The 139,509-nt window shown below is 35.6% G+C and overlaps 6 protein-coding genes across 10 annotated transcripts; 3 read left to right on the top strand and 3 right to left on the bottom strand.

Annotated features, from left to right (window-relative positions):
* Window positions 1-4,102: 4,102 nt before the first annotated feature.
* On the bottom strand, window positions 4,103-15,614 carry LOC123307536 (proton-coupled amino acid transporter-like protein CG1139). Its single transcript, XM_044889893.1, has 8 exons — window positions 15,480-15,614; window positions 15,309-15,416; window positions 15,107-15,254; window positions 13,742-13,863; window positions 7,556-7,928; window positions 4,896-5,080; window positions 4,669-4,820; window positions 4,103-4,374 (listed from the first exon to the last, which is right to left on the bottom strand). Exons 1-8 carry the CDS (start codon window positions 15,491-15,493, stop codon window positions 4,127-4,129), a joined length of 1,350 nt encoding a protein of 449 aa, XP_044745828.1. The 5' UTR covers window positions 15,494-15,614; the 3' UTR covers window positions 4,103-4,126.
* Window positions 15,615-25,769: 10,155 nt separating this feature from the next.
* Window positions 25,770-27,842, top strand: LOC123306931 (transmembrane protein 192). Of its 2 annotated transcripts, none has more exons than XM_044889133.1 (5): window positions 25,770-25,965; window positions 26,072-26,314; window positions 26,610-26,889; window positions 27,297-27,445; window positions 27,530-27,842. In XM_044889133.1, exons 1-5 carry the CDS (start codon window positions 25,927-25,929, stop codon window positions 27,638-27,640), a joined length of 822 nt encoding a protein of 273 aa, XP_044745068.1. In that variant the 5' UTR covers window positions 25,770-25,926; the 3' UTR covers window positions 27,641-27,842. The 2 variants fall into 2 exon arrangements, with proteins under 2 accessions (XP_044745068.1, XP_044745069.1); XM_044889134.1 differs by having other exon boundaries at window positions 25,776-25,965; window positions 26,089-26,314.
* Window positions 27,843-59,444: 31,602 nt separating this feature from the next.
* On the top strand, window positions 59,445-61,278 carry LOC123307910. The gene is made up of 2 exons (XM_044890394.1): window positions 59,445-60,009; window positions 61,022-61,278. The coding sequence occupies exons 1-2, from the start codon at window positions 59,601-59,603 to the stop codon at window positions 61,054-61,056; spliced, it is 444 nt and encodes a 147-aa protein (XP_044746329.1). The 5' UTR covers window positions 59,445-59,600; the 3' UTR covers window positions 61,057-61,278.
* LOC123307908 lies at window positions 61,274-63,999 on the bottom strand. The gene is made up of 3 exons (XM_044890391.1): window positions 63,865-63,999; window positions 63,626-63,774; window positions 61,274-63,455 (listed from the first exon to the last, which is right to left on the bottom strand). The coding sequence occupies exons 2-3, from the start codon at window positions 63,769-63,771 to the stop codon at window positions 61,850-61,852; spliced, it is 1,752 nt and encodes a 583-aa protein (XP_044746326.1). The 5' UTR covers window positions 63,772-63,774; window positions 63,865-63,999; the 3' UTR covers window positions 61,274-61,849.
* Window positions 64,000-71,226: 7,227 nt separating this feature from the next.
* LOC123307909 lies at window positions 71,227-74,483 on the top strand. The gene is made up of 2 exons (XM_044890392.1): window positions 71,227-71,738; window positions 74,082-74,483. The coding sequence occupies exons 1-2, from the start codon at window positions 71,432-71,434 to the stop codon at window positions 74,291-74,293; spliced, it is 519 nt and encodes a 172-aa protein (XP_044746327.1). The 5' UTR covers window positions 71,227-71,431; the 3' UTR covers window positions 74,294-74,483.
* A 3,868-nt stretch (window positions 74,484-78,351) lies between these two features.
* Window positions 78,352-113,971, bottom strand: LOC123307633. 4 transcript variants are annotated; one of them, XM_044890019.1, is made up of 4 exons: window positions 113,738-113,971; window positions 95,757-95,806; window positions 88,590-88,661; window positions 78,352-81,918 (listed from the first exon to the last, which is right to left on the bottom strand). In XM_044890019.1, the coding sequence occupies exons 3-4, from the start codon at window positions 88,653-88,655 to the stop codon at window positions 80,935-80,937; spliced, it is 1,050 nt and encodes a 349-aa protein (XP_044745954.1). In that variant the 5' UTR covers window positions 88,656-88,661; window positions 95,757-95,806; window positions 113,738-113,971; the 3' UTR covers window positions 78,352-80,934. The 4 variants fall into 4 exon arrangements, with proteins under 4 accessions (XP_044745954.1, XP_044745956.1, XP_044745955.1 ...); XM_044890021.1 differs by lacking the exon at window positions 88,590-88,661 and having other exon boundaries at window positions 113,738-113,967; XM_044890020.1 differs by lacking the exons at window positions 88,590-88,661; window positions 95,757-95,806.
* Between the last annotated feature and the right edge of the window lie 25,538 nt (window positions 113,972-139,509).

The following is a 139,509-nucleotide window of genomic DNA, read 5'->3' as shown; positions in this document are numbered from 1 at the left end:
ACATATTCATAAGATAGAGAATTTTCTAATCTATAAAAAAAAAACATCAGAAAGCCCACAAACAAAAACGTTTTCTTTCCGCAAAAAGAAATTTAATGGTGAAAGTCGGAGTGCGTTCACATGTCCCGTATTGCGGGTAAGTGTGCGCACCCTCACGGGGTAAGTGAACGCAGTGCTTAGTGAACCACACAATCAAAACAAATTACAAAATAATGTCATCAAAATGTTACAATATTAAAGAAATGCTGTTTATTGTCAATACTGAAGCGCCTTTTTATAAGCACTGCATTATTGTTCGTGGTACCATTCCTGGTGAACACAACACTTGATACATTCCCCTGTTGGTGGCTCTTCATATTTTTCCGAACAAATAGGACAATATTGATCGAGTCTCAACCAAGAAAATCAACAATGTCATAATTTATTCCTAATTGAACAAATGCCCATATAATGAATCTATGCGCACACTTACCCGCGCACACTTTCACCAGTAAGCCAAATTTTGAATTGAAGTTCTTATAGAGTTGAGAGGTTAAGAGAACCTTAAATTTTTTATTATTTATTAAGATCAATATGCCTATGATCGAATAAAATATTGTTTAACACTGTCGGACTCGGAACTTGGACCTGGCAGATTTTACAGAGATGCTGAAAATTAACAAGAATACTAGTGAATTTGATTGATTGCAAATAAAAAGTTAAACAAACGTCGCACGGCACACTCCTATGAAAAACTAATTTGGGGATTCTGCGCCCTTGCTTCACCCAAATGAACCCCTCTTTCATACATTGCATAGTCGAGATATACGCACTGCGCACACTTACCCACTGCGCTCAGTTACCCCGAATGACTCTATTTATTCTAATTACTTATATTATTATCGAATAATTTAATATTGTTTACAATATCAGTTCAGGAACTCGCATCTGCGAAATTCATTTTCATTCATATCAGTCTCATTCTTATTCATGGCGAGTAAAATCGATTTCTTGGTAAGTATAACAAATAACAATCAGACTCTTCATTAATAGAATTCTTAGACTATAAAGAGACACTAGGAATAGGATAATAAAATTAGATTAGAGATCTTGGTTTCTCCTATAATAAGATGGTCATGCGAAACAGAGGAATGTTGTGGATGACGGAAATAACTAAATTGCAGTTTTGTCGCATTCTAATGCTAACCCGGAATATTCTTTATGACGATGAAAGTGATCCCGGATTATATTCCTCTAGTGTCAGGAGAATTCTGAAAAAAAAATTAAGATTCATCCTTATAAATTTAATTCAAAGGAAGCAGTTTTGTGAAGAAATGCTGATTGAAGTTCAAATGAAAACTTTTTGTACTCTCTCATTTTTACACTGACGGGTAAATATTTTTCAAGAATGGTTATTTCAACTACTCGTAGTCGTTGTAGGGACGAAGAACAGCATAGTCACCAGATATGAGCACTTTCAGTGCGTCAGTAAGTGAAACGATGGATTGATAGGTTTATTGAAAACGGCTGTATATGATTTTCACAAAAAGGATTTTATAAGCCATATAAGCGTGAAGGTAAAGTCAACCTTCACCCACCTGATTGTGATAGCGAAACGCGTGTCGTGGTTCAAAAACTCATTTACCTGAAAATCATACACATAGGTAAGTAATCTGTTTTGAGTTCTACTTTCACGAGTAGGTACAGGAGATTCAATCTTTTTTGTGCTCAGAAATTAACACATTTCTTGATGTTCATATTAACTATAGTATGTATACAGTGTGGGCCAACGAAAACTTAACACCTCTATTTTCCTCTTTTTCGCTTTTTGCCTTAACTGCAACCACCTAACGGGGGTGAGCACCACCCCTTGATTTTGAATAGGGTCAATAGGGATGAGGGGTGTTGGGATACCTCATATTGAAGATCTTATCGAGCACTATCTGGTCCTGAAATTTCACTTCAAAATTTCCATCGATAGCGAAATGCTATGTAAAATATTGGAAAAGTACTCACTTTTGTGATTAGTTCATTAAATGCTGGAAATGGGCACCATTCACTTCCATGCAGTAATATAAGTTTTGCTGAAAAAGTTCACGTATATAACTCAAGATTTCTGTTGTAATTTAACGGCATTCATTAATGATCCGAGTTCACACATCATCCATTGACTTAATATTTGGCGAAACTGAGTATGCACCTTACGAAATAATCTTGGTTTTTCATCTGGCCAATACCCACAGCTATGCTGGTATACAATACTGGTAAGGTAAAATAAACACTCGTCCGAAAAACAGATATCGAACATGTAGTTTTGATTATCGTTAATCATTTCAATGACCACTTCTGGAGTCGACGATAGGGATCATCCGCATTCAGTTCCTGAACCAATGGTATACATCGGACAATTTTCTAGTACTAAAGACCGGATCCATTGCTACTTGACCTAAGACAGCTACGTCCCTCGCTTCGTCTCTTACGTGCAACCTCTTTTTGTTTCCGACTGAAAAAGTCAAATTTGGCAACCACTTGAAGAACGTAAGCAGCAGATATATTTCTTCCAGGATGTCGTTCATTGAATAAAGCCGCTGTTGTTCACGCAGAGTCGTTATTTCTAAAAAGTAGGTAATTTTATCATTTCCACCCCTTCTACGGAAGGGAATTCTATTAAAAATTTAAAATCGCGTTGACACAGTTGTAACGTTATTAATAATTCATGAAAGACTAGGGCAAATCAAAAACGTTTCCTTTTTTGGGCAAAAAATTAACCAAATAACTAACAAATACCTTTGTGATGTGTCGTATACGAATAATATCCCTGGGATACATTCCACATTGCCTCTTTCATTATTTTCGCTGTTATTTCATTATCGATGGATATTTTGAATCGAAATTTCTTGGTTAGATTCCTTCTTTGAAATTAATTATCGCAACACCCCTCATCCCTATTCAAAATCAAAATCACCCCTGTTAGGGGCTTGAAGTTATGGGTAAAAAAGCGGAAAAGTTGTTCCCGTGGAATCAGAAATAGGGAATATTCCTTCTGACGAAAATTATGTATTTTTTATGAAAAATCTTTGAAACGTCACATTTTGAAATAACCATTCCAACCGTTTACCAAAAATAATTATTTTAAGTAGGACTTAAAAATGAAAAATAAAAATGGGTATTTAAAATTTAAAGCATTTCGTTTCTATTGCACAAGTTGGCAACATCGACTGAAATATGCGTTGATAATAAAGGACAACAAATACACTATCTTGATAAGATGGACAAAAATGGCTGTCTATGAAGTCTGCGACGAACTGTTACTACGCGCCTTATGAAGGCTGTGAATCAACAGTTGGCTTTTTTAAATGACTTTTATTTTCTAGAAGGCGCTGTTGCCAAATCTCAAACTAGAAACGAAGCGATTTAAATCTTAAAACCTCATATTTGAAGAATGATTTTGAATACTTGCCGCGTTGCATTCGAAAAATTCATGAATAAAACTGATAATTATTCAGTTTAAACTTACATATGCTGTGATAACCCAAATTGAGGAGAATTCTCCATTGATGGGTATGAGCGATTTTCCACATTTTCATTTTAAAGTCGGAAATTCGAGGTGTTATAAGTTTCTGTTGGACCACCCTGTATATACATATTCTTTTGAAAGAGTGATACAAATTTTTACGATCTAAAGCAATTAGGCAGATGTTAAGAAATAGCAACATAAATCTACATATGCATGTCTACCTACTATAATATGATAAATTAACATATTCAAGGAGGCCCATAAGGTTGTGGAAAATGATTTTTCCTATATATTTTAAATAGAACAACATATATATTATTACTCATTTACTTATTTTGCCGACTCAATTGCAAACAATTTTCATTAAACATACGTTAAATTGTTTAGAAAATCGATTGTCCATAGAAGTAAACTGAAATAATTTTTTGCATTTCTACTTTCCGAAAGTGTTATTGCCTTTCTATAGTGTTGTTCAGCCTTATTTACTAACCCTCAACCACAATTTTCCCAGAGTTTCTGATAATATAAAAAGTGCCCGTATCTGGATTAGTGAAAATTCGATCGTATAAAAATATTCATCAGACACTGAATGGAAAATGCCTATTGATTTAAAAACTATTTAATTTTATTCTAAAAATTGGAAGGTAAAAAACAATATACCAAAGAACAAAATATAGCAGATAGACCAAAAATTACCAAAAAAATATTTTTGAAATGAATAAGTTTGGCCCGTCGAAAATTATTAGGCCAGTTCAATGAAATATCCATTAAGGCAGGAAAAATTATTCCCAAAATTGGCACCGTTGTTCCTAGTATGATGGTTATGATACACTCTGGTAATAAGGATTCTGTGTAAGTTCTAGCAGCCATGTATACACCTGCAATACAGAAAGTTTGAAATATCGTATAGGTTTGTTAAAAATGACAAAATTTCGAAATATACAATTAGTTAGCGTCGTGTCGCAAAGCTTTTCACATCGCATTTCCAATGATTAGTGTATTTATGCATGTCTATTTATTTCTATTTCTTGTCTATTGTCTATTTCCACACTCTGGGGACAAAACGGCTTTACATATATTCATATATATTCCAACCTCTGGTAAAAGTAAGCACATATTTATATTTATTTTATAAAATTAAATCAAAGTATGTGAAGAAACTAAAAACTTACCCGAAAGAATAATAGGTAATGAACACCATAAAAATCTTGTGCACCAACATCTGTTCTCTAATTTATTCCAAATAATGTTAACATAAATAAACTCGTGAAGTCCGTAGCTAATATATGTGTCGACCATATAGAACGCCGTACAAACTACAAGTCTACAAAATATGTATTACTTTTAGTAATTTTTTTATTACTCATCATAATATTATGATAAGACAGATAACACTCACATATCATTCGTGACGAAGAAAATAGGAATTGTTGAGATGGTGAGACCGTCGTTATCGAATCTCCAATAGACCAAAAAGCCCAGAATGCATTGTACGACAATTATCAAAAACATCCCAATTGTTATGATACCACATGGTCTGGAAAATGCTTTTGGTGATTCCAGATTGTCATCAATGTGCGTTACCTTAAAAAAGAAGTAAACCTTGTATGCAGTACCTATCTAATACAATTATTTATTTATATGGGTTTTTTTTATCTTCACAAACACATTTTAGATAGATATCAATTATAAGAACTGAACGAGAATAAATTCGTTTTCACTAAAACGCCTATATCTTTGGATCGATTTCCAACATCAAGCTTATTTTAGAATCATCTTTTAATTATTATGAAAACTGTATTTCCAAGAAAAAACTAAATTAAGTTTTCACAAAATTTATTTATTTTCTCTGGAATTCTTTCCATCATGCTTTTTTCAGTGCTCTCAGTCACTTTTTGGGATGCCGTCCTCCACATTTGTTTGAATTCCTCTAAAGTTTTGGTTGATTCCTTAATCTTCTTGAGTTCTCTTTTTACCAGAGCCCAATATTTCAATTGGCCTGAGTTCTGTGCAATTTGGTAGATTGGCCTCTTTGAGGGCAAAAACCACCCAACTTTGTAGTATTCCTTGCTAGCCTTGCTGTAGTGGCATGAAGCTAAATCTGACCAGAAGATTGTTGACACATCGTGCTCACGTAATAAAGGTAAAAGTCGCTTCTTCAAGCATTCCTCGATGTATATCTTTGAGTCAACAGAGCCTTGGCCAACGAAAAATTTGCTCCTTTCCCCACAAGTGCAAATTGCTTGGCAAACCAGGAATTTTTTAAGGAAACTGCTTGTTTCTTCAGACGAAATTGTTCGTCAACATATCCACGAGAGTCTGCAGTATAAAATTCCTGAACAGGAAGCTGTGAGAAATGGGCCAAGACGTAGGTTTCGTCGTCCATCACGCAGCAGAAAACATTTTATGCTCGTAAGAAATCCTTTTTTATAATAATTTCTTTGCTCTTGATTTCGCCTCTTGATTTTTTACTGCGTTCCTGTCTGGCACTTTCTGTACTTTGTATGTTCTTAGCCCACTCCTCGACTTGATCTTCTGAAAGGGGCTGATGGCTTTGTTCACTTTTTTCGGGCTATTAAACCCCTTTTTCCTCACGGTTCCTTCCTTGCGGTTGATTGTTAGGGTTTCTTGAAAGCGTTTAACAACTCTTGTTACCTTTTCTGTACAAACGCGAGCCTATTTTGCGATTTTTTTGGAGCTCCATTTTTGATTAGTGTGAAAACTTTCACTATAAATTCTCGTGTTTCCACTTCGCCTGACATTTTGAGGAAGAATTTAATTAAACCTATGAAGTTAATGGGCCACTTCATTCTGATATTCATTACGAAGTTTTCTATGATTAGTTTTTGTGATAGAGAATTTATTCTCATTCAGTCCTTAGTAAAGTTGAAACTACAGTCATTGACCACCTAAAATTTTGCTGAAGTTCGTTGTCTAAGAACTTTCATAATTTCTTATCAATTTCAATTGTTTCTTTGGTATTGAAACAAATTCCAAAAAAGTTGTCCAAAAATATTGATAGCTCATTTACATAGGGTGAAAAAACCATGTATTTGTAGTCCAATTTCTTAACACCCTATGAAAGAGTTCCGGAAATTTGTATAGTTCACGCTCATTTTATTACTAAGACCACCCTTTTCGCCATCTTTCACTTTTTATTTCGCCTTGATATCTTGAAAGGTTAGCCTACTACACTATATCTGAACTATGATCAAAATTACAAAGTTTTGTTCTCCCCTGCACAGAGTGTCACAAATTGTTTGTGATGAAAAGACTTTCCATCGTAATTTTCGCGAAAACTTCTTTAGTTGTCTGGTTCTCAAAAGACATTATGGTAGCCGAATTGGCGTGCAATTCACATCTACATATATCGACGGCACTTATATTTTGTTTGGACCTTCAAACCCGATTCTAAATAAAAATTGAAAGTACTCGAATTTAAAAAATCAGTAAAAAATTCAGTTTGTAAAAACTTCACTTTTACTTTAAAATTTGTGCAGTAAAACTGTCTGCATGAAAATTTAAAGCACAAGCCTCAGTTCAGTTTTTTGTGGTATTTTCGAATATTCACTCAAATTTTCAAAATTCCGATTTACAGTGTTGGTTCGAGGAGTCAAAGGAATCATAATTTTTTGTTAACCCGGACCTGGATTTTACTTCTGATTATTGAATGATACAATTGTGCTTTGAATAATAAATACGTTTGCCAAACATGAAGAAAATATACCGGGTGGTTAGTCTGATATGGTCTCAGGAAAAAACGAGAAAAATTCATAAAATATCCTGTCATCGGTTACGAAGAGAGTAAGAGCCAATAAATGGCTTTCTGGGTGTGAAAATCACCTGTGTGTATTCCTAATCTATAAATAAATAAATAAATAAAAAAAAAATGTGGTATCTCCAGAACCTCCAACCCGTCTGTTAAATATTTTCGTTTCCCAATGAAACACCTTGTATATCCAAGATTTGAAACTTATGCCATTGTCCCAAGATTCACCCCGTCTAATCATCAGACTTCTCTCTCTCTTTTTAAAAACATTATAAGCTTGTTATACTCACGACTGTGACTGCTTGCATTGAAAACACCAAAGTTCCTATATAAATTGGCAGAGTCTTCACATCAATTTCGAACATTTCAAAACTGCCGAAGGGTCTCGGATCCTGAAGCAGAAAAACAAGAATAACCGCAGATGATGCCAGTAGGAATACCACCCCAAGTACACATAAGTTGGCCACCACATTCAAATCTTTCATGAACCTTGCCAATATTAAGGGTAATAATGATACGGAAAATAGGGTTGATATGTCTACTTTGAATGCGAGAAAACTTCTGATTAAACCATCTACCACTGGCGTCAAGCTCAAAGCCATGGAAGCGAAAATGCAACACAATCCCAGTTGGCACAGTATGAAACAAACATCAACTACGTAACTGTAAAAAAGATAAAAGATACTTTGCATTACCAGTCAGTTGAAGTCAGTGAGGCACTGACTTTTGGAAGAAATTCAATTACTTCATGTAAATACATCAATTTCCATTAAATTTTCAAAGGTATTATTTTGATTGTATCGAAAAAGTAGTTGAAACTTAAACGTTGAAAAATAACTTTGATTCAATAACGAGCCAAAATATGATTTTCGTAACGCGTTAAGATTTTATGACTCTTTACTTCTGCTTATAACATGTTTATATTTGTTATGATGAATAAAGAATAAAGCCTCTTTCACTTCAGCATACATTACACAGTACCTACATTTCTTATAGAGAAATTGATCTAAAACAATGCTCTCAAGTGAGAGCATTGGGGTAGGTACATTGAAAAGTTTCATTGTACCCAAAAGACGATTTTATATTGGCAGGAATTTTGGCTAATTAACAAGGATGCATTTTGAAATAGAAAAATAACTTGAAAAAGTTTTCAAAAGGTATTGTTTAGACAAATTTATGTTGTTACTAACAACCCTTAGTAATAAAAATACTATAATTTATGGTACGTACGAAACGTACGTAACAGAACAAAATACTATAATTTATGATACGTACAGGATGTCCGCCAGAAAAAGACCCTATATCTTGTATGCGAAACTATAGAAGCTACTGAAAAAAATTTCGAGTAAAATTTGTTCTGGATAAATCAGTCTTCAATAATTCATTAATAGTATACGACTAACTCATTTGTAAACAGAGTGGCAATACAGAATTAATTTTTTTTAAATGGAACACCCTATATTTAATTCGACATTTGAAGAGAGCTTAAGAAGATAAATTAAAATATGTATATATGTATATAGTTCTATGGGTCTCGGACTTCCTGTTACTGATTTATTGATAATTTTCAGCAAAAATGGTCCAATATTAGTCCTACTGTGAGTAGGTTATCTTTGAAGCTATAGAATTGGAGTTTTTGCCCTTCATTCTTTGCAAGTATACATTGCTTTAGGCTTTAGACTCATATAATTCGGCTACAAAAAAGACGACACTTTTTTGTTGGATACTTTTCATGAAAATAATCGAACAAAAACCTAGATGTATGCCAGTGATGATGTGTATGGTTAAATTTTGGGTTTAAAGAGCTTATAAATGATGCCATTTCATATGGGGTGTCCCATTTCAAGAGAAAGGGACAATGATGCATTTTCAAAATGTGGCAACACTGCTTTTTAGCTCTCAGAAATGATCTGTTAATAAAAAGAGCTCAAAGTTATATACATTCCATTCCTAATTTACTGCAATTCGATGGTTAGAAAGGTAACCTACTTACACTATTTCCGATATTGGACCATTTTTGCTGAAAATTATCAATAAATCTGAAACGGAAAATCTGAGACTCATAACACTATATATATATATTTGATTTCGTCTTCTTACGCTCTATTCAAATGTCGAATGAAATATAGATAACTTTTAATTGCCACTCTGTAGACAAATGAGTTAGTCGTAATGTATTAACTAATTATTGAAGACTAATTTATGCAGAACAAATTTTACCTGAAATTTTTTTCGGTAGTTCTTATAGATTCGCATATAATGTATAAGATCTTTTTCTGGTGGACGCTGTAGGTAATACAGAACGCATACTATATTTAATATTTTGTCGTACTTTCATAAACGGTGAATGAACAGATCGGAAGTCAATGTAGAAAAAAATTTCTATGAATACTGTGAAAAATAAATGAATAATGAGTTACTGACAATGACATTCAATGAAATCCGAAAGAAGTAAAGAAAGTTTAGGAATTTAATTCAGCCACAGAACACCCGCTGATATAAAATAAACAAATGTTTAGATCTGAATCGAAACAGCAAACCATCATCACTCAAAGTAATACCTCGTCAGAGCAACACAACTCAGACCTCGACGAAACTGGAAATCATAATTGCCTTTTTATGAAATGTCAGTTGTCTGTTTGGTGGAGGAATACACCCTACATTTGTTGATTTTATATCAGGGGGTGTTATGTGTCTGAATTAATTTCGTTTATTACTCATCTGGTGACCTGCCAGAGAAAGCGATATACATTTGTGCAAAGATTATAGAGTGTGATTATGGCGAAGTACTGCCAATAATTCGAACGTTTCCAGCGCCCTCTATACTCTCTACTTGATTACCGTAATATACGATTCCCGAAATCTGAGAGTTTGGCCAAATGGATACATGATGCCATCTTCCTCTGAGAGTTAAGGGAAGTGAATTGAGTTGGTCCTCGTTTCTTGTCAGATAGAGCCTTCAAAGTACCGAACACTGACATCAAATAAATGGACCAACAATTCGTTCAATTTTCGTCGAGGTATGAGTTATGTGGCTCTGACGAGGTCAAATGATACCGAAACCTTGGCAGCATCTACTATTCCTTGACAAAATGTTATTTCTGTTAATACTTTGAGTGATGGTGGTCCGCTTCATCATTCAGATTGTAACATTTGTCAGCGGATGTTATGTGTCTGAATTATTTCCGTATATCATTCTCCTTCACCTGTCAGATGGCGAGCTCCATTTATGATGAAGAAAGTTTATTTAAATTCACATATTTAAAGGGTAGGTAACTAAATTCTGCCTTTCCCTTTTTTTAGAAACGCTGACGTTGCGACGAATGGAAGATTATAATTTTTTTGCCGAATAACATATCTGTCTTTGAAAGCATTGAAATCAAAATCACAGAACTTAGGAAACTCAAATAATTGAAATTCTGGATCCTGCGTCTTCTTTTTACGTATAAATATTGACTCATTTTTCATTTTCTATTACTCTCCAGGTTTTTGGGAAACACAGCTGAGATTTGGTTTATCCTTTATGTATCACGTTTTTAAATCTGCCTGCAACTGAAGCAACAACCTGCGTGACACCCATTTTGAAACTTTTCAAGCCAATTGAATCAATGATGTGATAGTCCGGGAGGTGGCGTCACTTTTGAACTAGTGATCGATCTTCACACAAATTTTTTAGGATGAGTAGTTCTCCACATGTACATATGAGGTCCGCGCGTCAGTCAGTCCAATAGCGGTGGGCGTGGGAGGCGGTTAAACTCGAAAAAAAAGTGATTGAGTGATTGATCTTCACGTGAAACTTTGTAATAACGTGAATTATTCATGATTATGAGTGAAAATGGGCGTCAGTCACTTTCCCGATGGTGGAAACATCGTCAGTCAGCCGGTTGAAGTGGTCGGAAAAATCTGGAAATTGAAGTGACCGATCTTCACTTGAAATTTTGAAAAATTGTTATTTTAATCAAATTGAACGTTTATAGTGGTGGAATCTGCGTCAGTCAGGCTTCCAAAGTCAAGGGCAGTTACCAGCTTCCTTCGGCGCGCTGCACCTTATGCAGTTCGAATGACGCATATTCCACCGGCATCGTGCCGGCTGAGGATTATTTATGGAGTGTACATAACAATTACTTGTTTATACAGGGTGTTTCATCATATAAATAAATAAACTTTATTGATTCTTTTGGACACTTAAGAAATGTATAGGACAAGTCATATATTATAACAAATACAAGAGAAAAAAAAATAACAAATTCAACAAATGGAGTCCTTAAGGAACTCCTCCACACCATAGTAACACCTGTTAGTTAAAAGGAACTTAACTTCTCTCTTGAAAGATTTTCCACTCATTTATTTCAAGCGACTGGGCAAATGGTTATATAATTTGATACCTATATAAATCGGTGAGGACTCATATTTAACTGTATGATGCCTGGGGAAGGCTATGGTATCAGTGTGTCATATTTCATACCCATGTTTCATACATTTCCTGTATTTTCCGATGTTCAGGTAGATATAAACAAGACAATTAAGGATGAATTTACAAGGCAAGGGAAGAATACGAAACTAACTGAAAATCGGATGACATGAATCACGTGGCCGAACTTTGAATATAAGCCTTATGACGCGTTTCTGAGAAATGAAAACTCGAAATTGTTGAAATGTTTCCTGATTGTAGGAAACTACAAGGAGATTGTTCGAAAATTGTGTTCATTCAGAAAATGAAATTCAATTTGGAAACCAAAAAAAATCAGGAACATAGAAGGTTTTCCGCCATTTTGAAATTTTGTTTTCAGAGTTCTTCATTTTTTCTGAATTGAGCACTCAAAAATACTCCGATGTGAGCAGAAACCGTTACTTTGAGGTTTATACATAACTGAGCACACTTAATAGAATATTGCTCAAATACGACGTTGAACACCTCATTTCTCGCTTATGCGTCGAAAACGGGGTATATGTCATAAGGCAAAAGTGATTCTCCCGGTGTCATTTACCCACTATATATGTTTGTCCAGTTTATGATGAAACACCCTGTATAAACAAGTAATTGTTATGTACACTCGATAAATAATCGTCAGCCGGCACGATGCCGGTGGAATATGCGTCAGTCGAACTGCATAAGGTGCAGCGCGCCAAAGGAACCTGGTCACTGCCCTTGACTTTGGAAGCCTGACTGACGCAGAATCCACCACTTTAAACGTGACTGACGTCCATTTTTATGTTCAATTTGATTAAAATAATCATTTCTCAAAATTTCAAGTGAAGATCGGTAACTTGTCAATTTTCAGATTTTTCCTACCACTTCAACCGCCTGACTGACGATGTTTCCACCATCGGCAAAGTGACTGACGCCGATTTTCACTCATAATCATGAATAATTCACATTATTACGAAGTTTCACGTGGAGATCAATCACTTTTTTTTGAGATTTTTCCGGCGAGTTTCACCGCCTCCCACGCCCACGCCCACTACGGTCGCGCTGACTGACTTTCGATTTCGAGTACAGTAATAGTGAAACTCTCTAATTAATCACATTCGAGTTGGAGATAAATCACTGATAAAAAAGTGACACCACCTCCCGGACTATGACGGTTGGATTTCTTCACGCGAGGAAACTGAAACTTCAAACTATACAGGGTGATTAAAAACTCGAGGCGAAAAATTAAGGGATATATAGAGACTGATATTCTTGATTAAACGTAAAAAAAACTTTCGGCCGATGATTCTTCGTTTCCGAATTTTTGGACATTAATGTTTCTGTATGCAACCAATTAGATTTCATAAATTACAGTAAGCCTAGAAATAAATGAGATAAATGTCACCTGGTGACAGAACACATATTGTTTGCCAATTTAAAAATTGCTTTGCTGGTTTAGCCTTCTGTTAAACATGCAGTTTTCTAACGAAGAATATGCAGATAATATGTGTACGGTTTTTGTGATGGCAACTCATTAAAAGCTTGTCGGGAGTAGGTACAACATGAGATTTCCTAATAGACGACAACCTCGCCGGGTGTTTTCTGACGCTTATCAAAGATGCTATGGCCAGCGAGATCACCTGATTTGAATCCTTTGGATTATTTTGTAAGGCTACATTTGGAACAACAAGTTTACGCAGTGGAAATTAATGATTTAGAACAATTACTGGAACGAATTATTAATGCAGTCGAATCCACTCAGAATAGGCAAAACATGCAATTAGTGTACAATTCTATGTACATACATAATGGTGGCATTTTTGGCCATTTCCTTTAATTTTTTCTGTATTTTTATCAGCTATTATAGTCTAAAATTGATGACATGCAGAAACTTCAACACTTAGGCATATCTCGGACACAAGCCAATATCCAAAAATTTTATTTTACTTTTTTTATCAAGAATAGCAGCCTGTATATGTTCCTCAATTTTTCGCCTCGAGTTCTGAATCACCCTGTATATCTGAAGTAGTTTCAAAAAAAGGTTGTTTGGTTTTGGGATACTTACTGCGATAGCCTTGAAAATTGTCTAATACTTGGTGGTCCCATTTCGAATGCTCTTTCAACTGATTGTGCATATTTGAGATGTGGTATTTTCAGTGTTTTGCATAGCCTATATTTAGCCTGGAACTGTTCAAAATTATGTTATATAAATATGTGGACCAATTATGTTCCAAATGTGGGAGAATATGAAAACGAAAAGTTCCATGAACGTTATTCCGAAAAGAGATTGATTCATTATCCATTTGGTAGTATTGTTATGAGCTTGAAGGTTTCAATTCGTCTATGAATAAGCGAAAAAGCCATTTGCTCGTTTAGAACAAGTAAAATTACCATTTTTTGTAGAATTTTTATGAAAAATCAAAAATTGTTTTGAAACATTTCGGACATACTTCAAAATTCGGGATGAATACTTGGGATAAATCAGATACGAATGGTGACTCACAAACTTTTTCTGATAAAAGTACTAAAGAGCAAACGATCAATACTTCTCAGATGACATTCTGGTGAGAATTATATGCTCCGGGTAAATACCCAATATTAACTATCCCACTGTCATAATAATAAACAGTCAGTAAAAAGTGGGTAACGCATATATCTTTGGTATTCACTATTTTGTAGAAAAATGCTGGAACATGTCAATTTTCATTTCAAATTACGCAACTTTTCATGTAGGTACACTCGAGAGGTTTATCATGCACCCTCTAGGAGAGGTGAAGGGTACTTGAGTTTTTTCAAATGCAACCCTAACTTCTTTCACAGTTAGCATCACAATTTTTTTGGTATATTTTAGGTCACGAAAAAAAACTGAATCCCTGAACACTAATAAGCAAATGAGCGTAAGTATCTTTGTTTTTGTAGAAGTATTTTAGATTGCCTAGTACACCAGGTGGGCATATTATGGGCCTCATTTCATTTGAAATTCAAAGAATTATTGTGCTCAGAGAAAATGAGAACAATGAAATGTTTAGGATTGATCTCACAATACGCCAAAATCCCCATCAATGACCAACTCATCTTCAGCAACAAACGGTCTATCTATTTTAGCACAAAAAATGTGCCACATTTGCTTGTGACCATATGTGTGGCTCTATGTTTGTGTGACAATGAAGTTTGATAGATCATCATGGCGAATAATAAGTCGTAAATCACAAGCGATTCACGAATAATCATAATGGTCAGAGAAACACACTATATCTGATAGCAACATGGGAATTTTACCAATTTCATGGTATGAAAACATTTGCGAATTGGAAGTTTACTTGCAAACTAGTCGTTTGTACTGTATAGGTATATATACCAATATACCAGCTTCTGAGCATAATCAACTCCTTATGCCAAATTTCAAGAGAAAAATATAAATAATTCTCACCAAAATATGAAGACAATGAGTACATATAATGCCAATTAATGCAGTCAGTATAATGCCCGTTATCCAACCTTGACGAAAAACAAAAACTGCCTGGAGTATTCCAGTTCCAACAACTGCCTGAATGAGAAGAAAAAAAGCTTGAGTGCTCCTGAAAACGAAAAATATTGTATTTTGCTATTTTCCGAATTACTCTCGTACTCACGTAATACTCGGTGTCTTAGGTTGTTTTTTGAGATATGGATCGTAATATTCATCCTCTGGAATCTCTGTTATACTCCCACTTCTGGAAGCACTGATTGGAGAAAATTTCCTACAATTATTGATGATCAGTTGTTTCTACCTTCAATCTTTATATAAAATAATCTCTTCTTACCCATTGTCAACCATATTTTCAATTTATTGGCCGTTTTTTCTGACTCATGCTTACTTGAACTCATGCGCTTGATATCGTGTAAATTACAGTAAATTTTTTCCCTATTTCAATGGTAACTGATTATATTAGAAATTATTATCATTTTCCCGATCGTGATTGATAGTGGTATAGTAATTCCGAAAATTTGATGTTGAATTTTCAGTTTCGTCAAATGCAGGGGAAAGGGATAGTTATATTTAGGTCAGGATTTATGGAAATGTTATGAGTAAAACGATCTATATTTCAGTCGACGTTACATGAATATTTTTCCACTTTTACAGGGCTCAAATTACTAAAATGTTTTTTCTTGACTTCCTATAGGTATACGGGACAAATGTATGATATTATACAAGGTGAGTTTATGACACGTAGGTACAAATATTTTAACTAGATGAGGTTGAGGTCAAAAGAAACACTTTTTTCTAATACCATATTTCCTAATCGGCTCGGTTCAAAAAATACAGGCTGTTGAAAAACCATAAAAATAATATTTCATAAACGGTTTCATGGAATGAAATGAATTTAGGAATATAGTATTTCATTTATTTCATGAATCTTTTTCGAAAACGAGATATCACCACGTCTTCCAGTTCTCTCATTGGGACCATTAGGTACCATAAAAATAGCAAAAATTCAAAGAAAATAACTCTTGAAACTAAGTTGGACGCTATATTTAACGAATATATTTGAAAGTTTTCTTCATATTTTCTCATATAATACGCCGTTTCCCAGTAATTTGATGTACAAAAATAGAAAATATCTGTGATATTCGGAAAATTGGGTACTTTGACTGAATGCAACTATGTTTAAAAGATCCACAGATGTGTAGTGTCACAGATTCAGCTTTTAATTCTGAAGGGAATGTTGTTTCTTCAGGGGTGGTATTGCTTATTATGAAAACTCAAAATGGCTATATCTTTTTATCGGAAAAAACTGTATGGAGAAAAAGTGTTTTTTTTTATCAAAAAAGTCTACTATTAAAATATTTGTACGAGTCAAAGACTTATCCTGTATAGATATCTATTCTTTGAAACTTATTCTGAATGATCAATTTCGATATTCAAATCTGGAGTAATTTCCTAGTAAAACCTACTATAACTTTTCTGTTGATGTAGATCAACATGACCTACGATGCACATGACCTCCAACTTGGACTGTACTCCTACACCTATCATATACCTCGTATTACGTAATCTTCCTTCCAGCAATATTGTCAATTCAAAATCATACTACTACCGTAGATTCGGGTGACTTGGGACGATTGTTGAATTCAACTTCACCGATTTGGGAGGCTTTTGGGATAGAAGTTAAAATCTATTGATTTCTCAACTGTCAAATGAAATAAGTGATTCGGGACGATGTATAGTATTGAAAAATTAGAATTTGTGATTATATAGTTGAAATTCGATTAGGAAATTAAATGATAAACCCCTATTACAGCAAAAGAAATTATATTGCAACTCAAATACAAAAAAACTAAACATAACAAGGGAACTTTGATTTAGTTAATTCTTTAGTGATTTCTTTGTGGAAATAATAATATCCTGCGAAAAATCGCCATATTTCCTACTGCCAATGCATCGCATCGCTTGTATTTATTCGGCATTGTCCCAAGTCATCCTATGAAACAACAAAATAAATGAATGAGATCCTTATTGTTGCCGTCAACAGTCAAACCGAAAACACGCTACGCAATCATATAAGTTTGTCCCTTCACTCATAAATGGTAAGAAACAAAGAAATCTGCAAAGGGAGTATTTGTCCCAAATTACCGGACTTTCCCAAGTCACCCGAATCTACCGGTATTCATGATTAGTCCTCATAGAATATTCATGCAGAGTATCACTCATCATTTTGGAAGGTACTTTAATGAGTTGGTTTTTCTACTTCTTCCTCCTCTCAATTTAGGCCGCAGGCCTGTAAGTTCCAATTCATCTGACTTGTGAGACCGACCTCCAATAATCTTTCCATATTCTGGGGGTCCTGCCTGGAGGTCGTCGTGATTGAGGTCGGTGTCATATTTTTCTTTGGAGGTGCTGATAACCATCTCACACCTATTTCTCATGATCTCTCTAAGTCTCTTCCGGCGATTATCAACATATTGCCAAAAAAATTATCACGATGAGTTTATATATTTCCAAATGCACAAACGCATTCTGTATCTCTCGAAATGATATCAGTCATATTTTACCCCCGACAAAAAAAAGATCCAGTACTACTCGATAATACCCAGTTGCGTCTGCCAGTATACAATAAGAGTCCATCAATTCCAAAAGTATTTTCTTCGGAGAAGAAGCTATGTTGCTCTGAAGAGGTCAAAATGAGACCGGTCAGCATCTAATATTCTTCGTTGGAACGCTCTCCATTTAGTAGCCCTGACGATGAGAAATAGGCTAGCTCAATTCAGATCGTAATACTTGTTGATATTCATATCAGCGGGTGGTATGCATCTGAATTAATTCTTATTATCCAGAATTATTCCACATACATTATGAAATATTTATATCTTAAAGACCTATATAACAATGTCTTCTAAGAACATAACAAATTGTTATGTTTATACCTACATATCATTGAACAGATATATCAATATGCCCTAACAGCTTCTCTTCGAAAATTTCAATACATTTGAATTGAAAAACTTTGTAAAGCTACATAATGAACTGAATTCGATGAATGCGCTATTTCATCGCGATCAATCAATAGAATTCAAATGAGATAAATATGGTCGAAACAACAAATATAAATCACAATTCCAAAAAATGCGTATTAATTCATAATCTGCCGCTATGATTGGAGTATTTTGGAGATGTTCAATGATGACAATCTGGCCTTGGAATTTTTGTATGATAAGCTTTTTTGTTTTTTTCATGAACACATTCCTACTAGGTCAGGGCCTTCAATGGCGGGAAGATATTCTGTTTGGTTCCGTGATGGTACTAGATGACTAATCCGTCTGAAAAAGTATTACCATACCAAACGGCGTTCCACGGGAGACAGAAGATACTATGACGACTTCAAGCGTTTGAGAGCGAGTGTCAAGTCTGAGGTTTCTTTGGAGTATGATGATTATTTGGCTGGCGTGCAGGATGATATCAGATCTGATCCAGCATCTTTTTGGAGACACATAAACAGGAAAAGGAAGACCACTCGGATACCTGGGGTAATGCGGGATGATGACAGCACGTATAAGGATCCTAAAGCTATAGTTGATTCATTTGCATTTCATTTCTCAAGTCTAGGAGGGATAAATGTATCCACGAGTGAAAACTCATTTGATTTTGATCATTCTTCTCCCTTTGTCTTACCTAAAATTTCGGAGGAAGAAATTGAATCTATTATGAAAAAAGGTTCCTAATAAACTAACTACTGGCGATGATCAGATTCCTGCATTGTTGGTCAGGAAGTGCGCCTCTGCTCTCGCTTGTCCTGTTCATCTCCTCATTTCGATGAGTATACAAACATCGACATTCCCAAGCTTACGGAAAAGAGCTCGAGTAGTCCCGGTCTTCAAAAAGAATGACAAATGCGAGATCAAAAACTATAGGCCGATATCGATCCTCTCCAATTTAGCCAAGGTATACGAGGAGGTATTGCATAGAAGTATGTGTCAAGGTGTACAGTCCCACCTGGCTGAGGGTCAGCATGGTTTTGTGCGAGGTAGATCGACTATCACAAATCTGGCCACTTTATCACAGTATATTACAGAGACTGTAGATGATGGTGGTCAAGTAGATGTGATTTATACTGATTTTTCAAGGGCGTTTGATTCGGTGAATTTTGATGTGCTTCTCAGAAAACTGTCTTCATTCGGTTTTTGTCCTGCTTACGTGAGGTTGATTGGATCCTACTTGAAGGGAAGATACAACTATGTTTTTTATAATGGTTTTCGGTCCTTTGAATATGAACTGGAAGCTGGGGTTCCTCAGGGATCGAATCTTGGCCCTCTACTATTTGTGATATTTTTAAATGATCTGTTAAATTCCCTCGGATGCATGGCTTTGGCGTATGCTGATGATTTAAAGTTGTTCCTGAGAATATGTGGTGTGGATGATCTGAGGATGCTCATCCAGTTCAGTTTGCAGATTGTCTGGGATTGGTGTAAGTGGAATGGGCTAAAATTGAATTTCCAGAAATGCTTCCAGATGTCCTACACTAGGAGACTCCAGCCCTTGGTTGCCAATTACTTCATTGGGGACCACTTTGTTGCACGTGTAGATCGAATACGCGATCTTGGTGTATTATTTGACAGTTCGTTGAGCTTCATTCCTCATATTAATGAGCTGTGCGCCTCTGCTTGTAGAACGCTGGGTTTTGTCTTTAGATGCTCTAAAGAATTTGATGACATAGAGTTATTTAGAAAACTTTATTTAACTCTGGTTATTAGCAAGCTAGAGTATGGTAACATCATTTGGTTTCCTACGTATGATTGTCACTTAAATCTGCTTGAGCGTGTACATAGGAGGTTTTTCAAGTACGCTGTTTTCCGACAAACTGGTGTATACCCTGCCCGTGGAGCTGACCTTTCCTCCGTCATGAGAGAGATGAGAATATCATCATTGGCTAAAAGGCACGAAAATCAGTGTGCAAAATTTGCTCGAAAGTTGCTGACCGGTACTCTCGACTCTTCATATCTGCTGTCCAAGGTGAATGTTAACGTTCCAAGGTTGACCTCTAGATCTGCTCCTGTCTTTCACTAACTTGTTGATTCGTGCACCAATTTATCGTGCGTGTAAAAATGCAAATGAACTGAGCTTGAATATGTTTCCTTGATTGTTATGGTCAAGTGTTATGATTATTTTTCTTGTTTTTTTTTTCATTCTTTGGTTGGTAGGTACATTGTGGGGAATTTTCTGTATATGTATATTATTTTTTAGGTTGCGAATTTTCTCATTTTGTTAAATATGTTTTTTATTTTACCCTGTAATTGGGAGTACTCCTGTTGGGTAATAAAGTTATATTATTATTATATTTTGGCTATTTAATTTGAGTACTGAAGGCATTTCTAACGACGAGGGTGATCCTCCACCAAGATCAGCAGAAGATTTTTGACGCAGAGATGATATCCCTCCCAATGCAATTGAAAAACAAGTTATGTACCTATGATTATTTATTTTTTTCTTCAGTCATCATCAAGTCTTGAAATAAGTTTGGATGAAGGCTTTATTATTCGCCTTTTTTCTCGTTTTCTGCTCTGTTTCTTTGTTTCAGATATTATTTCGAGATGGAAAGAGGATAAAGAAATTTTTATGTCAATGGAAAGGAAGCCCTTCAGTATTAAAAGCTTATTCTGTAAACAAATTTGTCATCACTACACTTCTCACGGGGAGACAGGGTTTTTTTACTGAGGTTTTTCCCTAAGCTCTTGTATCATACTCTGAATTGTATGGTACCCCTTACCATTGCCTTTACCTTTGCTAAAACTCATACATATGCTATATTGTTTGATAACTAAAAATGTATTGCTGACATTCAAAAGAATATATATATATGACTTTAGCCTTGCGGCTTTCACACTCCTCTCCAGAGGAAAATTCACTTATCCCAGATATCTTAGATATCAAAAGGATTAAGCTCTGTTGGAACCCTTTCCAGGTTTTCGGGCTCGTGGTGGTGGTCGGGTCCGGGTCGCTCCTCGCCTCCCTGCTGTAGGTTGGATTCCTGCTCCACCCGCACTTCCTGTCGGCGCAGACGGTGTACCTTTGCATTCCCCATGTACTTGCTAACAGTTCTCGCCGTTCCGAGCAGTACTGCCTTCTGCATGACTCTATAGATATTTTCGTCCAACTGAAGTTTCCTCAAGTTCTCCAGTAGTTTCTTCGGTATCAGGCCTGTAGATGAAATGACAATAGGGATGGTCTTGATATCTTTCAGCTTCCACTGTCTTCTGGTTTGTTCCTCGAGATCTCTGTATTTTGAAATTTTTCCAGTGTGCCTATCTAGAAGATTGTTATTATTTGGAATCGCCACATCGATGAAAAATGCTCTGTCCTCATCCTTATTGAGCAATATGAGGTCTGGTCTATTATGGGTTATTTTCCGGTCTGTCAGAACCGTGCGATCCCAGTAGAGCTTGTGATGTTCATTTTACAATATAGCATCCGGATGGTAATTGTAATAAGGAACCTTATTTGAACTTAGAAGTTGGTGTTTTAGTGCCAATTCTTGGTGAAGAATCTTGGCAACAGCATCATGTCTATTATTGTACTCCGTCAACTTCTGACATCCCCCGGTGATGTGCTGGATAGTTTCATGTATCGCACAGCCATAACGACAGCTATCGTCCGCCACTGAGGCATCCTTGGCGATATATTTCATGTAATTTCTTGTTGGAACCACCTGATCCTGGATGGCGAGCATGAAGCCCTCTGTCTCAGGAAACAACCTTCCGGAAGTCAACCAGTAGTTCGACGCAGATATGTCGACGTAATCATGGTTGACCTCGTTCTGGTGCCTTCCATGCAAAGGTTTGCCAATCAGTTTCTGCATTTTACTTTCTGCAGAGTGTTCGACGGTTTCCAAGTGATCCTGTTGTAGCTTTAACGGTGTAGAACTATCAGCAACACAAACTACTCGATGGAGTTCTGACGAAGCAGCCTTGCTCAGGAAATATTTTCGAAGTCCTTCAATTTCCTGGGACATACGGTTGGACAAATCAACAATTCCTCTACCCCCAAGATGTCGTGGCAGCTCTGTCCGTTCTATTGAGCTTTTGGGGTGATGTTTATTGTGTTTAGTCAGCATCGTTCTTATTTTTCTCTGTAGTGCTGCTAAATCGGTGGTCGTCCAAGAGATGATACCGAATGAATAGCTCAGCGCCGAGCAAGCGTAGGTGTTAATCGCTTTAATCAGATTCTTGCGGTTAAGACCAGTTCTCATTATCCTTCTCAATCTTCGGGTGAACTCCTCCGTTAATTCTTTCTTCATCTGGGTCTGATTGATTTTTCTTGCCTGTTTTATGCCTAGATACTTGTATGTGTCTCCTTCCTTCAATGCTTCAATTTCTGCACCTTCCTTGAGTTTGAACGTACCATCTTCTATTTTCCTTCTCGTTATGTTGAGCAGTCGACATTTTTCTAATCCAAACTTCATTTTGATGTCTTCCGAAAATCCTTCCACCATTTTCAGCATCTGTTGCATTTGTTTTTTGGTAGATGCGAAGAGTTTCAAATCGTCCATGTAAAGTAGATGATTCAGTTTCATCATAGTTCTACTGCCCCTTTTGATGGAAAATCCGTAGTCCGTAGAATTCAATCTATGAGACGAGGGATTCAGGGCCATGCAGAACCACAGAGGGCTCAGCGAGTCTCCCTGGAAAATTCCGCGTCTTATTGGAATAGGTCCTGTTGTAATGGAGCAATCTGTTGCTTTCATTTGAAGACTAGTACGCCAGGTTGACATGGCGTTTTTCAGGAACTTAACAATATTGGGATCCACCTTGTAAATCTTCAAGATCGTCAAGAGCCATTCGTGGGGTATAGAATCGAATGCTTTTTTGTAGTCTATGTACGCAGCGTAAAGATTCCTCCGCTTGGAGAACGCTAATATATTATTATTATTATTATTATAATCACAAACGCACTGAAATTTGATTCTGAATGCAGTCAAGAAAATCTAGACGAACTGAATTACATAATTTCTACTAGGATGAATACTACTTCACTGCGAAATACGCAATCGATTGTGTGAAGGTAATACCTACTTGGGTGGTAAAAATTTTATCCATTTGAAAATCATGTTTTTTAGTTTTTTTAGTTCAACTATCTATCCAGCACATCACTGGAGTTCACAGGCACGGAGTACAAAAATAGACACGATGCTGTTGCCAAGATTCTTCACCAAGAATTGGCAATACATATAATAACAACTTCTAACGTCAAAAAAGGTTCCCAATTACAATTACCATCCGGATGCTATGTTGGAGAATGAACATCACAAGCTCTACTAGAATCGCACGTTTCTCACAGATCGAAAAATAACTCACAATAGACTTGCAGTGGTACCACGATCGATCGACAATCTATCGACAACATATCGATGTCGAATTCGATGAACCGTTGTCGGCAATCTAATTACACCCGATAGTTTTCGTGTTAACAAGATGTTCGTACAGAGAATACTGATCATCTTTGGTACAAATTCTCAACTATTCGACTTAAATATAAGGCAGGAAAAAAGGGGAAAAACGGGATTATTGTCGAGTCGTGCGCTTGTCGTGAGCTTGTAGTACGTGGGCTGATCTCATATTGCTAAATAAGGATGAGAACAGAGCACTATTCATCGACGTTGCGATTCCAAATAATAACAATCTTCTAGATAGACACACCGAAAAAATGTCAAAATACAAAGATCTAGAGGAACAAACCAGGAGACAGTGGAAGCTGAAAGATATCAAGACCATCCCTATTGTCATATCATCTACAGGCCTGATAACAAAGAAACTAACAGAGAACTTGAGGAAACTTCAGATGGACGAAAATATCTATAGTCATGCAGAAGGCGGTACTGCTGGGAACGGCGAGAACTGTACGCAAGTACATGGGAAATTCAGAGGAACACCGTCTGCTTCGACAGGAAGTGCGGGTGGATCAGGAATCCAATCGACAGCAAGGAGCCGAGGAGCTGCCGGACCCAACCACCAACACGAGCCCGAAAACCTGGCAAGGGCTCCAACAGAGCTCAATCTTTTTGATATCTGAGATATCTGGGATAAGTGAATGTTCCTCTCGATATGAGTGTGAAAGCCGCAAGGCTAGTCATAATAATAATACTAATAATTGATTGATGATGATGAAAAACTTCATCAGTGTATTTATCAGAAATAGAAGTAGTCCAAGATGAGTACGAGTACCTACCTTGACCCACCCATGACAAAACAAATTTTGAATCAGCGATAAACTGTACAAAATGGACAATCACCAATGAATTTTTGTCAGATATTTGAATTCGAGTTACACTGCAGGGTGTTCCAATAGTGCCGTCAATTAATGCAATAATTTCTTACTCTGGGTCTGATGACCATACTAAAAGTAAATTTGGTTGTTTCGCGCCCTAGGGCTTCTAGTTCAGACAGACAAAAAAGTTTAAGGATTTGTCGATCTCGATTTTTGAGCCAACTTTATGAGTGAAAAACCGTATTTCATTACATTAATCTATTCAACACGTTGACTGTCCCATGCATCACATATGATTCATAAAGATTTTCGCCATGAGTCGTCTGTGATTCATTGATTCATTTAACGTTCAAGATAAATATGGTTACTTTTCATGAACGCTGCAGTGTGGTCGGTTCATATGGGCTGGACGTCTTGTAGAAATATGTATTATGTATTGATAACCTCAATCATAATTAATCATACATGATTCAAGAAACATCAGCATCAAGCCTTCCATTGGACTTGAAAATTTTGAACATGAACAGTTCCTTAAATGGCTGCAGAATTAATTTTTTCATAGAATATTTTATCACTCAAAAGCAACCCTTATCTTGGGATAAATGTGTTGGACGTGGGGGGTGAAAAAAAAAATCAGAATGGGGACAGTCAGCGTGTTAAGAGATATGAGCAAATTTTGATACAAGATCAATTTCTAAAATGTATTATAGTACCTAATATCTTCTATTCCGTGATATAGGTATCCAGAAACCTATACTCTAGACAGTTTTTTCACTGAAAATATGTTAGAAAACTGAGGGATATGAGTTCTTTGGAGTGTTCAAAATGAGAAAAAGGATTGATGATTTATTATTGAAAAGTTATTATTCAGCTCATTTCAAATGGAATGTTTCTTTTATGTTTGAATCGGTAACCATAGCCTACTAGAGTAAGAACTTCTAGTAGGCTATGAGGGAACAAATTCTGTTATCTTCGAAAAATTATTGAGGTCTATTCTGCCTAATGGAGATGTTAGATTAACGGCCGTTTTCAATAATCCTTTCTATCCATTAATTCAGTTACTGAAGATAGAAAATGCATGTGATTTCGTTTCTATGATCTATCTGTATTTTAGAATGGTTACCAATGGATAGTAATCGTCAGTAAGTGAAACGATGGATAGATATATTGAAAACGTCCGTTACATTCATATTATTTATATTATTATATCAAAGAGAAAGATGAAAGAATCAAAGAGAGTTGATACTCTTATTTGATTAGCAATCACAGAACACTAATGACTAATAATGTGAAATTTCTATTTTGATATCATCACCAAAAAAGAGCTTCAATGATTTGACATCAGATGACAATGATGACATATGACATTGAAGTATCAACGGCAGAAAGAAGCAAAGTATAAACAAAAATTATCGGTTAATGAATAATCAACCAACGTTATAAATTCACCCAAATGTTCCTATTTTCAATATTTTTGAAAATACTTCCTGCAACTATCTAAAAATTTTGTCGTTATGGTGAGCATAATAAGAAGTGTCAATAGAAATTCAGGGGTAAGTAAGAAAATATACTTATTTTTATTATTTTGTTGTTTTGCTGTGAAGGTGGGATTTCGTTTGAAAAAATACGGAAGCACTAAATGTGGGACCCTGTTATCAGGGTGCAACTTTTTTTAGTGATTCAGATATGATGGACTCCCGCGAATTGCAGCCAATACTTGAACATTATGGGACATTTAAACCACTCAAGACTGTGCCAGCTTTTACTGTACATCTACTTTACACTCTTGGCTTAGAAATAATGGCGATAATTTATGCAATCATTCATCCCGATGAGAAACATAGATGTATGGAATACTTCGTAATCATATATGCTCATATTGGACTGTGGTTTCTGACACTGGTGAGTTGATTTGAGGTAACAAAATTGATATTTCAATAATAAAGTAAAGACTTCCAGTGAATGTTAATTTTGCAGTTACTTAGGCCAGTTTGTACAGTTCAAATTCAAGCCCAGTTTCATTGAAGCTAGCTCAAACAGTCCAAATTGTACGGAATTGTCAAAGTTGAGGGCTCAAACTCAGCTTGAACTTGAACTGTACAACTGTACATAAGTAGTATTGAATGGTTCACCTTGATTTTTAACAGCAATAAAAAAGCATCTAAGCATTTGATTATTTATTATGCATTTTTTTCAGTTATTGGATCAAATAGCCCGTATGAAGCATTTTGAGTTACGAATAAATGGTTATCTAGACTTTTATAACAAAATACGTATCCAACACCGACTTCCATTTTATGTTGTCAGTTTATGGAATGCTGTTATTATGCTCATCCAGACAATTATGCAGCATTTTTATCCAGATCATTTTGAACAGGAATGTTTGAAAGGAGGTGTATTATCTCCAATAAGTTACCTGTGCGCATTCATAACTGTGGAGTTTCTTGTAATAGCAGGAGTCAACATAGATTATATAGGTGAAATATTTATTATTATTTGCTCTTTCTAGTGAATATCTAGTGCTACACCGGAGCATTTTTCCAAATTTATGATTTATGAATCACTAAAATATGAATTCTAATATAGAGAGTGTATTGAACAGTCAGTGCAGTTTCTAAAAATATTTCATGACATGAAAGAAATTTCTTGTCAAGAATTCCTTCTTCAGACTTATTTAAACTAAACCCTTTTCAATATTTGAAGTGTTATCACTGGTTGATTGAGATTTGTCTGATTGTAATGACAATGTTTATTGAAACAGATTTTTTATTCGGTTCAGTGCTACAAAGTTAGGACTGAGCTGATATAATATATTATTGTGATTTCAACTTTATTCTGATTTAATCAGGCAAAGCATTTAAATTTTATTTTTCTGATTCAACAGTGAAAGTTCGAAGATTTAACATGCAAAAAATGCCACCAGATGTGCAGAAAGAAGAATGGGCCTCTGCTTCAAATACCGATGGCCTGAATCAAGCAGAAATAGGATATAGACAATTGGGTGATAAATTTTATGATTTTGTTGAGAAGCAGGTTGGTAATATTTTATTCAGTTACTTTCACCTCACCTTCGTTAAATGTTGGGTTTTCTTATAATAACTATGTTTCATTTTTCAGGCTGATTTAATAAGGCATCTCAGAGACCACAATGAAAAACTGGCAGAAAAAATAGTATTGCTGAATGCCCAGTTGAAAAATCAAAATGCAGCTCAAAGTACCGCACAATAAAGCCAAAGTGAAAAATTCTCATATAGTACTGCAAAAAACGTTTGCTGTGTTTTAGTCCATAAAAATATTCTCTGAATTGTTGATTCAAGATTGATTAATCTGTTGTTTGTTTTACCATTTGATTTGATTTCAAGTATATATATTTTTTTACCTGGAAACATTTTATTCAATTGAATGTAAATAAAATCCTAATATTTTTTTATTTAGTTTTCATTATACAAATGTTCAAATACTGTTTATGAAAATAGTTTGAATACAGTTTTAACAGCATTTATGAATTGCTGAACTCTGAAGTTTTGGATTCCCAAAATATGTGAAAATATTACATATTATAAAAAAAAAGTTACTGGAAGCTAGAAATTTGGGAGCAAAATATTTTTGGTAACAAGTTTTATTGTTAATGTTATTTTTAACATTACACCCCTACTCTTTATTCCATTAAAGTTATCGATTCCACCAAAAATTCTTATTCCAATTTATCAATGAAAATTTATGTGTAAAGCCCGTTTGCAACAGCCGAGAATTCTCTACAAAATTATAGCAAGAAAACGGCAGAGATTATTTTGTACGCAACTGAACAGAGAATTCTACCGAAAGTGCGTATGTAACGGTACATAATTCACGGCGCATGAAATCTAGAGTAAATTTTCTAGAGAATTCTCGGCTGTTGCAAACGGGCTTTATGTTCGAAAAAATTCTTGAGTCGTCTGAAGACCATAGCGATATCGATTTTTTGTCCTTTTAATTAGGCTTAGATTTGACCAGAGACAGAAACTTCCCTTTCTTTATGGTGTTAACAATACCACTTTGTAGTTTGTCTTTTTAAAAATCAAGGAGGTGCAATAAGAGATTGGGACCAAAGAGTATATAGAGTTATAATCTTTGATCGGGACATTTCAATTACGCCACGTCACAATAGCGCGCATTTACCTCGCAAAAAAAAATTAGGCGGTGCCGTGCAATGAATTTAAATCATTTAATTCTTATCTACTAACTTGTGACAGTATTTACTAGATAAAATAGCACATTTGAAGCCAGAGACAACCTGACTGGTTGAAGATATTTTGAATTGTTTTCTTACAAATACGTCTAGGGTACGCCACTATGCTAAAGCAGTAAAGCACCCTTCCTCAACTCCATTGAGCTTAAAAACCCTTTCTCACAGATTACAGAGTAGTGTTCTCTCTTGAGTTCAATGTTCAATGCTCAACTCGGAATCTGCTCAACTTCCTTAACTATGACGGCCATTTTGGAACTCATTTCACTTTTTGACTATTTTTAACAAGTTGATACGGCAGGCTCCACCCTCGATGCTACTGATTACTGATTACTGATTGCTGGGTGTGTTGGACGGACTAACCCAAACCTGCCACCGCGACCAACGGTCTATTGTAGCACACAAGCATGCTCAAAGAGCTAAATCCCTCCCTCTAGTCCCATCCTACCCAAAAAGGAGATGATGTCGGAGGGGGAGTGATTCTTGAGTTCCTCTAGGATCATCTTCGGAGAGCCGAAAACTCCGAGTCTGACCCTGTCTGCCGCCGAGCAGTCACAGAGGATATGCTCAATTGTTTCGTCTTCCTCTAAGCAGAGTCTGCAGAGTGGGTGTTCGAAATTCGAACATTATTCTAAAAAATAATCAAGTTCAATAATATGGAAAATTCCATCTGAATTATTCACAAAACTGGGTCACGCCGAGCGAGCCGTCGATCTACCGAATTCTGCTGACTGGCTAGAAACAATTGATGCAACCGGGGACTCCGTCAGTGCAGTGATACCAAATATGGCAATGTTATTTCTATCGTCATTATTCAATTTAGTATATAAGCTTAGACTGTAATTAATAAAATCATCATTCATCTTTAGTTTGATCAATATACCTCTTGGGCAACTGTGGAGTTAAGACAATCCCTTGAACGTTCTGAGTCTGGTCGTTCAGTTGCCCTAAAAACTTCAAGCAAGTGTTGTTTCAATCAAAGAAACAACATTTTTTGGTCCTTCGAGCCGGATCGAGAGAAAGGATTTACGACCCTAATCTCGATCAAATCATCAACGCCTGTGGGGAAGCCTTCCAGAGCCAAATCCAGCGCCAGCAGAAGCCCTCCAGAGCCAACAACAGCATCCGTGAAGAAGCCATCCAGCGCCAAATCCGAGCCCGTGAACAAGCCTTCCGGAAAATCAAAAATTCAAAAAAGCCAGGGAACACACCGAGTCCACTGGAAAAAATAAGAACTAAGGATTTACAACCCTTATCTCAATTAAATCATCAACGCCTGTGGGGAAGCCTTCCAGAGCCAAATCCAGCGCCAGCAGAAGCCCTCCAGAGCCAACAACAGCATCCGTGAAGAAGCCATCAAGCGCCAAATCCGAGCCCGTGAACAAGCCTTCCGGATCAAAAATTCAAAAAAGCCAGGGAACACAACGAGTCCACTGGAAAAAATGAGAGCTAAGGATTTACGACCCTAATCTCAATCAAATCATCAACGCCTGTGGGGAAGTCTTCCAGAGCCAAATCCAGCGCCTGCAGAAGCCCTCCAGAGCCAACAACAGCATCCGTGAAGAAGCCATCCAGCGCCAAATCCGAGCCCGTGAACAAGCCTTCCGGATCAAAAATTCAAAGAACCAGAGATGAATGAAACAAGACTTCTGGAAGATCTCTCCAGATTGCAACAAAGGAGCAAATGGACGGATAGAAAAGAAAACATGAAAATAGGAGATATTGTACTAGTCAAACAGGACAACATTAATCCCAACCATTGGCCCTTGGGAAGAGTGACGCAGTGTCACCCAGGAAACGACGGATTTGTGAGAGTGGCTTCGTAGCCACTCTCACAAATCCGTCGATGCAAAGATGGGAAAGAGATCAGAAGACCTATAACCAAAATCTGTATACTCCCGGTCGAGCAAGAAGAAAGAAGAAACGATAAGACTAACAAAGTCGGACCTTCCTCGAAAAATAAAGAATTCCAGACGAGAGACCAACTCCGGACGTCAGCACCAATTCATGACCATGCCCAATAAAGCACTCGATCGAGTGTCACACAAGTTAGAAATAGGAAATTAGGAAATAGGACAATAGAAGTAACAGATTACCAACACTGGAGCTCCAACATCATAGCCTGCAGCATTTCGGCCTTGGGAGTAATGTTCGAAATTCGAACATTATTCTAAAAAATAATCAAGTTCAATAATATGGAAAATTCCATCTGAATTATTCACAAAACTGGGTCACGCCGAGCGAGCCGTCGATCTACCGAATTCTGCTGACTGGCTAGAAACAATTGATGCAACCGGGGACTCCGTCAGTGCAGTGATACCAAATATGGCAATGTTATTTCTATCGTCATTATTCAATTTAGTATATAAGCTTAGACTGTAATTAATAAAATCATCATTCATCTTCAGTTTGATCAGCATACCTCTTGGGCAACTGTGGAGTTAAGACATTCCCTTGAACGTTCTGAGTCTGGTCGTTCAGTTGCCCTAAAAACTTCAAGCAAGTGTTGTTTCAACCAAAGAAACAACAGTGGGTCATTGACGATTTTGAGTTTTTTGAGGTGGGCTCTGAGTCTGCAGTGTCCTGTAAAAACCGCTATTATGGATCTCAGATTAGTTCTAGAAAATTCTAGCCAGCGACTGGTGTATGGGCTGGGAGGCACTGAAATAGCCCTATGCGAGTGACGAAATCCAGGACGGTTGCGCCAGTGCTCCAGGACCTTTTGCCTTATCCAGCTGTTGTTTCGGTCCCTGATTAAGGAATTAGGAATTCCTATACTGGGTTCCGGGCCAATAAGCGTTGATGTCGCGCCTTCTCTGGCCAGAGCATCCGATACATCGTTGCCACTGAAGCCAGAGTGTCCAGGTATCCAAATCAGTTGCAGTCTGTTTAAACTTCCCAATTTGGTGAGTTTAGATCTGCATTCAAATACCTGTGCCGAGTTGCATTTGTCTGCCGCGAGAGATTTGATCGCAGCTTGACTATCCGTAAGGATTTTTATCGATCTGCCCGCCCAGCCACTGTCAAGTAAATGGCCTGCGCACAGATCAATGGCGAAGATTTCTGCCTGAAAAGCTGTCGCCGACTTTCCCAGACTAGCACTGAGTTTGGTCAGCGGTCTACGGCTGTAGACTCCGGCTCCAGATCCCTGACTGGTTCTGGAGCCATCAGTAAATCAGCAAGGTCCTTGTAAATAGAAATCCTTGTGATGGAGCCATTCGTCTCTGCTTGGAATCAGAGAAACGAATGTTCCCTCGGTGCTGGTTCTTGTGATTATTTGATCAGTTCTCATGCCCATCAACTCGTCAGCCTCCAGTTGGGCCGACAGACGACTGGGCACGAAAGTGAGTTTGTCAGGCTCGTTTACGGTAAGGTGGTGGAGCCTGTGGGTTGCTAGTCTTGCCTCTCCCTGGACAAAAATGTGAAGGGGAGGGAGGTCTAATAGCATCTCCATGGACGAAGTTGGAGTAGAGCGGAATGCCCCCGAAATCATGAGGCAAGCCGTTCTTTGGAGTTTGGTAAGTTTGTTTTGGGTTAGAACGCGTTCAGTGCAGGACCACCAGGCGACACAGCCATAGGTGATCAATGGTCTGATCACCGTGACGTATAGCCAGCGGAGCTGCTTCGGCGCTATCCCCCATGTCCTTCCACAGATCCTTTGGCAGGCCCATAGGGAGTGCCTGGCTTTGTGGACGACTTTTTCCACATGGGAGTTCCATAGAAGCTTCCTATCCAGGGTAATGCCTAGATATTTGGCCTCCTCTACGAGTGGAATGGTCTTACCGTAGAGAGTTGGAGGAAAGATTTGAAATTTCCTTCTCCTGGTAAAGGGGACAATCAGGGTCTTGGAGGGGTTCACCCCTAACTGCTCCCCATCACACCAACCCTGAATTACTGTTAGTGTTTCCTGAAGAGCATCTGAGATGGTTACATCGTCATTGCCCGCCAGTAAAACAACTATGTCGTCAGCGTAAGCCTGAACATATACGTCAAGCGAGCTGATAATTGCAATTAGATCATCAACCAGAAGTGACCAGAAAAGGGGTGATAGTACACCTCCTTGCGGACAACCTCTGCCTGCTTTGAATCTAAGTGCTTCGCCACAAAGCGTGGTTATGATGTTTCTGGAGCTCAGCATTGTGCTGATCCAATTCGATATGGTAGGAGGGACACCTCTAACCTTGGCAGCCCTCACTAGAGATTCAGTAAGGGCAGCATTAAAGGCTCCCTCAATGTCCAGAAAGGCAGCCACTGAAATCTCCCTGGAGTTGAGAGATTCATTGATCCTGCCGACAAGATTATTGAGGGCAAGATCTGTGGATTTGCCTTTCTGGTAGGCATACTGATGAGCACTCAGGGGATGCTTCCGTAGAATCACCTCTCTGACGTGCTCGTCTAGTATCTTTTCAAGAGTTTTCATCACGAACGAAATTAAACTGATCGGTCGGAATGATTTAGGCTGTGAGTCTGTTTTTCCCGCCTTGGGAATATAAACGACTTTGACCTTCCTCCAGTTGGATGGTATAAAATTCCATGCCAAACTGGATCTGAAGTGCCTAATGAGGTAAGACATTAAGCATTCCAGTCCGTGCTGAAGTAGAGCTGGAAATATTTCATCGTCACCTGGCGCTTTGTATGGGAGAAAGGATAAAACTGCCCTTCTCACCGCGCTCGCAGTGACAAGTTTGTTGACAAATTTCCAGCATTCCTTGCTGGGTCGCTTGAGGCGACTGGTGAAGTTACCTTCTTCCGCAGATGCGGAATCAATCAGCACGTGATCCGGAAAGTGTGTGTCAGCCATGATCTTAAGGGTTTCCGCCCCAGAGGCCGTATAGGTGCCATCTGATCTTTTAACAGATCCCAGCGTCAAAGACGGCTCTCTGGAGAGAATTTTATGGAGTCTTGTCCCGCTTGCAGCATCTTCGATGCTGCTGCAGAAGTTTTCCCAAGACTCCCTTTTGGCCTTCCTTACTTCCTTGTTGTACAAGGTGAGGATTTGACGATACACTTCCCACTCACCTGCTGATTTTGCTCGGTTAAATTTTTTCCGAACCTCTTTACGAAGTTTCTCTAATTTTGAGTTCCACCAAGATACTTTCCTATTGTCGGATTTCTTTCTTAGTGGACAGTTTTCATGATATGCCGAGACTATAGCTTGGCCAATTGAGTTGGCCAGCCTCTCTAGGTCTTCATGATTGTTAACGTTGACTTTGATGGATCTCAGATTCCGTTGCAGGGATAGTTTATAACCATCCCAGTCGGTTAATCTGGGATTGCGATATTCTTGAATGGGTTTACCGCCTAATTCAATGTTAAATTGAATATTTCTATGGTCTGAGCCAGAGGGCGTGTCAGAAACCCTCCAGTCAGTGATTTTAGTGCTCAGGTATTGCGAGCAGAGCGTGATGTCCAATACCTCAGCCCGATTTTTCGTAACAAAGGTTGGAACAGAGCCCCGATTCAATACAAAAAGCGCTTCTTCTAGAATGAAGTCAAATAAGTGCTCACCTCTTTCGTTGATGTCCGTGCTACCCCACGTAGTGTGATGGGAGTTGGCATCGCAAGCAACGAGGAGTTGAAGGTTTTTCCTCCTGCAGAAGGCAACTAATTTTCGCACTTCATTTGGCGGGGGGAACATGGTATCACCAGGGAAGTAGGCAGAACAGATGACCAGTTCTTTAGTGCCCGTTTCCATGGGAAGTTTTACCAGGATGGATGTTACATCTCTGGAACAGAATCCTGTAAGTACAAAAATGTCAATAGTGTTCCTGACAAAGATACAGGACCTGGGTGATTCCCCAGATCCAAGTGATATTACCTTGCCAGGAAGGTTACTGAGGCCGTTGATTCTGCCTCGGGAAGTAACCCAAGGTTCCTGGATGAGGGCGATATCTATCCTGTCGTCCAGGATTCGTTTTCCAAGGAGGTAGGATCCAGCCTTGGAATGTTGCACATTAGCCTGCAGGCATTTGAAGAGCCGCGCCATCACTAGATGTTGCGGCTTACTTCTTTCTTCCCACCGCCGGCCCCTTCCTGGCCGTTTTACCAGCCTTGGGAAGAGCCCCGGTGGGAAGGGACGCCTGCGGCGCTTTGCTCGTCGAGGGAGCAGAGTTAGACCTCTCTCCCTCAGCGAGCTCACCTTTGGAGGTGCCAGCGGAGGTGGAGGGATTGGCCCCTCCTTCCTCTTTCTTTGTTTGGGTGTCCGACTCTTTGTCGGCACCCATGCCCTTTTCTTTGGCCCGGAAGGTAACCCTCCCGAAACCATAGTAGGGCATCATGTTCAGGGCTTTGAGCCTAGACATGGAGCTCTCATCTACAGAGAAGGTCCATGTCCGGCCCGGCCCTGAAACCTGGTGGTGTAACACCGCCCAGCTCTCTGCTTCCAGGTCTGGGTTCATCACACTCAGACCTGTCAGCACCTCATCCTGTGAGGGTCGATCTCCTAGTGGAGGATCAGGGATGTATGCTACGCATACGTAGGGCTTTGGCAGCTCCGTTCCCTGAACGATGCGGAGGTTGGCCCCATCCCATGGCTTGATCTGCAACAAGCAGTTTTCAAGCCACGAGACGGTAGCCTCGTCCGCGCATCTAATCATAAGCCAACCCGGCTTATGAGTACAGCTCAAGAAGCGGATTCCCGCTCCCTTTTCCTCCTTCCTGAGGGTATGCCTCAGGATGGCGCCCTGGAGCAGGTCCAGCTGCTCAGCTGACAGATTGGCTTCAGGGTCCCTGTCGACAATGCCGACCTTGATCCCTTCCACCATCTCCTTATAGGTCACCCCCTTGCTGACCGTTCCCCCAGGACAGTGCTTTTTCGCACTGGCGCTAGGAGTACTGCCATCAGAGCGCAACCTCTTCGGAGTTTTGGCAGCAGGTGTTGGGAGGTTCGGTTCCCTCTCCTTTGCTGCTGCCTTTTCGGCGCCTTCACGGAGTACTGTCGCAAGTGCCGACTTGTAGTCGGCACCCGATTTCAGTAGCCGTTTCAGGTGCCTTTTGGCTGCTCCCGCCATTCGCCTGCGTTTGGAGGTGAGATTCATCAACCTCCTTAGCGACTACAGCGATTGCAGCCTCGGGGATACCCTCCCCTTGTGCGGTTCCGGATTTCTCCTCCGCGCCTAGGGTTGGGTTTGTAATGGCAGAATCAGGTTTCACCTTCACCCCGATTTCTGCACATTCCTCTTTCGAGGTTTCGGTCGTCGAGATAGGATTGATCCCCGTCTCGACTGGTTTTGTGTTTTGGTTTTGTTCTACGGTATCCATAAGCGGTCCCACGAGAAGGGAAGAAATAAATGTCCGCCAGGGCAGTGCTCCCTTACCCTGGTAAGCCATATTGAAACCGGAGGGCGGCAGGTGTCCGGAGTTCGCCTATTAGGAACTCATCTTAACCCAATGAGCTACTCAAAAGAGGAAGTTCTTCGGCATAGGATGTTCCACCTTGAACTAGGGGGTTTTTGATGAGGTTGTCTCCTCTCGATCCGGCCAATTAAGGCAAGATCCCCCGCAAACAAGTTTGCATGGTTTGTCAACTGCCGCCAGTCCTTGACTGTCCGGTTAAGTTGGCGCCGTTAATCCTGTGCAGGCCCTTAGCCACGACACTACAGCTGGGCAGGAGGGCAGGAGAAGTTGGTCCGCGGTGGGATTTTGGAAGGCTACCAGTAGTGTTTTTAAGACTACGAGCCAACTTATAGTCCCACAGTCCTCAGCTTCATTTGTAATCATTAGCAGAAGGACCCCTCCTATCCGCCACCTGGAGACGCGCCTGGTTGGTACTTCACCCCAATGGCCAGGACCCTCGATGCTATCCTTTCGTCAATTTCATGGCACACCCACAAATTCTGATATTTTCTGGCCGCCCTAGGCCCGGTCTGCCACTGGTATGAAGTGAGTAAATTTTATCAGGATTCACCCTGTATTTCAATGACATAATAAAAAAAAATACATAAATTGTTCAACAGCCTCAAAACGTAAGTTTCCCCATTATATTAATTTTTATGTGTCTGATTATTGATTCAATACAATGTGGAAAAAGTGCTTCAATTGCATGAACAAGGGAAAGCTGATGTAATCTTTGATTATTGGAATAGTTATAAGGAGATGTCAATAACGATCATTTTTTCAGAGCCTCAGCCTCGAGCAGGTAGACGTTGTTATTTGTGATTGATGTGATGCAGAGCGACGATAAGTAATACGTTGTGCTATACAAAAATTGTTCCAGATTTAGATTTTTCTCCGTCTTCCATACTCGATTCATGGATTCATACAGAAGCGATCGCAGTCTATGAATTATATAGACGTCTCTACGTCTCTGTAATCAGAGGTTGTCTCTGTCTGTAAACCTTGTTCGCCTAAGATTTTGAGGCAGGGGTCAGCTTGTCTCAAGTTCAGTTCCAAAGTTAACTTTGCTAGTGAAAGAAGTAAATCATTTAAAAATATTTTTTCATAATAAAAGATATACTTAGTACATACAATATTAATATAAATCTCAATCACAAACCAGAAGGTCTTCTGCATGTCTCTTTTATGTCATGATTATTTTTAAGACGTCAGGATACAGGTCGATTTCGGAGATTTCAGTGTTTAAGTAACAACAAAATTCAACATATCTCGCGCGTGATGTACCTATACATATATTCAAATGTAGAAAACCTGACAGCCTATCCTTGTAGTTGGGGAGCCGACGATGCTATATCGGGATTTACTCGAGCGTCGTTGAGACCTAGTGGATTTTTAAGATTAGATGGTAGAAAGAAAAAAAGGTTTTATGATGTATGCATTTTCAGCAGTGGAGAAAGCGTCTGCAGGGTCTCAAAGATATAAAAAAAAATCGTCAGGTGTACATACTCGAGCGTGTCAGATTAAGATACTGTATGCTCTACGTATCTCTGATAATGAATTCATGCTTATCTGACAGTTTGCGCGGTGGGACTGGCCGTACGGAAGAGTTGAAAATGGTAAAAGGAAATGTTTTTTTCCAGCGTGTCAGATTTTTGGAGGATATGTTAATTGGACCCAAAGGAAGCAACTTTTCAAGGGACTGACAGTTTGGACGTGACGCAAGGTCACAGCGGTCCTTTGAAAATGTAAAAAAAAATCGTTACTTGTACATACTCCAGCGTGTCAGATTTTCAGATGGTTAATCTGGGTGTTGTAGACGTGTTGAACTATTAATCTGACACTAATCAGGGGGGGTTTTCTTAATCTGACACTTTGAAGATGATACAAATCCCTTTTTTTCGAATATTTCTCTCCCTGAACCTTTAATCGTTTTTATATTCATTATGAAAGTTGTAGATAATAACATTCTACACAACTATTGTCTGAAGCAATTTTACATACTCTTAACCGTTCTCGAGTTAGAAGGCGATATGGGCGAGAAGCTTAGCCACACATGCGAAAGGGCAAGGTCAATGTAGAATCCCAGTCATAGATTAAAGTTAATCTATGATCCCAGTCGAATCTACAATAATTGTCAAAATGACAAGGTATTTCTACGATGACAGTTTCGAAATTAGTCACGAAAATTTTAGTGTTGTCTGTGACTGAACCTTAGAATGTACTATTCATAGATAACCTACTATTTTCCAACGAGTGAATTTTCGCTTCAACATGTATCGCTAAACACCTCGCATTAATCGCCATATATCTCAAAAACGTTTGAACGTAGAAAAAATTGCTTGGGACAAAATTTGTAGAAAATGTTATGCTCTACAACTTTTATGATGAATGCGAAAAAGATTTGAAGCCCAGGGAAGGAGATAATTCAAAAAAACTGATTTTTGTGACATTTATGGCCAATTTTTATTGTTTCGGCTTGCCAAAACTGCCAGATTATATTTTTTCGAGAGCTTCAACTGCAACCGGCCATAAAAATCCCATAAAATTTAACGACCTTCCTCGTTCTTCGAAGACTTCATAGACAGCCATCTTTGTCTATCTCATCAAGATAATGCATTTGTTGTCCTTTTTTATCAAGGCATATTTCAGTCGATGTTGCCAGCTTGTTCATTTCTCACAAAACGCTTTAATGTTTAAATACCCATAATTATTTTTCATTTTTAACCCTCTAATACCCAAGTCCGCCTTGAGACTGGTTGCATATAAGTGGATACAAAATTATTCTGCCCATGTCCGCCTTCAGTATAGGTTCATTTTGTGAGAACAGGTGTTAATGTAAATTAGTTAACTATTTGCGAAAAAAAAGATGTAGATTACATAAGCTAATTTGAAACTATACGGAAATAATCATAAAAAAGGAAAAAAAACTTGGGCATTAGAGGGTTAAGTGCTTAAAATATTTTTTTTTGAGAAAGGTTGAAATGGTTTTTTCAAAATGTGACGTTTTAAAGATATTTCTTAAAAAATACATCATTTGCGTCAGAAGGAGTATTCCCTGTTGCATACAAATTAATCTCTGCCGTTTTCCTACCAAAATTTGGTAGAGAATTTTCCAGAGAATTCTCGGCTGTTACAAACGGGCATTATAACTATTTTATCCTGTTTGGTGTCTTTTGACCTTGACCTTGAACTGGTAATTTCAATGTCAAATGGGATTATATACTTGTGTCCTAAAACTCCTAAATAAAAAGGTCGGAAACCACCAATCGTTTATGCAAACAGCAATCGTGGAAACGGGCTTGATTCTCATTGAAATGCGTTATTCATTAGGTTTATGGTCTTTTTTAAAGAATTGAAGACTATGATCAGACGTTCTTTTGTGAAATAGATTTTTGTTGAATGGCGGTTTGGATTGTTTAGAAATGTTGAAAGGAATTGAGCAATTAAGTTCAATACACCTGCTAAGAGGACACGAGTAACATATTTATTTCTTCTAGATGTGCCGAAAACTAACATGCGAAAGGCTTTTTATTAGAATGGGACTCTGCACTTTATTAATACTTGTTGTTTTGTTTATGCCATTCCTATCAATTAGTTCAAGAATTATATACACAATATATTAGTATCATTGTAGAAGACTTTGGTTGTTGGCCTGTGTATTTTGCTGTAAATGAGTGACGGCCATGTGTGCCATTAGTTAGGCACCAATTTCTCATTTAAATTTTAATTTTCACTCTATATGAAAGAGAATGAGACCGTTTGGTTCATTTGTTCGCAATTAATAATTATTAAAATAATACCATACTATATCCATTTTATATTCCTACAAACTTATTTTCAACTGTTGCGAATAATGTTCCTTCTCAAGCGATCGCTTCCATATATTATCCGTCACAACATTATTGAGTGTTAAACTCATTAAACTATGCGTTTCAGAACTTCATTGATTAAACACTCTTCTCAATGGCCGTATTGCGTGTATCGTATTGAAACGAAACTGATAGAAAAAAATGAATCTCTTTTTCGATTCATTTCGAGATTCGAAAAACCAATAAAAAATCTATATCTATCATTTTCGTCAACTATAGGCCTTACTCCAAAACTACCGAAAATGAAACGATGGTACAGTAACAGCTCGTCTCTTCTTTCTAGGCGACCTTCGAAAGGTGTATCTGTCCAGTATTTTTAGCATCGACATTGAATTTCATGGGTAAAAGCGCTATAAATCCTACTCATGCAAACAACCTTAGGAAAATTCAGTACATCCGAAATAACTTTCTTCGATGTATATCATCAATATCACCATTACATAACAGTAGTTACTTCGGATAAAGTGAATCATTAAAAGCCCCACTTATTAATGGAGGTTTCAGTTTCTCATATCTGGAACGTTATTTTTTATGCAATTTTTGGTAATAACAAAGTAAGTACCTACTCATCTAAGATATGCTGATGTATAGCAGTTATAAATAGGTTGACTATTTCTGGTTTTGGAATTCATAATCTAAGCGAATGGAATGATATTCTTGGGTTCTTCATAAGTGGGATGATTCTGTTATTTCATTGAAGATTTGTTTTGATTCAAACATGGTTTTTGCATTTTTTCGACTTCATAGACATTCCCAAGTATCACGAATTAAACATTTGAAACCCCGCATAAAGGGACTCAATTTTTTTTCGCATAGTAGGCACAACGCTGAGATCGATCGTTATCTGCCATTCAGTTCGTTCACTTTCTTTTTGAAAAGTATAGTTTGCGATTTTCGCAAAAGCTAAAGCGATTTGGCTCGTTCCAGAATCGCATCTTTTTAATTTGTTACGTCATACCGTCCAATCAGAGCGCAGATCTACGTCTATCTACGAATCAGAGCAAAGTCTGCTCGCTCTCTTTCCTCCGAGATGTAATTCTGGAACTCTACAATTTTAAGTTCGGAAAATACCCAATTGACAATGAATGCGCACTGCACCACCTAAAAAAAATGATGATGATTTCCCGACTAACCCTTTAATAATTTCGCGGGAAAATCCGACAAATTTTCGTGATATTACAGTATTACACTGCACAGAAATGTAATTTAAGATCTTTAAAAACTTAACTACTTTTTAGACTTGCATCAAAACTTTAAGTATTGCTGTAAATATCATGTGGAGAGGCTTATGTTAGCGTATTACACACACACACACACACACACACACACACAAAATATGGTCCTCGTGACACTTTAGGGCTTAATTAAAAAAATATACCAGAAAGTCTATTTTTTTGTGGTTCATAGGTGGAATAATGGGCTATTGCAACTCATCTGGTGTTGTGTAGAATCAATTTTTGATTAATTGTCATTATGCGTTGAAAAGCCTTTCAACTTGAACAATTAGTGTGTTGTTTAAAGAAAGTCCGACAAGAAGTTGCTAACCGTCTCGTCCGTCTCCGGGTTTTGCAAAGTGTAGTTAGTAGAGCGTAGAACCAAAGAGTAACAACTCTTTGGTAGAACCGCTGTCGTACTAGTGGAAGTGCTGCATCATAATACACATGGGGGTGGAGGGGCAGGTGCCATAATCTTTGCATAAGGTAGGCTTATACAGTTAACATCACGAAGATATCCTTTATTCCCAGCATACTGAGCATACCGTCCCGAATTAAAAGCTCATTCCGGTAAACTACCGATAGTATATATAAATCTCATACAAAATGAAAAGAAATGACGCTTCAGAAGATAACATAAAAAAAGAGAAACAAAATTCAGCATTTCTATAAACATAAAAACTACAATAAGTGGTTTTAAAAAGAGTTTACACTCTCAGCGCAAACAACACTGTCTGGTAGTGAGTTCCACTTCGTGAACACGCGATTCGGCAAAAAACAAACTGCCTTGAATGAGTTCGAAACATTTCGTGGTAAAGTTCGAATTGGTGGCCACGAAGGTGGTTTTTATTTAGGATGAAGATGTTCTAGATGTCTAGATTGCCACCAATAAAACCATGCAGAATCCGGTAAGTCACTATATAAGATCACCACGTATCCTTCGATCACTTAGTCAAGCTCAAAAATTTTAAGTCTATCTTCTTAAGAAGGGCGAATTATCCAAAAGGTTTATACTCGTGGTAGAACGCTGCACACCTACCAAACGATGATGGTCAGAGATCAGATCAGGATACCGTGCAGGGCCAGTGTGTTCCAGTATTGGTCGAACGTAGGTGATGTAAAGCTGCCTGCATGTATCGACTGAGCATCTAGGGAAGACTTTATTTATTAAGTATGATATTTTGCTGCACTTAAAGGATATACTGCTAACATGGGCTAACCAGTTGATCACACATCCTTAGTGATCAACATCCCGAGATAGATATGCTGTAGTGGACATTTGCCATCAATCAGATATCGATTCCTTGGATTGAGTCTCCTAAGCTGAATAACCCTACAGTTGTCCACGTTCACATGGAGAAGCCACCTTTGGCACTATTGGCTTACTTGGATTTTGAAGAACTTGAGAAAAGCGTGCATCATAAAAGAGCTCGATGTCATCAGAATGTTGGGAGCAGAAGGACAAGGACAATCGGGGCAGGTCTGATATGTCGCAAAAAACAGAATGGGGCCCAAAGCAGAACCCTGAGGCACCCCACTGACGACAGGTGCGAAGTAAGATAACGGGTCACTAACCCTAACGTCCCTAACCGAAAAATATCTCCCAACAACAATCGAACCACTCTCGATGGGCTTGGTCCAATTTGAGGTCAAGAAGATCAGCCAGGCAGCCTTGATTTAGTAAGGAGCAGCAGAGAGTAAAATATCGTTGGGCTGTCGAATCGAACATGAGAACTGGAATACGCATAGATGGCGATCGTGCCTGTAATCATAGATGTCCAGATTTCGTTTGTATCAGTCTGATGGGCGAGACCCCGGTAACGGGGTCAACGGTATAAAGAACATTTCATGACGCCAACAACTCTTTTCCTTAGTAGCACCCTGTCTTCGGTGGTTTTATTGTAGAACCTTTTTAAGCCTGCAGACTTCACCAGGTAGACTCTTTACAAAGAGTACCAACTCTTTGCTCTTTATGTTATGATTGTTGTGAATTTCTCTTCTATGTTGTCGCTTTAAGAATTTTCAAATACCGCATAGAAAAGAAATACATTTCATCAACCGAATGGGTTGGACAATGTCACAACAATTACACCGATTACCTGACCCACCAAGTCATTACAACAGTTCGTCGATGTTTTGATGGATATTTGGCAAAACTTTCCTCAAACTTTCATTCATAACCTCCTTGACACAATGCCCAATAGAGTCTAGTTCTATGAAGAACTAGAGGAGTCCCCATCCGATATTAAACCTTGATTTGAAGGTGATTTCAAGAGATAACCTTCTTTAATCCTGCAGACTATTCATTTTGTTCAGGTAGACTATTCATTTTGTTCATTTTTGTATTCTGTATTCTCGCTCTAAAGCAGTCTTGCTTATTGTTGAAGATTAACCGTATGTAGACACCTAATTGAATACATCAGTAATAAACATAATCGTTTTTCTTTCCTTTTATAATATATATTATTACACGTAGGTACGCAAATTATCTACTTCAACTTTTGCGCAGTGTATTTACGATACAAGTCAGCAAATATTTTTCACTCATTCTAGAAGAGAAAGACCAAGAGTGCTGGGCTAACTTGTTTCTCCATTTTCGGTTGTCCAGTAGATTAGAGGACATAAATTTGGAGATTATATAACCTCAAGATAAGACGAAAAGTTTCCATGGAGGCATGTCCAGAAACGCTTCGTTGAAGACGTACCCAATAGTTTTGATAATTCATCATTAAAAGTCATTTCAAACAATCCAAGTTCTTAAAAACTTCACTTTAACGTTAAAAATTTGTGCAGTAAAACTGTCTACGCGAAAATTTAAAGCACACGCCACAGTTTAGTTTGTTGTGGACTTTTCAAATATTGAAACAGATTTTCTAAATTTTGATTTACAGGGTGTTGTTTCTAAGATTCAAACGATTCTTAATTTTTTGTTAACCCAGACCGGGATTTTCCTTGCGGTTATTGCATGATATATTTGAGCTTTCAATAAGAAACACTTTCTGAAAAAATGAAGAAAATATACCTGTTGGTTCGTCTGATATGGCCCCAGGAAGAAACAGGTAAAATTCATGAAACATCCTGTATCTCGGAAACGAAAACATTAAGATTCAATGAATATGGTATCTCCAGAACCACCTCGGTGCCAACTATCCGCCTGTTAAGTATGTATTTCTTTTTCCCAATGAAACACCCTGTATAATTCTCATGTTTGCAGAGCCTCAGAAACTTTCTCAGCTGTGGCTTTGGGATAATAGAATAGAAATGGTGTTCTGGAGATATGGGCTTTTTTCAAATGTACTTCATTCTTCCCCACCTGAAAAAGCTGATCAGCTGTTGCACAAATATTATTAGATTTCTTGCGCTTAGGACAACTCACATTAGTTCGGACTCTAAACACATGTGTTCTGCTTGCATTTTCCTGTTTTTATCTTAAATTTTGATATTCATTTTGAACTAGAATCGGCTGCAGAATTGCCAATGCTGAAAAAATGTTTATTCGTCGATGAAAACAGATTGTCGTGTCACACCAATTTTTCTTTCTTTTAAATTGAGTAGGAAAAAATTACACAATTTTGGCGATCGATTGTAGTTGAATCAAGATTTCGATCATTCGAAAGGCTATTTCCTCTTCTACAAACGAAGTAAGAACAAATTTTGTGTCTGATGCACTTTCTCAGTGATGATTGCGAAAAAAAACAAAAAAACTGCGAAAATTCAGAGGATTTTAGGTCCCTAAAAGTTAAGCTCTGACAGAAAATTGTCGCAAACTTCACTTTTCTCATATTTTAGATGCCCTTCGTCTTTTGAAAGCATTTCCAACTTGTTAGCGATTTTCAGGAAGCTCGTCTCTTTTTCGAGCTAATTTGCCTATGCTATGTATGATAAAAATTATGAGTGTTTTCATTGAGTAATAAACCCCCGAGTCAAAAAAAACACAATTTAATAGATTCAAACCAGAATGAGTTGGAGTTTAATACTTTCTGGTGTTTTCACAATTTTATATATTTTATGTGATTTTCCCTCTAAATCCGAATACAGAGACTTTAGCCTGTTATCCCGAAATCCTGAGATGAAAATGAAAATACGAGGATGTATTGATATCTAGTTAGCCTAGACAAGTTACATGCACAAAAAAAAATATTGCGTTATCATAGCAACGAACAATAACTCATTAGAAGTCAGTGTGAAGTTTGAGGTCGAAAAAATAAACCAGAGTTACGCAATAAATTAAAAGAAAGAAGATGTCCACCGAAATTGTGAAAATCGAAAAATTAGAGTATCCAGCCATCATCAAGTACCTGTATTTAAAAGGGTTACGAGGTAAGCAGATTTACGAAGATGTGCTTAATACCCTTAGTGATCAATGTCTTTCGTCTGCGACCGTGAAAAATTGGACAGCAAACTTCAAAAGAGGTAAATTTTCAATTGAATATGATGACCGATCGGGAAAGCCAGTTTCTGTGTCAGTCCCCGAAAATATCGATGCAGTTCATGACATGATTTTATCAGACCGTCGAATTGGGCTAAAACGGAAGCACTGAATATTTCATACGAACGCGTTCATCATAAAGTTCACGTCAATTTGGACATGAGAAAAATTGCTGCAAAATGGATCCTCAAATCTTGACCAAAAGCGTGCAAGGGTAGAAGCATCGAGTTCGATCAGTGTTCGATTTGAAAATGATGTAGACTTCTTGAACCGAATTGTTACTATGGATGAGACTTGGGTACATTTCTACGATCCAGAAACAAGGCAACAATCGATGGCGAGACTCTGGTTCTACAAGACCTACCAAGTTTCGTGTCCAAAAATTTGCTGGAAAAGTTTTTGCTTCAGTTTTTTGGGATTGCCATGGACTAATCATTATTGATTTTTTGTATAAGAGTAGGACAATAACCGGAGATTACTATTCGACATTACTGACCACTCTACGGCAAAAAATTAAAGAGGAAAGACTCGGAAAGCTATCCAAAGGTGTTTTGTTTTTGCAGGGGAACGCCCCTGCTAATAAATCTCAAGTTGCCATGCAAACAATTCGTGATTTAAGGTTTGAATTACTAGAACACCCTCATTATTCACCAGATTTGGCTCCATCGGACTATCATCTTTTTCCTCGACAGAAAAAAGTTTAGAAGGTCGTAAATTTTCTTCCAACGAGGAGGTAATAAAAGCTGTGGAGGTCTGGTTTGCAGGGCAAGAAGAAACTTTTTTTTTGAAAAATCTAGAGACGTTGCATGTTCGCTGTAATAAATGTATCCAATTAAGAGGAGAATATGTTGAGTAATTAAATATTTTGACATTGAAATTTTGTTTGGTTCTATAGTAGGCTAAGAATTTATTTCAAGTATTCGATTCCTTCACATTTGGAAAATCGGTTTAACTTTAGAATGGATCAACCTTGCGGTCTTTAAAACCAAGAAACCCGACAATTGCAGGAGTTCCGCATGGAAAATATCTCTCCGAATAAAATAAACACAACTCCCTTTCCAGGGATCGGAAAATTAATTGAATAAAGCTGATCGATCTGATATATCAGCGGGAGGTGGGTGAAGTAATGAAGCAATAAGCTTCCCGATATAATATAATAAAAACGAAAGGGAATCGGTCAGCTGTGCGTAAAAAGCGCATGTTCTGGGGATAACTGTACAAAAACCAATTGGCGAATGTTATTTGCACACCGCTACTTCTCCCTTCCGATCGGAAATTATTATGTTTCATCATAACGTTAGGTTAAGTGAAAAATAGAAGTGATGAATGCGTTTTTCTGCAGAAAATGGAGTTTCGTTCGGGAGGCACACTGAATTGCACGAAATAGTTCAGCATTCTGATGTAAACGTTTTTTTAACGTGAGTATTATATGAATTCTCATTTATTTTCTGCACAATGAAAAATTTCGGAAGCTTATCATATTTATGATACGCAAAAAACACGCCCAATTTTAATTCCCTTGCATTTCTCATTAAGTACTCCAGATTATATGGGCAAATTGAAATTGGAGAAATTGATGAAGGCATTGATCAAGGAGTATCTTATAAGAAGTATAATTTTCAGAATTATTTGAAAAATTTCAGTTCTAGGATGCAATAGAATTTTGCATAACGAACGGTGACTAGATTAATTCTGAAAATATCTCAGATGTGATGAAAAATAAGCAGTTCTCAATTTTTGTGGACGAGTTTACCGACATTTCTTTTCAGTCCTTGTTGTCCGATAAGTTTTGAACAATAATTACAGTTTCTGACTATTACGAAAAAATTGCAGTAGTCCCTAACATGTTCAAAATATAATTATAACAAAAGCCAAAAGCACACTAAAAGAAAATATTCAGAGTAGAGATGCACAAATATGTTTCAAACCTTAAAAATAGACTCGGTGTTATGGAGGGATTTTTCCTCCATCGGTTCCTAGGGACTCAAACTACGACTGTAAATATATAAATTATTAAAATTAATTTCAATACTGTTTTTAGTAGCGTGTGATTTTTTTTTTGAAGGGCTGTATCCTCGTCGAAAATAAAAATATCGGTTTATTCGACCAGTCCCTTCAGGTGAACCATAAAAATATTGTACTGTATTGAAGCCCCGTCGAGTAACCAACCGAAATTTTCGAGAGAAGGCATTTCGATATTCCGATATTTTATACAGGGTGTTTCATTGGGAAACGAAAATACTCAACAGGCGGATAGGTGGCACCGAGGTGGTTCTGGAAATACAACATTTATTGGCTCTTACTCTCTTCGTAGCCTAGATCCAGGATGTTTTATGAATTTTGCTCGTTTTTTTCTGAAGTCATAGCAGACGAACCACTTGGTATATTTTCTTCATATTTGGCAAACGTGTTTCATTATTCAAAGCTCATGCAATAACAGCGAGGAAAATCTAGGTCCAGTTTACCAAAAATTATGAATCGTTTGAATCCTTGAAACAACATCCTGTAAATCGAAATTTTGAAAAGACCACAAAAAACTGAACTGCCTTTTTCGCATGCAAAAAAGTTATAGATGAACGACAATTTGCGTTCTTACTATTAGGAGGAAAATATTTTCATGTTAATTTTGAAAAAATCATTATTGGGAATTATGAACTATGGATTCCTCCTCCTAATGAAGCCATTTTTGAATTATCATCAGTGATAAATACACTGCTCAACAATTGATACTGATCACTAACCTTTCATGAATTTATTTCAGGAATATTAGCTTTAAGATATTTATTTTGATCGGATACGAGTGTCTAGTTGATATTCTTGTAGAAAAAAAATTTCAATTCAAAAATGAGAAATTCTAGACTTGAGTAACAGAGAAGAATTGAATAAAGGGAAATTTTTTTTACATTTTTAATCTTTCATAAAATAATTATACAGGGTGTCCGAAATTCGATGGTAACTGAGAGCATCTAGAAAACCATAACTCTTCGTTGCTTTGTTCTCGAGTTACAGGGCGTTACTGACTATGATATCGCTACTTATTTAAAATGTTTTCTGTTCGAGAAAATGGACCTAGTTCAGTGCTTTTTGGTGTTCGTCCTATATTATTTTTCTCTCAAATTTCGATTTACTTCATGTACCTACATCCTAAAGGATGTATTTCATAAATGAAATTAAAACTTTCAGATTATTTGTCCTTCCTATATGATATTATCTTTATTGAAGATGACTTATTTATTGAAATTATACAATAGGCACAAAATGAATTAAATTTATAAATAACTGAAAAATATTTAAATACGAGATGTCCCACTTCAAGAAGTCAAAAACTCAAAATCTTTGAAACGGGTACCATTTTTGAAAAATCGGCTTTTCGACAAATCTGCGACCAAAAACTGCGTTGAAAAATATAATCAAATTAAAAAACGCCAACTCTTTCCTATATCTCTAAAATGATGATTAATTTCTATGATCCGTCATGAGGTTCACATGAACTATAAATATCTGCGAAATATTGGAAACAGTCATTTTTAAAATACGCCCTGTAACACGAGAATGATACCTACGATGTCTTATCAATTCGAAAAATGATATTATCGAGGATCCTTGAAGATGATTGATCTGATTCTTGTAGTTCTCGAGATGCTTTCAATGATCATCGAATTTGGGACACCCTGTACACCTCAGTTTATAATGAAACTCGAAGTTGAGATTTTTTGGTAGAGAATAACAACACCTATTCATACGATTTGCTTCATATCTTTTGGTATATTCCATGAGTAATTCATTTGTAACCATGGACGATGGTTTCAATAGACCCAACGTTGTGCGAAAGACAGTTATTAATCATTTGTTTTGATTCCTTTGCATATTCAACGAAAAGATTTGAAATATGATTAATTTTAATCTTCCATTACAGTAAACGAATAATAGGGAACACTTTCGGTACGAAAAAAATCTTAGAATAGCTGAGAATTCTATTACATATTTGAATTATTCGTGTTAATTATTCATCAGACCATTTAACAGATGAAAGAACAAAATGAATGAACTTATGCTAAAACTAAATAAGTTGAGAAAAATTCATAGGTTTCATCTGTAATTTCCACATTTATAGGAAAAAAAAAAATATAAATTGAAAAAGAAAAAGCTCGTAAGAAGGCGTCTTGATATAAATAATATTACTACTCGATTCTCAAATAGGATGAGTCAAATATGGGGTTTGAGTTTCCACCCCCACATAGGAAGATTCTGAAAATTTCTATTCCTCGAATTTTTTCTACATCAAAGAAACACACTTTTTGAATAAGTATTATTTGATTTATTGATTTTATAGTCAATCTTTCTCTTACTAATAAGCAAAGGGTCTTCTTTGAAACAGCAGTAAGAGATGTATTTTATCATCGAGTCGTTTGAAGTTTCGAATGCTAAAAAAAGGATATATATTTTCAGGAAGTTTTTTCTTCATTTTATCCATACCTGACTGCATGTTATAAATTCAAAATGAAGTTTCGTGGATTTAATTTATTCGTTTTTTTTCTTTCCAGACTACAACACTATGTTATCCCAAGAAGACAGTAACAAAGAGAATTCCTCAGAAAATGTAACGGCACTGAAAGGGGAACCACTAAAACCGAAAGCTCCTTCCAAAGCAATTCGCCTTCTTACTGTTATTGCTTATGTGTTAAGTGTTTCTATGGCTGCAATTTTCCTATCCATATATTACATTTTTATTTGGAAAGATAAAACGTTGGTCTCAGCCGAATCGCTGAATCTAACTGCAACTGCACGTGATATATTTGAATATTCCAACTTTACCATACATGGAACTGAAGGCATCACAAAATTTCACAACCGAACAATTTCAGACTGGTAGAAAAGTAAGTTATTTTTGATAAAATATTAATAACCTATATTTCCTAACCACGTCGGATTCAGAAAAATGGTAAAGAATATGTATTCATTTTGATTAAAGCATTTGGAATAATATAATATATTGCGAAAATGAAGGACTTGCTGTCTGTAACTATTATCAAGTAGATATCAAGGGTCATTCTTTCTTAAACTCAGTCAAAATCATACCTACGGAAAACTACAAAATATATTCTTATGCAATTCATTTTCAGTGTCTGACAACGAGAAACTTTAAAATATTTTCGAATTTTGTACACTATTATACAAAGTGCCCAAGAAGTACACCTACACTTTGGTTTTTCAAATAGCATGTACAGGGTGTCCCAAATTCGTTGTCCAGTAAGGAAATCTCGGAAACTAGAAGAGTTATAGCCAAACCGATGACATGTTTCCAAGCTCTTTTTCAGATGAACAATGTTAAAAAATCGAGGGTGTTATGATTTTTGTAATTAAAGAGTAGTGGACTGTATGACAAGATAATTGAGTTGGAGATGGTATAAAAACATTTATTAAGTATCATTCACAACCATAAAATGAATATGTCACCTGCATGAAGCTAATACAGTAAAAGCAACTAATATTAACCACATCTATAAACTCAGAGAGACAATATCCAATTAAAAACAAGAGATGGTCCAGAGCAGTTCAAATGAGAAGTCACTTGATGTCAGACGTTGAGGAGTTCAATAAATTCAATATCAACACAACGGTCGCATTCAGCGGACGAAACAGTTGCGCAACTGTTACCAAACGCTAGCGTAAACGTTCGGTGACATATGCGCTACATTCTCAACACGTTCTGGAGCGGACGCCACTTTTGGGAGCGGATTTGATTTGTGCTAGGTAGCGGTAGCGGAAAGGAGCGAAAGTTGGACTTGAACTGAGTAGGTAGTTGTTATTTAGTGTGGAAGATGCACGAGCTTGAGTTTGTTGAGGAAAATGAAATGAAAATTGATGGAAGGTAATAAAGAAGGATGTTAAATAAGTTATAGGAAATATACTAGAGCAACAAAGTAATTCGTCAGAATTCTAGGTTATGTTTTTCACAAAAAAAAACTGACTTAACCAGCACAAGGTTAACGAAACTTAAAAAATCCGTTTGTTTACGTCTTTCCTACAGACTTCTCAACTAATCAGCTGATAGTGACAGCTCGTTGGACTGCCTTATCCTATCTCGGCTTGCCAGCGAACGTTCAACATGTTCCCGACCGCTACCGCTACCGATGGGTAGCAGAAGCGTTTTGCGATCCGTCCGCTGAATGCGACCAATGGTTACACAGTGATAGGGCAATCAAGTGAAAATTGATTGCGAGAGCCTCCTTTTTCTATCAGAAAACGCGAAGGTTAGAATATTGAATTTTAAAGAGAAGACGCGAGAGTACAGAGAAATAGGCCCGAGGTGAAACTGCAATGTCTAAGTCTGATCATCAACGAGAAATCGATACATTAAATTTGAGTTGATCAATAATGTTAATGTAAGTATGAGCAGAACAAGAGTAGCACAAGTTAAATGAGAAGCACAGAATTAATGAATTTGAGAAGCACTAGAATATTAAAAAATAATATGAAAAGGGCAATAAATTCTAATTAAATGAGAAGTTCGATAATAATTAATTAAATGAAAAGGACAATCATAATTAATATGAGAAGAACATAGTATAATTCATATACATTGAGATGATCTTGAAGAGTGCAAAAATTTATCAATGAATTCAGCATTTACAGAGACGAACTGCTTACAAGTAAGCACGATTAGAACGTTCATCAGAAAAATAGAAGAAACAATTGATAAATTAAGAGAAGTCATGAGAGTACTGAGTTGAATAAATCTCTAATCGTAGATTTTGAGATGTGCTTAAGGCTGAGAAAACTAACATGCATGTTGAGTCCGATGAATGAATATAGAAGAGAAACAATGAGAGTACATATTATAAAGAGTAGACCATACCAAGCGAGTAGACATGAGTGTTCGAGCAGACTTTCCAGGGTGGAGCCTAGGTCGAGGTGTATCGAGCATTATCACTGATCGCTTAACGAAACTTGAGGTGTGCATATCCTGTTCTGTGGAAAACAGCTACATCCAGGGTCCACCCTGGAGAATATGAGGATTCATTCATCTGAAACTCAACACCATGAATTAGTCATATGTATAAGAGGTGATCATACGAGGTGTTATAAAAATGATAAAACTGATTCTAATAATAACGAGTGTTAAGAGAAGACAGGAAATCAGATATCAATTTTATAGAGATGAACTTGAGAAGTTTCAATCCTGGTGCTACATACCCATTTTCATGTGAGATGATCTAGAGAAGTCTGAAACTCTATATAAATTATGAAATATGATAAAATATATAGTTTTGAGAGGACAATAGTTCGATTTGAGTTGAGAAGACATTTCAATTGAGCAGTGCTCGCAAGGATTCTGAATCTATTGCAAGATTCTACAATCTCTTGCACGTGGACTTATTTCAGCAGAGTGAAATTATCATGAAAATGGAGTAATTAATAATGTTGAGGAGTCTGAGTGTACTTTACCTTATGAGAAGAACAATTTAACACCAGGATTGTGCGAGAAGACTTAAAAATTGAGAACAACTAAAAGAAATGAACTTAAAATGAGGTGTTACAAAATCACATTGATAGCAGCGCGAAGTTAATTCAACGGAGCTAACAAAGAGAATCTTAAGAAAAATGTGTGTTTGTGTAGTTTTTCACTTCGGAAAAACACTGAAAGTGGGGCCGCTGCGTCGTTCAACCAGCGCACCGCCGAATCGGAGTACCATACGCGGCCACCGGAGCTGGTCAGGAGCGTAGACTAGAGAGAGGTCGGAGGGGGGCTTCGCTCAATTTTTAACAAACAAAGTATGGTGAAAACCGTAGCCTCCTACGGCCTTTGAGTTATCAGCAAAATTTCTAAAAATTCTCATAACTTTTTTGTCTTTGAAGTTAAAGATCTAAAATTTGAACCTTCTAAGTCAATTTCATATGAGAATATACCGACAAACGATTTTTTTTCCAATTCGAAAATAAATCCAATAAAAGTGTAGGAAATTTAACAATTTCCTTAAAAATAAATTCACGAGTCGAATTCCTAGAGCAAATTCGACGAGAAAATCAGAAGTGTAAAACCACGTCTCCTTCGTCGTGCAATTTCATTGGTGCCAGTAAAATGTTCCGAAAATGGTATATAAAGAGCCACTCAGATTGCCGATTCAAAAAAACAAATTTTTGCCTAATAATTCGAAATCTAGAACAGGAAATATTTTTTTGAGCTCGTTAGTGGATTTTACGTGAAAAAGTGTCTGTAGAAGTTTCTGATCTGTAACTCGAAAGACAAAAAAGTTGAGAACTTCGCGAAATCAAAATCTAATTTTTTGCTAATAACTTGAAAAAGAAGGATCGTAGGAGGCTACGGATTTCACCATTCTTTGTTTTTCTGAAAAAGAGCTGAAATGTGTCATTGGTTTTGCGATGTTCTAGTTACCGAGATCCCCTCACTGGACATCGAATTTGGGACACACTGTACAGGTGGGAAAAATTGGTGATACCTGAACTGAAAATTTTTAAACGTAAGAGATTTGTTTGTAAGAAACTGATGATGCTATCAACTGCATTCCTCTACTATTTTCTTTTGTTTTCGAGTTATAGGCCAAAATTAAAATTTGGGCGATTTCAACATTGGTCATTATCTCCGTTCTTGATTGTGCTACGATGTTGAAATAAAAACATTATAGAGACACTTTTTAAATAGTGTTCTGATTTTTCCCTAGAGATTTCCTTGCTAAGTTTTGTTTTTTTCTTTGAAAACAATAACCGAATTTCACAAAAACGCTCGGACGCGTAGATTTTTCATTTCTTTTATAACCAAACTGTCAAGAACGATGTTGAGGATGAAGAAAATTACGAAATTACAGATTTGTCTTTCATTCATGCGAACTCGGAAAATTCCCCTAATGACGCTGAAAGAGATCTAGCGTTAAAAAAATTCTGAAAAAACATATATGATGCGTTCTTACAAACTTAATTTACGACAACATTTGAAGGAAACTGATTTCATGAAATGAATACAGTTTTGTGAGGCAAGGAATTTTGTGATGAGTTCAAGAAGATAAAAACTCTTTGGACTGTGTCATTGGGACTGACATAACGAATAACCTGGTCATCATTGGTAATCACCAACAATAACCAACAATGACCAACTTCATTCAAGAGCTTTTGGTCATTACTGGTTATAATATCGTTCGTGACGTCATGAACTAGCCCTTCAACGTCATCATTTTGGACCGCAGATAACCATACTCGAGAGCTGGGTTAAACCAAAGAGTAGCTCTTTGGTTACTCTTTGGTTAAACTTCTGGTTATTGAAGTGAGGTTAGAAGTTGTGAAGGGACATAACCAAGGGCAAAATCAGCAATAACTGCGATTATTACGGGTTATTCGGTTGAAATCGATTATTATTGGGACGAGGAACAGCATCCATCGCCACTAAACATCGACACTTTGAGGAGTCTACTGGAGTTTTAATGTTTTTTGTGCTATAAAAAATAACACAATTCTTGATGTTCATATTTATGATGGAACATTAACTGTTAACAGTTAACTTGTTTTATCCACTATTCGAATACTTACTTTTAGGAGATAGATATACGAGGATATATTGAAAAATTCTCAGCCTACTATAGAACCAAACAAAATTTCAATGTCAAAATATTTTATTACTCAACATATTATCCTCTTAATTGGATATATTTATTACAGCCAACCTGCAACATCTCTAGGCCTTTCAGAAAAAATGTTTCTTCTTGCTCTGCAAACCAGACCTCCTCAGCTTTTATTACCTCCTCTTTGGAAGAAAATTTACTACTTTTTGACCTTTTTTCAGTTGAGGAGAGAGATGATAGTCTGATGGAGCCGAATCTGGTAATAAGGTAGTGTTCTAGTAATTCATACCCTGAATCACGAAGTTTTTGCATGGCAACATGAGATTTGTGTGCAGGGGCGTTGTCCTGCAAAAACAAAACACCTTTGGATAGCTTTCCGCGTCTTTTCTCTTCAATTTTTACCCGTAGAGTGGTCAGTAATGTCGAATAGTAATCTCCGGTTATTGTTCTACCCTTATCAAAAAAATCAATCATGATTACTCCATGGCAATCCCAAAAAACTGAAGCAAGCACTTTTCCAGCAGATTTTTTGACAAGAAACTTCTTAGGACTTGGAGAACCAGAGTGTCGCCATTCCATCGATTGTTGCTTTGTTTCTGAATCGTAGAAATGTACCAAAGTCTCATCCATAGTAACAATTCGGTTTAAGAAGTCTACATCGTTTTCAAATCGAACGCGATGTTTCTACCATTACACGCTTTTGGTCAACATTCAAACATTTGGGAATCCATCTTCCAGCAATTTTTCTCATTTCCAAATTGTTTGAAATATTCTGTGCTTCAGATATCCGTCTTTGCCCAATCAGACGGTATGGTAAAATCATGTAATGAACTGCATCGATATTTTCGGGGACTGACATAGAAAATGGCCTTTCCGATTGGTCATCATCTTCAATAGAAAATTTACCACTTTTGAAGCTTGCAGTTTGCAGTCCAATTTTTCGCGGTCGCATACGAAGGACATTGATCACCAAGGGTATTAAGCATATCTTCGTAAATCTGCTTACCTTTTAATCCATTGAAATACAGGTAATTGATGATGGCTCGATACTCCAATTTTTCGATTTTCACAATTTCGGTAGACATCTTCTTTCTTTTAATTTATTGCGAAACTCTGGTTTACTTTTTCGACCTCAAACTTCACACTGACACTTCAAATGAGTTATTGTTCGTTTCTATGGTAACGCAATATTTTTTTTATGCGTGGAACTGGCCTAGGCTACCTAGATATCAATACATCCTCGTATATAGATATTGACTCAAATAATTGAGCCGCTAGTGGAGAAATATGTTCAGAAGGTTTCAAGGTATGGCTCCAACAATATGGTGCACCATATGAAACATGAATACAATTCATGTATGTGATATTGTAAGGCCTTGCTGCCAAACAATGGTCCTCATCTCTGCCCATCATGTGCAATATGGATCATTTTCTTTGAAAACATCCTTGTCGAGACATAATTGACCTGGCAAGTTTTCAAATTGTCAGCCCCTGTAACTACTTCAAGGACTCAATAAAACTTTGCAAACCAAAGTATTCATGTAGAATGTCAAGTGATCTTTCAATTGAGGTAAGCTCACTCCCTATTCCCTATCGAGAATTTAGGGTTGATAGCTCCTACAAATAGGGTTGAGGAGATTTCGGCTTACAATTCTACTCAAAATATGTCCCCCTACGAATAGAAATTGACCTGTTCCGGCGTTTTCTCTTAAATCATCCTTGTCGTGACATAATTGGACTGACAAGTTTTCAAATTGTCACCCTGTATATATGTTCATTCAATGATTCTCAATTGCAACTCCTTCAACTCCTTCAATATATTCAGAAATTCAAAAATGTTATTGATTTCGTTTTGGGAACCGAGTGACTGTCAAATTGTTGATTTTCATAATTGTGTGGTTCTGAGAATTCTGTAAATAATATGTAGAGAACTGAAATGTATATATGCTATGACGGTATATTGAATATTGATTGATATAAATTGTACAAATTCAACTAAGTTTATCAATTCAAATCTACGTATTGCCCGAAAATAATACCTTTGACGTATAATAGACCACCATATACTTTTATGTCCTATTCATAGCTGTATTTGTTGTCCATAAATTTAAATTTTTGTTAATTTTTTTTCATCAATCGCAAATAAAAATATAGCATATCGACAGAGTATTTCATAGATATCAAATAGGTAATTCCAAACAATATTCTGATGAAAACTAACATTCTGATCACAAAACAAAACCATACTTTTGTTTTGTCGGTCAAGATGTTTTTTTTCTGGTCTCAACAAAGTCGACATTGAAATTCAATACAAAAGAAATAGAATCAGAATTTTGCGCCCTTCAATTATAAAACAGAAAACTGTTATCAAACAGTTTTTCTGTATTGACATCCGCGCCATCTCATTGTCAAATGTGGCAAACACAGGCCAAAATGTAGACGAGGAGCTAAATGCTCATACTCGTACCGGCGTTGCCACGTCTGTCGTCTACTTTTTAAGCCACAGAACATTTGAAAACTGTCAACTGTTCATCTCTGACAGCCTGTCAACTCATTTCACATGTCTTATTTATTTTTATTTTGTTATCAGAGACCGTTTATTATTTAAATTTTTCATTAATATTCTTTGTGAAATTGTGGTAATAATTATATCAGAAAATCTGTATTGAAGAGATGACCAATGCAACACAAATAACAGGGTTGCAATCACTTACAACATGATTAACAACATTAACAACAAGAAGTTTTCAGCGGAACGTTAAATTAAACTGATATATCTACATATAACAACATAAGGGTCCTGTAACGTTCCTCGAACAACTGAAGAACATTAGAATCATTACTTGGAAGACTGAACCTGGTCGAAAGACCCTCTCGGTCAAAACAAAGATTTGGACCATTATAGGCCCCTCCAACCTTCTAGCCTCACAAAAATTGTGGAGACAATCTAGAGCTCTAAGAATATATATTTTGCAATCTGTAATAGATAAATAGATATATGAAAAGTAAGTTGATATTAAACTTTTGATATGATAACTATCATCATCATATATCAAGATTTCTGAATTAACTATAAATTTTCTTTCAGTGAATACAAAGAGTACCCAATTTATTGAAATTTTGAAAACAAATCAAGAAGTGGCGGATTTTATTCCCAGAAGATAAGCCAGATGTACGAAAGCATTCAGAGCGTAGCAGCCTACAAATACTTTATAATTAGCCTTTTACCTAGGTTACTCTAAAAAATATTTGGAACATAATATTCGAGGAAAGTATTTCACAAAAGGGTTAGCACAGATGAATTGATGTATATTTAGAGAAGGGAATAATGACCAACCTGTAATAAAATACTGCTTTGAGGATTGTGAAACTCTGGATCCATATGGAATGCGTCTGGTAGACCATTGTTCCTGGCCTTTATTTCTACAGCGTTTTTACGGGTAATAAGAGATGGAATGAATATTTTCTCAAAATGTAAATACGTAATATTATGTAATTTAGTTGTATTAAATATTCTTGAAAAGATGCACTGTTTCATTGAAAAGGTGTATTCAATATAGGTATATATAAAACAGGAACACTATAGTAGTAGTAATAAACTTTATTGAAACAATGTTTCCAAGGGTTAACAACTCAGCTCTTCCTGCCCAGGAACACTATAAAAATATAATCGATACAAAATAGAACTAGTTAGAAAAACAGCATAAATATAATGAGTATAAATAAAAATATAACTAGTATAAGTCAGCTCTCCCAATAATAGCAGTTTTGTTGTCTCCTCGTCAAGTAATTTGAGTGAAGCTTCTTATGCTGAAATACAGAAATTTCTTCCGGAATAAAAAAAAAAACTTAACACTGTTTCCTCGGCCTCCACATCCAACAACACAACGAGAAAATGGCATAATTATTCACTTCCTGCTAATATACTGTGTGACTTTCCCAAGATATTGAATACTTTCATTACCATTACTGGCATTAATAACGCACATTTAACACTAAAGAATCACTAGAATTAACACCACCATCAAATTAAAAACCAAAAATAATGCATTTCAATGTACGTATTTTAAATAAAAGTAAAATAATATTCCAAATGATGTGTTATTTTTGCCTACACAACACCTCACAATGGAGGACTTCCCTACATGTTTGCCAACCTAGAAAAAAGGTCTAAAAGGTCTACCATCAGGGAATGATTGCTTTCTAACGAAACCTACTTCATTCTTTCCGCAATGATCAAATATATTTGTGAAATTCTATCGAGCTTTCTAGAGTTTACTGTTAAAAAGAAAAAAAGATTTTCATAACCTCGATTGCTGATTGGTTGAAATTTATGTTGGTATCACTACTTCTTGTGACGTTGGCAAATGTCAAGAAGGAAAAAGTAATCTTTTAGGTTATGTGCATAATCTTTGCTTGGAAGCAATCTTTTTTTCTTGTATTTTGTAAGCTATACAGCACATTGACAATATTAAGCGTTGATACAATTATTTTTCGTATCTCGTTTCGATTTATACATCAAAATTCACTCTAAATTAAAAATGACTAGGTGTTCATACAAAAACTGTAAAAGTGATTCGAGGAAGAATAAAAATATAAAGTTTCGTCCGTTTCCCAAAATGAAAAGAAACCCTACTAAGTGTTTGAAATGGATAAAGCTTTGTGGAAACGAGAAACTAACAGTTGACACTATAAATAAAAATTCATATGTGTGCAGCAAACATTTCTGTGGAAAATTTACTACTGACTCGAATCCATTACCATTTTCCCAAGATCAATCTGATACAAATGATAGTGAAAATGGAGATACAGAGCAAGTGACAGCCACTACGTCAGCCCCAGAAACATATCTCAGTCCTAGGAGATCCATTTTGGACACAGAGCAAGTGACAGCCACTATGTCAGCCCCAGAAACAGATCTTAGTCCTAGGAGATCCATTTTGGACAAAGGTACGCAAACTTCTGTGTTAGTAAATAATTTTTCATATTCCAACTTGATCAATGATGAGAAACGTTTCAAATTTTTCACTGGTTTAAAAATTCAGCAATTTGAAGCCCTATATAATTTTTTGGACCCATTAATAATGAATGATCTGCAATATACGTATGGAAATAGAACAAGGTCTCTATTAAAAAAATGCAACTTATCTAACCAAGACAGATTGTGTTTAACGTTGGTCAGGCTCAGGCGAGGCTTCTCTTTGAATGAAATGGCATATTTGTGTTCTTTGAGTATGGCCCATGTGTCTAGAATATTTTATACATGGATTCAGTTCATGTACCACCAAATAGCCAGCATAAGGAGGGAAATGTTCCAATCTGGCAGGAATATAAGAAGCAAACCATATTGTTTCAGAAATTTTGAGGGAAACAGTATCACAATAGTGTTAGATGCTACAGAAATATTGACTCAAATGCCTTCGAACTTTCAACGTCAAGGCAATACTTTCTCGAGTTATAAACACTCCAACACAATCAAATTTCTATTAGGAATCTGTCCATCTGGAGCCATTATGTATGTCAGTGAAGGTTTTGAGGGTTCTATTTCAGATAAGGAATTATTTGAAAAAAGTGATATAGGTGAATTTTTGGAAGAAAATGACGTTATTATGGCAGATCGGGGATTCCTAATCCGAGATTTGTGTAATCAGAAGAGAATCAAACTGTATACTCCACCGATGCTCATGAGGCGAGCAAGATTGACTGCAGAAGAAGAATTGCTCACAAAAAAAATTGCCAAAACACGGATCCATGTGGAGAGGGCTATAGGACGATTAAAGTCATATAGAATACTTGTAAAGAAGTGTCCTATACTACTGTACCCTATTTTGCCAAATATTTTCACCATCGCTGCATTTCTTGTCAATTTTGAAGATTGTTTAGTTACTTAATAAAAAATTTAAAGTAAACCAGAATTTAACCTAATTTTACTATAAATTTAATACTATTTTACTGTTCCCAGCAACAACTTCCATTACTATTCACCATGGGATATAGTTCCTGTAGATTCGAGCCCCTGCCCTGGAGTCGGAATCGTGTACTTGTATTAACTCAAAGAAAGTTATTTTATAAACAGAGAATTCTACTGAAAGTGCGTATGTAACGGTAAAGAATTCACGGCGCATGAATTCTCGAGTAAATTTTGTAGAGAATTTTTTAAATTCTTAAGGAAGTAATTTTACAAACTAAGGAAGTGATTTTATAGACTCTAAGATAGTGATTTTATAGACTCTAAGATAGTGATTTTAATCGATACCTTTGTGGGTAGTAAGCTATAAGAATATATAATGCTTAGGGCAAATAATGGAATTTTCTTTTAGTGTTCATTGTATTATCAATGAAGAATTTTCAAAAATAAACATTCTTCATAATATTATATTTCCATATCTTCATTGCTTATAAGAAGGAGTATGTACCAAATATCAAGAAATAATGCTCTTTATTCTCACCTCACTTTCCTAGGATGCATTCGAAAACTTACTCTGGGTAAACTCTGAATAGTCTGAATGAAGCGTTCACAAACATATTATATATATATATATATATTAACAATACTTTTCTCTTTTACTTTTTCGAAGTATGCCCTATAAGTATATTCGTACTCACACTCTCGGACTGAGTTTCTGAATGCAACCCTTGAACTCTTAAGCAATTTAAGTTTATTCATTTATATATTGTTATATTATAAATTTGGCATGCCATTAGAAATAGGTTTAAAATCATTAATAAAACTAAAAAATTAAGTAAGCACTGTTTTATTTATTATAATGATCCATCTGTGTGACTTTTATTAGATTATCCCAAGATCAACCGGTGTTAAATCTCTAATAACTTTCATTGTGAATACCTCTGGAATATAAATATTGCTATAAAATTTTCTAACGTTTGTTTTTATTTCCCTCACAACTTCTGGGTAATCCCTCCTATACACTGGAATGACCATCATATCTGCTGGACACCAAACAATCAGCATACATTTATCAACTTGAAGAATCTCCAACGTCATGATTATTTGATAAAGGTATGGGTGCTTCCGTTTGACACTTATTGTATTATTCTTCTTTTCCAAAAAAAAAGAATTGCTTTGAGATTTCGACAAGTGCGTATCAAAATTGTAGATGCCTCTGCACTTTTCCAATACCTTTGGACATTTTATTTCTATTATATGGTCGATTTCATTACCTATCATCACAACACCATCTGGGCTTGTGGCCATATATGGGTGATTAACGTTTAACATCAGTCCCTTTTCAACAAGAGACTGATTTTCATTTAGAATTTTGGCGTACTCCTGCCTTGCCACCACCTCATTGGCCTTTCCATACGCCATAGCGACAGTTGTGATTCCTTTGGTTTCCCTCCACAGATTCTTCAATAGGAAATTTTTTTTTGCCCTGTCGCTAATTAATTGGGTGGCCACAATTTTTGCGTTTGAAGAGGTGATGAAAAATGACCTCCATTTCAACCAGTCCTCACATCCTTGTGGTGAAGTTCCAGGTATTTCAACCAGTTCCTCACCTTTTGAGATTTCCTTCAACATTTGATGTAAATTTGTCATAAATTGTTTTGACTGCTGTTTCAATACATCAATTTCTTCATCATCATAATTGAAATCTTCATATTTCAAATAAAATATTGACTGGAACATGGAACTGTCACCAGCCTTTTGTAAATCAGTTACAAAATCGTTCTCATTGAACGTTTTCACATAACCTTCAGGCCTTGGATCAAAATTGGCTCGTTCAGATCTAAACCTCTTTATAGGGTAAACAGCCGATTTAACTGCTGCTGGGTTGCGCTTTTTTGATCCAAGGCCCCATCTGCGGGGTTGACTAGTAGCCGATAGTTTTGTGTGTCCATGTTTTTCAACATACTCACTGATGAAGAGCAAAAATGCAGACACATGACTGCATTTTCCCAGGGCTGACTGCTTGCACTCGCAAATGCCTTTCATCACTGCTCCAGACGTTTTGTTCAAAATAAGGCGAACAGAATACTGCAAGGTCTTCTGGAAGGATGAGAGACACTTACATTTACACAAATACATATTATTAACTTCCCCATCTTCAACATCACTTATGTGATCACTACTAACATATTGGTGACCTCTTCTAAATGGTTTTACTGTAGTAACTGACTGGTCAGCTACTCCCAATATCTTTGGGTCGTCACTCTCAACATTCTCACCCACAATATATGTGTAAATATGCCCTTTGTTGAAATACAATGGAACATTGCAACTTGGGAACTTTCCCCATACAACTCCTTCAAAGAGCGATTCATCAGCATTACTGCTAGGACCTGGCTTGGCATTATTTTTCAAATCATACCATTTTCCTCCATCAACACCACTGAATATATTTCCTTCGTTACCAGCATTCACACAATTCTGTATTCTGAAAATAAAAATGTATTTGTATTACTTGCATTGACTTAGAATGGGTAATTTTCAACAGGCTAAAATTCTACTTGAATAGAATTTCTCATCTCACTCAAAATATTATGAATACCTAATGAATATCATCAATTTTCCTAATAACATAACAATATGCATTTCAATCCATACCTTGAAATAAGTTCAGCCTTGGTTCCTACTTTTTTCAACCCTCTGCATTCTAACCAGCGTTGCAGTTTTAATACGGAATGTGATTCTAGTGAGACATCATCTGGTAAGACTGCACCAGGGACATCTTCAGGGCACAGAGAAGACATTTTCTAAAAAAAAAATAAAAAACTGAGAACCATTTGGACCCAACCACAATGGACGAAAAATTATTTAACTTGAAAGTATGGAAACTAACTTACCTGATTCGTTAGTAGAGTGAATTTCGATGTAAAAATCAAATATGAGAAATAATTCTTGTAGCAACGCTTAATGTTGTCAATGTGCTGTATAGCAGTATAGCTTACAAAATACAAGAAAACAAGAATGCATTCAAGCCAAAGATATTACACATAACCAAAACTTTCACATAACATAACCATAAATGGCGTAGATGGTCACAGATTACTCTTTTACTTCTTTCTTCTTTATCAGTAAAAATGACATTTGCCAATGAAATATGTCGATTGTCACAAGAAGTAGTGATACCAACATAAATTTCAACCAATCAGCAATCGAGGTTATGAAAATCTTTTTTTCTTTTTAACAGTAAACTCTAGAAAGCTCGATAGAATTTCACAAATATATTTGATCATTGCGGAAAGAATGAAGTAGGTTTCGTTAGAAAGCAATCATTCCCTGATGGTAGACCTTTTAGACCTTTTTTCTAGGTTGGCAAACATGTAGGGAAGTCCTCCATTTTATTTTGACATCTATCTGACAGCTGGTTGAAGTTTCAGTACCGAAGTTGACAGTTTCAGTATGAGAGGTAGACGTGGCAACGCCGGTACGAGTATGAGCATTTAGCTCCTCGTCAAAATGTAGTACTAGAGATATGAGCGCGTTTCCTATCTTTTTCCTCCATAATCTTTGTGTATATTCATGAAAATAATATTATTTGTAGTTCTCCTCATTATGTTGGATTAGGTTCAGAAAGAACTCGAGAAAGAATACTACAGAAAAATTATGATCCTAAATCGTTTTCCACAGTTTTATTTATGTTCAACATCACCTCATTAATACTTTCCTGTACTTTTCTCCCCATGTCGGAAAGAGATCACAAATTCGGGGGCCAATTCTTGCTACAGCCATTTATCGATTGATATTGTTGAGTTGCATAACTACAATCCCGATTGTAAATTGAATTAAGCTTCTGAATGCGGGCTGATGAATGTAATAATCCTTTTACTTGATAATGGATTAATAGAAAATGATTCTATGCCTTCCTTCATGTCACTTCCTAGGTCACCGCTTAACATGATTTCAAACTATCAGGTATTCTCTATATCGAGGTTAATCCACCGTCATAAATAATATAACTACGACTACGGGATGAGATTAGTACTCCACAAGATTAAATAAACTTCATATCATAGTGAAAATACCAAATTCTTAAAACAATATTCAATTTTTGGATAGCGTAAAAGGGAAATAATCCCTTAGGGGATCGAGAAACCACTTCGTTCTTTGGATATAGACATCATCACATCTAAATCAGTATCCCGATACACACTGCCCAAAAATTGAAGTGGATAATTTAGATATATTATGTAATAATATACAGGTGTCCCTCGGTGACAAATTAAACAGATGTTTACGCAGGGCCGGAAGACCTCTTGGCATTCGGGGCACAAGATGTGTCTTCGCTCCCCTACATTACAAAAATGATCATTTAATAAGAAAGGAACACAGATATTTTCAGAATTGAGATTTTTTCATCGAAAAGTAACAGCCGGCAAAATTATGAAGAAACTTATATATGAACTAGGTATCGCTGAGTCGAAAATTAATAGTAAATTAATGTTAAGAATGCATCAGACTGTTCGATATTCGCTAAAAAATCCTACGTAATCAAAATTTTTTTCATACAGCCGTTTTTTTTTTGTGTTTTACGAGACTGAATTCTTGAAAACGATCGCGATATTATTTATAATATTGAAAAAATTTTATTTTTCCTTTACTTTTCAGCATTCGAGATAACGAAATGAAAATACATATTCTCAAAATTTCTGCAGCTCCTCCTTATTCTTACCAAGCATCAAATTTAAGATGTTTTTTATTAAATCTTCGTTTGTAGTATTCTATATATACAGGGTGATTCAAAAATCGAGGCGAAAAATTAACGGACATAAGTTACGAATCTGTAGCGTACGATCGATCTGTAAGTTTCAGATTGACAGATTCGTAAATAATACAATTCTGGAAATGTTTCTGTCACTATCTCATTGACAGTGTCACTTTTGAACTAGTTATCGTAAATAGTAAGGGATTCCTGTAAGCTACAGACCACTCAAAACCGTCCAGAATTGCAATTCTCCTGTAAGCTTATGAAAAGTTACAGATTAGCTTACAGATGAAAGCAGAATACCACCATAAATTTCATAAATTACAGTAAGCCTAGAAATAAATGAGATGAATGTCACTGGTGACAGAACACTTATCGTTTGCCAATTTATAAGTTGCTTTCCTAGTTTAGTCCTTCTGTTAAACATGGAGTTTTCTAACAACGAATATGCAGATATTATTTTTGTGTAGGTACGGTTTTTGTGATGGCAACGCATTAAAAGCTTGACGAGAGTACAACATGAGATTTCCTAATAGACGACAACCATCTCGCCGGGTGTTTTCTGACCACTATCAAAGGCTGCGACAGTTTGGAATTGGCATTTCTCGTTCTGGTGCTGGTTGTGGTATGGCCAGCGAGATCACCTGATTTGAATCCTTTGGATTATTTTGTATGGGGTCATTTGAAACAACAAGTTTTCGCATTGGAAATGAATCAAAGAACAATTAATGGAACGAATTGTTAATGCAATCGAATCCACTCAGAATAGGTCAAACATGCAATTAGTGTACGATTCCCTTATTCTGCGTTGCCAAGAAGGCATCTATGCTAATGGTGGCATTTTTGAATATTTGATTTAATTTCTGTATTTTTATCAGCTACTAAAGTTTAAAATTGATGACATGCAGAAATTATGAACACTTATATCTCGGAAACAAGGCAATATCCAAAAATTTTATTTTACTCTTTTATAAAGAATAGCAGCCTGTTAACGTTCCTCAATTTTTCGCCTCGAGTTCTGAATCACCCTGTATATAACTCATTGTTCCCAAAATAATTCTATCAAACTCCTTCGTTCCGCCCTGCATTTTCCTACTGGGTCAGTCGTACACACTTACTATGGAGGGTAGAGATCAGAGCCGGAACTAGGATTCTGGCGCCTGTGGCGAATTCTCCTAATGCGCCCCTAAGAAATTCTCTTTTCTTTGTTCTATGTTGATTTGTATTTATCTTTCATAATCGAATACCTAGCTTTTTTTGCTGGGAAAAATCATTCCTATTTTAAAGAAATTAATACAAATAAAATCAAAATAAAAGGGATACGAAATAACAATAACATGCATTCAAAATGAACTATAATTTGACTTTTCTTGCTTTGGTTTCTGCAAGAATATCAATGATGTCGTGATTCTTTTTCTTTGCTATTGATGGGACTGCTATGCTAAATAAGTCAGCTTTTCCTGTCCAGTTAAAGACCTTAAATAGGTTTTCACTAATTTCAATTTGTTGAAAGAACGTTTATATGTAGCTGTGGCAGCTGTAGTTACTGATAAAGTCAAGAATATTTTGAGTGGACATAAATTTGTATGGATCTGAATCGGGACTATACTTCAATGCTTTCTTGTTTAATTCGCCAAGTAGAAACCCTTGCAAACATATTCCCTCGAGAAAGCTGTCTTCAGAAACTTCTGGCAAAACACTGAATCTTTCTTCGAGTTGCACTGAAATATAGTTCAATACTTGAATGAGGTCCTTTTTCAGCTTATTCTTCTAGTCAAAATTAAAATGTTTCATCATCAGCTTCTCCTCCAGGCTATTTTATTTTTCTTCTCTTTTTCTCTTCTGTAACCTCTATCTGTGATAATTTACCAGCTCTCCAGTTCTCCAGGAGCTATTGTTGTCTATGTTCTGAAGGAAATACCCCCAATCGGCTAAGGTTTTGCGCCTCAATCGGTCTCCGATAGTTTTTTTGTAAGTAGATCTCGACATGGCCTTTGTTATCGCGTTGTTATGCGACGCCACAGCCGTCAATAGAGACGTTCTTTAGAAGGCTGTGGAGACGCATTCTGTTTTCAGACTGATGGTGTGGACTATATCTTAATAATTTATTATTATTAAGTATTTGATTATTATTCTCCAGTCCATGCTGTGGACTGCGGACGTTGTTTACAATTCCACCTGTATAGTGTTCGTTTACGTTCACATTGATTTAATTCACACACATATGTATAATGTGTTTGGCATATTTTTATAATATTATGTTTTGTGTTAAATATTAAATGAAAAATATTCAATTGGAGAGAATACTGTTTTTTTATTATTTCTATTTTGCGCCCCCAGATCGCTAGCGCCCGTGGCGACCGCCTCTCTCGCCACGCCCTCGCTCCGGCTCTGGTAGAGATACCCTCCATAACACTAACATCTAAGAGCCCGTTCCCACTTATCCGATCAGTCTATTTTCCCGGTCCGTCTAAATAGACGGATGTGCCAGTGGCAGTACAATTTGTGAACAGCTCCATAGGAGCTGTTCACATTATGACTGATCCGGGAATAAAGACTGATCCGATTTATTTGACGGACATTTTGCCACTGCGATGATCAGTCAAAACGTCCGGATCGGATGAGTGTGAACGAACGTTCCGTCAAGACCATAGATGAATCTATGGTCAAGACTGAAGACGAGCCCGCTCTTTCTCGCGTCGCTAGTTGTTAGTGCTAGTGGAAAATGGACGTGGACGCTTGCGCGTTAATATCGCTAGTCGAAAATAAACCCGTATTGTGGGATAAAACTTTGGACGATTACAAATTAACTAATCGACGATTAGAAGCATGGCGTGAAATTTGCTTAATATTAAATCCTGAATTCGAGAAATTGGACGAAAAGGAAAGAAAAAAATATGGTAAGTTAATTTTTTATTCAATGCTATGTAGGTAGTTTCATATAGCTGTTTCCTGCCAAGGTATTGAACCAAGATCAGACGAGAAGTATTCAGCAAATGCTCTTCGAATTATATTTGCAGTAGGACCACCTCTACACGGTCGAGGATGTGGACGACGTGGAAACGGGCCCGTTTCTTCACTTGTTTCCATACTTATTGGGTTTTGTTGTAAATTAATACCGTCTTTATCTCGGACAAAGTTATGTAAAACCGTACAAGCTTTTATGACGTTAATCGCCGTTTCTATTTGAAGATCTATCGGCCGATGCAGGATTCTCCATTTATTGGCTAGAATACCAAAGGCACACTCAACATATCTTCTAGCTCGGCTCAAGCGATAGTTGAAGATTTTTTTTTCATGATCTAGATGTGTACCCCCATATGGTCTCAAGAGATTCGGTGTTAAGCTAAAGCCTTCGTCCCCAATGAGTACATACGGCATTTCTTCATGTATGGTTTCATGCACAGGCTTGGGGTTTGGTATATTTAATGAACCATCATTAAACTTTTGCCAAAAGGTACTGTTCTTTAATATGGTAGAATCACACTCTTTCCCATATGAACCAATACTTATGTAGATGAATCGGTATTCTGAATCTACCACAGCAAGTAATACAAACGAGAAATAATCTTTATAATTAAAAAACATGGAACCACTATGGCATCCATCGCGTACAAAATACAAACGTAAACTGGCGGCGAGTCGAACCACCGACCTTCCGGCAAAACAGACTGATCGGATATAATGTGAACACCCACGTCCGGCGTCCGGTTTCAGGGCAAAAAGACTGATCGGATAAGTGGGAACGGGCTCTAATACTCGTCCACAGACCTAGTGTTATTTCCTTTGTATTGAGCCTGCGTTTAAAACTGACAACTATCGGATCGCTCCGAACGACGCAGGTGTTCAGTTCGCATTCGCAACACAGAACAGACCCAGACTTACTTTATGATTCGCAATACGTCCACACTGACAAACCGTCGACGAAAGTCGTGAAATTTTGTGGTATTTTTATTGACGTTGCACGAACCGTTTTTCAGTGAGTACGCGCCTCAACATGATGAAAAAAATACAAACTCCGTTTTTGTTTTTCGATACCACTGAAAGTTTACGAAATAATAGCACCAATTCTAAGGGCCGAATACTAAGTTTTCACTTATAACATGAAAACAAAAGAGGAAAGGGATGCGAAAACGTTCAGAAAAATATATACAGGGTGCTCAGGAAATTATCATATTCTCGTACCTCTTCGAATGCCAAATGAATATTTTTCAACAGCAGTGGGTCCACATTGAAAAATATATATAGGAATTTTGAATGAGGGGGATGCTATTAGCCACATTGATTTTCTAATCGAATACGTTAAGTTACCGGCAATGTGTATATTCCGGCATTCTGTAGGTACAATACCTATATTATAGGCATTTTATAGAATGCCTGGAAAGGTCAGGCAATGTATGAAATATTATTCATTTCATACCTTGCCTAGGCATTCTATAGAATACCTAACGCCTAGCAGGCAATGTGTTCAAGGTAAGATCACATTGAAGAGGGAAGACGTTAACGATATAAAGAGCGCGTGCTAAAAATCGCAAATGTCGATCAAAGATATAAACAATTGATAATGGTAATAAAAAGCAGCCTAAAAGAAGTCACCCCAATAACGCTGGTTATTGAAGCATTTTGATTTCATATTCAAATGTTGGTGAAATAAAAAAGTTGATCTTCTCTGCGAATACTCCGAATAACCAGGACATAGAAAATATGCTGACAACTTGAATGTAAGAAAATGGTCATTTTAAATAAAAAGTAAATATCAAACATATCATCTAGGATCTGAAAACTTAATATTCAATGAAAATTGTGGTTTATAATTCTAGTGTTAAAAATACTTAACCTTCTATGAAAATTGCTTCTACTTAATTTTTGTTCAGAATGGATTTTCAGATATCTCTCTATATTTTCGGTCCTCCATCAAAAGAGGAAATGAAAAAAAAAAGGGAAATTAATGTTTCAATCATAAAATAATTTCAATTACATATTACAAAACATAATAGTACATACCCATTCAGATAAGATAATGAATTCACACCTGAATCATTTCATTTCACACATTCCCGGCGGACCAGCAGGCATTCTATATATGTAGAATGCCGCCTGCCTAGGAATTGTATACAATGCCTAGGTAAAATATAAAATGGACAAACACATTCATATTGTCTCATACATTTCCTAGAAGACACAATGTCTAGGAACTAGGAAATGTATAGAATGCCTGAATTATACACATTGTCGAAACATATATACTTCTTATTTTTCATAGAGTCCGGTATATCGAAAAAAAAATTTTTTTCAGTCTTGTTCCTTTACCTTAAATTTTCTTCGAGGATTATTATTAGTTACAATGTCGAGCCAATTACGAATTCGATCATTATAAAAATATCAGGCCTTATGGGAGAAAAATAGAAATTATCATTTTATTAAAAACTAACAATTATTTCTCTTTATATTCAAAGATACGAAATTTTCACTACGCGCAACTCCACAAATTATCGATCGACCTGAAAGGCCCTAGATAAATAAAACAAATCATGCCCTACATAACTATAATTCCTTTATTTCTGAAATGCACAAGTAACTGCAAGATCCTTCAGTGAAACATGTTAGTGTTTTAAATTATCGAAAAAGTGGAAAATTATTGAAAATGAAAAAGTTCTTGTTTTAACATAACCTCCTATTCGGAGGAATTGGATTATTCTTCAGCAATGTCTTGCAAAGTTAATATGACCAATGGTGTGTCGCTCAATTTCGAAAATCACATGTACGCCAAGGCGCCAGCTTTGGATGCCAGTGTCAAGTTTGCTGGAGAAGAAGCCAAGGATAGATTATACGAGTCCAAGCATCAAAAAAAGCTGGTACGAGTTTTGACCGTGATAGCATACGTTTTTTTTGTATCACTGGCAGCTATCATGTTGTCTCTCTATTATATATTCATTTGGAGCGGGGACCAAAAATCTTCTTCACAACCTTATGTCAGAGTATACACAAGATGTGATAATAGCCAATATGCAGGTACGGTATTTTAGCACTCTATACTCACTATTAAACCATAGGATTATTTACAACTTTTCGCATATCTGGTGTTTATCTCGAATATGTTTAGGTTTTTATTTTCTTCCTAGAAAGCCCCTTTTTATATTTTATTTATATTCCACTGGGCCTATTCTAATCATCTACTACCATTATAGTCTAGGCTAGGACAAAACATTAGAGAGAGGGAATCGGTTTCGCCCAAAACTATTAATTGAATCTCCTTCCTTTGTTTCACTTTCCTGAAAAAAATCAAACCGGGCTGAAAATTAAATTTAAAAAAATCAACTTAGCAGCGCTGGGTTCTAATAGACATGATTTATGTTTCGGTGACGGACAGCTTTTAGAGACAAAAAGTTTTTCGAACTTATGGAATAGAGTTTTTCTAATCATGTGATATAGATGTATGCAGTGTATGATGTATGATAAAAATATTTACAAATAAGAAGGAAAAGAGGAAGATTCATGATTCATGTGATCCAAAAAAAATTAAAACTTCACCTGAAAACTGAAATTTTGGACAAAGTCTTAAAAATATTGACATATCAATTGTGCTGAATCAAAATCGCATATTTTTCTTGGAATTTGCTTGTTGTGTTTCAAATTTCACTTCGTTACGAGATGAAACAGATTTCAAATATCGACCTCAGAAAAAAAATCAATACAATTTATTTTTGATAAAGCCATGCGATGTTATTCGACTAATCCTACAGTTCACTCAGAATCGTGAAAATCGATATCGAATTTTGTTATATAGATAGGGTGATTTCTCAAACTTCATGAGACCAAATGTTTGGATGCGGCCCTGCAAATTCAATGATATTTTTACAGCACTATTATTGGGCCCGCTGAGGTCTACCTATGTTCCGCATAGATAATAATAAGTAGAATATATGTGACTTTGTTCAGGAGATAGTGGTTCTAATTTTCGATCAAATTAGAGAAAGAGCCTGTATAGCAGAATAAAGGAGAACCCTATTTGGTGAAATTTTTGGAGCGTCTCTATTTTGGTATCCAATGTATTAAATTTTGACTATTTTAATTTTTTACTTGGAAATAAATGAAATAATATAATTCTACTGAAGGTTTTGGAATATTTATTATATGAAGAAGTTTAATGAGTAGAGTGGAACTTTTTAATATACAGGCTGTATTTGTAGGTGAGGCTTTTTTTTCAACAGACGGTAGAACTAGTCAAAATGAAGAGTTTCACCTATACAAAACTTTCAAAATGACAAAGTTGAGAAAAAATTGAGAATTTTCACTGAAATAGATCCTAATACGACCCTAGACCGTTTGGTAGCTGAATAATCGCAAAGCAGTTGGAAAAACTTATCTCCTGATTCGACCATGTGGTTTCGTTTAGGATTATAGGCTCGTCCGATATGGTAATGAAAATGGAAACTTAGGATTGCCGAATTGTTCTCTTTATTTTTTAGTAACTTACACGATTTTATGAAATGGCTCATTTCAATACCAACTGACATAAGAATAATACTTTAAAATCTCACCAATGAAATTCGTCTAAATTATTCACGAATATTTTCACAATAGGCATCACAATCTTCTTGTTCGAACATTCAAATGGGATGAAATGGAAAAACATCATAACACTTTTTCAACATAACTAACATAACCACTTTCAAGAAACTGCCTCGATTTTCTACATTTTTTTTCATCCTAAATTGCACGATACAACAATTAATATGATTCTCTCATAAGTGATGCATCTGATCCGATGAACTTGGTACTGAACCATTCATTGTCCAGCCATATGTTTTTAGTCCGAGAGCTGGCGACGAAAATCGGCAATGTAATGGCTCATAATTAAATATGATTTAGTATTGAGGGTGTACACATTAGTCAGCACCCAGTCTCAAGGTCAAGTAGTGGAACACCTAGTTGCGACGCGCTTTGATGTAGGTATATAAAATTACAACATACTCTACAAGTATTTAGTTATGATTGAACATAGTCACTCAACTAGTTCATAGAACAGAAAACTTGAGAAAGTGGTCAGACCTCATTTTAGTGAAACGGGATGGGTCAGTACACCACAGAAGTTGTTGCCTTAACGATGGCGTTTCAAGAGATGAGTTCTACCTTCTGTCAAAAAAAACCTCACCTGAAGTGAAAACAGTGTGAATATATATCTTACATCTAAATGTTCGCTGGATTAATTTCAACGATTGAATTTTTTTTTACTTTCTGTGAAGTTTCAAATTTAATCAGACTTTCGGGTTATTGTAGTAATTCTCTAATATTTCTGACTAATTTGTTCATTAATGACGAAATGTTTTGATAATGAGTTTTCTTTTTTTTCAGGTTATCAGCAGCAGTCTTTCAATAGCGACTTTTTAGATTTAAGAGCATTGAGAACCACCTCCAAAACCACACTCAAAACGTTGGAACAAACTTCGGACTGGCGTCAAAATGATTTGAAAGTAGATCCAGAGAACGAATTGGAAAAATCTAGTCCAATGATGAAAAAATTGTTCCGAAGCAAATATTCCTATAATAAAAAATATTATGATTAAATACCAACAAGCAAAAAAACAAGGAGAGTTATATAGGTACTTGAATATCATAAAGAAGAACATTATGTAGATTAAAGCCACAGGATATGTGAAGACGATTGTATTTACTCAAAATGAAATGACATGTTGAATGAACACGAAATAAATGCGAGATGTTTGTTTATTCTAAATATAAGAAACTCCAGAATAACGAAATTTGATTGAATATTTCTTCGAAGCCGTAAACAGAGATATTCTAGAAAAAAATAGAAACCAACCTCGCGGAAATTGATATGATAGTAGATATATTTCAATAGGTAGGTATATCTATTGGCAAGATGTAGTTCGCATCGAAATATATTCTTGATTTATCATAAGATATTTTTGTCCTTTCCTTTCTTTAAAATACAAACGAATGTTGTTCGAAACTTCAGTTGAAAAGACTTCTCATTACAATCGTCGTAAAAATGGGATTAAATGGGGAAACATCATAGCACTTTTTCAACATAACTAACATAAGCACTTTCAAGAAACTGCCTCAATTTTCTCGATTTTTTTTCACCCTGAATTGAACGGTACAACAATAATGATTCTCTCTGAATCTGGACCACCATTGTTTTCGTTCCTTCATCATCTCTACAACTTTCTTGTTCACATATGGAATTCGATTTGAATATTTTTCAGGGTAGTATATCGAACTATTTATATGACAATCTCTCCTTGTTATTTCATATTAAAGGAGATATCATATCAGAATAGAGCGCGATATGTAGTTGAAAAGCATTCTTCATGTACTCATAATGGAGGTCATATATAATATATCGTAGTTTTTGCTAGATCCAGGATGGTCATACCCACATAAATCGGTTTATTCGAATATTTGAAGTTTTCGGAATTCGATAGCTATCAAGTTGTCATTGAAAATTGAATTTTTAAACTCAGATAATGAAATATTTCGGACAACTTTAACTGACAGTATTGAAAAAAAACTGTACTACATCAGTTTGGCAAATTAATTTGAAGCGCATTCATTAAGAATTCTGAAATGGTAATATGGTAATTATTTCTTAGATCGGTCAAAAAAAAGGTCTTTCAAAGAAACAGAGTTTCGAACAATTTCTTCGATATTTGAAAGAATACTTCAAGAATCCGGTTTGAATGAGATGTCGTGAGTCCTTCCATAATGTGTGAGTGATACAGATAGTGACGCCTGACGCCACTATTTGGTATTGGTATTGGCACACGAAAACGCAATACAGATCAGACCTCAGTACGCTACGCCCCTTGGTCTACCAAGCAGTTAGAACATGTTTTGTGAATTTGTCAACTCTTGTCATAAAACGAAACTGAATTTCTTTAAGAAAGAAGTCATAGTGTCATAGCGTTTTAGAATCCTTATTCAATGTGCTAGAGCAACTGGCTAAGAATTGAAGATTAGAGGTTACAGAGAAGCACTATTCGGAAAACATAGGAAAAATAAAATTTGAAGAAAGTAAGAAATTGTAGCAACTGGAGTTCAAAAATCATCACAGGATGTGCATTTTCGAAGCTGGAGATAAGAAGGTACGAGATCACAATCATCTTTTTGCAGAAAACAATTATTGTGGAGCAGCCCATGAAGGGTGTAACATCAGTTATATAAGGATATTCACATGGGCCCCGTAGTGTTCCATAACCTGAGTGGATATGATGCCAACTTTGTGATAAAACATTTTGCTACCGAAATAGAAGAAAAGACTGACTTGTTACCCATAACGAAGGAAACATATCAGTTTCACCAAACATATTGATGAAGATTGTTCAAATTTCATATTCATTGATAGCTTTCGATTTATTGCTTCCTCACTAGATCAATTACATATCTTCATATTTAGAAGAGCTTCCCAATCTGAAATCACAATCTTCTTACAAAGAAAGGGGTAATGTCATATGATTACATAGATTTAATGATCGTTTCAATGAAGCTTCCCGCCCACCAATTGAAACATTCTATAATAAATTGATGTAATATATTATATGAACCATGTCCACGCAGAAAGTAAATGGGAGCTGAACTTGTCTGAAAATAATTCAAATTATTTTATTAGTTGATCTATTTCAGAAATTTCGTTCAAGTTGTTATAAAAGACCTATGGATTGGATCCTGCTCATTATTTTACGTTACCGGAATTTACTTGGGATGGAATGTTGAAACATACAAAACAAGAATTGAAGTTTCTCACGCATATCGATATGTCTCTATTTGTCGAGCGGGAAATTCGTGGTGGTATGAGTCAAGTTTGTGGAAAAGTATGAACCTCTCCTATTAGGAATCTAATAAGCCTAGAAATTACTTGATGACTTGATTAACAACAAGATGGCTGACAAATCATGTCGTAAGAAGTCAATCTCGGATATCCTAGAGAATTACATGATTAACCGTTCTGTCCTCAACATCAAGGGCACCTACGGGGGGGTAAAGGGGGTAATCCCCCCACCCCCCAGAGCCCATAACGAATTCGATTTTTTTAAATTTTCACATGAAAAAATTAAGAAAAAACAATATTATAATCAAATGAAAAGGAGAGATTCCTTGTACAATTTTAAGAAAAAAAAATGGTACTGCAAATGCTACCTAGAGATACCTACAGGATGTTATTTGAAGTCTTAATTTGAAATTTCAATTGTTCTTTCAATTACTACCCCCCCAGATAATCAGTCTGGGACCACCCTTGCTCAACATTACACAACTCTTAAACACAATCCCCTTATTATGCTGCTCACCAAAATTCTAAACTAATGGCTACACTACATCCTAAGAAGGAGTAAATCATTCAATATCGCAATTTGAAACAGGCTTTGAGAAATGGTTTGGTTCTCACTAAAATACATAGAGTTTTGAAAATTAAACGGACTGCGTGGCTTAAGTCATATATTGATTTGAATTCTATTATTTTCAATGAGAACTTGATACCAATGGATCCCGAAAACTTGTTGTTATTATATACCATCCTGGATGTAGCGAAATCTACTATATGACATACATTATGACTACATGAAGAATGCTTTTGATAACTGCATCGCTCTGAGGTACGCTCTCATTTACGTGGTACTCGGAAGTCCGTATGAAATAATAAGAAGAGATTGCTATAAATAAGTATTTCTATACCTCCAACTACCCTGAAAAAAATTCAAATCGATTTCCATGTGAACAAGAAAGCTTTAGAGATGATGAAGGACGAAAACTTATGATGTTTCCGGGTCAAAAAAACGAATTAACCCCTGAAGGTAGACCTATCCAAAGGGTGAATCTACCAAAAACATAGAACTATATATGGGCATTCTAGAAGCTGTAGACTTGCTAGTCTACAGGGGTATAAGTATAGTATAAGCCCCTCGGTCCATATGGATCCATGGTCCACAGAACACACCCATCTTGATTTTTGACTTACTTTATGCCATGGTCCTCCATGATATGGATTATAGACATTCGTCATATATATGAACCGAAACAACCCAAGCGACATCTCTTTTAGAAGCAGTTGAACTAAAGAAACGGGTCTCTCATAGATTAACAAAAATTTAGACGAACCACTTAATCTCCTTATCTCGAAGTCTACCGTCTGGGGATAGGTGTCGCTACCTACATTTTATTCTAAAATTCTACCGACTCGAGAAAGATGTCGCCACCAAGATCTTATTTGTGAAACAAATATTCAAATTTTCCATGTGAAATAGTATTAATTTATATAAAAGCTATACGGCTTCCCAGTTCTAATATCTTCCAGATCTAGAAGAACGGATAGATAAGATCTGATGATGAAGGTTGTCTTGAAAATCTAATATCTTTCGTCTTCTACATTTTTTTTTATCATTTCGGTGGTCGACAATTCGAATTCTTGTAAATACTACTACTATTTCATTTTTTATGGACTGCTAGCGGGAATTCACCAGTTTCAACCACTGACTAATCGACTCGTGTAATCCTTGAAAGTTCAAGATGGAAAAATAAATTAGTAAACTATTCCATATCGAGGAATTTATATCCCCAAACAACCAAACATTTTTCCAAGTTCAAATCCCTTCAATCAAAGACTTGATATTTCTCATTATTATATTACAACAAAAATATAAAACAATAAGTGAGGTAATATTTATACGAATTTATTTTTAACGCTAACATATTACATATCACATAATACTTGCACACAATGTAGATTTAATCATTATTGACGTGATGTATCATCGATGTTAAATGAAGTACAAGTACTTTATTGAATATAACACTCTGAATTTTTCGCACATATTTCATTTTTCTTTATGATTATCGTTGTAATTTCTTCATTGGGAAACAATATTCAAGAAAATAACATGAAAAATTCAAGTATTTTAACTTTTACATTCTTTATTCCATTTACTCAATAGCAAAATAGTTGAGATTTTAGTGCACTTCTTTTAGAATAAAAACACAGAATGTCATTCAGGAAGGTGAGATTTTCAGGGACCTTTAGTATTCGACATTTAAAATTATATTGTATACTGTCAATATATATTGATTTCAGTATTGAAGTACCACTGCTAAACAGATTTAAATTTCATTGATTGTGCCCACATTTTGTATTTTTGTTGCAGAAGTTAAAAAAAAATTAAATTTGATCATCCAGTTGTGTTCATGGCAAGTACAATTCAAAAATATACTTGGTAATGTACATTCAGTAGATTTAAATGAAATTCCAACTTAATAGTGTTCTGATTAGGGTATTATTGAGTAACTTCAGTACGACTGCTCTATATGAATAGTTGAGTAATTGGCAATATGTAGCGAGCGTCCCAAAAATTCGTCAAGTAGGACCTGAAATTTGAAGATTGATGACATCTGAAAGTGTCCAGAAAATGTTTTAATTTAATATAGTGTAAGGTACAAGCGCATAGCGCCAACATTAAAAATTCCACGACCTACTTGGCAACGAATTTTATTGAACACTCGTTATTACTCTCCAAAGTGGGAAACCAAATAAAAGCTGTACTCGCGGTGTAGTTCAGAACCGAACTCAAACTGGACAAAGCAGATTCACGCCAGAGGTCCATAAATAAGCTTGCTATATCCAGTTCTGAACTGTTCTCAAGTGTACTGAACACAGCTAGAAATATAATGGAGATGACATGGCTGAACCAAGTATTTGCAAATATAAGAACTGAAAACAGTTCTGCTCTTTGATTCTGAAATCTCATGGTGAGGAATCATTACTATTTGAATGGAAGGAACATTAATTTATACAATTTATAGGAAAGAGTAGAATTAACCAAGTATATTTTAGAACAGCATATACACAAAAAAAATTCACACTGAAGCTATCAACTAAAAATTGTTCGGGACGGTTTGAACTAGTAATTCAATGTTCAGTTCAATTTTTCAGAAGTGAATATTTGCTCATTCACCTCTAAGAAGACAACTTTCAATGTCGACTAGATATAAACTTCCCAACTGAAATTCAGTAGACCTGTGGTTCTTGAATTTTTTCTGTTGAAAATGACAAAATGAAAAATCAAAATTCAAGCAGAAAGAAAATCGATAGAACACCAGTTAGTGATAAAGTTCCATAACCATTTTATATTTCATCTCATCAGTTAAACACCATTTAACAGATCAGACAAAATTTTGATATGAAAAAAATTCTCATTTCTGCTCGAAGTTTGGTTTTGAAGACATAATAAAATTAGACGATATCTTTACATTAAAAGAAAATATTAATGGTTGAAACTTTCATTTTTGGTGAAGATAAAATTATTCAAAAAATAAACACAACATTTTCAAGTTTTATGAATGTGGTAACTAGTATGATTTTATTCAGATTTATTTCATGTTCTGTTCACAAGTTGAGAATATTGCGATTATCGGTAGGTATTATCACAAGTTTTGGTTATTGAATGTAGATGAAACACTTTCAGTTGGGAAGTCTTCGTTTGTTATGGAACCATATTGCATTTCATATGATTGATAAATTTATTTATTTTTATATTTATACATATACCCACAGAGTAGTATTGCAATTCAGTCCAACAATTTCATTGGTTTCTGTCGAAATAAGAAAACTAACAGACAAGAAATTAACATAATGATTATTGCTTCAAATGAATACCCTGATAGAGCAAAATTGTGGATGAACTTCTGTTTCTGTACATTGTGAATATATGTATATATATTATATATAAATTTATAAGTTGTTATATATATAATATATATTTATTTATATGTATGTACATAAATATAAGCTTACTCTATTCATTAGAAAACTTTCTCTTATTTACACATATTTACAAATAATTAATTACAGAGGAATGCCCTAAGCCTGCCAGTTGCATAAACATGATATCAGCACTTAAAATAACTCATACTCTTGAGCATCAGACAATTGAGCATACGAGATCATTGTTTTGAAGTAACATAGGGATGGTCATTGATTTAAGTAAAAGATTTGAAGAAAACAATCAAAAGATGTCACTAGATGATTCATGATCTGATTGCGATCTTTTAAAAAAATGGCTGGGTTCTTTTTAAGTAATAAAATATATTTAATATAAAAATAAAAATTGCAAACAGTAGCTGCACAATTCCATTATGCACCAAATTATTTACTAAGTGATCACAACCTGAGGAGAGTACAAGGTGATGGTGGCGTCTGTTACGTACCACCAACTAGTACATGCATAAAGCCATCCCATTCGTTTTCATTTCTTTGCTGGAGATTAGGGTCTTTCCACTCGTTTGTTTCTGTAGTTAGGCCCAGTTCGGCATACAGCTCATTGTTATTGAGTGATTCAAGATCCGTCTGTGACGAGTAACTGAGAACAGAACTCCAATTGATTGGTTTCGTCATTTCGTCATCACCTAAGCCAGAGTCTGTGTCAGGGGTATTTATGGGAAAAGGCGTTGCCCTCCCAGACGAGCACGCCATGTCTCTTAGGCTCTGTTCATAGTTGGAAGGCTCCGGCACCACAGGATTGAGTCTATTGGAAGTGTTCATTTCAGCATAATTTGTTTGCGTATAACTACTTGGCTCTACGGGTTCAGATTCCATTTCTCGCTCTAACCTTCGCAGCGTATTACAAATAAGCACAGAACGTCTCAAAGAAGGATCGGAACACTGTCGATACCTAGCCAACTTACACATGGACAAATTCAATACAGCCAGTCTTCTTTGTCTATAACAAGGTACATGGCACCACCTTGCTCTACCGTCACAACACCGTGTCCTAACCGAGGGCGAGGCACCGAGTTCTAAGTACGATTTACCGTTTTCGTCGCAACGTATCGTTTGTTGGGGAGGTTGGTAGTACTGCCAGTAGTCAGCCTGTTGGTATCTCTGCTGTTGGTACGGGGTGGTGAGTTGGGTGTACCTCGCTGCTTCTGGAACGGAAACGTTCCTGTCTTCGTCGGACAGCTCGTCCTCGAAGTCATCGTCGTCGAATTCATCAGAGGATAGCAGAGTGGCTGTCAAAGATGGCGTAGGAGTTCGCCAAGTGTCAGCAGCTACCGCTTGTAGCCTCGCTATGCAATCTTCGGCTTCCCATCTACCAACTTTAGGAGGAGAAGACTCTGCTGGAGCAGTGGCCGCTTCTAACTTTCTTTTTCCTGGCGTAGCTTGCAGACCCATCATGGCACAGTTCTGGAAAAAAAGGGAAAATTAAATAACTAATTAATTAATATCGATTATACAACTTTACACTGGATTGCCATATTCTAAATGGAACTTTGAGAAATGAAATGATTCCTTTTTGAAGTAACGTACTAGGTAATATAAATAAGAGTTTAGAAATTTTTTTGGTAAGTAGATCAAAATTGCATAAACGTCAAATCGACAGAAGTTGTAAAGGAATATTATGGGAGCTATTTCCAACATTTTAGTTGTACCACAGCGATCTTAAGTAGTCTCTATAAACGGCTTTGGTTGTGCCAATATAAGTGGTTATTTTTTCCTTCATCCACAACGAAGTTCCAACGCCAAAAATATGTGAATAGAGACGTTTCCAAATCTATCAGAACGGTTTCCAACGGTTGGATGGCGTTCGGCCAAGACACAGTACATCAAAGGAGTGCTTGATGTACGAAATTGAAGTACAACTTGAAAAAAAAACAAGTTGCAAGTTTTCAAAGTTGCAGTTGTTCAGAAAAAATAGGATATTCATTAAAAAATTCCTGCATTAATATTTATTCGGTCGAATCTCAAAATTCTCTCTCATATTCGTCAAGTATACTATGGAATTCTAGATTTGTAAACCACGTTATTCTCAAGTGGAAAATATACAACGTGAGTGTTTAACTTGTACATATATATTATAACAGAAGATTCGTGAGGTTGAAAGAAACACTTCTTTCCTTTACCATTTTTTCCTATTCCATAAAATCCATAAAAAAATTAATTTCAGAAATAATTATTTCTCACGAACGATTTTATCGAATGGAATAACTTTCGGAATACCGTTTTCCAATTATGTGATGAATCTTGTCCGGACACAAAATTCCATCCACATCATCCAGTTCCTCCATTTCATACCATAAAAATATCCAGAAATTCAAAGAAGGCTAACTGATCATTTTGGAAAATAAAAGTATTCTTCATATTTTCTCGTAGAATTTTTTTTCGAGTAATTTGACATTCAAAACTAAAAAATATCTGTGAATTTCGAAAAATTGTGTACTTTTGCCTGAATGCAACTGTGTTTAAAAGTGGCGATATTTTCGTTATAAGTGAAATTCCGAAAAAATTCCAGCAGATTCTCGCAAAAACGCAAACTTGGCCTTCCGTATTATTAAACCCGAAATAAAACTTCGAAGTGGTACAGTAAGTAGGAGCCGAGCTCCATTTTCGGGCACAGAAAATCTAAATTCAAAATCGCATAGTCTACTTGACGATGATTTTTGTTTGAAGGCTCGTTATTTATTTTTGTTGCCAATATTCCGTGCACAACTAGTGAAAATATTATTGTCAAATAATGAACATGCACCTAACTTTCCGATCAAAATCTCACCGGCAATATTTTCAAAACATAATTAAACTTTTTTTCATCCCACAGAGTGTATAATTTGCCGATAGGAAATGTTTAACATAGGCAATTCGAAAATATGTATAAAATTCTGGCATTAATCCCAATATTATTATTAAACGTAGTACGAATAGATGAAAAATGAGTCAATGGAATATTGATTTGTTCTCTAACCAACAAAATCGAGTTTTCCGGAAAGTCAAACACGATGGAAAATTTCCTTAAATTCAGGTTCTCCATTCTGATTGAGTTTATTTGTCATTCTAGTGCTATCTTCTACTTTTCTATTGACATTTTTTTACCAACTGTCAAAGCTACAATTTGGCAATGCTATTATGTTATGACAACAAAAAAATTTAGAAATTTCCGATTCTCATAAATTGAATTACGAAAAATCTTAGAATTTATAATTTATTCCATCTTAGGGGGATTGAATGTGAAAATAAAATCGAAGGAAAACGTCAAAATATCGCATTTCCCAATGAAAACCTAACCAAAATTTTTTTCAATTCGACAATTCCATTTGCGAGACTATTCGACCCATGCAGGGATTAACGATTGATAATACATCAAAAAAAATCGCCGAAATATTAGCGGTGCTGGAAGTGAACGCACAGCATGAATAACTTGTCCGATACAACGTAGAGTTGGTGTTTGCCTCTATAAAAGCGCTTTCTACTCACTAATTATTCTTTGTCGCAGTTCTCGTCTCGAGGATCACAATCACAGGCCAGTCCGGTTCTATCGGAAGGCCGCTGGCTTCGTTGCTGGTTGCAAGAAATCGCCCAAGGTTGCTGCTCCGTCGCCCGTACGAACTATCACACGTATACGACTTCGAAAATAAGGCTACGATCGCACTTTACTACACCTATACAGCAGGAGTTTCGAACTTGACGTACAGCGGAGCTCGGTTTACGAAAATTTTTCCGGAAAACGTCCAACAGGTGGAAGAGTCTCAGAAGGTACTGGGAGATACCAGGAGAGCAGCTCTTATATCAGTACTACGGGGTCTACCTGCCCATTAGGGCGAAGGGATTACCTGAGACCCTTCCAAGTATCGGTAATGACTTTTTGACTTCAAAATCGAAAAGGTTTTCGATTATTTCTTGAAACTATTACTGCGTACAGAAGGTACAATACAGGAAGTTTTATGGGGGTCATTCACCCCTATAAATGAATATTTAAATATGGGATAGGACCCTTCGTTAATTTCTATACTTAGTACTGATAAGAATTGTTCGGTTCCTTTTGTAACGTTTCTGTTTTCATTATTATGAGGTAATTTTTCTTGTAAACGAAAGGATATCTCTTAAATGAAGGAAGACTGTTGCAAAGTGAATAAATTTGTTTTTGTACCGAACATGAATTTTATTTGTCCACTTCTTGGAAAACTTATGTTTTGAATTTTATAGATTTTATAGATACTTGATTTGCTGAATATTCGCGGTAAGCCCAGAATATTATTCTGAATGGATGGAAGGTATTTGAAAATTTGAATGGATATTATGTGGATCATTCTCGAAATTTACTGTGAAAATTTAGGCAATAAAGAGTGAAAAAAATTAACTTTCAACATTCAAAATTGGTCGAATGGAACCACAAGTTAGAAGGAGCCTTAGCACACTGTTTTTGAACCAAATTTGATGGTTTTATTCTCAACATATGCCAAGAACAAGTGGGGATCGATTCTTTTCAATCTTTTTTTTGTTTTACTCCTATCCAAAAAAAAATGAATTCATGAGTAAATGGAAGTAGAAATGACAATAGTCAAACTATGGGATTTAAGTTTTTTAAAGAAATCTACCGGCAATAGTAATTTTCACCAAGCTCTACTTTGTTCGAAATCGTTAAAAGTAGGGAAAAGGCTAAGATCGTGTCATTTTATTTGATTAAGTACCTACCTACCATGATTTGATTTTCAATAATTAACTATTTGGAAAAAATATGACCACTGACAAAATGTTCACAGTTTACACTCTGAGACTTTGTGAATTTCAAGCAACAAAAAAAAAAACGATATGCCCCCCTCTCAGAAGGAAGTCGAAGAAAAAAACGACGGAAAAAGGCGAAGAAAAAGAGGGGGAAATAAAAGGAATAAGAGAAGTCAAAAGAGGAAATACTGGTAAAAACAGCTCTTCTGGAGCGCCTTTTCGTTGTTTTTAGCCATTTCTTGCTAATATTCTTAATATGATTATGTTCCTCTAGTTGGTTTTCTTTATAGTAGTTTTCAGATATTCTTTCAAGTTCAAGTAACGTGCATGAAAGGGCAATTTCCTTCATTTCGCTATTAAAAAAAAAAAACAATAAATTTAAAACTATTCCCAACCTATATTTACTTCAAAACGGTCACTTCTAGCCTCCTTTAGGGCTGCCCTACTGTCCTTCCCGCATAAAAATTCTATTTCCTCCTATGTTTATGTGATCACCTTCATTATACAGGGTCTTTTGCCGATTTAAATCCTTTTGAAGGCTTTGGAAATAGAAGATGTACGAAATATCAATAAGAATTGAGGATACAATAATTAGAATGACTGTAACAATAATTGTTTCTAGATCCTTCGACGAAAAGCGTCGACAAAGAATAATTCAGAATATACTGCGATGTAACAACCACTTATAAAGACCCTGTAACTAATAGTCAAGAAAATTTTTATTTAAAAAACGATTCACATAATATATTTTATTAAAAAGCGATTCAAATGGATTTTACCATATTAAAATTAAATGTTTTTTCCCTCAAAAATAAGAAATTGTGTTCTCGAACCCAACCTAGAGATTCTAGTAAGAAATGCACTTATGTGGAAACACAATGTCTGACAAGCAATAAGCGACCCAACGTATGCTTTCATAAGGTCGTTTCTAAGGTTGACCCTCGATATTGTGCTCGCATTTAAAATAATTTTATTTATTTTGTTCACATTATTTTATTTCATTTATTAACGGATTTATATTCAATTTCCTTCAATTTGTGGGATACTGAATATAAAACGTTGTTGTGACCAGTTCAAAATTGACATTAATTGGACGTTTATATTTCTCCTTGAAAAATTGTTGTTCGAAAATACGATGGCTTTCGTGTAAAAAATCACTTAATGATATTTATTGGATACCATATTTTCGTTTATTTAATCCAAAGTTTCGGCAAGCACTCGCCAGCCGTCTTCAGGGATTATATTGTTTTTAACCGAAGAAGATATCAGAAAACACATTTATTTCTCACTCGCACAATCTGTGTTTAGTGGAAAATGTGGGATAATAGTTGAAAGGACTTGAAAATAATTAATCAGTTCAAAATTTATTTATAGATGGGTGAGGAACCGAAATTTCCACGTCCTGAATCGGGATAAAACGACTTAAATATCCTAAATTGAATTTTTCTATAATTTGACCCACAAAACCGCACTTGTCCGACAAGATCGTTCGCGCTAACAAATAGCTCATAAAAATTAGCGTATAACATCCACTCATTCATCCCTAAAAATGAAGACCTGTTGATCCTGCTGCATAACACCGAAAAACCGGGTCATTTCCGCAAATTCCTCTCATCTTTCAAACGGAGATTCCACTCGCAACTGTTATCAGTAAATTACAAGTGAAAGAAACAAAAGATAGTATGATAAGAGAGATTTATTTCGAATATCGGAAAAGAGCAAAACCAACGGAAGAACGGGAATGAAGAGAGAGAAGCTGGGAGAAACCCCGAGAGCAGTAATTTGATAATGGCGAGTCAAATTTAGAATGGGGTCGTTTTTGTCGGAGGAAAAACCTCTCTCTATCTTCTTCCCTCCAAGCCCTGCCTGGATTCAGTTCCCAGAAGAGCAAACCGGCATAGCGTAGAGTCTGCTGAGCAAGCGGCTGGATTATGGCCGAAGCAGGGGCGTAGTTGCAGGATAGTTCCGGCAATGAGTCAACGGAATTTTCCATTCTCTAGAGGGAAGGATGGAAAACTCTCGCGGTGTAAAGCATATAGACCATTTAATAGATAAAATTATAAATTAATTAAAATTATTTGATGAATTCTTCGAAATGTCCAATAGAAAGATTTGAGTAGAGAATAATAAAATTATAAAAATGCCTTCGTTATCATTCAGTTTTGTGGATACAAAAATTATATTTTCCTGATGATATTTCATAGGAGAAAAATTATAAACAATTTCTCATGATTCTTCTGATCACAACACGAAATTTTTTTATGGCACCATTGATTTATATATGTTGTGTTAGGCGCTGTGTTTTCTTTCTTTTGAAATGAGTAGGGCGAGCAAATTCGAAAATTGAAAATAGATATTTCAGATCCAAGCTACCGAATGCTCTAGTGAGTTCCATATCTTGAAAAATGAGGAAAACAGAAACCTATTTACCACACTATTTGCAAGTCCCCAATGAATTCCCGATTTCGTATCAAGTAAACGAAATTATAGTTTTCAGAATACATAGTTTTACGTACCTCTTGTAGCACGCGATGTTTTGAAAGACCAATATTTTAGAAAAATTTCCTGTAAAAAAATATCAGTCCCACTGTTTCGTAAATCATATTGCTTTTGGAAGAAGAAATTTTCAATAAGGCAAAATAAGCTGTGCAATTTAAAAAATTTATCCAAAAAGAAGTTTTTGGTTTCAACTGCCATTTCCCAATTTTCAGTTTATAAAGCAATCAAACATACCAACAAATCCGCAGGTTACCCCCATTTTAAATCAAAATTCTCGAATTTCACCCATATCGTTTTTGAAGAGGCTGTTTTTTGTATAACAGTAAATCAAGAGCGGAAAGGAAAAATGAATTTTTTGCTCTAATTCCAATCGGATGGTTATTTTTCGTGGAACGGGCAACTTATAAAGGCGCAAAGAGATATCTTTATAATTCCTCCATAAATGAAGTTAAATTAGTACAGTACAATCGCGATAACGTGAACAGAATAAAACCAGGGTTGTTCACAAAATAGAGGTTGTTCATGTTACCGGAGGTCACTGAAATACAAACTCCACAACATATTGCTATACAGATTTATTATCTTATAAAACTAAAACACATTTTAATCGACGATTCACAATGGTTGAAAAAGTTGTGAGATCTTAGTTTGCACTTTTTTGGCAGAAACAATGTTGTTCACGCTATTGAGCCGTTCGAACGAGCGAGTGTTCACAGTATGGCGATTGTACTGTATTATTATTCAGTGTGAGAGTACAAATCTGAAATATTTGGCTCTTGAAATCCCATATTTTACATTTAATAGATTTTTTATGAAACAATTTTTCAACCCCCAAATCATTCATTTCAAAGTTTTCATATTACCATGGGGAGTTTGTAGATATTGAGTCGAAGATTGCAGGATACCTGCGTCTTTTTCTTCATTTTCATTAGTTTCTGCAAAAAAAATTCGCGATTATACCTTACATACAGAAGACAGAAAATTCGTCAATTATTAGTTACTAACGAGAAATTATATTTCAATTCAAAACTGCATTTTTTTCGGTTACCTATGTTAAGCTCGAATTTTAATAGGACTTTGTAGCATTCGATAATAATAAAACACCAACCAGATATTTACTCGTATGGTATCTATTGAATAAAAAGCTCGCAAACATTCCATACAGATTGAAAGTTTCCAACATCAAATTCCCTAAATTTCCCAAAATCTTCAGTGGCAACATAGTAATCATAGAAAGTGCAGTCAGAACTGTCAAATTGATCGTCATGTTGGAAGTGGCGCTCGCCCAAAACCCCTCACTCAATTTATGCCTTGTCGACGTTATTTCGTATCGCCTACGCCACTGCCGTACGGGGCCCCTTCAAAACCCGAGGTAGGGGTTGAAGGCCCCGGGCAGATGGGGGCTCTCGAACGAAACGGAGGGACCGACTGCCTGCCTGCCTTCCAGTTCGCTCTTCTACGCTCCCTCTCCCCGATACTGAAGGGCGACGTACAGGCGACGCTCAGTTAGGAATGAAACGATACAACGTTGTCAGACTGTGCTCGCTATTCGGAATACAAGGAGGACGTGGAAATTTGAGATTGATTTTGGATTCAAATTCGAATGAAATACAATACGATGCTTTCCTTCGACACTTTTTTTCATATCTCCTATTTGTTGATATATGGTAACACTTGAGAATATTTGAATGTTTATCTCCAAGATTTCATAGTCAAATATTAAACTGAAACGTATCAATAAGATATTGACGAAAGCGGAGTATTTCTATAAATTAATATCATGAAGAGACAGAAAAGTTCAGCAACCAAAGAGCTTTCTTCCGGCGATTTCAGATTAGAATGTATTATTAATAATTATAAATGATAGATTGTGAGAAACAAAAATATAGAACATACTCAACCTAACTGAGTTTTAATGTGGAATACGAACGGATATAGTTCATGTTTATTCATGCTAAGTATTTTGAATGAGTTTTTATGAAAAGTCCTTGTTACCATATTTCAGTACCTATATTAATTTTTTATTTCTCAAGTTCTATCTAATACATAATGAAACAATAATGAAGATCTCATTCTTTCGCCTATTCTGAATTGATTACTTCAGTAAACAAAATTTTAAATTCTCCATCAAACCGACAACATTCAAGTTCATTATATCCAAGACGTATGGATATCAAAATGAGAAGAAGATCGAAAAAATTATATAAATAAAATGTAGAGATTAGGTGAGATTAGTCATGTTCATAGAACGGATGCTGGTTCAGTTTTCTTTACTTCATCCACAAGCGATCCATATAGCTTTTCCTCATGTTTTTAATGGGGAATGTAGGTCGAGAAACACGTCACGTCAAATTTTTTCAATCTGAGTACATGTTTCATTCATTCAATAAGGCACCTAACCACAACAATGAATAATCACAAAAATTGTAGAAAATACATACAAATTTTAGAAAACACATAAATAATAAGATTCAAGAAGCTGCATGAACTTTCGAGCGAAAAAATTTAATGAAATATTTTGTAATAATTCCGAAAAACACTGCGAGTTGAAAAAAACTTGATGAAAAACTGAAATAAATCAAAAGAGCCAATAATTTTTTTCAGAGTCTGTAATAGTTCTTATCATAATTAATTTATAATTTCCGTAGATTTTGAAAGTATTGAGTTTACAAGTGGAACCCACATTTTCACTAAATAAATAATAATAATCCTCAGGATAATAAATAACTACAAGATATCAATATTTCCCAAGACATCACAAATGAAAATGTTATGATTAAAATATAATGCCCAATTATCAAAATAAAAAAGAAAACAAAAACGAAGGACATAACAGAAGAAGATACAAGATTCAATAGAGCAATTTGAGAAATGTTTACCTATGTGAACTGACTAAAAATTTACATTCGACAGAATCTATTAAACCGCTTTTAAATGATGGGGAATTACCAACTTGTGGCGGAATGTCTATATTATTCCTTTTTAATGAGAGTAGAGGAAGTTTCGTTGAAACGTCAGAGCTCAAAATTGCTGGTACGGGAAACATAAAGCACTCGTTGTTGGAGTATTGGTTCGAACTGAAATTGCGACGTTGCCGTTTCGTACGATAATTGTCGGTATTTTCCGAATAGGGAATTTTCAGGAAGTTTTGGCGTCCTCAAAAACCAATTGAGGTTTGGAAAAAGGGATGAAAATATGATTTCAATTTGACTGATATTTGATTCAGAATCTCTAATTTAAATTTCTTCAGTTTGCGTTTTGGTCTTGTATATTCTAAAATTTTTGTAGAACGTTAATTTTTTTCCAAACTGATTAACTAAAAATTGAAGCCGTAACAACATTTGAAATTTCAGAAAATGATTAACTTTTTATTAGGTACTCAATTTTAAACCTTTATACTCGAATAGTCTACGAGACAATTTGTTCAAAATAAAATTTCAGAATTTTTATGATTTTTTGGTTTCGATATTAAGTTCATTTTTGGAAAGATTTGAAGAAGGTCATGGAATTTAGGGTGGAAGTTGTCAAAGGACTCTTCAATTGATCGATTGAAGCCGAAAGCAATGGGATAAAAATTTCGAAAAATTTTATTTATTCCGAATTTTTCATAGAAAAGTCTTGACCTATATTGTTCCTCGTATTCTGAATGTCCTGAAATGTAATATTTATATGAAAACTAGGGAGGAAAAGTTCGAGCCTTCCTCGTAATTTTTTTTTATTTCATTTCCGATTTTGAATGGTCCTTTCTCACAATTTTAAATAGACAAAAACACTATTATCTTTGAATTACTTTGAGTGAGGTTTATCATCAATAAAAAGGCATAGCTTGTCCTAAGGTGTTCTAATTTTGTGTGAAATTCCTCTGATTCAAACATTTTTCTGCTTTTTTTCGAAAACAACAGCTTGCTTTTCTTCTATCATTAAGAATTAAGGGTTGAAATTTCAGGATAATCGATTATTTATTGCGTACTTATGTTGAACACAAGACAATTGCCACGACCGCAACCTCTCGCACGTTCAGGATAAGACAAAATTAATGATTTCTCCCGAAAACTGAAACGAAAGCATTTTCATTTCTGACCTTTCGACATGCTACAATCGAATTTCCGAATAAAATAGACCCGGCGAAGAAAATTAATAAATCGTTCATTAACAGCGTAGGAAGGTATAGGGAATTCCATATTTCAGCTGTGCCAAATCCGAATACACATCACATTTTGTTTTTGCCGGTTGGGAAAACGTAGAGCGTATCCATGGGAACGGCCGTGCCGACCAATGGGAACCGGCGGCGCCCCACCAACGCATCGAACAGTGATTTTCCAATGTTTTATATGGAACAGGAGAGCAGCGTTTTGCCAGCTAAGAAAGGGATTGGAGTTTTTGTTCGAATAATAAGCGGTTTCTTTAATTTTGTCGGAAAATCAAATGAATTGGGGGTTACCTCCATTTTCGTCAAGTATTTCTATATCGTGAAAATAAACGGAGAAGTGACAGATTCGGAAAATTCATGACACGTCAAAATTTTTGAGTATCGCAAATATTTGAAAGATGAAATTTTTCCGATAACAATTATTCGTTATTTTCAGTATTACTATTACCACATTAATATCACTAGATTCCAGAAGTTGGGTATCACTTTATAAGTGGATACTCCATAGTGTTCGTAACCAAATCATAGTCAGCATTATGGAATCTTTAAAATATTTTTAGTGCTTGATTCCGAAATTAAAAACCAAAATGTTTATTAGGCCATTTTTATAGTAACTTCTTTCATTATTTTACGCTTGTTACACAGATTTATATTCCGAAGCGCTAGAAATAGTTCAAAGTCCACTATTTCAAATTTAAATTGAAAGAAAATAAATTGATTCTCCGGGTGAGGTTTGAACCCCAGGTTTCACGTTCGTCACTTGCATAGATTAAATGAATTTTTGAATTAATCTATGGTTTAATCCGAATTAACTGTAATATACCGTAACAAAAATCTCATGCAGTAAAACTGATGTAAAATAAATAAAATTTCGAGTTTCACGAGTCTAACCTTAACATTTTCAAGAATGTCTGTCTCCAAATTTTTTATTCCATACGTATTTTCATGTCTCAATATGGGCCAATTAGATCCAAGTACTGGAAGAATTTTTTCGCATGTGGACTGTCATCGACTCCAAAAAGCGATTACACATAATGGAAGGAATCTTAAATTCATCCTTAGAAAAAGGCAAGGCTTTCAAAAATTTAACTTTTTTGTGGATACAAAAAATCTGTTAGGTATACTTAGATATAGTTTGGTGAGGGGGTTACAGTTCACTGCGACCTTAAGGTCTATTGTGCCATCCATCAGAGCTGTTCTCACAACTGCACCAAAAAAATCTGTTGCTTCATAGAGTGATGCGATGAAATTGCTATAAGTTTGAACTTTACGCATTTTAAGTAGTTTCAGGTAGACAGTATTGTAAATACAATCTACATATTGAGATATATAAAATAAGGAAGAAAATGTAATCATGTGCCAGTCATACTTTTGACATGTCGATTTGAACTTTAAGGCCGATTCCTCTTAAAAAAAACCATCATGAATAATAAAATAATACCGAGGCCAAAAACACTACTTTAGGCTTTCGATGAGTTGAATCGGTACTACCCAACCCTGTTAGAGATCCGTTCTAACCTCACTTGTGTTAGTATTGTCCATAGACATATAGACATGGACTGTGCCTTCCCTTTATATCTATGCATGAAATACGGTCAAAAAAAGTGACAGAGAGAAATGCACGTCGGGCATGCAGTTGTCTTTTTCTAGAATTTTGATTGGTCCACACTCACCTCTATGTGAACAAAAAAGAGACAGGTAAATGCCCGACGATCATTTCTCTCTTTCTATGAAAAAGACATTTTCATGCTGACATTGCTCAGTCCATGTCTCTATGTCTATGATATTGTCGAACCATAGACACAGAGACATATGTCTCTATCTCTATGTCTGTGTCGAAATGACATGAATTTGTCCACTTTTTCTTTTGAAACATGAAAATTAATAATTTTCTCGGGCTTTTTTAATATTTTCCAATCTAGCTCCCCGGGAGTACTTGATGAGCATGCTCAGGTCATTTGTTTGGCATTTTTCGCGGTCCTTGAAATAAGTCGGTTTGCACTCAGATAGCGGCTGATTTTCCCCTCTAACCTTTCCCACTCGGTGCTTACGAAATTATGTATACCGTCTAATATAGTATAGAACTTGTTCTTTGAACCAAATTTCATCGAGTTACATCCAGTGAGTTTTCAAGAAAAGTTTGCCTATTTCTAAGTCCGGTACCAGACGATTCTCTCAAGTGATCCTTGAGTTCATGCTCGAAATTCATGCAAGTCAAAATAATCTCGAAGGAATTGATCTCCCCGCAAAAAAATATCGCTGAGCTCGGAGATAAGGAAATCACTCCACAACAGCGACGAACGCTAATTTCGCCCTGATAAGATATCGAATGCATGGAAAGTACGAAACGACAGCATTACGCCACAACTCCACGTGTTCCATTCAAACAAATACAACTCCATAAAGGACATGACCAAGAAAGTGGCGACATCCCGCATCATCTTCTCGAACAAGTAAAGTCTCCACGCATAGCTATTTCACCACGCAGATACTCTCGGATACCTTCAGAATTCTATTCATAGGCGTCCCCTCGTAGAGCGGCCCGATCGTTGGAGCATTACGTACGGCCTTTTTTACCGTCCATGACATGAAATTTCCACTCGGCAATATTCGTGAACGATCGTGCAGGATACCAATACGTCCAGTAGACCGAAACGCAACGATCTTGAGTACGACGATTTCTCTTATCGTCGGTATATGGAGGCCCAGGCAAGGGAGCGCTATACGGTCGACTTTCGCCCGTTTCGAGCTTCGAAATAACCGACCCGCTGGCCGTATTGAAGACGGCGAACGCGTCATGGCTATGCGCTTACCGAAGGCAACGTTGGCGTTTCAACTTTCTTTACACAACCGTTCCGTTCGAACGTAGGTCGCCGGATGAATTTTTAGAACTACTCAGCAACTCTGCTCTCATTGGGCGCTCACTTCGGGTCTATATGCCTCCAAGACGTCATCTAAAAATATTCCGCTGCGCCATCAATTCCGCGAATTAAATGACATGACAATTCTATGATTCACTCAGACATACTCCGTCCTATTTAACAAGGAATGACCAAAGACGTTAACCATCGATAATACGATGTGAAGATTATCTACGATGACCTATTAACGTCGAGTTTCTATGATATCGACTATTCGATAAAGGACTGTGTGCTTCATTATTTTCCTGAAAGGTCTGAACAAATAAGCATTAAGTTTTCCTAATACAAAAATTTATATATCGATCCAGCGTCGCATGTCACCTCCAGTGTTCATGCTCATACGTCTGAGTCCAACCAATAAACATTAGTCATTCCCTAAAAATAACCAGCACAAGCGGTCCGTAGGTAGTAGGATACAGGGGACGGTTAAGTAGGTATTGCTGCGGAGGATATTTTGAACGTTTCCACTGCCAGGCCGATGGCGTGGCTCGACGAGAATTATCTACCAACATTCCTTCTAACGGCAAACGGATGCAGGCTTCTATCGGCCCCACAATGAGGTTGAATAGAAAGTTCTCACCGAAAGACGGTTCAGGTACGGTTTCGGCTCTTTTTCGATGGACCCTTGAGGAAGAGAGGTAGAGACCACCTCTGGTTTTTTTTCGGTTATAGATTCGTTTGAGACTTTCCCATGCAGCCTCCCGTCCATGAATTTCAATATCATTTTCTTATTCTTTTCACGATTTGAAATATGTACATACATAATATCCAAAGAATTTTATCGATATTAAAAAACGATAAGGGTGATAGGATAAGAATAACTTGAAATGAGAAAAGGAAAATACATCTGCACACTTTAAATTACCCATTTGAATTGATATTCTTCAAATTCAATAAAAGAACATTAAATCATACAATCATAAGGACTGATCAATATTTTAATAAAAAAATATGCCTACCTTCAAAGTTCTCGGTCAAATTAATCGGGTTAACTTCAAGAAATTTGCTTCTGGAAAGATGAATAGGAATTAGATATAGAAAATAAGCACTGGAAAAATAGAACACAAAAAAATATGTTGATGAATGTGAATAAAAAAAATAGGAATGAAAAAAGCATTAATGATTATGCAACGACGTTTGTATAAAAGGCGCTTCCAATTTCATTCTTTGAATTGGCAATGCCGCACAGCAATCAGCCCACCTCGAGTTTGCGATTGAGTAATGTTAATCGATAATATTTTCTACTCGTGCATTAAGAGTGTCTTTCCCACACTTGTTAACAAATTAACTATAGGTATTTATATTATAACTGCATCAAAACATGAAGAATTGCGATAGATCACCTAAAGCAGATCAAATTTAAAGAATTATTCCAATTCTCGAAAATATCTAACGAGCTTTCAAAGAGAATTCGTTGTCGAGTGGGATATGTTTTAAAGGTCTATACATATTTTGTGATACAACGTAGTAGGTATACTGTATTCACTTTTATTTAAGCACTCGGTTGGCCATGGAAATTTGACACATTACACTCTGTGTAGTTTAGTAGGAAAATGTGAAGTTATCACGCTTGTCAAAATATTTTTGGGTTTTAAATCATCGCTATGTTGTCTGTTCTACGTAAAAGTCTCAGTAATTACGTATTTTATCACTAAGTCAAATTACATCGGAAAATATGAAGTCGAAAATATGAGACTAAAATAATTGACGTTTATAAGAACTGCTTAATGGCATACAAAATCTAGTTATTTGTATGGAAAATACAAGAGATCAGTTTTAAATATATTTATTTTTGCTATGGAAGAAAATTGAACATAATATGCACTAGCTAGAGGAAAGTTAATGTTGGTTATCTTCTTTGGCTAAAGGTTGAATACGTTTGTTGTAGATTTAAAAAAATCAACCCCAAGATGAAATACATCTGATGCAGCGGTTGGGAATGGGTATCTCTCGAAGGAATTAACGGATAATTACAAGAATGTTAAACTCTTCAACAAAAATCATCTTGCATCAATGGAAGTAAAAATAATTAAAGGAGGTTAAACAAAAATTTCACATGAATTATCAATTAACAGGACAACTAGCTCGTGTTTATAGCTGTTTATTTTTAATACTTTGATATAATAATAATAATTATATATTTATTGATCTCAGCAGACATTTACAATGTATAGGACAAGTCAAATGAAAAATAGAAAAATTAATTCTCTGGAACTTATTCTACGATGACATTCATCGAAAATCCTGCAGTAATTTCTTGCATTCGTTCACCTTAAAATAAAATTCCCAAATGCCACCACTTTTTTTGGTCTCCCAATAGAAGGAAATTCTTTGTCATCCTCTTCATTCACAACCTTTCTGATTGTAGAAATATTCAGCCAAAACATGATTCGTTTAGATTCAGATGAAACTTACATTGAATATGTTTGCTACCGTCTGATATATTGTAGATATCAAAATATCAGGGTTATCTACCTACTATTTGAATGAGCGGACCTGAATTCTAAATAGCATGCACTTCCTTAAACCCTGTCTTCTCTTTTTTTCAATCACTTTGGGCATTTTCGTTATATTAATAATTGATATTAGTTGTAGCAACGGCGTTATGACATTAATGACATTTCATGAGTGTCAACTTTACTCCATTCTAGTTAAAAAAGTTGAGAAGATTATTTCATAGTCAAGAGAGTGCTAAAATAAAAGTGAATGGAGTATACTTGTAAAGCTTCTACCAAAGACCTAGATCTATGGCTTCCATCAATCATTTTGTGGTTATCTTTCAGTTCTGACACAACTTAGGATTTTATTATAATCTGGTAGTAACGTATGTTCAAAAATATTCGTCGTCATGTACCTAAGCGAACTTGAAGCTGGCGCTCAGCTTGTATCACCACCGAAGTGTAAATATGTACATAATGGCATTATAGTCATTTCAATTTTCCATATGAAGTTTTTTTGCTTCTAGACTGATTCACGAAAACTGTAAAGCTTGCTTGATAGTTAAGTCCAATTAGAAAGATAACCACAAAAATGTTATGATAGTAGCATTCGTTACATTCAATCACAGACTGTCAATCTTCACTGTCATTTTGCACTGAAGTGAAGGGCATTTATGTCTAAAATTACTCTATAGGTCATCGAATGAGCAGAGAATCCAGTGTGGACACAGAAAATCAACCTCCTAAATTCGAAACATTACAGGTCGTCGAATACTCCCCCATTTCGATTCGAAAACATCCATACATCGAAAACCAGACGTTTCGTCAAGTTTCATCCATATATTTCCACCCCTCCTCAATTCGGCATGTAAAATCGAGCACAGTTACAAAACTATTAGGGCTCCGTCGCATTCGTCTTAATCTCATCCCTGACCTAAGATAACCGTTAACGGACTGACCCGAAATCGCGTCGTATCTACATCCGATTATAACGTCCCTGGGGGCAATCGGAAGACGGACAGTTAATTAAAGTCAGATAAAACACTTTTATAGTGGCTCCGCAATGAATGAACGTTTCTTCCCTCTTTTTCCGTAACTACCCAATCTAGCCAGCCATGAATGAACGCCGCAGCATCGACTCTCATCGAGAGATGATCCACCGACCGTCGAGCCCTAGGGCGTCCGGCCCATAATTCGATTCAAAATCGACAAAGCATAAACAGTTCATTAATCACTCCGTAACCGTAAATATCCAATAAAAATCGACATTCAACGAGCACGTGGTGTCTATCGTGCCGGCACACTCGTCGTTTCCGATTGCATAATTGTAAATTTCATAGTAAATGAAAATGATAAAAATAACATTCAACTATCCATAAATTAATCAGATGAATACGGAACGGTGACGTAAAGATTTCGTTATGAATGGAAGCATAAAAATGTAGAGGATGCGATATCGGACACAACAGTTTATTTGTTGACATAGGTTAATTTATGATTCATTACATTATTTGGAATGGTAATAGTATTTTTATGTAAATAGTAGTGAAGATAAAAGTGAACCACTTAGACACGCTTCGTTTGGCGATAAAAATGCGACTGCGATCGATGATTTTATTGTTTGTTTTGGCTGATCTTTTCATTAATCTGTGGATCGTATGTCTGTCATAATTTTGAAGAAGCTTCAAATTAACTTCTATGATCACGACGATACCTTCATTGACACCCCTTCAAATCCTCCTTTCTATGGTTCGGAAAATATAGAATACCGGTAACGTTTTTATAGGAAGAGAATTCATAAATTATGGTTTATTAAGATTTAATCACTTCAATGATTATTTCAGTGGAGTATTTTCGCATTCAAATTGTTCAATAAATGGACGTCCAATACAATATCGTTAAGGAGACTAGCAAGTTTTCAAAGATACCTTAATTCAAGATTGAGAATACTAATGTCAATGATATTGACTTCTATAGTCCATTGAAGAATGATTTGACATATAGGGTGGCTATGGAAAATCGAATTGAAGGGTATCATAGCCCATAAGTTAAGATTTTGTGTTGTGTTGAGGAATTCAGGTTGGTATTGTGAATCTATGCACTAAACGAAGATAATTTGAATTTCATACTGCTGTTTATGTTCTTAATTTGATCCTAATTGGAAACATCTTTTATCAATTTTGAATGCTAATTCATATGCACTGAATTTGAATATTTCTTCTTTTCATATACTTTTCTAGGATATTTATATATTCCAGTTCAGTGATTGAAACTACAGAAATTATTGAAGATATTTTGTGTGCGTCTGAACTTTCCAAGCCTACTGGAATGTTAATCATTCTTGAGTGGACTATACTTCTTTTGCGATATAAATATAAACGGATTATTAAAAAAGTGGTACATATTTATGTGCGAAAAGACCTCTCATGTATGGAATCCTCAGATTTGAAAATCCTTTCCGAATTGAAGAACAAAAAAGTTGAAGAAGTATATGTAGGTATCCAGTGATCTGGAATGTAGCTCTAAGATCAACTTTTACATCCATTCAATAGAAAACGAAATCTTTGTGAAAAACTACATAACTTCATCCACTAAAGGCACACTTTAAAATGTCAGTTCAAAAGATTGTATTTTGATGATTAAATCTAGTATGTGCTGTGTAGTAGTTCCAACGTAAATATCGCTCACCACACTATATTTTTGTTCGACGCCACTAGGAGTTTTTTACTGGATCAATTACATAAATAATAGTGTTTACTGCATAGGTTGTAACGAGGCTCGTTTTCCTTGAAACATTCATTGACATTATCAACAGTTTAAAAGTTTTTTCTATTTTTCTTTAATGGAATCTCCACTCTAGAACTTGTGGAGAATTACAAAACCTACAAAAAGGTTTATCAGAGACCGAATTGGCCATTTCTAGAGAAAATTCAGAAAAAACTTCTAAAAATCCGTCATATTTCAAAACGACATAATTTTGATAAATTTAAAGCTGAACAGACAATCTGGTTGACATAGTAGGATATGATGTACAGGGTTATTGTCTATTGAGTATATTAGAATCAATCACCCGGTCGATGTATGGTTCCTGTACCTACAATCGTTTTATATATAAATAATTTGTGTATTGAACATCAATAAATAATAAATCATATTAAGAGGAGTTTATACCACAGGACCATCTCGCCATCCGTATAAGGCGTAAAGGGGGAAAGACTACCAGAATGTGGGGTGTTGCCAGAACACTTGAACAATAAGTAGAATATCACAATAGTTTCCACTTTCATCGAAATGAAATGGCAGCACTTAACGAACGCCTTTTTTTGATTTCACCAGGATACCATTGTAGCCAATGGCAAGACATTTCAAGAAATTTTTTCATGTGGAAATTCATAGAAGAGATAATTTCACCTCGGAAAGTTAGTAACATGAATGAGCATTTGTTCTTCAATGAAAAGAAAAAATTTTCATATTTTTTTTCCTTTCCGAGGTGACCAACTGATTGAATTGAATTATAATGAAAACCCGATATACATAAATTAGTGGTTTCTGACCTAAGATATTAATTTTCTCTTTTTGAACTGACCCCTCTCAAAGGTTTCTCAATTATCTTGAAAACTTTCAACAAGTGTGAAACTTTCGATACTTATCATCTTATCAAGTATAAATAAAAGATCAAAAAAAGAGGCTGTTCTTGGGAATACTTATTGAAACAACACCACGAAGCGATTTTACTGGGGGGATACACCAGGTTTATTATAATTAATCTATTCTTCCTTTATAGGAAGGAAAGGCACTTGCCAATTTGCTTCCCGTTTATATCACTACAAATCCTTTTCAACCTGTCATCGAACCGACACATAAATCCAAACCTACCATAAATATCATCCTCTCAGGTCAACAGATAAAAAGTGTAAACAGACTCATCGAGAAGAACCTCAAACATAACAAATAACAATAACACCAGTCGCGTGCTGCTACCATTCAGTTCTCCGAGAAGCTAAGATAACAATTAAATGGTTGTAACCTGTCTGCTACTTGTAAAACATCATAAAAGGTTAAATTGCCTCTCATCAATCACTCCGATAGTCCAGGCTTATTACTGACCTTTCGTATGCTGCGATGACGCTGAAGATTCTCTCAATAATGCGGAACCGGAGGAGGAACAGGTACCTACGTTACTTCCGACTATTTGATTGATAAATGTTCGGTTTCGACTTTTATCTAGTTTCAGAAGGGAGTTGTTTCACCAGTAGTTGTACTACGCTTCAACAGGTTTACAATTCATCTTCCAGTCATGATTTGAATCGTTTTATGGACTGAAACGAATCACTGACAAGGATATGGGTATAATAGGTATACTTATTTATTCATGTGATGGATAGTGATTGAAAATGATCTGCAAAGTTTCCCTAATTGTTGTATTGTTGATATTACCAGAATCTTCGAAATACGTAGTCCCATTCTTTAACTATCTTTCACATTTAAAATATAGGTTTCCGTATATTTGTGTCCTACAAACGTAGAATGATTCTTTGTGGATTGATGTAAAAGTGAATTCTAGATGCATACATAGATCATGAACGATAATGCTGAATCTATCAGATAAAAATTCCCTTTGAGGACAAAAAATTTCTACAACCTGAACTCATACTAAGAAGGCCATGAATCATGAATTTCATTTTCAAATTGGAAAAAATTATATAGAATATAAATTATTTTTCACTATTTTAACGAAGATCGACTCTAATGTAGTTTATTTGACTTTCATTTCAAAGAAACCGCATCTTATGTTGAATGCAAAAACATATTATTATGTTTATTTTGTCATGGGAATCTTTCGTAAAATAAAGAAGATATAAGCAATTTCCGAATATCATATAATACTAGCTGACCCGGCAAACCTAGTTTTGCCATTTAAATTATTTCTAGGGTAGATAATAATAACTAACTCATCGTGATTGCTCGATTGGTCGTAAGAAAAAGGAATGCCTTTTTTTCTGTTCTGTACAATTTTTTTTGGGAATATTTCGTTATATAAACCTTGCCCTAACAATAATAAACACAACAAAAAAAGAATTGTCCAATTTGGTGCGATCGTTTGAACAATAAAGCATTTTGAAGTAAACCATAGATCCTCTTTTATTAATATAGATATATTTCTGATTTTTCATTATGAATCTAGAACAAAAGATAATAATACATATTAAGATTTTAGAGACGTCTTGTTGGAGGAATCACAAAGGCAAAAGCTTTTCGTCAATAAACGGAATGCCTATCTGCTATTGGAAGATAGTAGTGATGAGCATCGAATTTGTCAACATCCTGCATACCACGGATTCGTTTTTTCATAAGAACCACATTTATAATATACATAAATTTCTCCTTTTTCGTTCAAATTGGAAAATTTTTTTTTTCTCACCGAAAAAGTGTTTGATTAAATTGAGTACAGAACTGGAGTTCAAATAAACTCATTTGAAGAAAAATTTACCGTAGGTGAAGACTCATAAACCTCCGAAAAATTATTATTAATATTATTACAATTTATACAGAATTCAGATCAATATGCCAATAAAACTCGTCATAAAAAAAAACCTCATTCTTTATCATTGTAACATAAAATAGAAATGGAAGAACAGAACAAAAATCACAGAAAAAGCAAAAAAAAATGCAAATACATTTCACTGAACTTCAGCTCCAAAAATCAATGTTATAACTATTTCTTGTGAACCACTGTAGTCAAGTATATTCTTGAAACTATTCACAGACAGTGCACTAACAACATTGTCGGTATATCTGCAAATACCGAAACAATTTGATCAGAGGGGCCTTGCCAAGGTTAAAACATTTTTTATTTCAATTTTGAATAGTAGCTCAGAGTAGCCGAAGATTTTGAAAATAATAATATTCAGGGTTAGAAAATTTTCGGTACCTATTTTGGAGTGTATTTCCGGTGAAATCAAGAGTCATTACCATACATTATTTCCAATAATGAAAGTTCAGAATATAGCAGGAAAAATAATGTTTTATTGGCAATAAAACATTAACATGGAATATGGAAAATTCGATTAAGGAAAATTAACGGCATATAGAGAATTTCGTTAATTATTATTAATAGACATTAATTTTACTTCTTAATTCAAATTTCGGAATATTCGATGTCAAATTCAACCGGCTGTAGACATTCTAACTCCCGAAACAAAGATACTAGGGACTTTCTGTCATGCGCATTATTCGTTCAGGGCCAAAATCCTATAGATTCAGGCATCTGAAATTTTTGTCGATGTTTGAAAAAAAAAACCATTCCAAGTTGAAAAGTATCCATTATGATGAGCCTTCGGCAAAATTTTGTGTTAATGACATACCCCATGAGTATTACCGTTTTCGAAAAAATCAAGGGTCCCACAGACAGGGAAGCCCTTCTCCTATGAAACCTTAAAAGCGCAATTTCAATAGATTTCAAACAAGTGCATGAATGAGATCTAGGTCCCACAAGACAGGTGGGCAATATTGTTCGTTCGAAGCGTAAAATTGATTCTACTCTTCTGTCAACACCTCATTCCTCCCAACCGAGCCCCCATACCTCTAAATCCTATCAATGAAAGGCGCCGGCAGCTCATTATGGTGATGATCTATAGTCAATCCATAAATTGCGTGAGCCTTCATTCATAAAACCTGTTCGACGGAGATAAAAGAAGTGGCAGGGTAAAGTTACGCTACACATTCAGTAAATGTAAATACCGACTACATCTCAAACAATTGAGAGCCGTCTGGCGCGTGCCCGCTGTCACTTGTCGCAAAGCCATTAGATTTAGTAGTTCGTTCTACCGCGTGAGTAGCCAATAATGCAATAAAAACGACGACAGGCGGAACCGTAATGGTCATGACTGCCGGTGTCAATATCAGCACAACTTTAAATACCTGTTCTTTCGTTCGGACACTTGGAATCTATAGAATAGCTATCAAGGGTCGAATTTTGGAGCTGCTGGTGAATTTTTCTTTCAACACGTCAACACCTTACAGTTCATGTAGAAGATGCAATGGTTTAGGGATGATAACCAAAGATGCGACAAGAATGCTGGGGGTGGTTTCTTGTCCGAGAACTTTACTAATTCAGGAAAAAAATATGGCATCGGATCAAATTGCAAACCTCTTCTAAAAGATGGGATTTTCCTGAACTTGAATGAGGCTGTATGCTACATATCATCTTTCAGTTCATCTGACCAGTATTTCACAAAATTATACGATGCCCACATATTGGTGGTGATTGTTTCTCTGAATTTTTTGGGGCTACGTCGGGGGTTCCACAGGGTGGCAACTTGCGGCCCTTACTCTTTTCAAAATTTATCAATTATTCTCGTGAATGCCTGAGATTCTCCTACTGACTGATTTTTGCTGATGACTTCAAGCACTTCAAGATTATTGGCCCTCCTATTGACTGTGAACGATTGCAGAAAGACCTTGACTCAGTTGAGAAATGGTTTCAAGATCACCATATGATTTGGAATGTCGAAAATGTGGTGTTATTTAGTGTACACTGTGTTGAGAGAGAATACAAGATTGACAATCTAACATTGGTCAGAAATGTAAAAAGCTTGGGGTGCATCTTCAGGCTAACATGAAATTCAATGTCCATGCATTATATTATATATGTTGTAAATGAAGCCTACAAAATTCTGGGCTTTATAATTAGAAATTCTAAGCACTTCAGTATTGGCACAACAATTAAATTTTGTAATCCTTTGGTACCTTGAGTATGCATCAACAATATGGGCTCCAGAAGCTGAGACCAATACCTATCAATTTCATTGAAAGTGTGCAAGAGATATTTCTCAGATACTTATTTTTCGAAAAAAATACAATGTATATCCTTTCCTTATGCCTACAAAGAACTTGCCGCTAAAGGAATTCAACCTGCAGTCTTTGCAGACGAGAAGAAATATACATTGCATAATTTTTATACTCATATATGAAGTAATTAACAATGTCAAGTAGAGAAAATATTATTTGATAAACTTCATAGGATTCCATCTGCCTAAGATAAACTCAAGAATGGGGAATTATCCTCAATTTGTTGTTGCAAGTTTGAACTGAATAATTATGAGTTTCATTCATGATTTTTTTCAAATGCACCGCGGAAACTATTCAAATATGGGGTTTTAAAATTTAAACTGCTTGGTTTCGAGATTACGATTTGGCAACAGCGCCTACTAGACGATGAAAAGAACAATGCCCCATCAGCTTGTTTATAAAATAACATCTGTTGATTTACAGGCGCCTACTTACTGGCGAGCCTCAACTGCAACCGGCCATAAAAATCCCATAAAATTTCACGACCTTCCTCGTTCGTCGTAGACTTCATAGACAGCCATCTTTGTCTATCGCATCAAGATAATGTATTTGTTGTCTTTTATTATCAAGGCATATTTCAGTCGATGTTGCCAACTTGAGCAATCGAAATGAAACGCCTTAAATTTTAAATACCCATTTTTATTTTTCATTTTCAAGTGCATAAAATATTTGTTTTTTTTTGGGAAACGGTTGAAATGGTTATTTCAAAATGTGATGTTTCAAAGATATTTCATAAAAAATACAAAAATCATTTTGGTCAGAAGGAGTATTCCCTATTGCTGTGATGTCTTCTTTGCTAGTCCTTAATGCTTTTCCGATTAATTTTATGTTAAGACAATGCAATAGTTTTTCAAATGGATCTAATATTGATTTGTTCAGTTGTACAGTAAAGGATATCAAGAGATCATTGTGTGTGATAAGATTTGAAGATATCTTTTGAAAGTAGACTTTTTTATGTTGTTCGGTGTAAATATTCGAATTATAGCCAAGCAGTTAGCACTCTTTCATGTTGTTACTACTTTAGTGGTTGTTAGTTATCTAATAATGAATGAATAAAAACCCGGGAAAGAAAAAATTCCATTTGTTGAAATTTTGTTTAACTTACTGTGCAATACTATTTTTAATATTCATGTACCTATTACATATCTTTGAAGTTTGTAGTATTATAGAACTTTGGAACAAGATATCGATAACTTCGTTGTGAATGGTTTTTGAAAATAAGTGGCACACGTGAATGAGATTTACTACCATTGATATTGCTATACACTAACGTCCAGTTTCATAATCAAACCTAAAGTCCCTTTAAATTTAAAGCTTCCTTTAACCCTACTAAAAATTATAGTAAAGGAAGCTTTAAGCTTAAAGTGACTTTAAATTTGATTATGAAACTGGACGTAAATAAATAAATAACTACCATTGATCTGACGTTTCGTGTATTTCAAGTTTCGAATTATAAAATTGCTCCTTCGAGTTTAACAAGTTAGAGAAGTTGCCATTTTTGAGTCTAATTTTTTTCTGTCAGCAGAAAGAGTCAACATCCAAAGAGGAGGCAGTAAAAATACACCTTTTAAGGACACTCTTTAGAGTATCAGGTGCGTTTGGGAAACCATTTTAATGTCGTTTGAATAAAAAAGAATTCACTATCTAGTTCTAGGTACTTAAGGAAATGACAGACAACATAGAATATTTCCCACTTATAAATAAATAATATAAATCCGTATATTTTCGATGTATCAAAAGACGTTTTCACTTTCGCAAAAGCAGTCGAGGACCGCGTCAAACTTCGCGAAAGAGAAATCGAAAGAGGGAAATAAAAAGACGAGACCGTATCGACCCGCCAAAAGTTCATTGACAAACATTCCCGCAACCGACATGTGTGATAAACGAGGAAGAAGTGCATGCGGGGTCCTTGAAACACATAAATAAGTTTTATCACGGATCCTTGACCCAGATATGCTCTTCCATCAAACAAAAATGTAAACAGCAGCGCAGCCGACGGGACGGGAGTCTGGTGGGACTGAATGAATTCCAGAGATTTCCTCTAATAAGATGCAAGGGAAATAAGAATGGGTTCCTTTGCTCCGTCTCGGCATGCATGAATGGGAGAGTTTGAGGGCACCGACACATAATTCGATTCCGAGATAAGCGATTCCCCGAGTGGCCTAGTATCGGCCAACGGACGGATTGTTACGATACAGGTGAATAGGTGATTTCAATACGAGGATACGAACGGCGAACGATAACAGATAAATAAATGTACATACTGATATACAGGATGTCTGTAAACAAATGCGAAGGACTTAGAGAGATGATTCCTCGATGAAAAAATCTTTTTTTCGAAATCAATCAAGATACAGCTTTTCGAAGGCGATGGCGAGTTGACAGTTTTTAATTTTTTTTACGGGTTCTAAGAAATACTGAGTCATAAAACTATACATAATATGAAGCACTAAATGGATTGTACCTACTCACACAATTTTTTTAGATATCGATTCAAATTCATTCTGGGAGGATTCTGCATTTCCTGAAACTTTTTAGGGTTTTCACTCCCAATCTCCTGACAAATTAGTGCAAGAGTTTACGCAGGAGCAAATCGTTTATTTCAATTTTTCAATAGATTTTTTTCCAGAGATTGGAAGTGAAAACCCTAAAAAATTGCAGGAATTTTTCTTATATCTCATAACTGTATCATCGGGGGTTATAACAACCCCTTATGATTTTCCTTCCTTTTCGTGGGATAGATTGCCGAAAAATCTTATATCTCTAAAATACATGCATCAACTCTCTGCCTCATAAACCTTCGTATACTGCTTGTAAGCCTTTATTTATTCCGAGAAAGGTCTCAACTCTATCGAAATTTTGCAAGAGACTTTTTTTCTCCAGAATTGAATATTTTTCGAAATCTATCCCGAGAAAACAATTTTTGAAGGAAAATCATAAGGGGTTGTTATTTTCAACCCCTAATAATAAAGTTATGAGATTTAAAAAAATTGTGAGAGTATGTCTCAGTGTTTTTTAGAACCCGTAAAAAAAATTAAAAACTGTCAACTCGTAATCGCCTTCCAAAGGCTGTATCTTGGAAGGGAGGTCGATTTCGAAAAAATTTATAGGAACTACCCCTGCTTATTTTCATCGAGGAATCATCTTCCCTAGTCCTTAGCATTTGTTTACAGACACCCTGTATAGTGCGAGTCTCTAATTATTCTCCTTTTAAAGACAGTTTTTCTGGTGTGAATATGATCGGATATTTCGATTAGTCTTACAACTTGCGCTCTTTTTGATGTGAGAAAATGTTATACAGCGTGTTCCTAATTGGAGATATGGCGTTATCGATAATTTTTTTAATTGGCAATCCTAATTTTTAATGACCATCGGAATTTTGTCCGTTTTTACGACGTTCAACGTTGATTTTCACAAAGCGACAAACTGATATGAATATCATTGCTAATTTTTGCTCAATACGATTTTGTTTGACAAAAAATTATGAACAAATATATTTTGACATTACATTCTTAAACTGCCCGAATTATTCCTTTGAGTTAAATCAAATTTTTTTTTACGACAAGGAAAAAGAATTTGATATTTGTTACGAATGTGTAACTTTATACAATACCATTGCTTTGGAGGAAAATTATCTATGATATTTTCTTACATGAAAAAAAGGCAGAATTTGAAATAATAACCGTCTACACTGTTTTAGTGCTCATTTCAAAAAGAGAAAATGAATATCTTACATCAGAAACCACTAATTTATATATGGTTTTCATTATAATTCAATTCAATCAGTTCGCCATCTCGAAAAGTCAGAAATTTTTTTATTCGTCGAACGGAAAAAGAATTTTTTCATTGAAGAACAAATATTCATTCATGTTAGTAACTTTCCGAGGTGCAATTATCTCTTCTATGAATTTCCACATGAAGAAATTTCTCGTAAAGTCTCGCCATTGGCTACAATTCGTATCCTGGTGAAAAAAGACATTCGTTAGGGGCTACCATCTTTTCAACGAAAGTGGAAACTATTGTAATATCCGTAACTTTTACTTATCGTTCAAGTGTTCCGGCAACACCCCAAAAATTTATATTTGGGTAAGCGTTTTACATACATATTAGGATCTACAAAATCCTCAAAATGACATGATGAGAAATAAATAACAGAAATATGTAATAAATCTCCATCGTCATCACAATTAAAAACGTATCATTCACAGAATAAAATTCGCAACCACCTCTCACGCCTACCCGGATCCTTGTGTCACATATTATCAGCTCGGAACGACCAAGAGCGGTGTCGTGAGTTATGCACACGTGAATGGGTTTCCTTTATCGTCCCAATCTTAAATATGGAGGAATTCCCCGTCGTCGGACGGCTCAAACGATTCATGACGTAGATATGACGTCATTCCCCGACGACGTCTTGTTGCCCCTTTCATGAGCGTTCTTTCTCTCTATTGTCCACATAAAAAGCTTATTATGGTGTGGTTGTAAACGGGACTTGCAGACGGGACATTTATTAGGTATACAGCTGATTTTTTGTTGTTATCTTTCATTCACGATTCTTTTTCCTGATGCGGGTTGGTTCGGTCGTGAGCTGGAACCGTTCGTTACTTGTCGTCGATTGAATCCACAGATCACAGAAACTTGTGTGATTGAATCGATGGCCAAATGGGATTAAATCGATGGTGGTAAGTGTCGCTTCTATTCGATGGAATATGTACATATTCTAACTATGAAGCCCAAGTATTCATTTTTGACAGCAGATCAATTTTTTATAACATTCGACGAAAGAAGGATAATAATAAAATTCATAATAACCAAGGATAAAAACAACTCTATGAATCGAACCGATTCGACATTGCAACCACTGAAGTTGGCCCTCTGTGATAGGTGCCAACTTCAATCTGTAACATATTCTGATTTTGCAAGTAATTTCTGTGATCTGGCTACTTGTCAAAATTGTCCATTGTTTTCCTTCATGGACTAACGTATTCATCTTTGACAGCAGATCCATTTTTTCGGTTCCATTCGCCGAAAAAAAAGGTAAAATTAAAATTCATAATAACTATGCAAGAACAAAAACCGCTCTATGAATCGAATCGAACCGATGTCACATTGCAACCACTGCGCTCTGTGATCGGTGCCAACTTCAACCTATTCCGATTTTGGAAATGATTTCTGTGATCTGGCTAGTTGTCAAAATTGTCCAATGTTTTCCTCCATGGACTAACGTATTAATTTTTGACAGCAGATCCATTTTGCTGTTCCATTCGCCGAAAAAAATATAAACTTGAAATTCCATTCGAGAGTTTCAAGAAAATTGAGAAAAAGAATCAGAATTATTGACAACATTCTCATCTAATGAAGAGAAGAATAAGAAAAATCTTTTGACAGTTCGATTTTGGAGCATAGACCAGAGAATAACGCCGAAAACCATTCCAGTATCTGGATTTTCAGCATTTAGATTGTCATCGCAGGAGAATCGAGAGAGCAGCGGAGGCCCCTATCCACGCAAACGTCGCCAGCTGAATGAGCCAGATATCGGTCCGACATTTGTGTAAATGGAAACGGTAACTCCCACCGTTGCTATGACAACAAACCAACGCTTTCTGTTAGACCAAGTTGCTACCTAGCGATCGATTTTGAATTCCTGATGCGAAATTGGTGGTTCACGATCCAAAATTTCAGGATCTATACTACCTCGGAACCAGTTGAACGCTACCCCCACTCCGATCTCTTCCACATTTTAACAGTTTGACGTTTCCATCGCCAAAGGAATACTTTTCTTTGGTTTTCCTTCTATGACACAATGCACATAGTGAATTAACGTCCATAGATGATGAAAACGGATAGAATGTTCGAGGAAATTCTCTCAGAAGGTGACAAGAACGACAATTTTTTTTCGGAAATTTTATTAATCGAGTCACTATGGTATTCTTCTTTCGAAATATCGTAGGGAAAACGAGGCCAGTAGGCCTATTCAGAAACTAGCCGAGCTTGAATTCAATGATTTAAAAAATGATGTTTTTCTCAAAAACCTATTATCCTCTCTTCCCGAGAAAAGTGTTTGAAAATGTAGAAAAAGCCCAACGTAACTATAACGTTGAAAGCAGAATTTGAACGCTAGCCGACGGATCGAAAGCACAGAGCTGGATAGTAGGTTATACCACGTGAATTTCTGTGTAGAGAGCTAAAAACGTTCGTTTATTATAAGCGCGGAACGGACAAAGCAACGGTATAATCTAGAAAGCGGGACACGGCTTGCTTGGTCGCTACAATGCAGATAGAAACACCTTATAGCTAAGATCGGCGCCGTTCCATTGTTTCCATTGCGCCATCCTTTCCTATCACAGAATTTATATATACAGCGCGAATTATTTTCATCGTACTCTGTGGATGACAGTGGCAGTACACTGTCCAATGATTGGATGGCAGTGGCAGTACACTGTCCAATGATTGATTGAAAAACATGAAGATGCGGGTACATATTTTCTTATTTCACGCGGTGAGAAACAGTTTAAAAAGGAAGTTAAATCAATGTTGATGAAAGGATGCTTTTATAATGTTCAAGAGTTTTTTGATAATTATATCATCTAATTCTCTTTCAAATACTCTGTTTTCTTTCTGTATTATTAACTGTGTTATCTTTGTGTTTCCATTATGTTTTTGTTGTTTCAATGTTTTTTTTTTCTCTATGACGATTCCTATACATTTATGTGATGTCTTAAAGGAGGAATAAAATTATTATTATTATTATTATCAACCGTCAACATAATTCAATTTGAGACAAGAGTTGAGAGGATAGTTGTCGATGATAACGATTCTAGTATACAATTTCATAAGGAGATTTGACTAAGTATTTTTCGAAATCTGCTGGTACCAGAATATAATCCCTGAACATTTCAGTGGAAATAAAGAAAAAACAACAAACGTACAATTCAAAAGTGGTGTTGATGATTTAGTTGAATTGTCGACTGGGAATTAAAAAAAAACGAGACCTTTTTTCAATTTGAGCAGATGATCACCAAAACCCCAGGAGTGAAACGTGAAGGTTATCTGACGAAAGAATTCAGCACCCTGTATAGAGAAGGCGAGAATTCAAGCGACAATTTGTTGTCATTAAAATCCCCAATAACACCTTCTTCTGTATTCACATGATATACCGGAACACCCTGTAGAATTTCCATACAAATTTATAAGATAGTTTAGGTATACCGTGATTTCGTCAAGTCAACAAATAACTTGATTTATTTGTCAGTTAAATTGAACAAGATCTTCAAATCTTACACTCAGTTTGTGAGACTTTCTTGATGAAGTCATTCGGTGGCGAAACTATTTAGTGAAATATTGAAATGGAATATGAGGATCTTTAACTAAATTAGGCTGGATTTCCACCAACTATCCAAAGGCGTAAAAAAAAAATTCAAGTTGCGTAAGGCCTTTTAATAAGCAGTCTCAGCCATCTCAATCTGGTTGAAAGCTATAAGGCGTACACCTAGTACAGGATTATTATAGCAGAGCAAAAACAGTGTCAAAAATTAGTTATACTGAAATTGAGTTTGTGATGAACAAGCTTGGCCAGGAATATTCACCAACATTATGACAATAAGCTAAGATTACGTTTTGTCAAATAATTTCGGCATCACCTATTGGCGGTGTTTCATATATCGCTTTCCTTCCCTTAACATCAGTCGATAGGCTATCAAAAATGAGCAATTTACAAAGGGAAAAGGGTTTTTCCAACGCTTGATTTCTTAGGTAGATAATAATAGATCTACAAACCACATTTGATTGCAAAAATTCGGTTTGAAAGTTCTGGGAACCCTGATATTCTCGAATGAGGAATCTTTATGCTTCTTCAGAGATGAGTTAGGGGAAAAACCTAACCTAATGGTGAGAAAAACGCACAATTGAATTCAGAAAAATTTTCCGTAAAGTAGAAGTTTTTCATCATCCGAAATTATTACGCATGAAGGAACTGATTTTCAGCGGAGGATCGCACGCAAACATCAGAAAAGACCGCGATCAACAGACTACAGATCCTGAAATGACAACTAGTTGGAAAAACAAGTGAATGCGGTAAACAACGAAACGTCCAAAGCTGGCGCCGTCTCTGAAGATAGTATAATATAAATGTCGTCCAGTGGACCAGCCGAGTAGCTCACGTAACCGACGAGCTCCGAGCGTGCGCAAGCACCCACTACTCCACTGGTCCGCAATGCATAAAACCAATTCAATGCATTACGATGGGATTCCGGTCGTTTCCAAACAAAACACATGCCATAGGTAACGAGATCAAGTTTGACAGTTGTCACGTGGATGGACCCGCGAATTCAAAAATCGGACCGCTGAAATGCTCGTTTTGGCGTTTGGTGTGGTGAAAAACGCCACTTCGTGTTGGTTTCGGCATTTCCTATCTAATCCAAACGCTCTAGATAAAAATACACGCTCGTTAGGTCGAAAATCGAGAAGCGCGCCAAAATACAAAAACTCGAAATTTGGAAATTTTCGGTTATTATCGAAAGTGTGGTGTCTGCGATAGAATGCGGACTCAGATTTATACCTCTCTCGAAGCAACTGAGCGTTCGAACAAAGCAAGACAGGGACTTTCACGGGGGGAATTCCAGCAAAAATGGGAAATATCAGATAAACCTTACCTGAGATTCAAACCACATGATTAAATGGGAATCGGAAACGTCATTGTTGCGTATTGCAACATGTCACATGAAAATCGCACACACGTAAACACCAACTATCTTACGGAGGAGCGCTGTACAGTCTAACTCAAACTTTAACACAGCAATACGTTGTTCATAGGAACAAGCGTCAAGCGCAAGCCAACAGAGGAAAACGACAAGACCGGTCTGAGCAGTTCGGCCGTTTCCGTCTCGCTTCGACCGGATTCGGTCCACCTGCACGTTGTGTGTTGTAAAACCGCTCGCTTGCAAAGGTTAGGTTATGTTGAAGTCCGTAGTTTCGGTGGAAGGGGAGACTCAGGGCTGTATCACCAATTTCAAAATGTGTTGCGTTGTATAATACGTTCCATGAAATCAGAGATTTCGTTCTGGGAATTCTACGAATGTGAGCAGTGGAACTGCACTCCGGTGTTTGGAAATATTCTCTTTCGAATTGCTGTGAATGATTTTCACAAGATTAATTCGTATGAAAACAAAAATTCGAGATTAATGAATCAAAATTTATTTATCTATATATGTATTCCTCAACAAATATTGCGATTTTATCAAATAATTTTCGCACGATCAGAGTAGGCTTGTTTGAAATAACCACGATTGTTACAAGATCTGAAATATGAACCTCCTAAAGGCACTTTTTTACGTAGAATCTACTGACGAGCTCAAAATATTTTTTCATTTCGAATCATTAGGCGAACTTTCGTTTTTTTAAATGCAAAATTCTATTGGGTTTGTCATTTTTTTATTGAAAAAAATCTTTTGTTAGTACATTCAGAGTATAAAAATGCCTAAGAAGAGAAGTTTCAGATCTATAACTGCAAGGACGAAAAAGTTATGAGAACTTTTCGAAATCTTCAAAATCTCAATCATCATCAAACTCAAAAACGAAGAATCGTAGGGGATGACGGTTTTCAACATAATTTGTTTCTCTGAAAAAGAGCTCGGAAATGTTTGTTCCGTTTCCTTCTAGCTCTTATAGTTCTTTCTGATCCCTTTAGTAGACAACGAATTTTGCTCACCCTGTATAGGGTGGGCAAATTTAGATGTTTTAGCACTACAGCTTTTAAACCAGTGGAGATAAAAGAAATCGGATACCCCATTATCGTTCTCTTTTTCTGAGAAACTAACAAAAGTTGTAGTCATTTTTGGCCACCTTCTTTTGTTTTCGAGTTATAAGCGAAAATTGGAAAAATGGCGATTTCGAAATAAAATATCTCCGCTAATACTCATGATAGAGCTCTGAAATTGAAACATTATACAGGCCCTTTTTTTTAAGTAGAATCCAGTGGCGTGCTTGTCTTTTAGCAGGATTTTTGAAATGGGAACACTAGATTTCTGTGCAATTTTTTGAAAGCTTAATTTTTACTGAGTTCAAAAATACATTACATCATATAATTTGTATCAATATAAACAATAGAAAATGGTCAAAAACCTTTTTTCTCGATATTTCTATGGTTTCAACTTTTGACGAGCACAGAAAATTAGAGCTTCCTATAATAAGAGCAATCTCCTTCCGGCAATGTCATTCTTTCTATGCTTTTTACCAATTTTCACAAAATTTGAATCTTGGAGAAATTGAGTAAGAAGCATAGAAATGAAAGGACTAATAGAAGGAGACTGTGGTAATCATAATATGCTACATTTTTCTATTCTCATCAAAAGTTGAAACCATAGAAATATTGAGAAAAAAGGTTTTCGACCATTTTTTATTATTTATAATATATTGAAGCAAACCATATGATGTTATATATTTTTGAAATCAGTAAAAATTAAGCTTTCAAAAAATTACACGGAAATCTTGTGTTCCCATTCAAAAAAATATAACTTTGGGTCATAGCTTCGTAATTAAAAATCCTGCTAAAAAGGCAAGCACGCCACTAGATTCTACTTAAAAAAGTGCTTGTATAATGTTTTAATTTCAGAGCTCTATCATCAGTATTAGCGGAGATATAAATTTATTTCGAAATCACCATTTTTCCAATTTTCGCTTATAACGCGAAAACAAAAGAAGGTGGCCGAAAATGACTACAACTTTTGTTAGTTTCTCAGAAAAAGAGAACGAGAATGGGGTATCAGATTTTGTCTATCTCCACTGGTTTAAAAGCTGTAGTGCTAAAACATCGAAATTTGCCCACCCTGTACATACCTTCGGAGATACAGTCTGTTGGACTTAAATTTTGTTTTCATAAATTTTTATAAATTCTTAAGGGGATAATAGCATTTCAATTTTGGGGGATATATTGTACTCAGGGGATTTCTAATATTTTATGTTTTTTTTTTCATTCTCATACTCATTCATTCAATGTTCAATGCCGTATCCCATTACCAAGAATAAACCTACAAAAAGATTGAAAAAAAAATCGGTGCTATCAAACCCTAATTTCCTGGGGCTACTTGCGACTGTGTGCCCCCCTAATTCTCATACAAAGCCCAAGTTGCGAAGTTTTCGAAGGTATTGTGTCTGAAGTCACCCCTAACTCCTACGTCAGTGAGGATAAGGGCTATTTGATGTCTTTTTCAGATTTTTTCGACTTTTCTCCACAAAAAAGGTACCCTCCTCCAAAAGCCGCTAGGATATAACATTTGCGAGAAAAGTGACTTCAAAGTTATCAAAACACCAATATTTGGTAATCAATACTTTTTATTCGAACTTCTCAAAATTTACGCAGGAGAAAATTTTAATTTTTTAATTGATTTTGTTCCAGAGATTGAAGTGAAAACCCTAAAAAGTTTCAGAAAATGCAGAATCCTCCAAGATTGAATTTCAATCGATAACTCATTATCGGATTCGAGAAATTTTACTAATAAAACTTCTTATGGACTTTTGCATCACCATATATATGATGGCTTCCCATTTGGGTTCAGACGGTCAATTGTTCGTTTGGTGATGAAAGCTTGAATTTTAATGTTCTTCTCCGTTTTTTAGCTCAAAATGGCATGACAAAAATTTCTATAATCTTATTTTAATTTTATATCAACGAAATTATCAGTGATGATATTTTGGTGGATTTTTATTTTTGAGTTATAGTTTTGTGAATATGACGCAAAAATAAATTTTGTTTCAGCAAAATCTCCTTTATTTTATAATATACTGTCCAATTCGATTTCAGAAATGCTGAAAAATCACATTCTCAAAGCCATTAAATTCTCAAATTCAAAGATTATTATTCGGATCCTCACATAAATATCTAACCATGCATTATTACCAGCTTATTAGCTCCACTAAGAGTACTAAGACAAAACACAAATTTTTTTATATCAATAAATTAATACTAATATGTATCTGAAAAATAACTCATACATAGGAAATTTCACAATTGACGATTCACCGGATTCACAAAAAATTTTGTGAACACTGTGAGTGGAGCTTATATATAGTCCGTTAATTCTGGGATTTACCTACTTAAAAGAGTATGAAAAAATTTTTTGTTGGAAACAAATAATGATGATTAGTTGAAAGAGTTATATGATTTGTTCATATAAAACTATATTTCTAAAATTATACAAATTTAGGTACTTGACTGATTATTACTATGATCAGTTAATTCGTCTTTTTATTGAAACAAAATAATTTTTAATTATTTTAGTTCCGAAGAAGTGATAATACACCAAACAGCCACAAAATATTATGCTATATGTTAAAGATGACACTGGAACAATCTTTGGATTAAAATCATATAATAAAGCGAATCGAATTTCCTGTTCATAATACATTAAACCTACCTAAGGACAAAATACAATATGTTCATAGCTATCGTGCGTAACCTACAATAAAATATTGCAAACAATTATTTCCAACGAAATTTCATCAAAATAAAATGATTTGTTAGTTCTAATGGTTCCTTTTAGACTGAAAAAATTACTTTCGGGGTAACAGAGGACCATATGAGGAGTCAGAAATGGGCACTCAAACATCTCCTAAGCATACTAGTTCCTGAATTATTGAATGTTTCCCGAGAATCATAAAATATTCAAATCCCTGTAATGCCTAAATTGTTTAATTTATTTCGATAATATTTTGCAAGCTAACGATCTTTTACATTGTAAAATTTTTATAAGCAACATAATCATAGTCAAAATTTTAAATAAGATCATTAGAATCAGTCGATTATTAGAATTACATAGTTTTTCAGTGAAACAATCGAGATCTGTTGTATTCAGATGGTTCTTTAAAATCCATAGAAAATTTTTTGCCATTCGAATTAATTATTAATTTCCATAGGATTTTCTCTTCTCTTAACAAAACTGAGAAAAAATTTTTTTTTATCAACAGAGTGATGTTTTAGTGTCTGGACGTAAAAATTAATAATCCAGTACGGTCCTGTTTTTTCTTGATTTTCACTTTTGGATTTTTTTAAGGTCCCAAAGACAATAAGCTTGCAAAATTCAGAATCAATTTTATTCAATTCACATTATAGGGATTTGATTGAATATTCTATTATTTTCCGGAAACACATAGCATCTCAGAAACTAGTAGGCATTAGTGATATTTATGTGCCCATTTCCGACTTCTCGTATGGTTTTTTTTACCCTCTGGCCATTGGGTCATTTTTCAGAAGTCACCTTGCACAGGGTGTTCCAAATTCGATGTCCAGTGAGGGGATTTAAAAAATCAGATGAGCTAGACTAAAACAGATTGCAGCTCTTCGTCTGAGAAACATAGAGTAGTGAAAACCGTAGCCTCCTACTATCCAAAAATTGAGATATTGACTATTTTCAAAAGTTTTCATGTTTTTTCTCGTTGATATGTAATAGATCTGGAACTTGGGTCTTCTACAGACATAATTTTACATAAAAGCCCCTGATCATCTTGAACTCTTCTATATTTCAAATTTAGAAGCAAAGCTTCTTTTGTTAAATGTGAACTTTTATCGAATTTGTCATTTCTGAATTCTAAAAGTATATAGATTACTACATTTTTCTTCTGAACGTCACCGTCGCTAAAAATATGGATGGCATCATAGACAAAAGAAAATTTCTTTTGTCTTGAAAAATGTGCAAATACCTACTAATTGCATCGAAAAAATCGAATATCAGTTCGGAAATATTTTCTTTTTGAGAGACCTAAATCTATCTAGCTAGCAAATGGACACTGTTGACTCACTTTCCCGCCATTTTGCATACAGAATATTCAGAATTGGTTTGATAACGTTGAAATGTTTTATGAGAGTCATAATGAAAACCTTATGATATGGACGATTACTCGAACCCTACGGACTGATTTACTTAGTTCCTTATCTAACGAGAAATGCAGGTACTATAAATCTTACTAAATTACTAGCTGACCCGGCAAACGTTGTTTTGCCATATAAATAATTTCCTAGTAATTTCTAATTGAGGATTGTATGTATTTTTGTATGTTGTATCATAAAAAAATAGAAATTAAAAATTTTGTCTAAAAAATAAAATAAAAATTTAGGGGTGGACTACCCCTAACATTTAGGGGGATGAAAAATAGATGTTGGCCGATTCTCATAGATACCGGATAAGCACAAAAAATTTCATCAAAATCGGTCAAGCCGTTTCGGAGGAGTATGGCAACGAAAACTGTGACACGAGAATTTTATATATTAGATGTTAAACTGCTACTAGAGGCGTACAACAGTATCGATGGACTGTTCAATACCTCATCCCTCTCAAATTCTACGTCATTGTGGGAATTGCAATTTCATTATAATTTTTCGATTATTCAATATTTCAGATATCGATTGAAATTTATTCTGGGATGATTCTGCATTTCTTCATAAACTTAGAATTATAATTTCAACGTTATTTATTTTCAGTTCATTGTCAGGCAACAATTTTTTTTAGTTAATTTGCTCCTGACAAATTAGTGCAAGAATTTACGCTGGAGCAAATCGTTGATTTCATTTTTAATTGATTTTGTTTCAGAGATTGGGAGTGAAAACCCTAAAAAGTTTATGAAGATATTCAATATTTGCAATGTAAATATCACACAATATCTTCATATATATAATATATGCTCAATTTTTTTTCGAAATCGACTCTTCAAAGATAGAGCCTTTGGAAGGCGATGACGAGTTGACAGTTTTTTACGGGTTTTGAAAAGCACTGAGTCATAAAACTATACATAATATGAATCACAAAGTAGATATTTCTCACACAATTTTTTTAGATCTCATAACTTTATTATTAGGGGTTGAAAATAACAACCCCTTATGATTTTCCTTCGAAAATTGTTTTCGTGGGATAGATTTTCTAAAAATAAAACTCTCTTATTGTTTACCTTTCAATTCTGGAGAAAAAACGTCACTTGCAAAATTTCGATACAGTAGATACTTTTCTCGGAATAAATAAAAGCTTACAAGCAGTATACGAAGGTTTATGAGGCAGAGGGTTGATGCATGTATTTTAGCATATTAGCATTCCATGGAAAACTTTTAGGATGAAATGGAATGAACAGTGATCAGAACTGCTTGTAAGTTTTATTTATTTCGAGAAAAGAATTGACTGTAGGTATCGAAATTTCGCATGAGAGTTTTTTCTCCAGAATTGAATGGAAAACCATAAGAGAATTTTATTTCTCGAAAATCTATCCCGAGAAAACAATTTTTGAAGGAAAATCATAAGGGGTTGTTATTTTCAACCCCTAATAATTAAGTTATGAGATCTAAGAAAATTGTGTGAGTATCATCTACTTAGTGGTTCATATTATGTATAGTTTAATGACTCAGTGTTTTTAGAACCCATAAAAGAAATTGAAAATTGCCATCGCCTTCCAAAGGCTGTATCTTGGAAGGGAGGTCGATTTCGAAAAAAATTTATAGGAACTACCTCTGCTTATTTCCATCGGTGAATCATCTCCTTCGAATTTGTTTACAGACAACCAGTATACAATGTAAAATACAATACTTCCATTTTATAGTATTTCTCAGTAGGTAGGTATCGTTACAGTGGTTTTATTTTTGAGTTTGGTTATTATTCATTTATTCCATTTCTCCAATCTAAATAAAATAATAAATTATTGAGCATATTGATTCCATCATTGTTATTCTTAATTGTTTTTGACTTTTAAAACCGATAAGGGTTAATAAAGAAAAATCAATATCAATATCAATAGGAAAGAAAAACTTCTATCCCATCAGTCGCTTTTCTATCTAGAGTAGATGTTCCCAATTTTTTGTAGGGAGGGAATAGGTACCTACCTATTATTATATTTTAAATATATATTCAGATTGAGTCCAAAAAGACTTCGTTTCAAATTGACAGGGTATCAAAGTATTATTAAAATCCATAAAAAAACGGTAAGTACATTTTGTTCTATATGCAGCTTTTTCAAAAAAAAAAATAATTGTAGTGTTTGTTGTTCCACCAGTAAGATAATCCGTCTTTTCGTCCTCGTCAAAAAAAAACGATGCATTGATGGTTATTGATGTTTTTACTGTTAGTGTTAACTCGAAAATCATACACTCATAAATGCACATCAGAAGGAATGGACAAAATTTCGAACAATTTTTGTAGACATGACTGTTGTATTGAAACTTATTTGAAATTATTAGCTTCAACGATTAATTTTTTGCTGTGTCTTCTTGGTTTTTCAATTGAACTTTCAACACCCTATAAAACCGAAACGAAGTCGTTTTGCGCGTTTTGGCCTATTCTGTATTAAGAAAAATAGGGTTAGTTTTTTATTTTGAATTCCTGTTTTAAAATCACATATATGTGATTCCAAAACAGCCCGTTTGTTATATATACAGGGTGTCCCGAAAATTAACCGTCACACGCCTGTTTCAATGCAACTGAATTTTTTTGTGTGCTTAATGTTCAAATCGCCTCATATAATTTACTTAAATTCTTAGAAAAAAATGATTACCCTTCTGTGCTTTTGTTGACCAATATATCTTCTGCTAAGGGATATTGATACCTAGCGTGTAAGTAGCCTTTTCCGTAAGAGAAAAATATACGAAAATGCAAATCTTAAATCTTTTGTGAATGCTCTGCACAATATCATCTATAATTTTGAATACATAGTTCAAAGCTCATTAAACGTACTTTATCAGATAATATTTTACCTACAGTCTTGTAAAAACTCCGATGAATGAGGTAGGTACCCATCTGTGCTTGGGGTCCGTTCTTGGAACGCAGCATTTAGGTTTTAGGTCTTCAAGTTACCTGATTCAGATACAAATCCCTTGGAATAGATGCCTTCTCCTCTTCATTGCCACACGAACAGAAGGTTAACTTTTTTACTATGTATAGCTTTAATTTTTGTGGTTTATACTTTATACTGAATAGGGAATTCACAACACTTGACTCCTCGACAGTAAATATGATGTTTGGTGTTAAAGGTTCAGTTTCTTTTGTTTACGTTATTGTTTTGAGTATATAATTGAACATTTTGTTTATTTTGGTCGGTTGTTGCATAAAATAGATAATTTTAGGTTTTTCACATTAATAAATATTCTCAGATACCCTCTACTCCTTCCTCATATTTGCCAATATACATATTGGTAAGTTTATTTTCAGATCAAATGTTCACGAGATGTCAGTGATAAACCATTTGAGGAATGGTCCATTTTAATGGAAAGTAGTTAAATTCCAAATAGAAATTTTAATATAGAACATAGGTATATTCTGTAAGGTCGGTATGGGGAAAAAATACTTTGATTTTCGGAATAAAAATTCATAAATCGCCAATGAATGTTATGCTGAAATAATTTAGTAGGAGTAAGGTTTTTGATGATGGAACTCTCAACCCTCTTGATCAGGTCAATGGTTTCACTTCAAAAGGGTAGACTATTCGAGGACACTAGTGTGAATTTTCTGAATAAGAATAAAATACATACTATTATTAATCAATTTTGACGAAGAACTCTACTTCATAAGATGTAAAATTGTGATGTGTACTGAAGTTTTTTACAATTTGTTTTATTTATTTTGTCATTATAAATTATTATTATAATTGTCGCATAGGTGTGAACTCAATAAAAATACTACCTTGTATTCATCACTTTTAATAGCCGTTAATTAAAACGCGTTTTCCCTGCTCTACAATAGTTAAAACTTGAGGCTTAATTATAACTATAATTTCCTTGTTATGAGCAGATTTCACTGCATTTGAAAAAATAATAATTTGTTTCATAATTCGAAATCAGAATTTTTTCAGAACGCCAATGGATTCTATGTAAAAAACTGAATTTCAAACTATAAATTTCAGATCTCTAACTTGAAAGACCAGAAATCGAAATCGTCGAAATTTTAGTTTTTGTTAATGGCTCAAGAAAGAAGGATGGTAGGAGGCCATTGTTTGTTTCTGTCAAAAAGAACTAGGATCATACCATCTAATATGCTCTATATACCCCCGATCTGCTAAATCCAGATTCTCCTAATAATTTTCTTATTGACTGGGTTCTAGTAATCAAAGCAATTTTGATCCACATGGACAAGCAATTTGGGTAGCTTGCTTCTTCATTGACGTCTCTTTCTGGGTAGAATTTTCGATTGTGAAGTGAGACAAAAGTACAAAATAATACAGGGATAATAATTAGTTCTCAAAAATCGATCTAAAATTGACGAACATCTTAAAAACTACAAATCACACAAAATTACAAAACATTACAAAAATAAATAAATAAGTAATGTTTTGTAAATTTGTGTGATTTGAAATTTTTAAGATTTTCTTCATTTTCTGATCAATTTTTGAGAACTAATTATTATCCATGTATTATTTTGTACTTTTGTCCCACTGTCGTGAAGGGAGAGACTTTTAAAAAATTTCAGTGCCCTGATGATGGAAATATAATTTCCGAAACGTCGGCTAGTTTGGAGGTTTGATTCGACCTTTTTCACCACCATTCCTATACTAATATCATTGATGTAAGGTCACCAATTTCCAGATTACATAGTAATAAAATATACAGGATGTTTCATAGTTAAATTTATATACCTAAACTGTTGGTATAGAGGAGACTCAAACGGTTGTAAATCATCTACAGGCTGTTTGGTCCATAGTTTCCGAAAGCTATGAGTTTGGAACCACCCGGTATTCTTCGGAGAGAATGTATTACCTGCACATCCCCATCAACTGGTATAGAAAAGAGACCCAGAATGCAGGCCCGGCTCAGTAAAATTTCATGAGAAGGAAACATGTCCAGAAAATACACTGTATTGATTTTAGTTTTGACTTTACATCTTTAGCAGATTCACATTTTTCTCATCCAATAAATTATTATTTCGCTTGAATTCCATCAAGGAGACTATCATTAAGAGACACTTTAACAGAGTAAAGAGTAGGTGATGGATTGCCTGTCGATGGGATAGTAGCTATCTAACTGGGGACGGCACATTTTCAAAAAATGGATGGGGGATACTTATATGGCAAGAACCTTATAACTCTATCTTCTCTTGATTTGAAGATATTAGAAAAAACTCATTTTTTGGATCTTTAAATAAATTGGTGTATCTATCTCGTTAAATCTACGTTATACCGGAAAATACATTTTACATACTATAGTCACCTTTTATGTAGAATGCAGAGGCCTAGTCAAAAATTTTTTTCGGTCTAGCCATCCAAAAAATAAAAGTTATGATTATATTATATCACTGGTGGTGGTGGACTAAAAAAATCTTCGACTCGTTGGTGAATTCTACGCAAAAAGTTACTGAAAAATGTTTCATTCATTTTTCGATTTTACAAATAAGGCCTTACGAGATGCAAGCACCAATTCAAATAGCCGAGAAATGCGTTTTCACTTATACCTCGAAAACAAAAGATTGGTGTTGTTTTTTCTATTATATATCTTTTGAAACTCAAGAAAAAAATGTGCAATCAATGTATGTCTACAATTGGTTCGAATAATAATTGCTTATTTTGTTTCAGGAAAATAAGAATTTGATCAAAGTTTCATTTTTACTGTTGATGTGGATTATTCCGAAAAATTAAAATCCTATCAAGTTGAAAACGGCACTTGGCTCTAAAAAAAAATTGGAAGGTTCGTGCAATATTTCAGCGACATCTGGGGTATGTTTTCTGAAATATAATAATTGTTCATGTTTTCATGACCTTTTATATACACACTGCGCAAAAAAATTAACGCACATTCTGAAAATCTCAATTTTAATGAAAGTTAACTCTACATTGACTTCATAACTTATTTTTTATGTTCTCTCGTGAAGGTTTTGAACGAAACAAGACACATTAAATGGAAGAAAAATTCAGGATTTCACCGAATCTTATGTGAAAGAAGAGAAATGAACAATTTTCAAAATACTGAAATGCTGATAAGTGATTTAATACTTGGTATTTCGCTCGGCAACGACAGTTCATACTCAAAATGAGTGATCTTAAAATGTTCTGATCTAATCCTTCCCAGATTTCTCCGAGTTGAATTCCTAAGCCGTTAAGAGTAGCTGGATGATTTTCTGAACTTCTCAGCCTTCTATTGAGGTTGTCCCAAACCTGCTCAATCGGATTGAGATCTGGACTTCTTGCTGGCCATTCCATTCGAGAGACTTCAACCTCTTCAAGGTACTCCTGAACGATGCGCGCAGGATGGGGTCTGGCATTATCGTCCATAAAAATGAAATTTTCACCAATGTATGGGGCAAATGGCACTACTTGCTCTTCAAGAATGTTCCTTATATACTTATCAGCATTCATAGCTCCATTATCATTCCACCCTATACCATAATCGATCCTCCCCCGAAACCAGTAGTATTCAGGAAATTGCACTGAGCATATCTTTCATGTGGACGTCTGTATACAAGGGAACGTCGATCACAATGGTAGTGGCAGAATCTAGACTAATCTGTGAAGAGAACTCTTTCCCAATCTGCCTCTTCCCAATGGATATGCTCTCTCGCAAAATCCAAACGCGCCCTTCTGGGCTGGGGTAAGAGCTGGGCCACTTGCCGCGACACGAGGCCTAAAATCATATTCTCTGAGGCGATTTCTTATTGTCTGAGTGCTAATTTGCACCTCATGAGTTTGCTCAAGCTGAATTTGAAGGAGGCGAGCGGTTGCAAACCGTTGTCTCAACGAAGAAACTCTCAAGTAACGTTCTTGAATGGCAGTTGTTACCCGTGGTCTACCCTGTCCTGGTCTTTGGACATTCATACCTGTCTCCCTAAATCGCTGCAACATTCTGGACACACTTGTATGGGAAACTCCAAACCTTTCTGCAATTCTTGTGTAGGTCCACCCTTCTTCTCGCAAAACTACCGCTTAGGCACATTCCTTTTGGGGCGAATTGCGTGTTTCGCGTTGCATAGCGATCGAGTGTAAAATAAAACGAAAGAAAAACTATTGATCACTAGAATTGATCGAGAACAACTGATTTTAGAATGGAGCCAATACATTCAAAATCTGATAATATCATCTTTTTTTATTCCTTAACTTATTTTCTTTCTTGAAAATTTTTTTTCTTATGTTTCAGCCCTTCATTTCTTACCATCGCTACCTCTAATAATAATATTCAGACCACAAAAAAAAGTTCTCTATAAAAATTTAGGTATATATAAAATCCGATTGAATATTGGAATTAGCAAGATCTGCTTAGCAGCAGGCTCATTCGGCTGATGAGGAGATTTGTCTGAACGGCCTAAGCAGCCGTGGAGATAGTAAAAGGAAAAAGAAGAAGAAAATTAAAATTCGATGATTCGATAAATAATTTTGATATTTTATGATTTATACCTAATGAATTGTTTTTTGGGATTGTTGAGACTCCATGAACATGTACCTGATGGAATGAGAAAATTCTTCAACAAAATATCGAATTTTAGTTCTGATATGTGGTTTCCGGAAGTCACAGAGTGATCAAACTGTTCGAAATTGCTGTTTTCCCATATTTCAAGTTTTCCTTGATGGCTCGATCTGAGAGTTTTCATTCACGGTATGTTTTATTAAGGTGTTAAGCCGGGTCCAGACTATGTAACAAAACAGGTTATATAGCAAAGTTATATAACTTGTTAGAGAAATTCAAATGAAAAAGTTATATAACACAATGTTATACAACATTTTTCTTGCTATATAGCAAATTTTATGTTATCCGTTAGGTGTCGGTAAAGATCAAAGGAAGTAATATAACTTTGTTATAAAACACGCCGCAACTTGTCCACACTTGTGTTATCAAACATTTACTGCAGCGCCAATCTATCTTTTACTGGTATTGCATCTCGAAATGTCGTGTCTTTTTTGGCTTATTTTATGGCCGATTTGATTTATCAGGTATTCGAAATCAGAACTTGTCATCCTTAGGAAATTTTTAAAACTACCATCACATTTAATGTCCCCTGTCAATGGTTATATGTCCTCCATTGCTAGATCCTGCAAAAGAGTTGTTCCACTATAATGTTCCTCTAGCTCTCAACGATGAGATTTCACTCGTCTACATAAAATCACGCAAGCTGCTGCTGCCAAAATCACATCTTCTACGTTTGAGGACATTTTCAATACTACAGATGCCACTGCTTCCAGATGAGCACTTTTGTTCAGTTTTATTTTGTTACATTGTCTGGATGTCTCTGCTATTTTATAACAAGTTATATAACAAAGTTGTATAACACATTTGCTGTATAACTTTGTTAATAAAATGTTTTGTTACATAGTCTGGACCCGGCTTTAGATGAGCCCCCCTACCTTTTTTTCGTAGAATCGACTGATCAAGAAAAATTCGAAAATCTTGGGTCTGAATTCGATTTGTTCAACTTGACCTTATCATAAACACCCTGTACATTTTTGGTCCAAACAGAGAATAGTGTTATAATACTACATAATGACAGAATTGAAAAACGTCCCCAACAGAAATATTCAAAAACGTGTGTAATCCCATTTTGACCATTTTTTTCATAAGAATCCCAATAACTCAAAAATCATCTACTTTTTATAGAAGGTTTGGCATATTGTTAGAATTGCCTATTGCCACTAAGTAGGGTGTAGTAGAGTGTAGACCGTATCGTAAATTTCAACCAGTAGGTACTATATTGCATCGTTATGAGTATAGCTTCTGAAGATTTTTTTGCTATTTATAACTCCATAAATAAGAAACTGAAGAAGAACACTGTGAAGAGTGAGGTAGGCTTGTGGTCGTTCTCACAAAAATGGGTGTTGATTTTATTGCATGCGGCACCATAACTACAAACGCACAGACATTTCCTCAACCTTTTTTCGAGCATAATAGATTAATTATTATGCCAGAGAATTGGATACAATTAGACCGTTTTCTAAACATTATAAAAGTTTTTAAATAATGCTAACTGCGTTAGCAGTTATATACGAAGGCGTAGAAGGGCCACATAATATTTTAAAAATATTTTTCCTTAAATTCCGGAATTTAATTAAATTCCGAGTTCAAAGTCGGAATTTAACAAAATTCCGAGTTCAAAGTTGGAATTTAACTAAATTCCGAGTTCAAAGTCGGAATTTTGTTGAATTACGAGTTCAAAGTCGGAATTTACTAAATTCCGACTTCTTGTTGGAATTTTATTCAGTTCCGAACTTCTACACTCTACAGGGTGTTCTACAACGACGTAGATTTGTTCCTGATTTACAGTTTGCTTTTCTACAAATGTTCAAATCCATATAATACAAGGTGTTCCCACATTTATGATGAATTATGTACACAGGGTGTACATTATTATTCGAGTTTTCTTCTAGAGAGGTCATAACAATGATATGACAACCTTTTACAGACATGACATGACATGACATGAATATTTTTTTAGACATAACTGTTTTTTAGGTATATTCCGGATATTTTATGAAAAAAATTCCTTCTAATATGTACTCGTGAGGCTATCTCAATGGATAAGAAATCAGTACACCCCGAGGTACACCCGGTGTGCTTTGATGTTTCTTACATGAAGAGGTCATTACAACGGTGAGAAAACCTCATATAGGCAGCTCTATGATGAATTGGTTCATTTTCAAATATGCTGAGATATTCATGAGAGGATTCAGATTTCACAAAATAAACACGTTGTTTTTTAATAAATATTGAACTTGATGTATTTTATTGGAGAAAATTGTCATTAGGTCCATGTTTTTGAATAACTATAAATTAATGGTCGTAGACAGGTAGAGGTAGAGGTAAGGTTGGGCACAACCTCCCCCCACCCCAGTACTGAAATAGTAACCATAAAATAACATTGAACTCCCAGGCCCCCCCTCTGTATATATGGAGAAATAATCTATGTCGTCGTAGAACAACACCCTGTGCATCTAGCCTGTATCGGTTTCGAAGTAAATAAAATTACTTCTTTATTTCAAATAAGGATGGAATCTTCATTTGACATCGTGTTATAAAAAATTGCTGTTCTAAAATATATAGGTTATATATATATTACTTCCTTACTCAAGGTAAAATCGCCATTTTTGTGAAATTCCAAGTTTTGATAGGATTCTATAAAACCATCGACCACAAAAATGTGCACTCTCAATAAATCTCCATCTCATGAATCTTCCGTTCATAGAATTTCATTTGTTAGCTTGAAACATCTATAACTTCAATAAAATTATGTACCTAATTCATGTTACACTAAATTTGAATGAATATCGAGCAGAATTTCTATAATCAATTTCAATATAACTCATAAAAAGTCCTCAAATTTGGTACCATTATTCTGTAAAAAGGCGAAAGATTTATTCGCACCTGAGGAGAGATCAGAGGCTGGAAGACTCCGGTCGATTTTTTTGTATGAAATGAGATCAGGAAATGAATGCATTCGTTTTTAAAATAAGGAACTACTTTTTTTCCACCATTAGTACAAGAGATAAGTAAAATGAGTATAGTGTAGTATTCACCCTGAAAAAGTGCATGTATTAGTGCATGCTTCTTGACATTTTCGAAAATAAAGAAGTTATGGCACATTTTTCAATTATATCTTCAAAACAAATGAAGTTAGTTTTTCCCTATCTAGACTACAAGTACCAGAAACAGCCAAAAGCAAGAAATTTGGGATACCCTGTACTTTTATTACTGAAATCCTTTCAAATGTAGAAATGGAAAAAAAGGTAATCAAGGATTTTTTTCATGTCATTCGTTATCGTTTTGAATTTTTTTAGCCACTCATTCAAACTAAAATGATTTCGTTACATTTTATGATAATAGTACCTATAGACAACCGATATTTGATTTAACAAAATAAAAAGAACAAGTCTTTTTTTTATGGCAATTTTATCCTCAGGATGATTAGTTTCAGGACGTCCCAATCCGTCCTATCTTCAGATACTTGAAAATTGCTTAATCAAATATTTTTTCTTTCTAATGTTCAACCTGTACCCTGTACTTACAAGAAGTTACAAATTTAAAGAACGTGGCCTTTTATTATTTTGACTTCTTAGGGAAAAAATATTTGAATTAAAAATTTTCGAGGATCTGAAGATAGGTCGCATCGAGACTCCCCGAAACTGGTCATCCTGTAAATAAAATTTATTGAGAAAAAAGACTTTTTGTTTAATGGAACACTCACACGTAGGTGCTATATCTCATTCGATATTTGATTGTACAATCCAGAAAATATACACCCACACCTCTTTGAAACTGATACAACACCCATTACAGTTGTGAAACATCTGAAAAACTTCGTCATATATATTTTGCATCTGAAATTCGAAAATTACATAGGTACATTGTACATTTGGGCAGACTGTCACAGCTCTCTACAGTCTGTATCAACATATCAACTGCGCAAAAACATATTCGAAATGAAACAACAAAAACGATGAAAAAAAACAGTAGTAAAGAGTTTGGACAAAAGTTTATTTCCAATACTTATTGAAAATGATGTGATTTATGATAAACCAATACCTAAAACTCATACTCCAAATTCGTTGTAGATCCTCAGTCTTTAAATGAAAGAAAAAAATTCAACAAACTTATCAAATAGAGCCATTGTTTACGTCAAATTCTCATGGACTACTTCTTTAAACAGCGTGGAAAAAAAATGACCCAACAGGTCCATAATTCTTGTACAATGAATTTATAAGATGATTTAGATAATACTTCGGAAATATCAATAACTGCTAAAGTATCCTTCAAATTCAAAATGCATAACCAAAGTAAAAATGCGAAAATAACAAGTTCAACAACCATTCATCCTTCACTAAAAGAAGGGTGGAGAAAAAATAGGTTGATAAAAACTCCATCAATTACCTCATCCTCAGCAACGAAAGGTTTATCTATTTCTGGCATGGAAAGTTAGATAGACTTCGTAGAGTGTGCATAATGAACTCCTCATTCATAGATAAAATGTTGCATAATTGAAAATGAAAATTGACCTGTCCGAGCATAAAACAGTAAATAAGTACCGAACTGTACCTCAATTTTACTCACTATGTACAGTTGAATTTGAGTAAATGTAGTCCAAAAAAAATCATATTATATCTTGCTCTCTTTATGGCAAACAAGTTTCTGATAGCGAACTGGTGCAGATTAAGTGCACTTTTTTTTACTAACTACCATAGTTCCAAAAGATTTGAAGCTTATTACCAGTGTAACACTTTATTACAGTAAATCCTGGTGCGCAGTCAGTGTAATTTATCAGAACAAATGTCAACATAAGCATACGAAAGTTGCTTATGTCTGAGAATATGTTAGCAGGCAAATTCTTTGTCGAAAACCCCAATATGCAAATTTTTAGCACGAAATTAGAATTAGTTTTGCATAAAACGTCTTATGATGAATCAGCATAATATAGTATAGTACCTATATAGTATAGTATATATATGTGTGCGTTCTAGAAGAGTGCTTTCTTATGGTTCATGAAAAGGTCCATTGTTATAGAACGACCCTTTTTTTATTCCCGGCAATTTCACTGGCCAAATTTATTTAGATCTATGGGAGAACGCTATTTATCCAACCCTCGTGCAAGTATTGAAGAATGCAGACCATCAAACCATCATTTTCCAACAAGATGGCGCACCACCCATTTCGTTCAACTGGTGGGTCAGTTCTTAGACGAAACTTTTCCTCACGCCTGGATTGGAAGAAGGGGACATATTGAGTGGCCACCGAGTTCACCTGATCTGGCTCCACTGGACTTTTTTCTATGGGGGTCACCTGAAATCCAAGATTTACGGTACCTACTCAGCTTGAGTCACTGGATGATTTGCTAACTCGGATCATTTGAATGTCGTCAAATTACATCAGAAATCTTGAGTAATGTACGTGAACGTTTTCAGCAAAACTTATATGAGTGCATAGAAGTGAATGGTGCCCATTTTCAGCATTTAATAAACTAATAATCACAAAAGTAAGTACTCTTCCACTATTTTGCCTGTCATTTCGTTATCGATGGAAAGTTTGAAGCGAAATTTCAGGATCGGATAGTACTCGATATGATCGTAACACCCTTCATCTCTATTCACAATGAAGGGGTTGTGCTCACCCCCGTAAGGGGTTGGCAGTTACGGTGATGCAAAGAGCGGAAAAGTTGTTCCCCCTCTAATCAGAAATTGACGGGTCCGAGCGATTTTCCACATTTTCATTTTGAAGCGGGAAAATCGAGGTCTTAAGTTTTCTTTGGACCATACTGTATATGGACTATAGAAAAATTATGGACACTTTGTTAAACTATTATATAATGCTCCCGTTAGGCGAAAACGTAGGCCAAAATTAATTCAATTAACGAAATAATATAAAAAAACTGAAATGCCATATATCTACATGGTGGGCAAAATTGGTGATACCTGAACTACAACTTTTTCGAGAGATAGAGGAAAAGGCATGGCACATTACGGTGGTCATTTTTCGAGAAACTAATAATGCCATCAACTGCATTCCTTTATATTCTTTTGTTTTCGAGTTATAGACCAAAATGAAAAAAAAATCAAGTTTGGTCATTATCTCCGTTTCTGTTTGTGTGTTGGAAAGAAACATTCTTCTGCTAACTTGTTAATACAGGCTTGGGTAAGTGGTAAGTCTAGAAAAAAATTATTATAATATTTCTTCAACCAATAATACAAAATGTCCTGAGTCTGAAACCCGTCAATTGCTTCTGAATAACCCTCATTTTCTGGCAATGAATTGTTTTTCTTCAACCCCTTAGCCGCAACCCTATCCAACTGATTATCAGAAGACACAAGAAATAAAATTTAAAGTTTCTCAACCAGTAACGGCAATAACTTAAAACAACGCTGAAACACTGAGTTCCGATTGCACCTACTTATTTTTTGGAAATAAAATTGAAAATTTTTTGAAGGCTGTAGTATCCAGAATGCGAAACTATCCGTTATACAACATATGGGAGTCAAATTCTGGAGTATGCAGTATGCGGGACCTGTATAGTGGTTGCTTTGAAGTCCCATTCGCAGATCCTCGAGTCTGTTGAGACTTGAGAGATACACGAAAATACCATATTCTTCTTATTCTCGACCTGAATACCAGAAAACATTGGAGTTATTTGGGCTTACCAGCTTCGTGGATCGGCGTACCAGAGTGGCTTTCAGAGCCATTCATGGATTTTTCGGCGTTGATCTCTGACGCTTATTCCCTCTAAACTCTAAATCTGAATGGTCTTCATGGCCATTTAAAACTTCATGTCGAATGCACTTTCTGCCCAACAGAGTTTTTGATATTTGGAATTGTCTTCCAGTAAAAGTGGTGAATGTGATTTCCATCAAGGGGTCAAGAACCGCTACGATCAGTGTTTCTACGTTAGTATTTCTATATTCAATTCAGTGATTCATTTTTTTCTTTTTCTATATTATTGGGACACTACTGTATAGCAAAATAAGCTCTTGTTTTGTAACTATACAGTGCATATAGGTAATAGGTATTTACCTTCACTCTTATTATAATAATAAGAATTTGTCTCCAACCCCTCAGTCTCAACCCCACATAGGCTCGTTGTGAAACTCACGAAAAATGGAATCCCACTATCATCTTTGTTTTCTAATTAATTATTAATTTTATATCTTTTTCAATGGACTTTTGTGTTTCTTCGGATAACACAGAATAAAAAAAAATGTGGAAGGATCCCTGAGTTGGGAGGGGGTACTGGCAAGTTTCAGGGGATTGACCTAAACTATCTATAAGATAATGAGGGGGTGATTGATTGTAGCTCACCTAGATTTAGTGAGGAAAACTCTTCTGGAGGGGGGTAATTACCCGCAGTACCCGCCCCCGTGGATGTGCCCCTGCACGTGGTTTATATTTCTATTTCAAAAGCGGAAGCTGGATGGAGTTGCGGCTAGGGAGTTGGATAAATATTTTCATTTTTAGTACCAGAAAATTGACGAGGTTTTGTGTTTTTGGTTCATGAAATATCAATTTTATTCCCGACTCATGTACAACCCTGTATAACTTCCATATTGTTTTATCTCAGAATACGGAGAAAAAATACCTATATCTTTTCATTGTTGACCAGAAAACTTTGTGCAGTATTTTCGTGAAAGGTCTGACTTTTGGAAATTTCACTTAAGTACTAACTGTTGTTCCAAAACTTCGTCGCACTTAATGATTGAAGATGAGTGATTTGAATAAAATCAGCAAAGAATATTCTCAAGTAATCAATTGTGAGTAGATATCGATGGAAGTAGCGCATGAGAGTCATGAGACCATTGCAATCTATTCTGAACCATGATCTAAAATCGGGGATATTTCCCCCAATGCAGCAAGAACAATCCTGTGTACACGAGGGGTCGCAGAACTGTTACGTCATCGTCGCATTTGTGGAAATTCGAAATCTTCATTTATAACTGCGCAAGTATACCTACTGATTCAGAATAAGCACCGCAAATCATCAAAATCCAATTTTGAAGATAATTTGTTTTTAACGATCTGCTGTCGAAATTCTATCAATGACAATTGGCCCCACAATTTGCCTGTGACTGATATAATAACAAACTCAATTTTTTTGAGAATGAAGTGTGCCTGGATGAAAAAGTTTGGTTTTTGTCTGCTCCGCACCCTCATATTTTGAGAATCCACATGTCCAGAAAGTTGAACCAGGCTTCATCAAAAAAAAATTATTCAGGTTATCAATAAGTTGATTGAGAGACCACTGGCAGGAGACCATCCTACGAGGGTAATCGACATCTTCAATTTTCTGACAACACGTCAATCTATGTGGACCCAAATTGATGTATTATTTCAAAACCGTATGACATGCCAACTCGAATGAAGGTTCGTGGAGCTTCTGTCATCACATTTCAACTTTGTTAACTAACTCTGGAGTTCTTTAGTCGACCACTACAGCACCTGCTTCACGTTAAACGTCAACACATCATGAAACAATCGGTACTTTGGAAATACAGGGTGTATTTGAAGGTGAGGCTTTTTTTTCAAGAGAAGGTAAAACTGGTCAAGATGGAGCGTTTCACCAGAAATCACCTATACAAAACTTTCAAAATGACAAAGTTGAAAAAGAAGTTTTGAATGATTACTGAAATATATCCTAATACGACCCTAGACCGTTTGTTAGCTGAATTATCTCAAAGCAGTGGGAAAAAACTCATCTCCTGATTCGACCATGTGGTTTCGTTAAGGATATTGGCTCGTTCGATATTTTTACGTGGTAATGAAAATGGAAACTTAGGATTGCCGAATTGTTCTCATTCTTTTTCAGTAACTTACACTATTTTATGAAGTGGCTTATTTCGATACCAACTGACAGAGAAGAGACTTAGGACACAAGTGTGAAAAAGAGAATAATATTTCAAAATTTCACCAATAAAATTCGTCTAAATTATTCACGAATTTTTTCACAATGGGCATCACAATCTTCCTGTTCGAACATTCCAACAATCGTCGTGGAAATGGGATGAAATAGGGAAACATCATAGCACTTTTTCAACATAACTAACATAAGAACTTTCAAGAAACTGCCTCGTTTTTCTACATTTTTTTCACCCTAAATTGCACGATAGGTACAACAATTATGATTCTCTCTAAAGTGACCTGATGCATCTAATCCGATTAACTTGGTACTGAACCATTAATTGTCCAGCCATATGTTTATGTTTTGTTTCGTTTTTGCGATGTCGTAGTCACCTTCCACAGTCCCGTACTTGAAATTCAATGACATTTTGTCGAACTTCTAGGGTTTGTAGGTATCTCAGCCATCTTGGATATGTTGTATAGACAATTTTTGGTTAAACGACTTATTTTGATGAGTTCTACCTTCTGTAAAAAAAGCCTCACCTTTGAAGACACCCTATATTGATGAATCTACTTACGGCACTATAATTTGCTGATAATTTTGATACAACAACTCGTAAAGCTAACTACACATCAATGTAGGTACCTGAAAAATATTCAGCAGAAGCTAAGATAATTCTTAGCTTCTAGCGTAATCGCTAGACACAGAATAGCGACCTTCAAAATTGCATAGCCCATTTGCCCCACTTGGCAGCGTTTTTCTGGACGCACGTTATATATATTTCCGAACATCTTTCGGAGGTGTATGAGATTTCAAATCATATGGGAGTTATAAATCAACAGCTATACAGAAATTCTCTTGAAATAAAGAGAGAATACCCCCTATAATTCCATGTAAATGTTCCGTCAGTTGTTGAGAGATTTTTCAAGTGAATACCCATCTGATAATGTACACCTCACATGAAAGAGTATCAAGAAGAAGTTGTCTTTGTCATGTATGTTGACGTATAAGGGGATACCATCGCCTGAGGAGCATTCAGAAGAACGAAATTTGCGAAATATTGGCGGATGACGGATGACAGGTTACGATGTAATTATAAACAAAATAAAATACTAAAATAACAAATGAATCTCCTCATTCTACTAATTGACGCAGATCTTCCATCAAGTAATGACTGAATCCAGGCCCGGATCTAGGGGGGGGGCAAGCAGGGCGCTTGCCCCGGGCGTCAGCTTAAGGGGGCGCCAAATTCAACCAGAGGTTGAAATTTTTTTTTAGTTTTTCGGAAAAAATTAATTTCCTAGAGCTAAAATCGAAAATGTAGAATGGAAACATGATAAACCATCACTATGCCAAAAATCTTCAAAATCAATGGGGAATCAATTAACTGTCATGTATTAGTCAGTCATCTAGGAAAGACCGCCACACTTGGGTGAAATAGGTTAAAAGATGGGATATGTCTACAATGTGTCGCAAGCATAGAGCATAGCATAGAGGTAATTTCTTTGCCTGGGGAATTACCGACTCATCCCCATTTCATCTGGAACTAAGGGCCAAAATTTCCGATTTTTTATGGACCATAACTTAAAAACTAATCCTGTTCGCATATTCATAATCTACGCCCTCGATTTAGTAAATACAACAATATTGGTGGAAATCGTAGAGATCGAGAATTTTTCAAATTTTCCATACTGTATGGATTTTTTGAAAAATATTTTTGGTCTCCGATCAAAACCAAATTCGTACTGTACACTAATACGAGGGCGTAGAACACGAATATGCAAACAGATATTTTTTAAAAATTAAGTTTTCAAGTTATGGTCGATGGAAAATCGGAAATTTTGGACCTTCGCGGAAAAAATTATAAAATCTAAACTGTTAGCGGTAGAATAATGAAGTGTGGTTTTTTCTATTCGCAAAGAACCAATCTATCACAATAAAATCAGCATATGACTAGTGTTTTTTTTCTGGCTGCTACACCCCCTCAAAGTTGACCAATTTCTTCGAAATTTTGCACTTAAAGTGATTTATTTCTCAAAATACTGATCCTACAAAAAATCAAATTGCATATTCGTGATCTACGACCTCGAATTGATGAGTAAAATGACCCGGGTCGATATATATCGCTGAAAAAATTAATTTTCGTTCGGAATAATTTTGTTCGTAAAGCGCGGGTAAAAGCGATAGGTGAGCGAGGGTTGCAAACGAAATTCTTGTAAAAACAAACTTTTTTATTTTTCGAACGATTTCAACCCGAGTCATTTTTTTTTACTAATTCATGGTCGAAGATTACGAATAAGCAATTAGATTTTTCCTAAGATGGGTACTTTGGGAAAAAAATAACCTTTAATGGAACAATGGGAAAAACATAAGAGTTATTTTTTCCTAAAGTACTCATTTTAGGAAAAATCTAATTGCATATTCGTAATCAACGACCTCCAATTAGTGAAAAAAATATCTCGGGTTAAAATCGCGATGACGAATATGCAATTATATGTTTCCTAAGAACCTTAGAGGGGGTAGGGGGGGCGCCATCATGAATTTTTGCCCCGGTCAGAAAAAATTGTAGATTCGGGCCTGACTGAATCAATCAAACTACAATCTGTTCGATTGTGATTCTGACTCAAAATGCATCTTGAACTGTTGATTCTGAAAGGATTGAAATTGAAATTACCTAATTCTTTCGGTGGACTAGGGTCAAGTTCTGATTTACAGGGTGTTCCTAAATTAGAGATACAAACGGAAAGAGGAGATTTCTTGAATAATTTCAAGAAAAAAGTCTCATAAACATGGAACTGCAAACGATTCGTCTTCGAGATACAGAGTGTTGAAGTTAGAATTTTTTTCAAGTTTTTCTCGTATAGTATAAAAAATACACTCCACAAGATATTCAATTGAAATTTGGCATAAATATTTCAATTGATAGTTCACACCATGTGACATTTCAATTTCGATAGCAAATCTGCAGAGTGATATTTTTTCTGTAACAGTGTCCCCTGTCTTCTTCTGTTTTTTTTGCTGAGCCACTGTTAATCAAAAAAATTGTAAAAAGAAGCTTTGTTGTTGAAATAAACCTTACGGTCTCTAGTAGTTTTGTCGTATCTGCTAACGATTTCGAGAAAATAATTCTCTCAGAATAATTCAGTTAGTAATCTGTGATGAGAAAAATCATTGTTAGTTTCCACACATCAAATTAAACTCGGTATTTCTGATAATGATAATGCTTTCACAATTTGTTTTGATATCAATCCTAAAATTCAAATTTTAACAACCTGTTTCTCCAAAACTAAACGTTTGCAATCCCATGTTTAGAGGACTTTTTTTCTTAAAATCATTTAAGTAATCTCCCCTCTTCGTTTGTACCTCCAATTTAGGAACAGCCTGTATATTTGACATTAAACTTCTGCAAAAGAAAACGTCCGTCCCTGGCTCAGATCATAACACTACATGCAAACCAGAGTGAATCAAAAATCTGAAGAGAATGAGTTGAAGAAGAGATCAGTGTATAAAACTTGCACAGTTTTTTTTTCAGATGAGAAAGAGATACAGGGGAGATTCGAAAGGGCGCCACTCTCGTAGGGCAACACGACAAGGAAACTCAACGGGTTTTCCCCGTTTCTCCACTCACATAATGTACCTATTACATCCTTACGCATCTTTCCCCCTACCCTGTGTACCCATCCCTATGTTGAAATATGAAGAGGGTGCATCCCCGAAAAAAAGCGACGTCTAGCGGCGGCACATTGTAGGTATTAGGAGGAATAATTTCGGGTGTTGCCATGATTACACATTTTTCTGGAATCCCTGAACGAAACAAACTACGAAACCTCCATAAAATAATGAAAGTACTGACGTAGAGTTAGGAGTCAGATATCGGCTTGATGGAATCCTGTCCCCTATCCAGATACTCAACTTTATCGACGCTGCTTGACTCACTCTTATTTATTCAGAAAAATTTGATTCTCATTCTCATAATTCCGAAATTATTCGATAAATGCAGTGAATATTTGAAAACTCTTTTTACTCATAATTTACAGCATTCACGATTGACGGTTCGAAGTGAATGTGACTGGATGACTTTTTGAAGATCAGGTTATTGGAAAACAACTTCTTAAAACATCGCCAACATGTTTCTATTCTATTCTAAACTCTTATTCAGGGCTAGTTTTAATCTTGAT

The sequence above is a fragment of the Coccinella septempunctata genome, chromosome 2 (genome assembly GCF_907165205.1).
Source record: "Coccinella septempunctata chromosome 2, icCocSept1.1, whole genome shotgun sequence".
Taxonomy (NCBI): Eukaryota; Metazoa; Arthropoda; class Insecta; order Coleoptera; family Coccinellidae; genus Coccinella; species Coccinella septempunctata.
This window is presented reverse-complemented; position numbering and strand designations above follow the sequence as displayed.

Bases quoted from the DNA above. Each gene is read 5' to 3' on its own strand.
- LOC123307536 (XM_044889893.1), bottom strand. The intron at 13,864-15,106 runs GTGAGAATTATT...AATTTTGAACAG, and splicing joins CTCATTGTCTTCATATTTTG to TTCCAGGCTAAATATAGGCT. The intron at 7,929-13,741 runs GTAAGTATCCCA...TCTTTTTTACAG, and splicing joins CAATTTTCAAGGCTATCGCA to TTACGTAGTTGATGTTTGTT.
- LOC123306931 (XM_044889133.1), top strand. From the start codon at position 25,927: ATGGTGAGCATAATAAGAAGTGTCAATAGAAATTCAGGG. The intron at 26,315-26,609 runs GTGAGTTGATTT...CATTTTTTTCAG, and splicing joins GACTGTGGTTTCTGACACTG to TTATTGGATCAAATAGCCCG. The intron at 27,446-27,529 runs GTTGGTAATATT...TTCATTTTTCAG, and splicing joins ATGATTTTGTTGAGAAGCAG to GCTGATTTAATAAGGCATCT.
- LOC123307910 (XM_044890394.1), top strand. From the start codon at position 59,601: ATGACTAGGTGTTCATACAAAAACTGTAAAAGTGATTCGAGGAAGAAT. The intron at 60,010-61,021 runs GTACGCAAACTT...TACTGTTCCCAG, and splicing joins GAGATCCATTTTGGACAAAG to CAACAACTTCCATTACTATT.
- LOC123307908 (XM_044890391.1), bottom strand. From the start codon at position 63,771: ATGTCTTCTCTGTGCCCTGAAGATGTCCCTGGTGCAGTCTTACCAGAT. The intron at 63,456-63,625 runs GTATGGATTGAA...TTTTATTTTCAG, and splicing joins AAGGCTGAACTTATTTCAAG to AATACAGAATTGTGTGAATG.
- LOC123307909 (XM_044890392.1), top strand. From the start codon at position 71,432: ATGTCTTGCAAAGTTAATATGACCAATGGTGTGTCGCTCAATTTCGAA. The intron at 71,739-74,081 runs GTACGGTATTTT...CTTTTTTTTCAG, and splicing joins TGATAATAGCCAATATGCAG to GTTATCAGCAGCAGTCTTTC.
- LOC123307633 (XM_044890019.1), bottom strand. From the start codon at position 88,655: ATGAAAATGAAGAAAAAGACGCAGGTATCCTGCAATCTTCGACTCAAT. The intron at 81,919-88,589 runs GTAATATGAAAA...CTTTTTTTCCAG, and splicing joins ATATCTACAAACTCCCCATG to AACTGTGCCATGATGGGTCT.